This window comes from Lathamus discolor, chromosome 5 (assembly GCF_037157495.1).
Source record: "Lathamus discolor isolate bLatDis1 chromosome 5, bLatDis1.hap1, whole genome shotgun sequence".
Classification (NCBI taxonomy): domain Eukaryota; kingdom Metazoa; phylum Chordata; class Aves; order Psittaciformes; family Psittacidae; genus Lathamus; species Lathamus discolor.
The window spans coordinates 90,786,726-90,930,904 of record NC_088888.1 but is presented as its reverse complement, the minus strand read 5'-3'; the positions used below and the strand labels follow the sequence as shown (position 1 = coordinate 90,930,904).

General features: G+C 40.0%; 1 protein-coding gene across 1 annotated transcript; it reads right to left on the bottom strand.

The window, feature by feature from the left end:
• Positions 1 to 37,718: 37,718 nt before the first annotated feature.
• ERICH1 (glutamate rich 1) lies at positions 37,719 to 112,427 on the bottom strand. Its single transcript, XM_065681542.1, is given in 7 exon segments — positions 37,719 to 38,182; positions 43,427 to 43,621; positions 45,999 to 46,376; positions 78,309 to 78,443; positions 94,084 to 94,275; positions 112,299 to 112,343; positions 112,346 to 112,427. Coding segments are annotated over 7 exon segments (1,101 nt in total). The 3' UTR covers positions 37,719 to 38,108.
• Between the last annotated feature and the right edge of the window lie 31,752 nt (positions 112,428 to 144,179).

Sequence of the window (144,179 nt, the reverse complement as noted above, 5' to 3'; positions counted from 1 at the left end):
GAAGCTAAACCATTACCCTCTAACACCTCAGCACAAAAGGCAGAAATAATAGCCCTGACTAGAGCCTTGGAGCTGGCAAAGGACAAGCGGATAAACATATGGACTTATTCCAAATATGCCTTTGGTGTAGTTCATGCACATGGAGCAATTTGGAAAGAACGAGGACTTTTTAAATACGCAGGGAAGACAAACATGCAGCGGAAATTCTACGATTGTTAGAAGCTGTACAATTGCCCAATGAAGTGGCTATCATACATTGTAAAGGACATCAAAGAGGTAACTCTGATCAAGAGACTGGAAATTGGCTGATCGTGAGGCTAAAAGGACAGCAGAAACAGAAAGAGTTGAGGTGATGTCCTGAATTCCTGACGGTAAACTGGTTATTGAGCAAAATAAACCTAGGTATTCTAAAGAAGATATGAAACTAACTGAAGGCTTGGAAGGACAGGAAAATGAAAAGGGTTGGATAAAAATACCTGATGGGCAAGTAGTGATCCCCTATAATCAATTATGGATGTTGATACAAGAACATAACAAAACACATTGGGGAAGTAATGCCTTTTATAAACATTAAAACTAACAGATCATAGGAAAAAATTTATATACCGTAGTGCAATTAGCGACAAAACATTGTCAACTACGTCTAAAAAGTAACCCTAAGACTGAAAACAGGAATCAGGTAGGGACAATTGGAAAAGTGAATTATGTGGGACAACAGTGGCAAATAGATTTTTCTGAATTACCTAGAAAAGGAGGTTATTGATATTTGTTGGTATTGACAGACACTTTTTCAGGGTGGCCAGAAGCATTCCCTTGTGGAATAAATAACGCAAGACAAGTAAGTAAAACATTAAACGATATAATGCCTTGTTTTGGAGTACCAGTGGCAATTTCTTCCTACCAAGGCTCACACTTCAGTGCAAAATTGTTACAAGAAATTAGAAAAAATTAGAAATTGATTGGCAACTCCATGTTCCATACAGGCCTCAGGCCAGTGGGCAAGTAGAAAAGATGAACCATCTGATCAAACAATAGATTAATGAAATATGTCAGGTTATATTGCTACCAAGCCTTACTGCTGGCTCTATTAAGAATTCTAACTAAACCTCAGTCGAAAGAAGATGCTGGCCCATGCAAAATTTTAGATAGAAGACAATATCAGTCCAAGTTTAAAGGAGAAAGTCTTCAGGAAGTGGGGGAAGGCTATCACTGACAGTTTCTGACTAATCTGGGAAAACAATTAGAAGAAATAAATAAAAGAATATTAGGGACAAGAGCAAGAGGTTTAGATTATCCTACTCACCCTTTTACAGAATCACAGAATCCCAAGGGTTGGAAGGGACCTAAAAAGATCATCTAGTCCAACCCCCCTGCAAGAGCAGGGTAACCTACAGTACATCACACAGGAACTTGTCCAGGCGGGCCTTGAATATCTCCAGTGTAGGAGACTCCACAACCCCCCTGGGCAACCTGTTCCAGTGCTCTGTCACTCTTACAGTAAAGAAGTTCTTCCTGATGTTAACGTGGAACTTCCTATGTTCCAGTTTACACCCATTGCCCCTTGTCCTATCACTGGATATCACTGAAAAAAGCCTAGCTCCATCATCCTGACACCTACCCTTCACATATTTGTAAACATTGATGAGGTCACCCCTCAGTCTCCTCTTTTGCAAGCTAAAGAGACCCAGCTCCCTCAGCCTCTCCTCATAAGGGAGATGTTCCACTCCCTTAAGTGTTCCACTCTCCTTTTAAGCTGGGAGATTGGGTTTTTATTAAGAATTTTGCAGGTGATCCCCTAGAAGAGAAGTGGACCATGCCAGGTATTACTGACTACCTTTACAGCAGTGAAGATAAAGGAGCAGCCTGCTTGGATACATCACTCAAGAATCAAGAAGGCGCCAGAACCGAGAAAAAGTATGGCGCATTGAGTCTTCAGGACCCACACATGAGACTACTTCGATCATAGTTTGGACTTGTATAATAATAGGTGTAGAAGCATGGAATCAAAATCTATGTCTGAGATTGATCATAATTTGGATTTGCATAATAATAGGTGTAGAAGCGTGGAATCAAAATCTATGTCTGAGATTGATACAAAATGTTAGTAATGTCTTAAACAAGAGTGATTGCTGGATCTGTACGCAGCTACCTAAATCAGGAGAGAGACTGGGTATTCCTTTAATTGGCCTCCATATCCCCTTTAAGACAAATTTGAATAGATTCTGGAGAGATCCTGTTTATACCGACAAGAGCCATACAAATTTACAGGTTTTAAGGATACAAGCCTCAAATATGTCAGAAGTTAAATGTGTAACCACTAACAAAACTCTGAATCAAGGCAACACGTCAGTAGGAAATTACCCTTACTGCAGCTGGGCAACGCGTCTTCACCTTCAAAAACCTTTAACTGGTTATTGGAATGTTCCTGAAGGGAAAGGGTGGTATTAGTTATGTGTAGAAAATGCCTATAAGGCTTTGCCTCCTAACTGGAAAGGGACATGCACGCTAGGAATAGTGGTTCCCAACTTTACAGTAGTTGACATTCATCCCTCTGGAACCTGGGTTTGGAGTTTTATTAAAAGAATCAGAAGAGGCTGTAATCCCATAGCAGAATGAAACATTGCTTTCCATAGCTTTGTTAGATGGCTTATTCCATCTCTAGGTGTTAGCAAATTAGAAAAAAGCAATTGTAAATATCTCAGCTGCAACTGAGGAAATGGAAAGTCGAACTGCTGATGCTATTCTAGCATTACAAGAAGAAATAACCTGCCTCTCTAAAGTAGTGTCCCAAAATTGAACGGCATTAGATACACTGTTAACATCCCAAGGAGGAGTTCGTTCTGTAATCAAGGATAGGTGTTGTTCCTATATAGATCAAAGTGGAAGAATTACTACTGATCAAAAGGAAATGTGGAAACAAGTTAAAATATTTCATGAGGTGGCACAGGACAGCACCTCATGGGAATTTGAGGAAATCTGGGGAAAAATAACATTATGGGTACCCAATCTCTCCTGGTTGAGACAGTTGTTTTTTGCTGTATTTGTGATAATAGGAATGGTTGTAATTACACGTATAACTGTCCAATGCTCCTTTTGGCGTTGCAAACAAACCATGATGAACTATGACAAATGGAAGAGAAACAAAATTAAGCATCAAGTAGAAACAGGGAAATACTTCAGGAAACTTTAAATAAAAATGAAATAACTCAGTTGCAAAAGAATTTGCAATAGGACAAGAAAAGAGGGGATTGAAGAGTGGGGTGGATTGAAGAATAGAGTTGATTGAAGAATAGGGTTGTAAATAAGTAACCTCAAGAACGTTAGGCTTTGTTAGCAACTACAGAGAAAACGAAATTACAAAGATGAGCTTTGCCAGAACCACCTGGTGGTTACTGATATAACAGCGATCCTAAAACAAAGTGATGAAGAAATAACCACCGGGGGTCCGAAAGCCCACTACCACATTTTTGTATGCATACAGGAGGCATTCTCTAAGAAGTATGATGTAATGTATGTAGTCTAATGAATATGTATGCTTAAGGACAATGTAGTCACAGCCTGGTTGATGCCTGGCAGAGACATGCTTGGAGGAGCTATGCCCCATGTCTCCCTGTGCCACAATAAAGAATACCTGCTTGTCAGCTTGAAACTCTGTTGGCGAGTTTGTTCCTGGAGATTTCTCCAAATCAAGATCTGTGGTTAAAGTTTTTGGCCTCATTTCCCACTCCAGCTGTTTGCTTACAGTCATGCTCCCGCTCCTGTCCTCTTGGCATCCCCCTGCCCAGCTCTCCCACAGCAGTGACCTGCCCTATCCCGAGTCCTGCTGCTGGGGCAACTCATGGGGCTGTGAGGTGGCCAGAGCTGGGGACACAGCACTCCTGGAGATAAGCTTGGTGCCACCTCTAGGCTTTGTCATCCTGAGGCAGGTGCTTTGACTGCTGGGCTTTGGGGATGAGCAAGTGTTGGCCCGTGTGTTGGCTGATGACAGGATAACCAGGCACCCCCGAACCCCTGTCCAAACCAGCTTTGTCCACCATTAACTCTGCAACACCATAGCGTGTGTTACACACCCACTAAAGCATCACCAAGCAGGGCAGCAGTAGCTTTGCAAGAGTGCTGTGGCACAGAACATGTGGTATGTTAGTGAAACAAATCCCCCTTGCTTTCTGTAAGGCAGCAGAGGTACATGCCGCAGGCATGGGGCCCACGGTCAGGGTTGGTGAGGAGATAGTTGGGTCCACAGCGTTTATCAGCCTTTCTCTCTCTAGTTTGCTCAGTCGTTCTGTGCAGGTCATGTTTCCTGCACTTCCTATGTGTATCGCTTTCCTCTGAGCTCTCTTTAACTGGCCCACGTCTTCCTTGAAGGGTGGTGCTCAAAATGAGACACAGTGGTCCTGCTGGGCCCTCTCCAGCACAAGGCGAAGCAGAAGGACTCTTACACACGCCCTGCAGCCTCCACCCCACCCCTGACGTCCCCATGGGATTGCTGCCTGCCCCCGCAAGGATCTGACACTGCTGCCTGGTGCTGTGTTTCACTCCATCAACCCTGTGCTGCTCCTCACCCTGTGTTCGCACAGCTGATGCTTTTGCCACAGCATCACGGGTTTTGTGCTTGACCTTCTTGAGTCCCACCGCTGATCTGAGAGCACTTTGCAGATTTCAGATCATTGTGAATTCTGCTCCTGTCTTTCGCTCCTGCAGACCTTCCAAGGTTGATGTTTTATGCATACCCATTCTCATAACATGAGTCATTAGTAAAAATATCAGGCAGCCCCCATTCACAGCAATGTGTTGCAGCTCATTCTGGACTTTTTTTTCCCCCAGACACTCTTTCTTTGTAGGCTGTTGGACAAGATCTGTAATCTCATTACTGTGGTTCATTTGAGTGCTTTCCTCCAGCTTGCGTATGAGAATGTCATTTGCAACCATCTTACTGAAGTCATTATGATGCTTGCTCACTCACTTGTAATGTTGTTGAAGAAGGAAACTGGGTTGGTTGCACACGGTTTATTCCTGGTAAACAAGTTAGCTGCTGTTTATCCTCTTATTTTTCTCTGGGTTTGCAGATAGCTCTGATTATTTGTCAAGTATTGTTGAGTGTTTGCTGAGCACCGCTGAGTGGCAAGCTGATCCTAGGCTTTTCCATATGAAAGGTATTTACCCTTTTTTCAGTCTTCTGACATCTCCCATCCTTCATGAACCTCAGCTACAATCACTCATGGCTCTGAAACTCTTTCAGCCAAATTCCAAACCACTCCAAAGTGAATTTCTTCAGGCCCACATGATAATAGCATAGTTATTAGGTGAATGCTTGTTCACCAGCTGCAGCACCTCTCAGGTAAATGGAAGCAAGTGGATTCTGATACTAAAATATTGTTTATGTATACATAAATAACCATATGACAGTTCCATTAATTAGACATCACAACTATTAGATATTACTGTTTCAGACTTAGTATGTACAAAGCATCTAAGACACTGGCATAATTCCCTTCCAATATTATCTAATACAGCATGGACATTTTCAGCGAGGTTTCTGGTCTGAGTGATTCAGTTGTTTCTTTGCTCTCATTGTGCAAGCACAGCGATAATTTTCCTGCTCTTTTTATTAGGAGCCACTGGCAAAAAAGGCAGGGAAAAAAATCCATTGCTCATCTTTGGCTTTCCAGAAACCGTCACAGGTCGCTGGAGTGGCCTGTCAAATTTACATCTTGCTCATTTGCATGGAAAGTGAATTGGGGCAGGAAATGGTGTTTAGTCCACGTGTACCACAGCAGGGACATCCTGGGGGCCTCTGCAACAAGAGTAGTAGATGTTCATTCATCAGGGACTGATATCATCTGTGGCTTTAGAACACTTAACATACTACTAACGCAGCTGGAGGAAGGGAAGACTTCTGAGTCACTTGCAGATGGATGTGGAGTCAGATGACTTAAGATCTTGGCAGGTTTTGATCTTTTCTCAGGAGGAGAGGATCTTCAGCACCCAGGAGGCCATCATTTCTATTCAAGAGAACTTCATTTTAAGCCACAGGCCATTTTTTTTTTTACTGTTGTATTCTTGCCTATGGCAGCAGCTCATATTCTTCCATGCAAAGGCCAAGGCTCTCCAGCGCAACTCCCTGATGGTATCAGGCAGCTGAGGGGCTGTGGTCAGCCAGGGTAACCCATTCAGCCCAAATCAGGGCAGGTGTCTGCCTGGGGGAACCAGCACCTGGAGCACACACAGCCTGCACTGGGAGCCACTGCCTCCGCTCCCATTGCCATCAGCAGAGCAGAAGCATGAGAAAAAGGAAATACTGTTACCTGCCTGTTGCAGGTGAGGAATGAAACAAGTACTGGAGGTCCTCATCAGACCAAAATATAGAACTTGAGCTGTGTGCTCCATATCGCTTTCTTCTTCTCACCCTCTCTTGGTACAGTGAAGTGGATGATTTCAGGTTCTTGGCACCACCTCAGCTCACATAACACAAAGCGCACACAGGATTTTATTTACAGTGCAGCATGGACCTGCAGATAATTCACCCTCGGTGATAGCACGCAATTACTTAGAGATGCCTGTGTTGAAAATAAATGACAATTTTTATTTATGGAGAACTTCTCAGCAGTCGCTGGGATTAAAGAATGTAATAACCAGTGACATTTTACTCCAAACATTGTGTTAACAGGAAGAATACTATAGTATAGGTATTGACAAAAGAATATTTCATTTAAAGGACTGTTTGTTAGATTATGAGTTCATGAAATCCAGTTTTAAAGGAACCATGAAGATCCAGGTAAAGCACAGCTCGCTTGTTAATCAAATCTCAGGGATGATAGTGAAGCTCGAGAGTAACATGAGGTGGTCTGGGGCTGGAGAGAGTTCAGGGCTGACGCATGCAAGATTGTTTGCTGTGCTGCTTCATACCCCTTTCAACATGCATTACATGGTGCTGGTGTGTGGGGTATCTCTAACACTACTTCTGTCTGTAAAGAACTGCAGATGACACCAAGCAGAGTGGTACAGTTGACATGCTGGATGGAAGGGATGCCACCCAGAGGGACCTTGACAAGCTTAAGAGGTGGACTCAAGTGAACCTCATGAAGTTCAACAAGGCCAAATGCAAGGTCCTGTCCCTGGGTTGGGGCAATCCCCAATATCAGCACAGACTGGGGGAATGAATGGATTAGCGCAACCCTGTGGAGAAAGACTTGGGGGTACTGGTGGAAAAGAAACTTAACTATGAGCCAGCAGTGTGTGAAAGCCAACCATATCCTGGGCTGCACCAAAAGAAGTATGGCCAGCAGGTTAAGAGAGGTAATTCTTCCCCTCTGCTCTCACGAGATCCTACCTGGAGTACTGCATCTAACTCTGGGGCCCCCAGCAAAAAAAAGACATGAACCTTTTCAGGCAGGACCAGAGGAGGCCACAAAGATGATCAGGGGCTGGAGCACCTCTTCTATGAAGACAGGCTGAAAGAGTTGGGCTTTTTCAGCCTGGAGAGGAGAAGGCTCAGGAGAGACCTTTCTCAGGAGAGAGGCCTTTCAATATATAAAAGGGGCTTATAAGAAAAATGGAGAAAAACTTTTTACTAAGGCCTGTAGTGACAGGGTAAGGGGACACAATTTTAAACTAGAAGAGGGTAGATTTAGACTTGACATTAGGAAGAAATTCTTTACTATGAGGGTGGTGAGACACTGGAACGAGTTGCCTTATCATTGGCAGTGTTCAAGGACAGGTTGGATGGGGTTTTTAGTAACCTGGTCTAAGAGAAGATGTCCCTGCCATTGGCAAAGGGATTGGACTGGGTGATCATTGAAGGTCACTTTCCACCCAAGCTGTTCTGTGGTTCTGCGGTGCTGTTCATGACTGTGACTTTGTTGCTTGGGAAAACCAAATGTCAAGAGCCATGTTATTTTTTTTGCTGTAACAAGAAGTTCAGCTTGGCCTCTGGTGGTGAGAAATTTGATACTTAAGCTGGTTGATTTTGGCTTGGATTCACCTTAGCTAGCTATGGGAAATTAGATGCCTGTCAGAAGCACAGACACAGTAGGGCCCTTCCATAATCAGTGGAAAGAAATAGGTCAGGACAGAGATGTGGAGCCTCACTAAAGCTCAGCCGTACTCTGGTCGCATTGGCTGGAAGCAACGACTGGGGGGCTCTTGTGGCATCAAAGAGTCATGGTGAGCAAAGGTTTTGGTGCCCTTTCTCCATCCTTCCTCTCCTCACCTAGAGTGAGGGTCTCCCATGGTGCAGCTGCAGAGCACCAGGGGGAGCAGAGCACAGTCCCATGGGTTTTCTTTTCCCTTAGGGCAAAGCTTGCTTATTAGAAAGAAATATGGCTCAGTTACGCCAGGGAAGGTACGTGGTGGTTGAGTTATTCACGGGCAGTGATGATTCTGTTCAAGCTTTCATGCATTTTGTCTTTATGTGCCACCATCCCTGTTGGGCTGAGAGTTCCAAGTTCCTGTAATTCATTTCTGAGGAACACACAGTGAAGGACAAACCAATTTGTTATTTGCCTTTAATTTTTTTTTTTTTATGAGGATTAAAATCCTTTCTCAGCAGCAGGGTCACTCTGCCTTCCTATTTCTTCCCTACTCTGCTTTAAATAACTGCAACAAGACACAGCCAGGAAAATTACAGGAAAGAAATGAGAGAAACCCCAGGCATTAAAATGCTTTCATGTAAGGAAATGATCCACACTCCTTCAGCTCATCCCAAAGCACCTTCAGGCTGCTGTCAGGGTGGAGGTGGCCTCCCCAGGACCTCTTTCTGTGTTTGTGGAGTGAGCTGAGAGCACTGGCAGACTCGGACAACCTCTCCATCTCCTATGTAAGCTGAGGTGAATCTCACCCATCGTTTCTGAATGGAAGCATGTGGAAGTACCCACTAAGACTTAACTCAAGCTCTCATTCTGCTTGACATCAGACACCTCCTCTGACCACCCGCCTCCAATATCTCCCTTGCATGATGGACTTTTTCAGTGGGTGCTGTGGATTTAGGAACATGAAGTTCCTAAAAGCTTTGAAAATGTGTGGATTAGCAGTTTTAGAGCACTTTGCGCTCTTAAAAAAGACCACTTGCAAAAATGCTGCTAAGGAGGTGAAGTAGCATCTCTTCCTGGTCCCTTTACGGCTGTTTTTATGCTTATACTCATTACAGAGACAGGGACGTTCTGATTCAAAGCCAGTGACACACAGCAGCTCAGGATTAGGCACCTAGTTAAAACTGAGGTGAACATAGCCCTAGGAACCCCATTAATCTACTGTTTGATTGAACCGCCTTTCAGCTACCTTATTAAACTGATAGTTGTAGAAGAGTAATGAGAAAGTAATATGAAAGACAAGACTCATTTAGGGCATTATTTTTTGTTGTCATTGAGTACTCATAACTATAAGGGGAAAAGTCATGTTAACCAAGGTAGGAAAAGATGTGACAAGCATTAGTATCTTTTTTTTAAGTCACTAATACATTCATAGGGAAGTGCCATTGCACTCCACAGCTAAAACCATTTATCAGATAAATCCCTGTGGCTGCATTTGACTGGAGCCAGGAACGTGAATTATCACTGACACACGGCTCTGCCACTGATAAACTCATTGTCCAGCTTGTGATTGGAAAGACAATGCAGACACGGAACATTTTAAGAAGGAAGCTCCCACGCAGCTTCAGTGCCCCAGTTTTCTTGGTGGTATTAATTACCACTACAGCAGCACCTGAAACCTCAGCTAGGGCCAGATGTCCTTGCATCTGGCACTGTAATAAAGCATGGTCTAAAACGAAGGGCTCCTCAGCACGGCACCAGTGGCATGGGGGTTATGCTGCCAGAACAACCCCCAGGCCATGCGGTACCTCCATCAAGGGCCGTAGTGGATACTTTATGAACTAGATAGCAACTTTCCACAACATGGAACCTCAGGGTAGCTGAAGGACAGAAGAGAGCCCACCCAAGTGATCTGGTTCTTCAGATTGAAGCCTATCTGCTGAATAAAAAGACGTGCACATTATTTAGGGGTAGAAGAGTTAATTTTCTTGTTAGTGTTCTGTTCTTAGTTTGATATTCAGACTAGAGGCTCAATGTCATGGTGACATTTCCACAGCCTAGTAAGTGACAGAGCATCTTGATAACCACTGGTACTACTTGGTAACTACTTGGTAACTACTCCAGCTTTCCTTCTCGGTCTATGGCATATTTGGAAATGCACAATCTACAATGCTATAATCTCCAGCTTTAGAGATATATCATGTTCTAGAGCGATAATTTCACTGCAGAAACATAATTTCCATAAATTATTGTGAAAAAATGTCAGAGATGTTGCCTTCATTTTATGCTTTCCTTATTAGTAAATGAATGTCACCTTGAGTAGTTGTCCTCAATAGCTACTGTTTTCTGTCCTCTGTCTTCTGTCCTGATGGAAGAAGACAGATATTCTGCTTTAGATGACTGTGTACATATATGCAAAAGAGTTTTTCCTAAAATATTCAAGTGAATGTAATAGACTTCACATAGCACAAGAGATCGCGCTTGAATGCTCTCTGATATTCACTAGCAAAGCCATTTATCTCAAACAAGTCTCCAGTCCATGCTACTTTTGTTTGAAGAAAATGCAACCATGTTTGATTTTGTGATTATTTAATGCACTGTTTTCACTTGCCTTTAGGACGTGGACTCAGGCATACAAACCAAACAGCTACAGAATCTCTTAGGATACCTTCTCAGAGAATAAGATAATTAACTTGATGTACCAAGACATCATTCAGACTAGAGAAGTTACTGCTGTTAGAAGTGGATCAGTTCAGTTAAAATTGCTTGGCGTCAAGAGATATTAACCTCTATTTGCCTGATATTAGAGGTAAAACCAATCTGATAAATTTTACGAAATAGCTTTTGAAGTGTATTTGTAAAGGTTTAATATTTACTAGCTTAAATGGTACTTCTAGTTAAATATTTCTACAAGCTAGGGAAGGTAAAGGGTAGCTCCTGGAGCGCAGTTCCTCAAACATAACAATTTATATGCCAAATGAAATCTGTTTCTGCTGATTCTTAAAAGCTTTGCAAAACTAAGTAAAGCAGCATTAACCTCCCCAAGCTCACCAGGCTCCGGACTTGCATCAGCATTCTATTGTTGATGAATTGCCAACATTTCTGAAGCAAAAGCCATATACAAAAGTACAAATACTTTTTAAATGTAAATGCTTTTTGGGGAGATCAAGGAAGAGATTAAATACCTCAGTCTGGCAAAGGATATAAGGATGTTCCGTAACCCCCACTTTGACTTCAATAGAACATAAACATATGCTTGAAGTTTGGCATGATCAGACCTTTGAAGAGTAAATTTGCAGTTGGGATTGGGAATTGCAGCACGGAGCAGTGTCCTGCATAGATTTTTGGAGCCTAGCCTTGTACTGAGCCTGCAGGCTGGAGCTAGATGTCTATAAACACGGCAAATGTAGGTAAGGTTCAGGCACATGGCACACTGAGCACAGGGATGGGGACAAAATTAGCTAGTTGGCAACTAGGAGGAAAACATCTTTAGCTTGTCCTCATTGTGCATTGGGCCGCTTGCTGTAGTGGATGCAGAAGGGGGACAACTTCACATGGCCAGCTTCCTTCAGGAGTGAGGAGCCCACGGGACCATGCTGGTTCTTCAGAACATGCTGAGCAAAGGCAGAGCACCACAGGCTCCTGTGTGAGTTGCCTTTCCTTCCTCTGCCACGGAGTGTTTGCTCTAACAAACAGCAATCACTGTATGTTCCTGAGGCTCCTGAGGCCCATACCTTTACTGAGCCTCCCCACACTCCATTTGCCTATTGCCTGTGTTGTCCTCCTGTCATTTTCAGTGGTGCTAGATAAAACTTTCAAAACTATTCAAAGAAACTCTCATAGAAAAAATACATAGTCCTCAAGAGCATCGTTTCCATGATACAGTAAAATAGGAACGTCTCAGTGGTCAAGTTATCATTTGTTCTATTCTAGTATATCTTCTTAACATTATACTATTATTACTCTTAGCTTTTATCTAACAGAAGAGTTCATATTAGCATAGTAATGGCACTGAAAACAGCTAATGATCTTACATTCTTGTTGCATGGGGGCAGATCAGTTCACAGCAATGCAGCTGCACAAATTCATATGCATTGATTAAAAAGCCATTACTATGGCATATTGAGGGTGGTGGTGAGGTCACACTGTGTATCTTCAATCAGTGCGATTAAATGCTTTCCAGAGATATCATTCCTACTTGTGTCAAAGGCATCAAGTATTTTGTTTCATTTCTTGTAAGTGAAGGCAGAATATTTCATAGTATGATTTTTTTTGTTTCAATATAAGCAGAAGGCCACATAAGATGGAGGCAATTTGTGACCTGCTACTTTGCAAAAAATGACCTTGTAAACACTGATTTTCTCATCTTCTTCAGTGTAACAGCAGTTGTGGGGGGCGGAGGGACATTTCTTGGAGGGTGTGAGAACCGGACAGAGGCAAGAACAATTTAAACATTAAAAAAGGGAAAAATTTCCACCTGATTCCATTTGTGGTTTGTAGCGTTGCAATGAGTAATCGAAAGGCTTCAAAATATTCAGCTGTGTAGGATGCCCCTTAGTGGCTGAATATAAACAGTGTTGACAGAAGAAATAATTTTAAACACAGGAAAACACCCAAAATAATATTTGTATTTAGTAACTGAGAACAAAGGTTTTAAATGCTAACATATGCATGAAGAAGATACAGAGCATCAAAAGCAGTTGGAAAAATGCAAAACAGTAGGAAGAGAACATTACTGAATAAGCTGCTGCATCGAGTGAATAGAATAAGAAAGCAAGGGAAAAGGAGGGAAAGAAAAGGTCAATCTCTATCTTTATTTTAATCAGAACGTATATTATGAGCTGAGTGGGCTTTGCAGAGGAATATGAGTAGATACTGAGCACTGCAGCGAAACCCAACCTATTATTTTTACTGATACTTTCTAGAGTAGAGAGTTTCTGTACAGAACTAGAGAGTTACCCAGTCTGCTGTTGCAGAAGGCTACCAGCCTGTTCTACAATACCCAAACATTTAAACACAAAAGGCATCAAGAAATGTTTAAGATTCAATAGGAAACATTAGGGTGCACAAATTCTGTAATACACATAAACGTATGTATCAAGTTAGTACAGAGAGTCTATGAGACATTATTTTTATTTGGTCTAACTCTTGTAATAAGGAATATGTTGCTTCTAACTTTGCCTTTTCAAAGTCAGTCTTTGCAGGTCAATTAGCAAAAGCTGCAACAAGGTGACACTAATGAAGCATGGCACCCCATCAATCTGTTTACACCTACCCTGATTTTAACAGTATTTTATACCTTTAGATCTCTATGTATACACTGGATAACAAAGTAAGTCCATTGTATTTACAGACAGTTCATCTTATCCGGAAATCTGATGCCTCTGGTAGTCATTTTTCTTTTTGTCTTTCTCGAAGAAGTCTGTAATTCTCCCATCTTTTTAACTTTGCATGTAGAAATCACAGCTGCGAAGTGTCTCATTACTGCCACACCAGCAACTGAGGCAGAAAAGCCACTCATCACCACTGTGACATAAGCCGTTACTTCTGGGGTCGCATCCCAGTGCAGCTTAAAGGGTCAGGGGGAGTCTCTTCTGTTGAGTTAGCTGGTGTGTACTGTAGCTGGATATACTGATCCCAAACATTCCCAGTAGCAGTGCCGCCCGTTGCAGAACTGTGTCTGATGAATTGGTAGCAAGTTTTCCTGCAGCTTGAGTCTACGGGAGAAACAGGACAAGTTACACTCTGATTCAGCTGAGTGCAACACAAACGTGGGTCTTTGAACCTACAAAAAGGTAGTGATTTAATACAGTATGACTGTGCTTTCTGCTGAAGAGTATTCGGCACACTTTGGAAGGCCCCCCGCTTCCTCCCTTTTTATCACTTTGAAAAAGAAAGGACACATTTTTGAGATTATTTTTCTTTCATTTGTAACTCACTGATTTCAGTAACTTTAATGGGGTTCCCTCTGGTTACATGGCTGAGAGGGAGAGCTGAATCAAGCACGGAGGCTTAGGCCAACCACAGACTTTCTTGTTCTGTGGAGTACAAAGATCTCTTCCTTCCTGCAGATTACCTACTGACACACTGATGCTCCCTTGACTGTTAGTTACTAATTCAAGGAAGTAAGGCTAAAAGGGATCAGTAGCATCTTTTATTAGCTCTGCAGGTAGGACTAGACCAAGCAGACAAGTTTTAACACAGTCTCTTTGTCAAGTCCAACAAAGAAGCAGGAAATGCCAATCAAAGTAAAGATAAAAAATTAACTATTTACTGTTTACCTGAATAACCATCGGAAAAGAAATTAAGTTACTGTTGCTTGCCAAGTATATGTGATACACTGCACTACCCAGAGAGCAAATTATAAATTCCTATACATATTAGCACCGTGAGTTAAAACATATCATGTGTCTTTCTAGTTGCAGCATTTCCTATCTGAAGCGATGACTAGGCTTCAAATAGTTATTTTGTTTATGCTTTCCCTTGCAGTCCATGGGCAGGAGACTTGGCACCACTGCGACAGATTCCAAGAAGCCTGATTGTCACTTCCAGATTCGAGGTTTTTTATGTGAGCTTAAATAATCAGAGCTCTGACCTCTATAAATGTGGCTGACAGCGTGGCTACTTCAACAGCAGAATAAAGAAATTCCAAATGAAATTACTGTGTAAGGTGATATCAGAAGATATGCAGGGAGGTGTGAAACATTCACTGCTAGGACTGAAACACAGCATCCTTAGCTCAGCCTCTCAACTATCACCTCCCAGCTACTACATTCTATGATTTTGGATGCAGAGCGGTGAGATTTTCCAACAAAAGGATATACACTCTGTAAATATCAAAATCTGGAGTACAGCAAGGAAGATGCTCTACTTTGGTGTATATATTTTTTGGCATGTTTATTCTCAATTATTTAGCACAGAATCATGGAACGGATAGGGCTGGAAAGAACCTTAAGTTCATCTACTTCTACCCCGCCCCACCATGGGCAGGAGTAACTTCCACTGGACAGGGTCGCTCAGGGCTCCATCCAACCTGGCCTTGAACACCGTCAGGGATGGAGCATTCACAACCTCCCTGGGCAACCCATTCCAGTGCCTCACCACCCTTACAGTAAAGAACTTCTTCCTTATATCCAGTCTAAACTTCCTCTGTTAAAGTTTCAACCGGCTACCCCTTGTCCTGTTGCTGCAGTCCCTGACAAAGAGTCCCTCTCTGGCATCCTCTGTCCATCTGAAGGCCGCCTTCAGATACTAGAAGGCTGCTATGAGGTCATAGAGAACCTGAGCCTTCTCCAAATCCAGGATAGCTGATTTAAAACATTTTCTATGCATGCTTTTATTTTTTCTTCATATAATGATTGATAGTCTGGTCCCCCAGTGTTCCAGAGGTCAATACTGATTGAGGTTTATCATAACCATAGAAGCTGGTTGAAGTGTTTCATTGACAGCTCATTTGAGTCACGTGGGAACCCAGCACCCTTCCCATTAACATTTTCTTACTGCCCTGAGCACACAAAGCCATTGCAAGAGAAAATGATGGAGAAGTAGTTTCTGTTCAGGCACTGCAGATACATAAACTCTTTTCAAGTGTTCTGCATTCGGTATTCCAGCACGATACCAATTATCAAGAATTATCATAATTCATTTACTTTTCAGCAGAGGCTTAATTAAGACTTCTTTGAGTTGTTATGCAAGTTAACCCACCAGAAGCCCATGTTCCCTTGGGTTGGTCATGCAATAATTTGAAATGAAATCAATCTGAGCAAGAGAAATACTGCTATTTCAAAGGTCTAATTAAAAGCAGAGAAAAAGACAGAATTTTCATACCTGCAACAACCTCATATACCCAGGTGTCATTCTCCGGAGAGGAAAAAGCATGGTTTCTGAGTCTTTGTAGAATTTCAGTCCCTTCAATAGAAAACATACAAACTATTACTACATATCAGGTATTCTTTTCAAGTTGACCTCCTAATGAAACAGAAGATTAAGTCTGATTCACTACAATGCCAAAGCACTCCAAGAAGCACAGTATGCAGGCATTTTTTATCTCACCTGATGCTCCTTTCCCTCGAGCCCTTTAGATGCTCCAGGTCCTAGGGATATATAAAGCTCAGCTCCTGTTGCATAACCTGTCACATGGGATCTGCCTGCACCGCCTAGGTGTTGGCAGAGCTGTAGCTGTCCTGCCGGGGGCCAGGTATGTCTCGCAATATTGGAAAACTCTCCAGGAATGCCTGAAGCTCATTAAGAGAGCAAGGTGACAGCTGACCTCCTTAAGAACAAAAGGGCCTAAGCCTGCTTTATAGATAGCACAGGACATAAAAAAGGAGGTCATTATAGCATTTTGTCTCATGGAGCCACAACGCAAATAGGATTGGATGGCTTTTATATAACTTAGCGAATATATTTATACCCATAGGATGACCCAACCGGGTAGGAAGCTTAATGTGGTCATGACCCGAGTTGAAAAGACGTGCTAATATAACAGAGTTATTTGGAGGCACATTTGAAAATGAATTTTTTTTTTGTCTGATAGTGTTCACTTTTACTCAGCATATTGTCCCTTTTTCTACTGCTAAAGCTTTTACCACTAAAAATACCTAATCTAATACTTACCGTTATTACTCCTTTCTGTTAACTGTGATTTCTTTTCAGTGGTATAAGATGGATTCAGTTCTGCTCCTGCAATTGTATAATACACAATGCGAGAAAAATTAATACTTCCTTCTTTTAGGAGTGTCCATGAATAGACTGTGCTGAAAAAGCTCCTTTTCCCCATTATCAATATATGCACCTTTGAATACAGATAGCAAGGCAGAATTTGGCTCCTGTTGCAGTCATAATTCTAAACATGCAGGGTACAAATCTTTAGGTGGTAGTTCACCAACATGAGCCCACATCAGTTTTTATCACAAGTGCTCCACAGAACAGTGTTGATTTATACCCCTTTAGTCTCTGCCACAAGAGCCTAAAGCTCTCTGAGAAAAATTCATGCAATAAAAAGAGCAGAAACATGAAATGTTTCTACCTGGAGAAATACTCTACATTAGGTATTTCACAACAATACCGCTTATCAAGTATTCCCAGAACTTTGTAACATATGCTTCATTAATGTTAGATAAAGGAATGCTGCTGCTTTCTTCTGAGGCTCTGGCTTGCACAGCACACACTGGGCAGATCTCTTTTACTTCTCCCTGCACTACGTTTATACCATATGAACCCCATCAACACCAGTGAACCTGTATCTCATTCACGAAAAGGGTCACTTGAGTTGAACTCGTCCTATAGCACCACTGTAAATGCTAAAAGCAAGAGACTGGGGACCTGCCAATCTCTTGGTTATTTGTTTAAATATGAACTTGCACAGTGATCCCAAGCCAAACCTTAAGCGCTGTGTAACTCAGCTATAGGAACTACTGCATTAACAGGAAACAACATAAAACTGGGAGCTGACTGATGTTAATGGAAAGCGTATCAGTAATTACGAGTCACTGTACCTATTACGAGTCACTGTACCTTCCCAAATGAATCTGGGATGAAAATCTATGCTATGAAAAGGCAAAGGCTTTTTAATTCTTCATGTTTCTCACCGTATGACCCACCCTAATTTCCTGCACAACCAGCAGAATGCCTGGTCTTGCTGCCCAGAACAGAACAAGGCCAATGCTCTGGAGTCCTGTTCTTCTGGAAATACACAGCATGCTGAGTTTCCAGCCTTGCCTGCATTCATAGGATAACATACGTACTGCAGCATCAGAGTTTCAGGAGCGGCACAAAATGTGTTACTAACAATTTCTGTCATTTTCTGTGCAAGTTTTTCCATTCGAAGAACAGCAGTGAGATTCCTGTGGCATGGCATTCAGGAAGGGAGAGCCTTCCAACCAAGTTTCTTTGTGTGGAGAATAAAAGGGAAGGGAAAGAGTATGCCTTGAATGCTACAACTGTCTTTAAAAATGATTTCTTGGCCATGCTCAACACAGCTGAATTGTAGAACGTTTTCTGTAATTGCAGGTGTTACCAAAATGTGTATTAATGTCCTGAGGACTCTGCAAGAATAACCCTCCCAGGCTGTTCGAGGAGAACCTGGAACAAACAAGGGGCTGCCTCTGCTCCTTTTGAAGTTCAGGCCCCTTGAGTCCTGACTGCCACAACGCACAGATGACCATGCCCCTCCTGGCCAGGGGAGCAGCTAACGGAGGAGGAAAAGCACCAGCAGCCAAGGGCTCTCTTGGCAAATACATGGGGATTCCATGTGCAACACAGGTGTCTTGCCTCGTTCACCTACTAATGCCTTCATTGCTTGATGGAGGCACTGTTTTCTAACAGGCATCAAGCAGATGAGAATTCAAAAGAAAATGCTGACATCCTCCTCATCCCTGAATTAAAGATGAAGGACACTTTGAACCCAGCTGTCAATAGCCACCACTTTGTGTTCTTCTTCATTAAGAGGAGAAATCAATAATGACATGAAAAGTTTCTCTGCAGTAATCTTGTGCCTTTAGGACCAGCAAGGGCTGCTTCACCAAATGCAGCAGGAATCAACCAACAGGAACAACTCCTCTTCACACTGTTAGAAGCCCTCCTGGACTGGCAGTCCCTGAGAAGCTTTTTGGGCTGTGTTGCCTGCAAGTGTCTCCCTGCCTCTCTGGAGCATGGTAAAGGGACACAAGTGTGTCACCCACCACAGCTCAGTGGCAAGCAGCAGGGCAAGCATGGCAGCATGGGGCTCAGGCCTTTGACAGGTTTTGCAGCCCACCCTGAGACCGTGTTGCTGACCACCTCGAGACAGATGCCTCGGATATTTAGGCTCAAACTACACTGTAATCATCCCAGGACTTGTTTTCTGTATGTGCCCCAGACTTTGTTAGCTTCTCTGAAAGAGACAGCTACTTTTCCCATCATCCCGAGTTCATTTTCAGAACCTTAAATAAGTTATCTTCTAAAATCGGGGTCAGCTCCTGGTTGTCCTTGCTGCCTGTGCTCCATACAATGATTCTTATTTTTCAGTCCATTTTCCCAGCTCCTTTCCAGCATATTTACTTTTATCCTGACAAAAGGGCAACTACATCATTTCCCTCTACAACAATATTTCAGTGGTCAGTGGGAAGAGGGGTGATGTGGGTTCCCAGGTGAACAGCCTCCCCAGGGCTGCCCTCCAGTGCAGCAGGGTGTCATGGTTTAAACCGAGCCACACAGCTCGTTCACTCAGTTCCCCCACCTTTCTCCCTCTTTCTTTCCTTCCCACCCCCTGCTCCCCGCTCCCGGAGGGATCGGGAGGAGAATTGAGAGAATGTAACTCCCACGGGTTGAGATAAGAACAGCCCAATAACTAAGGTATAACACAAACCACTGCTGCTGCCACCAATAAAACGATAAGGGAAATAACAAGAGAATACAATACCACCGCTGAACCAGTTCGACTCCCCCCGAAGAGAGACCGTGACCTTCCAGGTAACTCCCAGTTACCTCCCTGGGCATAACGTGCTGTGGTATGGAATACTTCTTTGGCCAGCTTGGGTCAGGTGTCCTGTCTCTGCTTCCTCCCCTCGTCCCTGACAGAGCATGAGACTCACAAAGTCCTTGGCCAGACTAAAACATTTGTGTTATCAGCTCTGTTCCCAGGTCAAAAGTCAAAACACAGTGCTGCACCAGCTACTAAGAAGGAGAAAAATGACTGCTACTGCTGAACCCAGGACACAGGGTCAGCCCAGAAAGTCACTTGCAGAAAGTACACAAGTTGTACTGGGACCTGCTCAAGCTGCTGCTGGTGGTTCCTGCTTGTGAGGCTGTTTTTGCTGGCCAGGGCTGGTGTTTCTTTACCAAATGCTACACTCCAAGCATGTGTATTATTTGGGCTCCAAGCAATAGAGGTAGAAGCAGGAGAAAGGCAGGTAATTTTCCCACTGCTGCAGTCGCTTCCTGTGAGAACCCACCATAGCCACATTACTGGCTTTGCTGGGGCAAGGCCATGAGAACAGCAGTGCAAGAGCAAGAACATGAGACCAAGGAGGGGAAAATCCTGCCCCACGAGCAGCAGGACTGGGCACCCGCAAGTGCCATGGGAAGGCAGGCTGCACACCTGCAACAGGAGGCTCATGGCAGCATGCAGGCTAAGGCATCAAAAGACACGTGGTGGCAAATGTGCATGCTTATGGGCATCAGCTACTTGTGACCCACTATATGCTCAAGTGGTTGGAGCTCATGTCTCCAAACAGCTGCTGCTCCTACCTAATGGATAAAGATTGCAGGCAGGACACTGCAGGGCACTGCCTACATGCGGCTGCATTTCTGAACAATAAAGTAGTTTAAATCAAGACTCTCCACTGGCTTCAAGGGTCATTAAGCTTGATTTACTCTAGGCCTTCCACGCTGATACAGGGGCAGCATATTAAAAGAGTATTTCCCATAAAGCATACATAATTTTCGTTCTATACGTGGACAACAGCAAAATATATTCTTCTGAAGTCATAATTTTGAAAATGATTCAGATATATAACTAAAGTACTTTCCAAAATTCACCATCCTTAAAGAGGTCAGGGTGGAGGAATACGGGCAGGATTCTGAACCTACCAATGGCTTCCACTGTGGCTTTTTGTGCAGGACAGGAATAAACACAAAATGCTGTCCCTATAGGGAAATAAACAAACCAAACCATATAAAGAAAACAAGCCAGCAAATCTTCCTCTGCACACAACTGTATAACTAATCCTGTGCTTTTGACTTCAACAGTTATTAGATCTGAGAATACGTCCTTGCAAATCATTCCATGCATTACTTAAAAATTAAAGGTAACCTAAAAGGAATTTTGCCTAAAAAAGGGCAACTAAACCACCAGCTCCGCAGGTGTAATGGGATGGGCACAGCTCACAGAAGAAAGAAATGGGTCCTGCCCCAAGGAGCCTACGGTCCATGGGGAGGCAGATGGATGCCACGAGATGGAGGAGCCCAGGAAACAGAGTATATCGGTTGGCATGGGAGGTAATGTTCTCAGCACACTCAGTCAGATTGTTTCCAAATTGTTGTAGGCGGTGCACCAAAGCACAGTGTTAAGGAGGGATGTGAAGGTGGTTAATGAATTTTAAGACGTTAAGGCAGGCAAGGAACAGGAACAATGTTAGTCATCTTGTTGCATTACACAGTAATGTCTTTGCGGTGCACAAAAATAGGGGGATGTATTGGAACGTGGTGATGATGGAAGTAGGAAGTACTGGCAATAAAAGAAGACTGCAATACTGTGCAGATGAGCTGATGCACAGACAATTGCAGATAGTTCAGTCCTCAAAGTCACCCAAGGTTACAGACAGGCAGCAGCAAGAGACTGTGTTGCTGAGGTTTATGGAGTTACCACTGAAGTAGCTTAAACTACTCATTTATTTCCTGGTGAGAATTGACTCGTTCTCTTCCCACAGCTCCATGGCCAAGCAGTTACTCCTGTATTTGCAGCCTGCCTACCCATAGTGCCTTGATGACATCGAGGGCTGAAATAATAGAAACTGACACAAATTTAACAGCAAAAGAATAGCAGAAAATCAGCTGCCATTCTTGAGCAACGGCTTTATGCCTTGCTGCTTCTGGGGCAGGTTCAGAAATCAAGCAGCACAACATGCTACCAGAGAAGCTGGAGCACGATGGGCCGTGCTTGTTGGCCCGAGAATTTTCTGGGTGCATATTGTTGGGAAGACCTCTCTGTAACAGTTGTTCTGGGAAGGACCACACCTGGCAGCAGCAGACAGACTTTCAGTATAAGTGCAGAGTCACAGTTAACCCTGGAAAGAGCTGGTAGCAGAGTTCCCTTTTTCTCACAAGTTTATGCGCTGTCTTGCAATGATCCCAGTGTTCAGAGCACGTACCAACCACTTCAGTAAGGTAGCGCACTGGAAGGACACACACTGCAATCCTGACACTTTGTGAAGAAGGTGGGTATCATCATTTAATATAAAGGCACTTTTCAGCAACCAAGACACTGCTGATCCAACTAGGGAAGCCTGTGGCACATCTATGGCTATAGCTAGATACATAAGACTCACAAGACACATAATTACTCAACAGCACATCCACTCCCGTGTTTTTGTGTGCCAATTGGCTGCTATTAATCCAAGACAGTGTATTATTGGCTGCTGTACAGGAGTGACATACAATGGCTGCTGTTTTGCAAAGAAACAAGACATTAGGCTCTTTCCTGTGAACAGCCTGTAATTTTGTTTCCATTTAGAAGAGGTGGAGCAAAGAGGGGTGAGCTTGTGAAAGGGAAAGGCATATCCTCTCACTCTGCTCCCAAAAGGCCGCTGGAATCGGTATCTTCACCAAGACACCCACCAGATATTAGCTCCCATGCCAGGCTGAACATGTCTTCATGGCTAGCCAGTCCTCAGCGGGTGCTTTCCACTGTCAGAGCTGATATGAACAATATGTGACGAAAACTCTTCACGTTGTGTCCTTTGCTGCTTCTGTGGCTGATGAGACAAAAAGCTGTCAGACTCCATGTCCATGGGCATCCCTCACTCCCTCTGCAGAATGTCCCAGATCATGAGCAGCTCCATCACAGCAACCCATATATCTTCTGCAGCCTGATACACCGTGTACAGCCATACTGACCTGCATAGGGTTGTAACCTGTCCATTGTGTATGTACACACACAGCCGAAAGGCTACCGAATTTGAACCACTTGTTGGTAAAGAGCTGGACAGTTCTATATTGCTACTGGGGAATTTTATCAACAGTAAAACTGTGCACAAGGGCAGGTGCAGATGCAACTAACTATTGAGCAGGGTTCTTCTGCCTCCAACTCTATGTATGTCCCACGTTGCAACCCTGTTACCCACATGCCAAATCTTCACTGTGAACCACACAAAGGAGAGAGCTTAAGAAGCAGCCATCTGACATGTAATTCCAGAACTGCAGGTATTTTGGTATGGCAGCTGAAGATAGGTAAGGCAACGCCTGCGAATGACTGTGAGGCTTGGCCTTATTTTATGAGTGAGAAAGACCCTAACATAGAGTATCCTGTGCTTTTCTGTAGCTAGGGACACTTTTGATTTGTTTCAAAGCACAGATGCAGTGTGAAACAATAGCTGCAGTAGGGATCTTTGGGGTACCAGGACTCTGGAATGGAAAAGGATTCATTCTGAGAAGATAATATAGACACATTCAAAGCATGACCATAATTTTGGTTTTAATTCTAAAGCACCATTTTACAACAGAAGTACACAACTTCAGTCAATTGTTTTTCTGGCACATCTCTGTTCTTTTCAAATAAAACTTTCAGATAGTCAAAATGTGTGGGTTACTATATTCCATATGGCTTTATAAATTATGAGTCATGAATCCTACAAAGGCACCTGATCCACCTTCCAAACAAACCTGTAGAATCTTCTTTTTGGAAAGGCTGGAACTTGTTCTATGTGTGATCACAGTTAAAATTAATCTGGAGCTATTATAAAAATGTAGAATTTTATTGACATTTACCATTCTTGCATAAGCAAATGCATAAGCAAAACCATCAAGAGATTCTGAAGTCTCCCTTAGAAGTCTGCTAGGTAGAAAAGTTACTTACATTTAGTGGTAATTGATATTTAGATCTGCAGCATCAAAAAATGGTTTCTAATTTAGACACTGTAAATGCTTTGGTCCCTCCTTGCAGATGTAAAGGCCTGAATATACATTACTGTATGCTATGTGTTGTCAATGCCACAGGCCAACTAAATAGTTCACCCAAAATTCTGATTCCATAGAAGTTCTATTAATTCTCTTGTAAGACTTGAAACTGCAATATAATAAATTACTGGAGGCTTCCAAGTATGATAGGAAAGGCTTCAAAGCTTTAAATTAAATTACGTAGCTTTAGTGGGAACCTGGCTAGTTGAGTTTCTGTTCTCACACACTTTCTGACATGCCCCCTTGTTTTGTTTCCTTGTAATTGCCTTCACATTGCTGATTACACGTGGTTTCCATCCCTTACTATCCGTATTCCTGATTAAATGTCCTAATGCCTTAAAGAGACATCTATTATTTGTGGCATGGCATTGTGCCGGCACAGTCGTGGCTATTTAACATGATCAGTAATCTATTTTTAGGCGTAATCCTGCGTAAAGGTACATGATTTATGTTGTGAACTCTCTAGGTGAACACTGCAAGATTCTTTCATCAGCGTAAGAAGAAGGTAAAACAAACTACGTGGGCAAGAAAGTGTGAAAAATATTTTAATCAAAAGAGCAGAATTTCTATAATGTTTATTTTTTCATTAGGCAGGCTTCATTCTGATTAAGTGCTGTGGCTGCCTGACTGTGAGGCCAAGCAGAAATGATTAAAACAGAATTCAAATTACCTAGGAGTGGAAAACAAAACAACAGGGACAAAGCAGTAACCACTTGTACTTAAGCATGACGAACTGCACTTAGCAGAGTTCTCTCTGAAGAGACTGTATTTCCCAGGGCACAACACTGACAGCCCACTAGGACCAGATGGTATTCACTTAAGAGCTCTAAACCAACTGAAGGATAAAATAACACAACTGTGAGCCCTGGCGTGTAACATCTCACCGGGAATAGCCTCAGTGTCAGGCAATGGGAAGGTGGTGAAATGGCTAAGTTTTACAAAGGATTCCAGGGGTGATCCGAGGAACTATAGACCAGTGAACTTGATGTCCTTGTTCAGCACATTGGTAGAACCACTGTGAGGAAAAGAATGAGCAGACATATGGAAAAATGTATAGGGAAGCACCCCATTAAGCTTCTGTAAAGGGATGACATACTTGACATCCTTGGCTTTTTTTTTTTTTGTGAGGAACTGGCAAACAAGCAGACAAGGTGTACCAAAGTACATTTTTAAAAGTCATTGGGATAAAAATCCCACACTTAAAAAGAAGTTTCATGGGCTAAGAAGATCCTCATTTGAATGAATAAGCAATTAAAAGATATGAAAGAAAAAGTAGTAATGCAAAGTTTTCCCACTGGAAGGAAATCATCAAGACAATCCTATGGAACTTTGCGCTACTCAGCAAAGTCCTAAATGACCTGGAAAAGGTGATGAATAATGGGGTAACAGAGGCTGCTGATTCCACTACTTTTATCACAGGGACTAAAATTGAAAGCTGACGGTGCAGAGCTGCTGAAGAGCACTATGATCACCAACAACTTGTGCACGCAATTACTTGAAGTGATAAGGACCGTTCAGGAATGAAGTAACAGGTCTATGAAGATGTCAGCTCAGTACCCACTAAGGGGTCAAAAAAGCAACCAAATTACTTGGAAAGGACTAGAGAAAAAAATCACAGCAAACTTCAAAAAAGGCATGGTGAACCTGCATTTTTAATAACGTGGTCAGTTTTGGTCCTCCCATCTCCGAAAGGATGAAGAAGACTTGGAAAAGATACAGAAAGGGCAGAAAGGATATAAAGAAAAGTAGGCAAAGTTTCTTCTTTATGAATGAGCAAACAGGACTCTGCAAGTTGGATGTGTCATTTATTCTTCTTCCCTCCTTCCTTATCTCCTCTCTACATCTTCCTGTCGATCTATATTACTGTGTTTTTACTCAGACCTGGAGATAAAATGGAGGGTTTCAAATATAAGCTTCTGGGATTTTCTTTCCTCACTCAAAGAGTTAGAGAGAGGGCTTCCTCCAGTCTTCCTATGCTCCTTCTCCAAGGCAGGAAATGCAGTTCACTGCCCCGGTATGTAAAGGAAAAAAAACCTCCATTGAGTTTTTTATCTCCTTCCTGCATCACAGCCTTGCCAACAGACTTTCACTGACTATCAGACATTGATTTCTCCAGTTTGCATGCAGAGAGAGCTTTCAGTACATGGCTTCTCTGTGAATTAGGAATCACTGGGACAGACTGTCCCACCTGGAAGTTACTTTCAGAGCTGACTGCAAACTCCTCCCATTTCACAGCATACAGAAATCTCAGCCAGCTGCTTTGCCCAGATGGCAAGGTGGCACTACTAGATAAGCATGGTTTAGTGTTACCTCTTGCTTATGGGGAGTTTGTGTCATCTTTATTTGGAAACCGGAGCACAGATACTACCATACTGAGGGGGTGCAAATGCCCTGTCTGCTTCATCTCGAAATTTAGCTCTAACCAGCTTTTGACTGATAGAAAATTTACTCCAGCTTGAGGGCAGTGTTCATGGATTGCCACTCATTTGAGGCAAAGACTGATACGCAGTTACTGAGAAATGCACTGCTTCAATCCCTGGCTCATACCACTTCAAAGACGAGTGCACAGTTCACTTCAGGAGGGTGAGGAACAGGGCTGAAAGGTGCCCTTTGTACAGGCTCTACAAAGACTTTCCATGAGGTGGGTACCAATGCATTCCTATGAACAACTACACAAAAGCCTTTCCCTGCTAGAGACAACTCGGTTTTTACACTGGTCTATAGGAAGTGTCCAATTATACAGATTATGCAGAATCCTCCTTTGCTTGGTTCCCTACAGTCAGAAGCACTCATCTTGGTTAACTTAGTGTCACATATTTTTGTGAGCATTAGAAACTCCGTAGAAGGCTGAGCGTAGCACTGTGGAAAAAAAGACTGACAGCCACTATAAAAATGCAAAGCACAACCAAGGGAGGGTGCTTTAATTTCAGATAGTCAGCTGTAAAATTGCTTAGCAAAGACAGCTGGAAATTTGTTTGTGTTTCTTCCCAATTGCAATGCAGAGGTGAATGGCTGTGTACTGATAAAGCCATCTGTCTTGTGGTTGCCTGGAGGAAGCCTCTGCACCAAAGCAATATTGCCAATTTTACAGTTAATATCCTGGTGCACAATACTCTTGAGCTGAGAGTTGGACCACAGTCATTTCCGCCGCCTTAGGGCATACCACAGAACAGCATGCTCAGTTGTAATGAGTCTTGCTCACAAGCATAGGCTGCCAGATTGGGAAGGGGAATGAATATCCCTGCAGGGCATAATGGCAACGCAAGCACACCATTCTATGCACTGAGATAATATCCAGATCCATGGACTCAGATCTGAACCCAGAGAAGAGAAGGAACAGCAGCTGTAGGTAGAATGTTTTGTTTAGGTAGGTTTTTCAGATGACTTACTTATCCTGGTGTGTTGCTTTTGGCTGGGGTAGAGTTAGTTTTCCTTATTGTAGATGTTATGGGGATGTGGTTTGGATTTGTGCTGGAAACAGTGTTAATAACACAGGGATGTTTTCATTATTGCTGAGGAGAGTTTACACACAGTCAAGGCCTTTTCTGCTCTCACCCCACCAGTGAGCAGGCTGGGGGTGCACAAGGAGTTTGGAGGGTACACAGCCGGGACAGCTGACCCCAACTGACCCAAGGGATATTCCATACCATGTGGCATCATGTTCAGCAATAAAAGCTGGGGGAAGAAGAAAGAAGGGGAATCGTTTGGAGTTAACGGCATTCGTCTTCCCAAGTAACTGTTACGCATGATGGAGCCCTGCTTTCCTGGAGATGGCTGAACAGCCGCCTGCTAACAGGAAGCAGTGAATGAATTCCTTATTTTTCTTTGCTTGTGTGGGCAGCTTTTGCTTTACCCATTAAGCTGTCTTTAGCTCAACCCAAAAGTCAACTTAGAGGCTCAAGTGGCAAAGTCTGGCCCAGTGTGGGTTTCTAACCAACAGTTTACAGTTTTTGTAGTATTACAGGATTCTTTTCAGACTTCTCTGGTTGATTTCAAACAAAATACCATGCAAGAGACTACTGTACTAAGCATCTATGATTTCTGGGTACTGGTAGTTCCTATGATTTTGATCAGCCTTGGAAAACTGGAGCTGCATCAAGGTTGATAGAGAGGACCCTCAGTTATTATTTGAAAGACTAATTATTCTCTTAAAGATACTTGCTCGATGCCATCTCACCTCTGTGACTTTCACCTCCCAAATTTCCCACCACTCTCATTTGAAAGTGCAGCCCTCAAGTTATCCACGAGAATGTTGTTAAGCACAGAGCAGAATGGGTCTGTGCATCGCCACTGCAACCAACAACGGTTCCCTTCTTCCCTCCTGTTCACAACACCTTCGTAAGTCACTGTTGCCAGTTGCTTCCCAGGATCTGCAGATGCTCAGGTTCTTATCCTAAGGTACCTGCAAGGTAGTTTGAGACTGCTTTTCACTCTGTGAAATAAGGTGGGGCCTTGCAAATGATGGAGAAAGGAGACAGGCATGGGACTTCAAAAACCACAACATTCAGCTATGTCTTTGTGTCTCAGGTACCCTGACTAGGACATGTGAAATGTTTCTGGCTTGATACTGAACTTTGATGGTTTTTGCTTATGCATAAGGGAATCAGACTGGAAGAAAGGATGTGCCAGGGCATTTTCATAGAAATACTGCTTTTTTCCTTAAGGCTTCCAGTGTAGTGGAGTTAAGGGACCTTTCCGAATCCTGCAAAGTGCATTATGTGGTAGCACAGAGCCAGAACCTGGGAGCTGGAGGCTTTATGCTCTTTGTATGTGAAAGCTTTATACAGCCACAGGTCAGATTCTGGCTAGAGCAATTAGACTTTCCTCAAAGCAAGCAGCAGAACAGCATTCTCCAACTTTATTCACACTGAGAAAACAAATTAATGCATTGTCCTGAATATCTCTTATCCTTGTCTCTTTTTCTTTTGCAATTACTAGTACAAACCAGTTTTCTCTTCCGCCTTTGAACTGTGGACTCCTGCAGCTGGTGCAGGAGTGGTACTTCCAGCTGTAAGTTGTTTTAAAATCCTTTTTCTTTCATGTTTAGTTCCTGTACTAACTGGCCCTGCTGTGACTTTGCTGGTTACTGTGCTTCTATGTTGTTATTACTCCATTGTTTTCCACTGTGTAGCTTTGGGGCCAGTCTGTGACACAGCCTTGACTAAAGGGAACAGTGAGTGTGACGAACCATTGCAATGAACTGGGAATCCCACTGGTGGTTCTGTCTCATATAAGAATCCTCCTGAGAACCTGTTCCTGCCTCCCTCTGGACTCTTGACAGCTCTGGGCAGAAAGTAACTGGGACTTGTTGCCATTTCTAGCTCCAACAGAAAATGCTATCACTGCCTGCATTTTGATCCATGATACTGACAGCAAGCCGGCACTCCATTAGCAGCAGAAATTGGGAGATTAAACTGAAATTTGCTTAATATCGCTGATGAATCCTTTCACTGGTCTCCAGCAATAGCTCAAGGTTTAGACAGTTACAGTTGATACTGAGAGTGAACATGCCTGTGCTTTGGCCTAGAAATCTGCTGAGAGAACTGCTTCTGTAAAATCCTGGAAATTTATATATCCCACTGTAAAACTGTGAATGCAACTTCCGAAGCAAACTTCTAAGTCTCTAACCTGTTCTTTTTCTTTCATCAGTAGTCAATGAACTTCTTGCAATGATCTTCCATTAGTGGCTGGAATACAACACAACAGAAAAGGACACACTAAGCACCCTAGTTGTTAAGGTTATGGATCACAGCTTGCGGGAAAAGAAAGAAGTAAGAACTTCCTTTGATGCTTAAAATAAGGAATCTTTCACAACAATTATTTTTAACTAATGCAAATCATTCCCTGCATGCAACAAATTGAAAACACGCAAGACAAACCTGAGAGGCTGCTTACTTTGAATACTTTTCAATTATTCTGTTTCCCCTTACACATACTCCAAAATACAATTCTACAGTTTTTTGTACAGTGTTTTTAGTTTGGACTCTTATCCATACCTAAAAAATTTAAAGCTTGTTCTTGTAGAAAACTGAAGAAATACTTGTTGACAGCAGCATACAACCATCACACCTTGTGCTATTTAGACTCCTGTGAAGTCACCTAGTGCTACAACCTTCTGATCAAAACAAAACCAGCATGTAAGACAATGAAGTACCTGTTAAAAACATTAGTAATCCACTAGATTATCTCAATTTTCTGTTTCCAAAAAGGAAGTATAAATAGGGAATCATGACTGAGTGATGCTATTTCTCTTAGGATCCCATAAAGATTAGTACTAGTACTTGACATCATTCAGCATTTTTACTAATGATCTGTAAGTAAACATAGAATCATTGCTGGTAAAATTTGCAGATGACACCAAGATTAGCAGTTGATCAATACTAATGAAAGCACTACAGGCACACAAAACAATCCATCATCTACTAATCTAGACACAGGCAAAGAAAATTAACATTAATATGGTCGAACACAAAGTGACATTTAAGAACAAGAAGCATGGAACCAGGGAATAAATCCTAGAAAGCAAAAAATTTCAAGAGTACTTGTCTACTGTGACAAATATTTCAAGATGAACTCCCTATAAAAACCTATGGCATAAAGTGGACCCACAAAAATGGACTAGCGAGTATGAAAGCTGACACTGCTGAGATTTTAAATGAAGTTCTATGGGCAGTTCCAGCACACTTACCTCTAAGTGGTGTGTCAAAAAATAACAGAATGTACAAGAGAGCCACAAAACCAATTTGGAGGCTGTAGAAAATGCCTTAAATAAAAAAAAATTAAAGGTTTAGGGTAGCAAAAAGGAGGTTACATTATAGCTGGTGAAGGGCCTACAGCACAAGTTTTATGAGGAACAGCTGCAGGAACTGGTGGTGTTCGGTCTGGAGAAGAGAAGACTCATGGGGGATCTTATTGCTCTCTTCAACTACCTGAAAGGAGGATGGAAAGAGGAGGTGGCTGGTCTCTTTTCCCAATTAACAAGTGATAGGACAAGAGGTAACGGTCTCAAGCTGTGCCAGGGAAGGTTTAGATTGGGTATTAGGAAAAATTTCTTCCCTGAAAGGGTAGTCAGGCATTGGAACAGACTGACCAGGGAAGTGGTAGAATCACCATCCCTGGAAGTGTTTGAAAATCATGTAGGTCAGGCCCTTAGTGACATGGTTTAGTGGTGGACCTGGCAGTTCTGGGGTAATGGTTGGACTTGATGACCTTAAAGGTCTTCTCCAACCTAGTTGATTCTGTTCTATGATTGACTGCAGCGTTCACAAAACTTTCACGGACAGAAAATAGTGGATGAAGAAAAACACACCAAGAACTAATGACTGAAAGTTAAATCTAGACAAATTCAAATATAAAATAAGACATGTATTTCTAACCAAGACAGTGATTGAGTACTGGAATAGATGACCGGAGAAGGGGGCTAAGTCTTCATTTCTTGATGTCTTTAAATGAAGCTTGCTTGTCTCTGCAGAAGACTTGCTTTAGCAAAACCTGCAAATTGTGCTTTTGTCAGACTGAAGTTACTGGTCTTCACCCTGAAGTAAAAGGAAAATTTATGACCAGGGACCTACATGGGGTCACAGAAGATAATCTCATGTCCTTTTTAGTCTTATCCTCTATGAATCTATCAATTTACTGAGGGAGTACAGAGGAAAAAAAATCTTCTGAGTGATTTTTGCCATTTGAATAACAATGTGATCCATAGCAGATGGTAAATCATCCAGTAATAAATATATGTCAGAAACTGTCAAGATGAATATATTCTTGCAATGCCTTCTAATTTAGAAATTTAGAGTTATTTAATATTTTACACATTAATTTTATACTGGGTAATCGAATTAATGTGAAAGGGTTAAGCAGACAGGCTAATGAAACACTGTGCCACGTACTTAGCTTAATGTGGTTGGAAAAATCAATGCACTTTGGTCTGTCAGTTAGCAATCACAGGTTTAATTGAATAACATGTCAAGTATTTTAAACTGTTTACCAATGTAAATAGAATCCAGCACTACAGTAATGGTAATAAGCTAAGACGCCTTCTCTGAATTCCAATCAGATTTGAACAGGACCTTCATTTTAAGCTCCAACATGCCAGACAGAGATCGAACAGTTAGCATTATGGCTAGAGAGTTTGGTGATTACCCCTGTGATTCTGTAAAAAATTTATTTGCTATTGATTTACTCTCTAGAACACAGGTAATGGGTAATCAGTTTGATACTCCTAGCAATGGTTACTCCTCTGTGCATTCACATTCACTTCCACTTCATTATTGTGACTTGAAGGAGGAATAAATCACACAGCAATCTTTTACTGAGTCTTTCTGTGAAATGCTGGAGGCCACTTTGTGCATGATTGCATGAAGGGAACAGGAGGAAGAGTGGGAGAAGCACCTCCTCAGACTGTTGTGTGAGTTCCAAGAATATCTGTACAACAGCTCCTTACTCTTCTCCTTCTCCCTTTTACCAGTCCCAGGCAATGGCTTCCCAACAGCAAATATGAAAGCAGTTAGGAGAGTGGGGTCATATCCCTGTCCAAGTTGCTTGCCACTGCCAGACCTGCACCAGGAGCAGGTGATGTTTTGGTCATGCAACACATACATTCCTGTCCCTTTCTCAGATGCAGTAAATGATTTTTCTTTTTTTTTTACAAGATCCAGATGCCTGCAATGCAGATGTTTCTCACTTACCTGTTTATGCCCCCATAACAGTCAAAGATGCAAGTTCTTATACTATTGTTCTTACCCTAAAACAGATGTCTATAAGCAATCAGTTATATCGGGCTGTACAAGTATCCATTTCATCCCAGTGATTATAAAGTTCTTTAGGCAGCTCAGATGGAAAAATCTACACTGTAGACATCTGAAGTCAGGAGATAATCCCATCCTGCATGTTTCCAAGCTCTCCTCAGGAAGGTGCAGATGAACACTGCCTCCACCAAAGCATCTACTATGGAGAACCAGGTCCATGTTTTACCGGACTGATCAAGTATGCAATGTAAAATTATTATGCCATTTTAAACTAATCAGCAGCTTTGCTTACATGTTCTATCATATTTTGATTATAGTTAAATCTATTACACTCCCATAGTGCATTGGCACCTCAGATGTAATAGAAATTCATTGTGTTGGGTGCTATGCAGCAGGCCAAACCCTGCATCAGATTGCTACTAGATTAAAAAAGAGAGAAAACAGATGAGAAAGTAGGCAGATTGATGTGGGAGTACCCAGATACAATAAGGCACCATTAGTCAGCAGAGTAGGCAGTTGTCTTAGCACACTACTGACCTAGCTGTTGCCAAGCTTTTGGGCAGCATCATGGCAAAGGAGAATTTTAAAAAGGAAAGGAAAACAATAGCAAGACTGCTCTGCAGATTGCTGTGGGAAAAAGCAGAAATGTGTTAATCTGCAAATGTGGCAAATGGGTGATGGAAGCTAGTACCAGAGGCTGAGAGGATGGAGGAATCACCTGTGCACTGACTGAGGGGCTGAGAAGACTGGCCAAGATCTTGAAAGTAAAGCAAAGCAGTCCATAGTTGATGCAACCTATAGCAACCTAGATTTGATGCAAAAGAAAAGAAGGTATTGAACCACAGATCCATTCCTTCTCTATTTTTGTATAGTCCCCTTCAATCTAAAATAACAGTTCTTTTTATTTATTCTGTATTCTAAAACAGGATGTAGCACTGCAGTAGTAATGTAGAAAAGAGCTACAGCTTGCTTATATGTTTTGCAAATGTATACAGCTCATTAAAATGACTACAAACTAGTAATTCTACAAAGTTAAGCACTCACTTGAAGAATGACCTTGACTGACTCTGGTGCATATACACTCTTTTCAAATGACCACAGAATATATAGTTTTTTCTTAGATCGTTAAGAGATAGGAAAGATATACAGCATTTGTAATTTTCTGCTTTTTCTTTATATTTTATACTTTATGTATGTAGTGTTTTCCCCCCATGGTTTAGTTCAGCACATATCTAGCAGTTTAAAAATACAAATTTTTTCATCTAAGAAAAATGTGTATTGCAATTGTGAAATACTGAGACTTTATAATTAGCCTATTCAACAAAATTTACTTAGATGCAATGCAGAGGATAAAGTAGTTACCGGTGAAGCTAAATTAACTGCACAAACATGTGCAATACAGCTCTCCATAGTTGCAATCTAGGGATGAACCAATTCATCACAAAATCTACCTAGGTATAACCTGAGGTTGGCCTAAATATTCAATAGAATGTATTTTTCCAGTGGTACATCTTGCTGGGTTTTTTTCATTACCACTCTTTGTTATTACACTTAGCCTGTAGCATACTGTACCAGCATAATACACATCACTTTCCACTCTGTGTCTGCGGACTGCTTTTATGATATAGCAGATGGTACTGGGTGAAATATGTTTTCTTTGGTCAACCACAGCTTAACCATTTCCTGCCTTCATGCCGCCACTCACCAGTGTTTTACCTCCTTGTCTTTTAAGTCTTTCATTTTCTTTTTCTTTTTTTTTTTTTTTCAGATGCCATTTTAGAGTTTCAGCCTACTGAATAGCAGCCCCCTGCACTGGCACAGGGGAGAAAAACCAGCTGTCATAGAAAGCACATTAAGGAATTTATAGCTCTACATGATTGTAAAATACTATATGAAATATTCCACCACTTACAAAGAAGTAAAAATCTTTAACATTAGGGACTGATTCCCACATACATATCCGCAAAAGAGAAGAATTAAGGTCTTTCTTACAATGTACCTATTTATAGAGACGGCTTTGAACTCACACCCTTGCATACAAGCATTTCATGACTACAGATGCCCCAAACAACTTCAGTATCTGCTGTCATCTTTGTGTATGCAGCCCAGGTAAAGGAACCATCACCTCCTCAGAGCCTGATTTCTTTCCCACTGTGCTGCTATTCCTTCCTTACTGTGTAATGCTTAATTATTCAACCAGAAAGTGAACTCTTGAAGCCACATGCAGGCTTCTTTCTAGCTGGTGCTTACATTCTTCCTACTGTTAGAGCCCATGTATGGTTTAAAGCCAAGATTTTAAAATTCTGTCTTCACAGAAGTTTGAAATATGCTGGTAATAGCATGTACATGATACAGCTCAGTCTGAAGTTCTCTGATGCAAAGTCCACTAAAACCCCCTCTTCCATGCCTCAGAAATTCCACATGACACTGCACATTCATTAGACTGGATAAATGCGGAAGGAGCAAAACTGTAAGGCCATCTCCTTTGCCATTTAGAAGTTTAGCATGAAAATCCAAAGTGATAAATGTTTAATTGCTGTGCTGAGGAAGCCATGTATAGTGAAATGGAAAACACACTGTGTTCACTGGTGGATATTAATTTAAATTTTTCAGTTTTCATATCCCAGCTATGATGGTTATACCACTGGTCAAATAAACCATAAAATGTGTAGGGAGATTCAGCACCATTTCTTTGAGAGAATAAGCACAGAAAAAGTGGCCTGGTATTAAAACTCTGGTGTTTGAAATCTTTTTGACTGCAAACAGGATGTTAAACACTAAACCAAACAATCCTTCCCCCTTGCCATTTTTAGTACACTGCCTAATGGATATTATTATAGGATGAGTAATGTCCATTTCTTTTGCTTTTAAACTACATCTTTCTGCTGTGTTCTTTTGTGTCTTGCCTAAGTGTCCTTATGCACGTTGCAGTTCAGCACACCACTGTTTGGTACATTTGTTTCAGAAACAAATGCACTCTTATGCAACTGCATTTATCTACAGTGACAATCTACAATTTATGTGCTTGAATTTGGTCCAATTTTATAAACTCCCCAACATCTCAGATTTTACTTTATCTTCTGCTCTTTATAATCCTCCTTAGTGTAATAGTGGCAGGTTTGATAAGTGTAAGATTCAGCTTCTATCGCAGGTCATTTACAAAGACATCAGATATCACTGACTCTAGTTACGCTCTGAAACTGTTCCCAGGCTTCCTTTGCTGATTTCTACACACAGAATATAAGGCTCTTACAGTGGTTTAAGTGAATGGAAAGAAGAGAGTCTGAAAGCAATCTTTTCCCCATTATTAGCCTATTCAAGCAAGTATATTGATGTGAGGAATTTTACTTACAGTCTGAGATTAGACTACTGATAGTACAAAATATTTCCATTTGTCAAGGATACCCAAATCTGTTCTTCTGTATACAGCTATGTAAAATTCAGAATAATTTTAAAATTCACTTCAATATTATAAGAAATGTTCAAGCACTGAAACAGAATCATAAAGATGAGAAATTAAGGCAGTAAACAAAGCTGTGAGACAAGTGCATGGGTACTTGTGAGACGAGTGTGTGAACGTGTGATAGCATGTGTCAGGCTGGATTAGCTGGTGAGCAGGAGATCTGTAGGGCAGGTAAGAGGGCTCAGGATCCAGGCAGGGATATGAGAAAGGCTGGTGGCCTGTGCTGGTATTTAAGGCACCTGTGAATGGTGGTATGTTTGTGATTCCAGGAAGTGAACGGCATAAGTGTTTTCACTCATGAACTTCAATTCCAGTCAACCAGAGAAGATGACTACTTGTGTTTTATACGAGTCCTATCAGGGTTACTCATGGGTGGTGTTAAAGGTGGTGCCCTGCCTGTGGCAGCCTGTCTAGTCAGCCATGTTAGTGTCATGTATGTATGTCCCTGCTCATGTGGTAAGTATCACTACAGGCTGAACTTGGAAACATGAAAGCTGTAGTTTCTTTCACTGGTGTGGGACGGAGAGACATCCTGGTGCCCAGGTGCACCAGCCTGGGATTCAGAGGACATGGAGGAAGAATCCCTAGGTCCTGTGGTCCACATTATAGCATTCCTCAGCAGTCATTCGAGCATCAGGAAATACAGGTACTATAGTTGTTTGTACGGTTCTAATTTGACCTGATTTGTATTTGTGTTTCAAAATACTGTGTTTAATTACATGTTCTCATTTATATTTTCATATCCACTGTATATGACAGATGCTGCTTACCTAACAAGTATATCCTGTTTGTGCAGTTCCTAGGCCTCATCTACTGCAGGACATTCAAAGCTTAATCTGAGGATGAAATGATTAATTTCCTGTGGGGTCTGTCAACAGAATATCTAAGTGCTTAACATTCAAGTGGTATTTTCTTCTTTCTCCAGATGTGGGACTGACGTACACAGCATCTCAGTGAAACATCACAGCTACAGTTCAGTGCAAGTCAGAAGCATTAAAACTGGGAACACACTATTAGTTTCCCCTCTGCAAAGTCTGTTTTAAATATCTTTCCTAGCAGATACAAACCTAACTCAAGTTTTCCAGAGCTGCACACAGCTGCCTTAGCCATGCCTAAGACCACTTTTTCTGTACCTGCAATCCTTTAGCATGTCACTGAACCCCTTTTAACTTCTTGAATTAATGAGAAAGATGTATGATTGTGTTTTTCTCACACGTTTTTGGGCATCACTAAAAACAATGACTTGCAATAGAATATATCACGGAAAATAATAATGAAAACAAAAACCAAGCCCAAAGCAAAAAAGCCATATATATATAAATATATATTTCCATAGTCTTGTTGAAGCACATGCTGAAGGAGATAAATACGTTGCTCCTATCCTATTCATGAGAAAGCTAAGACAAGAGATATGAGAAATGGATTGCTTTGTACCACCTATCAGGTGAATGACTCAGCGGAGAGAAGAGCCTCTCATGAAGCATTTTTTAATTCAGGATTCCAAACCATTTTACAACCATGGATATTATTTACTGTATCGTCTACACATGGATAAATTCAGTTGCAGAAAGACTGAAAAATGATCAGTGAGAGAACCCAGACCCATAATTCTGCAGTCAGTGAAGCACATTTCATTGTAACAGACTGGGACATGGAGTATTTCTGAAAATACCATTCAAATTTCTGCATAATTCCAAACAGTTCCTACATGACTGCCATGTAAAAATGGTTTTATTTCCATAATTTAATTGTTTGTGCAGCAAAAATGCATTTCACAGATGTATTGTTGCTTAGATTTTAATATAAAAATATATTTGTTTTTCAGATAGATAAACAGATATATCAGATAAACAAGAAAAGTGAATAAAATTCCCAGAAAGAAACAATTTATGAACAACAACAAAAAATACTACACTTTTAAACAAAGTACTTGATACAGACGTTATCATTCCAGCTAAGTCCCTTATCTTCAAGTGAAATGTACATAGTAATCCAGCTCAAGACTCAAGACAGACAATGTGCATCCTCTTGACCAACCATCAAAAATCACATTTAGTTATACCCTGTTTATTGTCTTCTGGAGTTTGTAACACAGAATAATTTATTTACCTGAAGGTGTAGAATGTGCATTGACACTGCTCTTCCTGAACAATTGCTACTTGGTTAAAAGTTTGTATATTAAATTTTAACCCAGGGCATATGGACACAGGCAAGGGTTTATTTCCTGTTCTTCACAGGAAGGATATCTGTAATCCAGTAGTGAAATAGAGACGTGATTATCTTGGTATGATCTGAAACAAAGAAAACACATTCCTCCTGAAATACCTTCACAACCTTTCTGAACATTAAAGACCTGTATAAACATCTGTTTCCATTCCATATTAGCATTTTAGTAAAACCAATGCAGATATTGGAGCTTAAAGGCTAATACATATGAATTTCTAGTTAAAAGGTACATTCTCTTTTAGGAGGTCAGTTACTTGTATAGGAAATTATTTTGGTTCTATTTTGCAATGCCCTATTTGTATGATTCAATAATTCATTAAAAAAAGGAGATCCAAATGGCATGATCATATCGGTAAGGCTAAAAGAGTGCAATCTTCTCCACTCCTTTCTGTCTGCAGAGTAATTTCACACATTACTATTTCAGTTATAATAGCACTTAGAAGGCCCAGTTGAGAATGAGTTGTCTTGTACAGACAGCTGCATGAAAACCTCAAAATGCCATGGTTTCTTAATTCAGAGATTATCTGTGTGACTTTATTTATTTTTAACGACAGGACTTTCTACAGCACTTATCACATAATATCACATTTAAGAAGATTCTGTAATGTTATGCTAATATAGCTTTCACAGTTAATTTCCTTTTCTTTGAATGTTCAAAATTAAAAAAAAAAAAGGAAAAATATAAATTTAATAATTTTAGAGCCTGTGCTTTGTTGGCACACAGTGACTGTATTACATCTGGTCTGCAAAATGCACCCCCTCACTCCCCACAATGGAGATATATATATATAAAGGACAAGTCTCCTAAGAGAGAGAGTTAAAAGAAGCTTCTAGCTCTTCTGTGAGTGATAATTTCCTAGGCAACAAGGGAAGAGTATATTTGAGACTTGATACTAACCAACAAAGGGAAAATGTTAATAGATAATGGAATGAAGTCAATGAGTAGAAGCTGAATGAGTTCATAAAGTAGGAGGTAATGACTTTTTTTTTTTTAATTAGGTGATCACCTATGCTTTAATAATTGATGTGAAACGGGAATTAAGTAGCCCTCATTTCAAAAGATACAGTTTCCCACCAGCAAATGGAGCACTACTTCCAATGACAGCTCTTCTCTGCCCACTGCACTGTGCAGGATCATGAAGGTCTCTGGCTCCCTTTTGCAAATGGCCACTGACTTTCTGACAGAGATCAGCCAAGCCCCCATCACAAGAAATGTGGGTCTATTTGACTTCTAAACATTCTCTTCCCTGCACTTCCAGAAGACTTTAGGTAGAGGTAAGTGTACCTTTTGTTAAAGACCACCAAATACATGGAAATAGTAATAAGACATTTTGTTCCTTTTTACAGTCTGTTTCAATCTCCTTGGGGATTTTCTCTTCCTACAAATTTTTTCAGACCCTACCACCAACCTTGCTCGACCTTTATTTGATCTGACTGCATATATTGGGATGTAGGATCTTAAGACAAAACAGAAACTTTTTCTTCATTGTTTCTTTTGGTTGAACCGTGATTCCCAATATGAAGAACATAATAAAAGGTGTGAAGGAAACACCAAAGCATGATCTTGAATCAGTGCTCTTCAATTTCTGGTCTGCAGACCTTGGGCAGTCCATAGCTTTACTCTAAAGGGTCTGTAAAAAGTTACTAAGAAAAGCAAATTCATCATCAGCAGGCATCAATTTGCCAAACCGCCTACCGCCCAAGTAAGACTTGGTTGCTCATATATATTTATATATATATGTATATATATATATATATATATGAGGAAATAAAAGATATATAATGGCATGTTTACTTTGTAAAGTTTACTAATGGAAAATGTACACTTACATGAAAGGGACAGATCACATCTCATTTTTCTCCTACTCTTTCCTTCCTTGAATTAAAAATAAAACTGAGCAAAACATAACACCCATTATGCCTTTGATGCTGGTATCTTAAGTAGAATCATAATCATGGGAAAAAGGGTTAACATAATGGTCATTGAACCAGGAAGAAAATAGGTTTCCTTTGTAAAAGTACACCTTGCTAAAATTAAGAAAAATTGTTTTCTTTTCATCATGCTAATAAGAAATGACCTTTTCTTCTAGTACAGCATGCCCCAGTAAAAATAAACACAGCAGGAAAAAGCAAGATAGTCAGAAAAACTTTTAAAATACAAAAGAGATTACTATAGTGGACTGTACATCTTTATAAACAGCCCTAACCTGTATTTCTATAATAAGAATTTGAATTTGCTGAGACAACAAGTTTTTGTAATAACTCTTTTATCACCTGATCATTGGTAATGAAACTTAAAATTAAGAAACAAAGGGCAAGATGACCTATTTTTGAGCCAAAATTAGGGGAAGAAAAGGATAATTAAAAGCCTTATTCAAAGTAAAATTTGAGATCACTATGTTCTCATTCACTGGAATTCCTGAATTACAAATAGCATTCACTGTTAAACTGCTGAGGCAAATTATTATCTACCAGGTGTTTAAATATCCTTTAATAATTTATATCAATGTATTTTCCTCTTTCTTATGTTGTTGTATCTCATGAATATCAAATCAACTACTACTGTTACACCACCATGAACTTGGAATGAATTAGAATTGAGCCTGCAGTGACAACAGTTCCTAGGGAAAAGATGTCAAATGGAAGAGTAACTATTTTAGGCTGTATTAGAAAAAACATAGAGAAATTTTAAAAATCACTGTTCTGGTTTTGTCTGGGATAGCTATTTTTCTTCCCAGTAGCTGGTGCAGTGCTGTGTTTTCAGCTTTGGTCTGAGAATAATGCTGGTAACACACTGATGTTTTAGTTGTTGCTAAGTAACGTTTACCCTGATCAAGGACTTTTCAGTTTCATGCTCTCCCAGTGAGGAGGGGAACAAGAAGCTGTGAGGAAGCAGAGACAGGACACCTGGCCCAGACTAGCCAAAAGGGTATTTGATATCTTTCAATTCTCCTCCCCATTCGTCCGGGAGTGGGTGGAGAAAGGTGGGGGAGTAAGCGAGTGCCTGCGTGGTTCTGAGTTGCCAGCTGGGCTTAAACCACGACGCATGCTTAGTGTGTAAACTGGGGGGAGTCACCCAGAAGGGACCAACTGCTGCCTGGGTTGGGCTGGGTATTGGTCAGCAGGTAGTGAGGAACTGTGTACTGTGCATCACTTGGAGCAACTGGGTTTTATTCCTCTCTCTTTTTTCCTATTATTATTATATTTTATTTGGTTTCCATTATTAAACTGTTCTCATCTCAACCATGGGGTTTACCTTTTTCTAGGGGGAGTGAGCAAGCAGCTGTGTGGTACTTAGTTGTCAGAACTTGTCAGCACGACAGTCACTCAGAAAATTCTTTTACTTTCCAAGAGACAAATACATACATAAAAAAATTAGAGTAGTTGCATGGATTTGTTTCTAATTTGCTTGTTTCCTTTCTCTTCAGTTTGACATGTTTTGCTATATTAAAGTAAACAGAGCAGCTTGCCTCAAGGCTGCAAAGCCAAACAATATTCCCACTGTACTGAGCAGAATTTGGATAGCACCTGTACAGAATATCCTGAATGTGGTCACTTCAACAGTTTCATTTTGATTTAATCAACAGAAGCTGAATTAGGTCATTTAATAAAGGACCTGATGAGTCCTACTTAGTTTGCAAATGTGTATTAGATCCAATGAGACTATCTGATTATAATTAAGATCATAGAATCTAGGCTTGAAATTAATTATTGAATGCTCAGAAGGATTTTGGTCCATGTATCTGTGGATATTTCAGATCTATCAGAACCTTAAGGGTTGTCATACTCCATATCAACATTTTAAAGAATACATATGCACTTCTGTAAAAGTGTCCTTTTCAAAACGTGAAATGTTATCAGCTTTAGGGATGTTGGGGAGGGACTCTTCGTCAGGAATTGTAGTGACAGGACAAGGGGTAACGGGTTAAAACTTAAACGAGGTAAGTTTAGATTGGATATAAGGAGGAAATTCTTTCCTGTTAGGGTGGTGAGACACTGGAATCGGTTGCCCAGGGAGGTTGTGAGTGCTCCATCCCTAGCGGTGTTCAAGGCCAGGTTGGATGAAGCCTTGGGTGAGATAGTTTAGTGTGAGGTGTCCCTGCCCATGGTTCTAACTGGAACTAGATGATCTTGAGGTCCTTTCCAACCCTAACTATTCTATGATTCTATGATGAACGCTACAGGCAGGAATTCTCTCTTTACTGTCTTCACAATGCACGGCTTGCAGTAGGCTCCAGTTCTGACTGGGATCTTTAGCCAATATCGGTAAATTATTTAATGATATTACAAGCAGCAGTCTCTTCTTTGAATGTTACTGCTAAGCGCCTGATGGCTATGATTATATTTACTCTGTTGCCACACTACTACCAGCTCAGTCATTACTTGTCAAAAGACTCAGAGCACAATCTAAAATGGTTGTGATTCCCTCATGCCATAGCAAGTGCTTTGGGAGGTAAGATAATTCAGGACATCTGTAGATTTGTCTCATGCTGCAACAAAAGTGCTAATGACAAGCAACAGTGACTTTTTAAACACAGACTACTTGTAAAATGAATTATTATACCTTCAATGCACCATGCGCTGATCCCACATTCACTTGAGGAACTATTAACTATCCAAGAAGAAATTCTACTAAAATTATAGGGGTTGTAATAGAGAACAAAAGAAGCATGAGTGAAATCAGACTTGTGCCTCAGGGATGAAAAGATTTAGTAACTGAATAATTTTTCTTTTTATGAATGACTTTCTAATGCATTTTTTTATAAAGAGTGACTTTATGTTTTTACATAATCAAACTTTTTAGAAACTTTAACCAGAAGTTTGTATTTAAACAAAACTAAATCTGTAAATCAAACTTTGGCATGCAAAATTGATGTGTTAAAGAAGCCACGTAGGTGACCAAGATGAAATGACGAGCTTTATTGATTCTTACGCATGGCAAATTAATCTTTAACTGGAAGAGTGAAATCTCCAAGATAAACAAATTAATTCCTGTGATTTAAAAGTCCAAAGAGAATGTAAAACAGTTACAACTTTAAAAATATTGTTTTAAGAACCTGAATAATTTTGTACTCTATAGTTGCTGCAAGATATGAAAAGTTTCTATATTGATCATAACCAAACAAGAAACAGTGAATCTCATTGTATTTTTACTGGGAAGTATGCTTTCAGATCTTGTATAAGCATAAATTTACCACTATGTAACTATTTATAGCTTCCTAATAAAAAAAACCTAACTTGACAAATCTGAATTTTAATCCACACAACAGAGAACATCAGTGAATGAATGTAAGTGAATGGGTACCTACCAGGAGGCATCATGGATTGTTCTTGGAACTGTTTCAAAGCATCCTTCAACCTCTCAATATCCTGTAGCAATACAAGGGATTTTAACCGATGTAGAAGTGTCACATCCGCGGAAGAGATGTTGCGAGATTCAAAATACTGCAAAAGCTCTTGGGCAGCTGCTGCATTTACAGCAGAATCTGTGCATCTTAATTTACCTGGAAAAACAATGGGAAAGCCAGATTAAAGATATTCAGTAAGTACAGAGAATATTTGAAATTATACTTTCTTTTCAAAGACAGCATCTTCCTTTTTAGTATAATGTACAAATATCTGACACTAAGGAGCAGCTTGCTCCTCCCATTTTTTCTTAAGTATTAAAACAATGGTAAGAGGGCAAAGTATCAAATTCTAAAAGTAAAAAGGACTCTAGTATTCATACTGATTGGAATGCAAGAGGAATCTAAATTTTCAAGACTAGCACAGGAAGAATGTGTGATGAAGAAACTCTGCTGTGGCCAAAGCTCCTGGCACACTGTGTATTTTAAAAGTATACACACACATGAAGACAGGGAGCAACTCTGCTGCAAAGCACTTCTGGAGGCATCCAATTATCTTGTAATAGTACTTTTGCATTTCTATTTAAAGAGCAGATATTACAGCATGTATTACAGCAGAGGACACACATTATTTCTACAGTACTAAAGCATAAATTCACTCTTCCATTCCAGTAACAAAGTCTAGTCTGTCCCTTTAATCAGGCTTGCTTTAATTCTGTTTTTTATCTGCAAGCCAACTGAGAAGAACAGATTTTTCCTAATTCACCTTTCTGATGTAAGTAAAAGGAGTATAGTCTACAAGACCATTTGAAAATGCTGCTAAAAACAATGGCTTCCAATTTTGTCTAAAAAAAATGGGGGAGTGTGCAAGTCACTCAACTAGAAAAGGGAAACAACATGTCAGTTCCATATATAAACTGGGATTTGCCTAACAAGGAAGTTAGTCACACTCTGATTTATGGATGTGACATCTTATCTGCAGATGAACTTACTTTTACCTAAGAATTTCTCTCTCTGGATTCCAAGGTCCTCACTGGCTCAACCTTCTGATCTGAAGTTTGACACTGGGGCCAGTCAGTCTTCCAAAACCTGAATTTGACTTCCAGGAAAGCTGGAACCTCAACACTTTTTCTTAGAATTATGGACAACTGATCGGGTTTCTGTTCTGGGTCATGTATTAACAGCAGAACTGTTAACTTAGTGGCAATCTTGCTCAGTTACTCTGGAGTTCCACTACAGCAAATGCATGTAGCTTAGCTTACATTTAATTAGCCATACAATAGACATAGTAAAATTCTTATTTTTGGTGATGGAGGTACACTAGCCAGAGAGTAGGATGGATTTCCAATGCTAGGTTTAGTATGAAGACCTGACGCAGCAGAAAATTTTTAACAGTAAGCAAAAAAATTCTATGTATAAATCTTGAGAAGAGAAAATAATTAACATGAAATCCCTGATGTCATCTTAACAGGGTTTTTAAATTCATTCTGTAGTCTAAAGATGAATTTTATGGGAATGGGAGCTGATAGCTCTGACTTAAGATGGACTCGTACAGATAGGTAAGCTGTTTAATATTCTTCATTCAGCTTCACAAAGACAGTCAAGGCCATACCCTTTGAAAACTTTTTCACTGCTTTTTTCCAGTTTTACAAGACAGTTACCATTTTAAAGCTATGTTCTGAGCTAAGCATCTAAAGCCAGGTTGCCCTTAAAAAAACATATTTAATTGTGGATGATACCAACAGAATCCGGTGTATGTACGTGTAAGTACTATAGTACTCACTGTTAAAAATCCATTATCTCTGAAAAGCATTTGACATAACCACCATACAAGCAGCTTTTAGGAAGGCAACAAAAGAAACACAAAGGAGGAATTTATCTGATTTTAGTGGCCAGATGAAAATTCAATATGCCATCAGGGATAATATCCACACAATCCTTTCTAACGTGCTATGGAATGCGCATTGAGCATCAATTTCATCTCATTCACAAGTGCTTTATGCCAACACGCTTTCCCACTGCTAACAGTTTCTTGCCCTTTCCTCTCGGATGCTGTCTGCCTAGATTTCCTTATATTTTTCAAATAAATTTCCTCCTGGGAAGCAGGACGTTCTGAAAAGTAGGTTGGTTCAGAGATAGTAAGGCTGAAAGTAGTGTAGGATAGCACTTATTGCCCTCATTTGAAGCTCTCTGAAAGCAACCAACCCTTCTGGATGATTGCCTAAAGAGGAACGAAGAATTTGTTCCATTTTAACCATTACACTTACCCCAGGTGTGCTGGACGTTTTAAAAAAGAGCAAAGAATATTATGTATATTTTCAAAGACAGAGAAACAAAGAGATTAAGACCACTGTTTTTCATATTGATGTGGATTCTTACATATTCATGTACACACCAGAAAATGGGATGAATACTAAGTACTTGCATGTCTTACCAAACTCAAAAGAGACATTTCTCTATTAGATCTGCCCCATTCTACAGCAACAATAACTGCACATCTATTTTCCCCTATGTGGTAATAAAGAGTGGTACATACTGTCAGCAAAATAAATTTGTTGTGTTGCCTGCAGGAAGTCCAGAATGCTATCTGTCTTTTCAACTATGTCTTTTAAGCCTGCTGCTTCTTCTCTATTGTTTTTGTCTGGCTGATACGTAAAATCCACACCGGTAGTTTTTGTTACCAAGCCAGCTGCTCTCATTTTTTCTTTCTGTCGTTTCTTTTTCATTTTCCTCTTTTTGTTTTTGCTTATTTTGGGACTGTCTGTCTGCTGCAGCTGTAAATTATCTCGAACAAGAGTCTCTTGCATTCCAGAATCTGTTTGTTCTCCACGTAAATTATTAGAGTTTTGTAAGCTGCTCTTTTGTCTCTTCCTTCGAATGCGCTTTCTCTTGGTTTGTCCTTGATATTCCTCCTCTGCAGATTCAAAAGAGACATGATAGTTGTAAATAAGAAGAACTGTAATAAGCATTTTAGAACTGCACACAATGAAATATTACTCCCTTCAAATTCTGTGACGTTAGAGTGGCTCTAACCTTATTTTTATGCTTGGAATGCCTTTTAGTACTACAATGTCAAAGCCAACTTTTATGAACGCACTGAGTAAAAAGACAAGTTCTTCTCCCTTCTGCTTTCAATAAAGACTGTACTGTCCTTCATGCTACATACTTTACATCACATTTACTTTCTCAAGGCAGAAAATAAAGCTCTGTACGGAGAGTGAGGTCAAAAGAATTGCCAGAACAAAAAACAGTATGGGCAAACTGAGGTATATGGAATGAGGGAGCTGCCCCAAGAGCCCCACAACACTAATTGGTAGACTTGACCAAGAATGCAAGAAGAATGCATCTGATTCACAATAAAAGATGACAGCGTTTATACCTACTATATCCCTCTATGATAGTGCTGCGCCTTAAAAATGCGAGACATGTGTTTTTTATTCTTCTACTTTTTCCTCCTTAAACATCTTCCTCCTTTGGGATATCTTAATGGTAGCTTAGCTTTGGACATCAACTTTATAGGGAAAGCATGCAAGGCATCAGTGACCTTGGCAAGTAATCTCTGATCTCTTTAACAGCCTGTCTTGGTCCTGTCATTCCCTTGCTACATTATAATTTCCTTACTAGCTAATTCTTCAAAAGGCTCAAATGTCATGGGAAAGAAGTCCCTCCTGCTCTTGAAGACAGCTTTCATGCTTCTTTACTCAGATCTTATCCCTGTACACAGAGCCAGAGTTCTGAAGTCTTCTCTGACCCTGAAATGACTGCCCCTCCCACATGCTCACTTCTAAGCGTAAGCCCTCCTGGCACTAGCAAGGGAAGACTGCCAGAATCCATCTTCCCTTTGACTGCAGTGCTGCTGAAGTCCATATTCATGCCTATAATAATTCCTCCCTAATTAACTGAAATACCCTCTTTCACGGTCTATCAAACTCCTTAGACATTTAAACAATCATGGAGTGCAGAATGCCAGTGTTGTTCTAAAGTCTTGCTCTAGAAAGTTAAGCCGTTTATCCTTCTCTTAGCCTCTACCTGCATGTTTCTAAATTCCTCAAAGTGCTCTGAGCCCTGTGCTCTTATTTATCTGGCTTTATGCCATTCCCTTACGGTCAAAGAATCTTTGTTTGTCATAGTGCAGGAGAGCCACCTGAAGCCCAATGTTTGTTTCCAAATGATATGCAAAATCTCCTGAACCGCCTCTGACATTATCAGCTTGTTTGGCTTTCTCGTCACTCCTCCCCCTACCAGTCTTTGCCTCTATTTTCTCCATGGTTGGAGGCCCTCTGTTTCGTTTCTGTTTCTTTTTCTGTCTTGAACTTTGTCAGCTCTGAGCCACTTTTTCTCTTTAAATATCACTACAAGACTTTTAGTTCTTTAGCTGACAGATGACTCACTGCAAAGCAATCTTCCATACTTTTTATGAAGAAGGCTGCACAAAAATAAATTTGCTGTATTGTAACTGAACACCACAGCATGTTAAAGACACACCAAACGCCACCTCATACCCACAGAGTGGAATGTTTTGTATGCATGGTATTTGAGCTAAATATCTTTTTACATGATTTGGACATATGGGATGTGGGAAAAATAACGTCTGTGTCGTCCTGTAGGAATAAAATATCAGAACTGAAGGCAGATATGAACGGTGAAAGATGCCATAAACAAAATATCAGTGTTTCATCTTAAGATCTAATTTGGATTTTCATGTTATAATAGGTGAATTTCACTGTAAACATAGATACATTGTTCTGTGAAATTTCTCAGCCCTCTGTTAACCTGAACCACACTGTTTGCTAATAAAGCTGCTCTAATCTGTGCTCTCAGCAAAGTGGCCAACGTGCTCTTTAAACATCCATGTATCACTAAATCTCAGCAAAACTACAGTATGTTGTGCAGCCAAACGCCCTCAGCTGGTTTGAAGACACTTGAAAAAACTGGTGCAAAAGGCAGAAAAGGGCTTAAGGTGTTTTGAGTCAAATCCAGAAGTTGGCTTATCCTTGGTAGCTCAGGACAGCAGAAGGCCTGAAGCTGTCAAAAGGCAGAATGAATGTAGTCTTCCGATGTGTATGTTATTAAGATAAATACCCAACGAAAGAGAATAAGAACTGTGCTAAGTTTTCTCCAACACAGAAAACAAATCAAACACAAGACTTCACTAAGTTCTCTTGAGGACTTGAACTCGCATTCCTCTAGCAGTTTTTGTTGTTCTTTGTCTCACATTTTAATATCTCTTTAGTATCTACTGCTTCATGCATGAGAGGTCCTAGTGATTCTACATCAGGAACAGATTAAATTAGAAGTTGACAAATGGCAAAGCAATGCACACAAAAGGGATTCATTTGAACAACTCACTGCTAGGATTAGAGTGAACTGTTACCAGCTTGGGAAAAACAAAACAAAAGCCAGACCTGTGCATCCGTATGGAAAGCTCAAGGAAAACATTTGCTCAGTGGGTATCAGCAATCAAAACAGCAAACACCTTGTTTGCATACATAAGACAGGATGGAAAGTAACAGGAAAAATATTCCAAACCTTATACAAATCTGTTGTACTCTTCAAGCTTGTAACACTTGTTTCTTAGCATAATCCCAGCATACTTACACTCTGCCAGACAAGAGAAGGACTCTTAAAGAAATTACTAGAGAAAGAAACTTCAAAAAGGTTTGTATCATTTGACTTGAAAGAAAGAATAATAACATGGGCTCTGTCTCTGTCTCCTCATGCAAGAACAAGGGGACATCTAATTAATCTGAGCAGTTTCACAAGCAAATAGAAGAGGTACTTGTTTTACAAACAGTTCAGTTAGCTTATTGAATTCATGTGTGGTATGCACAGGAGCCCAGGGCTCAGTGGGATTCAAGAGCTGGTTGTTTATATAGCCACAAAGACTACCTGATTATAACAGCTATGCTAAAATATAACTAAGAGTTGTACAAAAAATATAAACCATAATGTTTAGGTCACAGCCCACATAGTGATCTTAACAAATTAAATGTTCTGTGGGATTCACCTCCCACAACTTTAGCTATCTGAAAATGCTTAGTGCATACTTAGACCTATGCTCCCTCTGATAAACCAAGAGACACTAGCATCTTCAGAAAAGCAATTTACCTCATCCTAAACCAGCTGGGATGGAAAAGCACCCTGAAGGTCTTAATCTTTTTCTCTCTATCCTTTAACTTCAGAGGAAATGTAGACAGTGAATTTGGACTAGATGCTTTCAACAACTGACAAGAATCAATCTCTTTTACAAAATTTAACAATATGGAGTATGGCGCTTCTTAACACAAGTCTGCTCATCACACTGATTTTTACTAATTAACAAAATCCACTGTTTTATGAAAAAAAACCTAAACCATTTTTTACTGATTCTCTACATTTTGAACTAGTAGGGAAGCGAAGTGAAAGAATTTCACTAGGTATAAATTTTGTTCCAATAATTTTTCCCTCTGTATGAAGAGGTTTGCTATGTCAAAGCAGCGTAATTGTAACGAATGCAGGGAATATATGCTACACAAGCAATCTTAAGGTGCTGAATACACACTTAAGCAACGTCGATAGATGTATCAGCTTTTGGACTACACTAACTTATAGCCACAACTGCAGCGACAGCTTGTCCTGATTCTACAAGAACTGATGATTTTTCTCCTTCTTTTCCATAATAGCCTGTCCCCTCTGTCCCTCCTAAGACCTGCCTCTGCTCCACAAGTGCCCTAATTTATCACATAATCCAATTATGCAGGAGCAATTGGCTTTAACCTGTTTAGTCTGGACTTGGTGCCCTCTCAGACTGAGCAAAGTGCCTTCCAGACAGAATGCCCATATATATTTTCCAGCCATAGTCATAAGTTCATAAGCATTTATTTCAGCTTCCTTAAGTTTCCTCCACAAGAACTGTTCAGAGTTTAAATTAACAGATTTCTTTGGGTTTTGTTGTTTTTGCTTTTCCCCTTTCTGGATTGTTTTTAGGCCAGATTACTTTCCTGATGCAATTGACCATGCAGCTGCACAGTCATGCTAGCCTGCCTGACAGAATCCTGTGGAAGTGGGAATGAGCAGCCTGAAAAGGAAAGTCAGCACCAAAAGAAAAAAGTCATCCTCTAACTGTCTATCTCATCTGGTTTGAAACATTAAAAAGATTTCTCCATGCAAACTGCGTGTCTCCTTGATGCACCAAAGGCAGAAATATGCCAAAAAAGACTTGAAATGAAACAGAGGATTCAGTTTCTAGATACTGCTTATTGACTTTTGATAATGAAAAGTCAGCACATCCAGTTTACATCTTCAAGGAAAAACAGACAATAATAAAAATAGTGATTTACATCAAGACTCTGAAGAAGCTGTTTTTTATTTATTAACTTCTATTTTATTAGCAAGCTAGTTTGTACTTATCATCAGGGCAGCTGGAGACGTGAATAGATTAAATCCAAAGCTAACAGAAAGAGCTGACTGTGGACTGACTCCCATTCAGACTAACCATCAGCACAAACACATTGTTGTCAATTCCGTGACTGAAAAGATGAGCTTCCTCAAGTTTATCTGTATTATTTCAGTTCTTCAGACAATGTCAGATGGAAACACTCAGGGATAGCATCATAGAAGACAATGAACAGTGGGAGGCTGTTTATTTAGGTGTCTGCAAGTAAAAGGCAGATAAAGTTCCACAGTGTGTCAAACTGATATATGGCTTTGGGTATCTGAGAATAAGCTGGTTAATACTAGGGATTTTTAAAAATAAGGTCCCTAAATATTAGTAGAACAAGCCTTTAGAACAGTCCATTAAAAAAAAAAAAATACAGCAGACCGAGGAAAAGATAGTCAAAGAATATCCTATGAGCTTTAGAAATCTCCTCTATTGACTCCAGTCAATACTGCAGCTGGCTCTCCTGCTCAAGGACCAAGTAAGTCCCACAGCAGGCTTTCCAGATGTTGCTCATGGTAATTTTGTTCTTTTGATCAGATGAAACAGGACATATGACTGTCCTATTTTTTCACCCAGATTAAACTCTTTTCTTCTCCCTGATATACTGGGTGGTTTTCCTATGGTGTACCAAGCAGTCAATGCAGAGGAATTTAATTTTGGTTTGGGATCTTGCAAGGGAAAAAAATAATGGTATCTTAATTGGCACTAAAAATAACAGCAGCTATAATTTGGCCAAGAGTGAAAAGCTGTGGCTAACAAACGCAATAAAATGTAACGGCTCATTAGAATAAAAGCCAAACTGGAAAGATCTCAGGAGCACAAGATGACACTAATATTTTTACACTTTTTTAGGAAATTGTTTCAAATCATCATTTGAAATCAGAAGAAAACACACTCCAAAGGTCTTGGTAATCTTCTGACATTGGAGAAAATTGCAAAAGACTGGACATGGATAGGGACTATCTCTTCTTTGTTCATTCAGGCTATGTCTGTACACTCACAAGTGAAAAATTCATGTGAAACTAGCAAATGCTACATAGCACAACAGAGTACTACCTCTCGGATTTACCACAAATCCAATTAACAGTAATGGCAATAATAATCAAAGGCAGATATCATGGTCTGCAACAGTTTTTAATCCTAAATGTTTAGCACCTCCCGTATGAAGACAGGCTGAGGAAGTTGGGGCTTTTCAGCCTGGAGAAGAGAAGGCTGCGTGGAGACCTCATAGCAGCCTTCCAGTACCTGAAGGGGGCCTATAGGGATGCTGGGGAGGGACTCTTCGTCAGGGACTGTAGTGACAGGACAAGGGGTAATGGGTTAAAACTTAAACAGGGGAAGTTTAAATTGGATATAAGGAGGAAATTCTTTCCTGTTAGGGTGGTGAGACACTGGAATGGGTTGCCCAGGGAGGTTGTGAATGCTCCATCCCTGGCAGTGTTCAAGGCCAGGTTGGATGAAGCCTTGTGTTGGATGGTTTAGTGAGAGGTGTCCCTGTCCATGGCAGGGGGGTTGGAACTAGATGATCTTGAGGTCCTTTCCAACCCTAACTATTCTATGATTCTATGATCTGACTGTATATATATATATGAATTTGCCTTACTTATAAGCTACGTTGAACTTCTGCTGTAAGAGGAACTGTACTTGGTCACAACCAACATCTACCTAGTACTATAACCTTTATCAAGCTGCAGTCATATGCTGCATTCAAGCTAAGGATTTATTCATTGGTATAATGATGTTTCTTTTTTTGTACTTATTACTCTAACAATTGCCATTGCTTTATTTGCTTTTTGACTGCTGTCGAGTGCTGAAATGTTTTCAAAGCTATTTATCATACTGCAAAATCTTACTCCTGCTTGGTAACAGTCAGTTCTGACCCAGTCACTTTGCAGGTGGATTTTGGCTGGTTATTTTTTACTAAGAAAATCACTCGACAACTATCTAAAATGTGTTTCATGTCCCATTTTTGAAAGACCAGTCAATGTGAGATCATGTTGCACCCAACTCTTGTCTTTAGCGCAGTCAATGTCTTTGTAGCTATCAAGACACCTTCTGACTCCACTCTTTACTTGACCATCTATAAAACTCAAGCCTCCAGCTGTGATCTCCCTGTTTTGAGAACCACTGCATTCTCTTCCTCTATTTACCTATTCTGGGACTTTGTCTCTCATGCTATGTTTATGTGCCCCCGGGAGGGGCTTTATCAAAAACTTTGTGGAAATTCAAGGAAACCACTTCCGCTGTAGCACCCTTATCTACATATTCCCTGGCTCTTCAAAGATTCCAAGATACGTAGACATTTCTTCTTTGCAAATCTCACACTGATCTCTCCCATGCAGATCACAAGTTTTCCAGCATCCACTAATCTTATTTAGCATTATAATTTGTGCTAAACTGCCTAAAGCAAACACCAGGATTACAGGCTTGCAGGTCCCTGATGATTTAAGAACTGTTTAAAAACCCTGGCATCACACTGTCCAGCCACAAAGTCCCTGATAACAAGGCAATTTGAAAAACAAGTGGTTATGCAGTGTTATAAGCAATGTAGGCAATTTAATTTTCCTTGAATTCTTTCAGAAATTTTAGGTGAATAAAATCTGGTAGCAGTGATTTTATTGTTCATCTTATTGCACGACCATTAAATCACTTCAGTTTCACATATCCTCTGAGAAAGCCCAAGAAAAAGTGTTCCAGCATGGGATTCCTCACGGTTTTTCCCCACAGATAACATCAAAGAAATTTCTTTAACTTCTCTGAAACAGGCCTCTTTAAGTACTTCTTCTACAGCACAATCATTGGCGCAGAAGACTTTGTGCCATTTGCTCAAATATGCCTTAGCCTGTCTTACCCTGTTTTTACACTTAAAATATCATTTGGGTGTGAATTGAGCTTTTTAAAGGACACTGACTTCTTTGTAACAACTTCCTTTACTCTGTTGTCTAGCTCTGCTGTTTTCCTTTCACTTTTCCTTGGGGCTTTCATGACAGGTGGTGGATGCTGTCCTCGAATATCACATACGGTGTCCTTAAGTAGCTTCCACACCACCTGGTACAGCTCCCTTCCCTTTTTTAGGTTCTTTTTAGCAAGTATCTTTATTTTCGTGTAGTGTCCCTTCTCAAAATGGATCACAACTGCTGTGGGTTTTTTTTGTTGTTTTTTTCTGTTTTTGTTTGAGTAGGATGTTGAACCTAATGCTTGCTGTAGCCATGTGCCTCTTGTGAGTCAAACTCCCTCCAGAACAAAGTCAAGAGCCACACTTCCTCTCAGAGCCCGACCACCCAATGCCTTGGTTATCAACTTTTCACAACATCCTGATGTGAACAGGGATACATGGAAGGGATAAATGCACAGGGATAAATGGAAGATCCCACTACCTACCCTCTGCTGCTTCTCTGACCTTTCAGCACACAGCAGTGAGTGTTCACAACCCCAGCTGGATATACAGTGAAAGAGACTCTGAGCTTGCTTTGCGTTTTGATAAGTAGACTCAGCCACTCACACACTGATCTAATGCATCCAGGAGATATTTGAAACCATTCCAACTAATAAATTAATTTTGACAATAATGCTCCAGCCTCCTGTTACTTCATGCAAAAGGCCATGCTTGATGAAGCCCCCAAGGTTTCTTAAATAACTTTTCTGATACAGATTCTGTATCCTTCAGTGACTTAGTTTTTAAACAAAAGCAAATATTTTGACCTCTTATTGATCTTTCTCATTATTTTTTAAATGTCAAGCTCACCATCTTCATTCATTTTGGGTTTTTTTGAGATGGTGCGCAAACAATCTGAATCAGTCACCACTGTACAGAGGCATCACACAGCACTTCCTAAATGGGCTCAGGGGTGCTCCTCTAAACCACTGTTGACTCAGCTACAGTATCTCTGTGAGGAAAATAAAATCACAGAGCTGAGTACATTCATGGACATGAAAGAAGAACAGATACAATGGCAAATGGTAAGTCTTTTGAAGGCTACTAAATCAGAAACGCTTAAGGATCCTAAAGCTGTCTATGGAGTTTCTACAGTTCAGCAGCCACAAAGACTAATTGCTACTAAATACAGAAATCTTCTTAGTCTTTAGCTAATAAGATTACACCTTTGTATTTGAACAGAAAGCATCACCATGAATTGGAAGAGGAGATTTGTAATGTTTATATCAAAAAACCCTGGAAACATTTTGAACATTTCATGTCATATTTACACTGAAACCCTCTGATTTTCCTTTAACTTTGCAGGACATAAACACACATTCAGAGTTTTCTTTAAAGTACTTTTTTCTCCCCCAGAGATGGTTTTCAACGAATGCTTAAAGAATCCAAAGCTCTCCCTTTGCTCAGAATAAGAGAAATGATAAGAAAAGCTGCAATCTTAAAATCCTGTTCAGCATTTAAAATGTTCTTTCCAAATCTACCAGCTAAAATAGTGTAAAGCATAAGAAGTTATTTAGACTGCAAGATCACAGACTATTAAATGATAATGGAAAACTGATATCTAGTTTTCCCCTGTGATAAAGCAGTATCAAAGAGCAGAAACTAAAAGTAAAATCTTTTGTACAAGAGCTATCCAAAAGTACACAGATACTGACATAGTAAAATGAAGATACTCAGCAACAAAACCCAGCCCAAATGTATCAATTTCAGTTATCAAATATTTAAATATGATACCTCAATTCAATTTCTGCAGCATTTCATAGCATTTTAAACTTTTTACAGAGCATCTGATAACCAATCACATTTAACCTTACATATGAAAGAGCTTCCACAACCCCAATTTATTACATAGTCCTTTCAGTAAATTCTAGTTCAAAATGCTTTGGGAAATGAAAGTCTGAAAGAATGCAAACCTATTTTAAAATATTTCCTTTATCTATTTATCTTTGGATCTTAACTCTGATTTGAATTAAATTTAATCACATAGTTTCTAACCAGCTTTGTAAAACCATGGATGTTTTAGGAAAAGAGTTCAGCTTATTTTTATTAATCACAATCTAAATTAATTACATTTTAAAGAACAGTTGAAAATATTAACGTAAGTAAATTCTTAATGACTAAGAGCTCTATGTTAAGCTAATTGTAAATATGCAGAAAAGTATGCTACACAAATGAGAAAAACCACAGGGAAGATCTAACCAGTTGTATAGGCTGGTAATGTGTCAAGCTGTAATAAGTGGGAATCTGGTGCCACAGCCATCCCAGTGATGCAGGTTTGCTTTGACTGTGTGCTGCACTGCAGTGGGGCTCTGCTGTGGCAAGAGCTGTGAGGTTAAACTGCTCAAACCTTTTTCCCCTCCCGCAGTGAACACTCCAAAACAGCTTTTAAACAGGAAAGCTAGGTTTTATTAGAATAGACACTACAACAGGTGATTCTGGGGGAAGAAAACTCAATATGAGGAAAACTAAAACAAAACAATACATTCTAGTATCTACATCTTGCCTACTACATTCTCATAAATCAATTCTCTTTGCTTAGGCTTGCTTTCAGTACAGCACATCAGCGAGTTCCAGAGTTGCAGAAGACTCTGCAGTCTCCTTTGGGTCTCTAGGGAAAGTCCTTCTGAAGCCTCGGTTCCTGCTGTTCTCAGCAGACACCTGGTCTCTGCTATACATAGAGCTTATTCCTTGGCCACCATCATGCCTCCCCAACCTGTTTGTCCTTTATGATCCAGAAAGTTATTCTCTCTCAGCAAATGCCTCCTCATCTCCCAAGAGCTCCATCCTGGCTCTTCTATTGGGCAACTACAGTTTTTCAAAAAATGAAACATTATATATGACATAAACATGTGATTATCCATAATAAATGGAAAAAAAGGCAACAAACCGATACCATCTGCTACCCAAATAAATGTTTGGGAAGTGACTGAAATAATTGTCACGTGTTCTCAACAAGAGATCGTATATACTCTATCTTCCTAGGGATTTATCCCACTATACATCATCAGCTTTATAATATTAGATCACCTATTTCTTGGCACAGCAAAATGCAACTGGAGTAACACCAATCATTCAGTCTTTGTAATTTCCAGGATTTCTTGTGCTGCTTCCCAAAAGCAAAACAGTTAAAATGGCAAAGCAAGCACAATGACTCGTCTATTCAGCTTTGTAAAGTGTCAAGTTCTTTTTAGTTTCCATTTAATTAATTGAAAAATAGGAGATGCTCTGCATCTCTGTCCTGGGTTTAGCAGTAGCAGTCAATTTTTCTCCTTCTTAGTAGCTGGTGAAGCTCTGTGTTTTGACTTCCAGCCTGGGCAGAGAGCTGACAACACCAATTGTTTTTAATTGTTGCTAAGCAATGTTTACCCTGACTAAGGACTTTGTGAGTCTCATGCTCTGCCAGGGACGAGGGGAGGCCGGGGGGAAGCAGAGACAGGACACCTGACCCAAGCTAGCCAAAGAGGTATTCCATACCACAGCACGTCATGCCCAAGGGAGGTAACTGGGAGTTACCCAGAAGGGCACGAGCTCTCTTCGGGGGGAGGGTCGAACTCGTTCGGTGGTGGTATTGTATTCTCTTCTCTTGTTATTTTCTCTTACCATTATTATCATTGGTGGTAGCAGTAGTGATTTGTGTTATACCTTAGTTACTGGGCTGTTCTTATCCCAACCCGTGGGAGTTACATTCTCCTCCCCATCCCTCCGGAAGTGCGGGTAGCGGCTGGGAGAAAAGGTGGGGGGGGGGGGGGGGGGGGAGTGAGTGAACGAGCTGTGTGGCTCGGTTTAAACCACGACAGTCTCACTGAAGCATAGCATCTTCTCTTGAAAATAAGACTGACTTTCTTACTGTTCTTCAGTTATACACCATGGCCTGTGGAGTAACTCTGCTATGATAAAGGCAAATGTGTTCATCTGTCTACACTTGACATTATATTTCATACAAAGTTTAAAATCTGTCATCTGCTTGCAGAACAGTTTTCATCACATGCTGCACCCCAAATCCCAATTAGTGGTGATGCAATCTCTTTTTTCTTTGCTTAGTGCACTGCCTGACATGTCTAGAAACTGAAAGTTTAATTTTAATTTCCCACTCCATAGAACTTTAGTATCAATAGCTGTAATTCACAGGCTACACATAATATGCCATGGATATGCATACCCTTCTTTGATATATCTATATGTGTACTTAGAGGTTCATTACTAATGAATCTCTCACTTGCTTTCATGAATTGGCTGATGTATACTACTATTAATCCCACTGGAAGGTAAATCCCCTTGTTGACATAAAATGCCAGGGAAGGAATAAAAAGGCTCTCAAAGAGAGCTGATCCTGCCACAAGCATCTAACTTGAACCCACAAACTTTCTTCTAGGCAGAATGTTCTCCAACAGTGAAATACCCAGCAGCAGCTAAGAAATCTGTGAGAGAAGGAATAAATCCAGGCCTAATAAGCACCTCTCTAGGGCTTAATGATGATTCCTTTGTGCATCTTTCACAGTCTAGACAATAGATTTGGACAAAGGAATTGTGATACAAGTCATTTGGCAGCTCTGCCAAAGCTCTGACATAGGAGGCTATTGTACTACTGTGTCACTGAATATAGCCTGGGACAGACTATGTCTTGCAAGCACATCAAGCTGTACTGGATACTGTCAGTACATATGGCATTGACCAAGCAGTTAGTTTTGAAGAATTCTTGGACTTAGTGAGGACAAAGTTTCAAACACCTCCCTCTCTCCCCCCACCCCTTTTCTCTGTCTTAACTCTAAACTGACCACTTCCAATCTGAAAGAAGGAAACAAGTGTAATCAAGCAATGGTTTAACCCTGATGGAGCTGGATAGCACAGCAGTGTACTTTGCTGTCCCATCAATCCTTTCAGACTTTGTTTTGCTCTATGTGACCTTTTAGTAGTAATTAATAACACATAACAGTTTTACACATGATTAGGACAGCAAAGATGAAAAATAAATAGAGCAGAACTGACTAGTCATCACCTCACCTCCTGTCATCACAGTTCTGAGAGTGCCTTCTCAGGGAGTCAATAACATTTCTTTTTATTATGCTGCCAGTATTTGTCCAACACCCCTAACACTGCTGAAGCTCATCACTAAAACTTACCTGATATTCTTTTTCTGAAGAGATGCATTTATATTATCAAATTATACATCAGAAACTTTAACAAGTGCACACAGTAAAAGACCCCCTCAAAACTCTCTTTCCGTCCTCTTAGTTTACTTCCACATAAAAGCAATTTTACACTGTTATTTCGCTTTATGTTTGCATTTATATTATTCTTTCCAGGTTAGAGTGAAAAACATACCACTTTCCATTTCTGGAATTAGAGTACTTCAGCATCATTCCAACAGTGAGATACTGAGGCCTTTGTTAAATCTTTAGTGCTGCTTGACTAAGATGCTCAGCCTGCAGTCAATCACACGGCTCTTTTCGAGTAGTGACAAGGTTAAAAAAACACATTACTTGATACAGTATATCTTCTGCACTGGATTTCTGCTATGCTTTAATCTGAACCTTTTCAAAAGGTGGAAACTAATTAAGTGATACATCTTTTTTTTCCCTCACAAAGACTTTGTTTCTGGTCTCTCTCATCTGACTTATGCTTGTCAAAGAGGTATTCAGGCTTCCCATGTTTAAGCTGCAGAAATTGCTTAACAAAACTTAGGGCAGTCAAGTCATACCTGATTTTTCCCAAGATAGCTACTACAGCACAGAAAATTTTCTGACACTATAGAAATAGTGCATTTTAAATTCACAGCCCAATGACACGTCCCATGTAGAATTCTGTTTCAACAAGAAAATATAAAAACATTTATTTTACTCATAGAATCATAGAATAGTTGGGTTTGGAAAGGACCTTAAGATAATCAAGTTCCAACCCCCTACCATGGGCAGGGACACCACACACCCAAGACTCCATCCAACCTGGCCTTGAACACTCCCAGGGATGGAACATTCACAACTTCCTTAGGCAACCCATTCCAGTGCCTCACCACCCCTACAGTAAAGAACTTCTTCCTAACCTGAACTTCCCCTGTTTAAGTTTTAACCCGTTACCCCTTGTCCTATCACTACAGTCCCTAATGAAGAGTCCCTCCACAGTATCCTTACAGGCCCCATTCAGATACTGAAAGGCTGCTATGAGGTTTCCGCGCAGCCTTATCTTCTCCAGAAGAGAACAAAAGGAAGCCTGCTTGTAGGCGCCAGATACAAGATCATCCTCTACACCTCTCCTATGAAGACAGGATGAGAGAGTTGGGATTGTTCAGCCTGGAGCAGAGGAGGCTCAGGGCAGACCTTACATGTAAGTCTTCCAATACCTAAAGAGGGCCAATGAGAAATCTGAAGAGGGATTTTTACAAGGGCATGTAGTGACAGAACAACGGGGAATGGCTTTTTACTGAAAGAGCCATTAGATTAGACATTAGAAAGAAATTCTTTACGATGAGACTGGTGAGGCTTGCCCTGAGGTTGCCCTGAGAAGCTGTGGCTGCCCTCTCCCTGGCAGTGTTAAGGTCTGTTTGGACAGGGCTTTTAGCAACCTGGTCTACTGGAAGCTGTCCCTGCCCATGGCAGGGGGGTTGGAACTACATTATTTTTAAGGTCCTCTCCACCCCAAACCATTCTGTAATTCTATGATTATTAAGCCAGTTGCACAAAGTGAACATGCTGGATGTTAGATGCAAGGAACATCCTTGCATAAAATAGATACCCGTGAACAGTTTTTCAATTGGTTTAAGCAGTAACAGTCTCTTTAACAAATGTGTCTTGTGGAAAAGAAAAAGACTCTCATTGCAAATGCAAAAGTTTTGCTGGAGTCAGAAGCTGAAGCTTCATTTGGCCTTTTTCACCTTGAGAACACACAAATTTTTAGAGCTGATGCAGACTGGCTCAGTGGGTCTCATAAATTTAAAGAGATCCATGTACTTCCATAATAGCTTTACATTTGACGTGATTGCTGCTGTTCCTACCTATACAAACTATCCAAGTGCTTTTGCACTACACTACCATTGCTTTTATAGCTATTCATAGCTATATCACATGCTATATCACACGCTATTCAGGAAGCGTGTGAAAAAATAACCATCATGGCTTGACTTCGCGAACAAAGATTTGGGAAGGGCTTTACCCACGCTTACTACAAGTGTGCAGATGACTAAAAAGGCCAATGTGGGATAGGCAAAACCCGTTGCAAAATGCACAGTGGAAGGTCTCCTTGGGTGGTACAGGCGGGGCGCGATTCTTTCTACGTTGTCTTTTCTCCTCGAGACTAATTCTGTGTGAGTTCTCAAAGGAGACAACGGCGCTATGGAGTGACCAGTGTCCCAAACCGCCTGCATGCAGGGCTGGGTCTGTGACTTCCAGTGCACCTTATCACCGGCCGTTTCATCCCTTGCCTGTGGCTACAGGGCTTTGCAAGTGTGGGTAAACCCTTCGGGCCTGCGCAGTGGATTTTTTAGGTGAGGCACAGCATGCGTGGAACTGGCCCCACGCTTTACACCCGAGGTTTATCTGCCAGGGCCTAGCGAGCTTGGATGGTGACAGCAAAGTCCTCAGGTCATAGGTTTGATTAGAGTGTCCTTCTCTTAGATGGATGGCCTTACAGAGCTAAACGAGCTCCATCTGCCCGGGTTTGAAGTTAGAGTTGTCCTTCTCCTAGGGTGGTTGCCTGAAGGCTAGTGAGCCCATCATGCCCACGGACACACTTTGTCTGACCCTTCAGTTGAGACTTGTCTGGCACGGGAGACCCTACCGGAGGCATATGCCACCACCAGCATAGCTCCCAACCTCACAAGGGCACGCAAGCTCTTTCCCCACAACAAGGGGGTGTCCGTGAAAGAGGTGTGAAGAAAATAAATAAATAAATAAAAATATTGCATATGTATCAACCTGAGTATTTTCTGTGGGACACAGGAGACCAAAATTGCTTTCTTGGAAAACAAGGTTTTATTTTTTTTATATAAAGACTCTTGTATGGCTGCTTACTTTATGAAAAAGTGCTTTTAAATAAAAACCCCAAACCATAACCAACTGGAAAAAAAAAAAACGCAGAACAACCTAACCCAATGTACTATGCTTTATACAGTTCCTAAAGGTTTTATGCACAGCTCAGCTCAGTTTCAATTCTTTTCAAAGGACAACAAAAGAGATGCAAAATGGACCACGAGAAAGCAAGTCATTTGCTTATGCACTGATAAGCAATAAAGAGAAAGCAGGGCAGAAACTCAACAAAATTAACTTATTTAAATAAAAAAATAAAGTCTAAGAAAGCTGCAGGAAAGTTCAAGCTCCCAACACATCTCATTAGCAAAACTAAGTTTCTTAAGGTTTCACTGGAATACTACCAACAGTTGTTAGGTTCCCCTTCCTGACCCCTTCATAAAGCTATCTTTAATCAAGCTGGACAAGAGGCCACACAATGCAGGTTTCTATCTTCTCAAAGAACCGGTGGTTTGACTTTGGTAGTCAGTTCCTGTGTTCACAGGACTTTTTTCATTCTGCAATACTAAGAGTTCACGAAAATCTTGCAGTAACATGACCGATAAGCAGCAGCAACAGCTTGAGGTCCTCTAGAGATAAAGACCCAGAGCCCTCATCTCTGTAAAAGCAGGATTGGGAATAGGGGTCACCTGAATGGAGCATGTGCCCTGCTCTGTGGTATTGGCTATTTCTCCAGATAAGCAACATCATGGGATACTGCAGCCTGAATTTTACTCCTCATTCATTCTCTGTATGAGATACATGCTAACCAGGATTTCATACAACATTCACTTCTGTTGCCTTATACTGTAGCAGGTAGAGAGAACTTCCACTGTACTAACAAGTACAGCGACACAAAAAGCTGGGAGAAGTTGTCCTGGGTTTACCAGGAGCCGTTTTGCTCCTTCTTAGTAGCTGGTGCAGCGCTGTGTTTTGACTTCCAGCCTGGGCAGAGAGCTGATAACATCGATTGTTTTTAATTGTTGTTAAGTGATGTTTATTCTGGACAAGGACTCTGTGAGTCTCATGCTCTGCTGGGGACGAGGGGAGGCTGGGAGGAAGCAGAGACAGGACACCTGGCCCAAACTAGCCAGAGAGGTATTCCATACCACAGCACGTCATGCCCGGAGAGGTAACTGGGAGTTACCCGGAAGGGCACACTCTCTTCGGGGGAGTCGAACTCATTCGGCGGTGGTATCGTATTCTCGTTATTTTCTCTTATCAATATTATCATTGGTGGTAGCAGTAGTGGTTTGTGTTATACCTTAGTTACTGGGCTGCTCTTATCTCAACCCATGGGAGTTACATTCTCTTGATTGTCCTCCCCATCCCTCTGGGAGCGGGGAGGGTTGGGGGTGAGTGGATGAGCTGTGTGGATCAGTTTAAACCACGACAGAAGTTCACCAGAAAATAGACCACAAACTGCTCAGAATAATTCATGGCTTTCCATTCACTTGGCTTTTAAAAAAAGTATTTCACTACAAGCAAGTTTAAGTGTATGGAATTACTGCCATTAAAAAAGAAGGTATAAAAAAAGGATGTATAAACCCCTTGTAAATCCATGTGAACTAACAGATAGTCAATAGACTAAAAAAATAGTCAATGAAAATTTATACAGCTTGCAATAAAACTGCTAGAGGCATTTCACTTTAATACACAGTTAATCATGAATGTATTTAATCAAACAAAAATGCTAGACTTAGAGTGGAAAGTACAAGCACTGAAGTTGATCACTACAGAACACTTCCAAGTAATTTAACCATTGCATTTTTATTTAGATATTTTTCTGCATATGTGCAAAAGTTATAACACCATCTCTAAAGCTTTTGCTGAAACTCCCTATGCAAATCTATGCAGTTTTGCACTAAAAGTGTGATGTTTATTTTCAAAAGCAAATATTTCTGATTATTAGTGGATGCTGAATACGATTACAATTTCTAGAGATATGTAAAAAAAATCCAAATTAGCAGTTTTTTCATTGACTATAATATCTTACAATCTTCTTGAAATTAGAAACACAGATAAATATATATGTAACACATGTGAAGTAAGGAACCACTGCATATAATCTAGGATAATCTTTCATCCTTCCTTGATATTATTTTTCCTTTTCAGAGAAAAAAAACCCAATTTGCATCCAAAGCTGTATAATACTTGGCATTAAAGGGTCCACACATCAATGATATATTCAAGATTATACTACCTAAGTTCAGCTAAGCAGTATTTCAGAATGGACTATAAGTACTTACTTCACCAGGCACCTGTATGCCTTAAAACAATCATAGGTAAATGTAGTTAAAGAATCACTGAAGACCAGAAAAACTAAAAAGGGTATCAGGAAAACAGGGGTTAGAAGGAAGCCCAAACTAAACACAAAAAGGCCAAGAAAGAGCAAGTTAGTAACAGAAGTAAATGTGAGATTTCCACTGGCAAGTGCTACAAAGGAGATGCCAAGAAAATCTGGCATCTCCTTTATTTTAAGGAAGAGAAAAGCTGGAAAAAAAGATTAAACCTGGATCCTGAGCTGAAAGAGGAAGAGCTGTATCATTGTCCTATTAAGTCTTCCTGTCTATCCTAAGGCTCTGTATTTCTATTTCTTAAGGAGCTCTACCAAATACAAATTAACATTTCTCTCCGCTACAGTGTTCACCTATATACCGAATACAGAAGTGCTGAACAAAGAATCAATCAATCCTTTTCTCTGGCAGAAGAACATGAAGCATAGACAGTATGTTCTTTTCAGTAAAAATACTACAGTTCAGCTAAGGTATTTAACCGAGATGTACAAGCTACCATAACATCCACTTCCCTTTCTGCGGTCACGTTAAAAGAGACAGGCTCCTCCAAATGGTAAGTGTGATCGTATCAAGGCTTTATTAGAATCACTTGTTATAATATCACTAGATGCTTCTCTTCACTCTAAATGAGCAGTTTAGAGGAGTATTCTCGTAAGTTTCAGTGAAGAGGTGGAATGAAATTAGGTTCTTGCACAGATCTGTTCTAATGCAGCAGTTCAGGGTATGAAGTGTTACAGACCTGCAGACCAGCCCTGCAGTTTGCCATAGTTGCTGCCTCTTTGTGTTGATCTATCAAGACCATCTTAATTTCAATCACATTCTTATATGCATATTATTGTTCATGTCTTTTTATACATTTGGGCTTCCACAGCAGAATCTTTACTATTTTACATTGCTTGTGATATGAAAAGTGTGTTGATTCGAGCATTCAGTAAAGTCAAGCTCCCTGGGGAATGTCTTAAAAAAGGTGCTCACTAAATTCAGCTACCTTGTCTCTAACCCCAACAGAACTGTATATCAAAATAGCACACAAAGATGCTTGAACTTACTGTGTTAGCATCAGTACAGATAATGGTCAGAGATAAAGACACAAAGGAATAACTAAAATTGAAACCAGATAAATAATGAACTTAAAAAAATAATGGAAAACTAACTTCAATTTTTTAGTTAGGTAGAGAAGAACTAAGGCTTTTTAGTATATTGAATAAAGGCAGGAAAAGAATAGCTGCTACACTCGGGCACTAAGAACTATTTGAGGTATTTTCACTTTATTTGCTACTTCCCCTACAGACAGAACTCCTGTATTTAATGATAGTCAATTTCCAGAAAGTTTCACAGCAAATAATTCTTACATCAACTAAACAGCTGCATACCTTTGCCATTCTTGGAAATCGTATCTTACACATCATTTTATAAGCAGAATAACAAAGCACTTCATTAAAAATATATGTAACAAAGATTATTTGCTTCTAACTCATCTTTAGAGAGTTTAAGAAAAGATGTTTCCATTTGTAAATACTCAAGAAATGCTGATACACTAATGGAGTGCATACTAAAAATGTAACCAGAATTTAACAGCCTGTGATCATATTGCAAACCTAAGATAAATAGATAAGGAACTACCTTAAATGATTTAAAACAAAGCATGAATAGAATTAAGCTCACCACAATGAAGATGTATTCTTTTATTAAATGTTTGTTGGGTTCTCTTTAAGGTGTTGCAACCACTGCGGTTCCATTATACTTAAAGATATTCAATCTAGTTACTCTATTATTCATGCTACGATAACAAGGTTTTAATCTAATAACTGACATTGTGACAGCGCAATTTCTATTTGCCATTGAAAAGCAAAGCAACAAAACACATTTGTTTTTTGCAGCTATCTTTGCCAGGATGGTGATATTCAGTTCAGTGTTACATTCACACCTTGATCCTCGTTCCACCCACTGAGACTAATGTACTAAATGAATTTGAATTGGTAGAATCTCTTTCTAGCAGTCAGGACTTCAGGTCACATGGCATTTTTCATCCTGTTCTACACACCTTAAAGTTGGACTTACCAGTGAATTAGGTTTATGTTGCATTCTCTCAATGCTCCTAGCATTTGTGAAGTCACCTTTTAAATAATCCCTTGTAAAAAAGCAACTTCAACCTTTCATTCATGCTTATTAGATTAGATTGGTGAAAATTTGGTATCATCAGCCTAATGAAGCAAAAATAGTTGTGTAAAACTGGTTCTGAGTTCTCTCCTACTCCCTCAGTATCAAGATGCAGAGAGCTTGCAGGGTGAGATGTACGGAAGTCCTTGCCAAGTATCATCAACCCACCCTGAAATAAACAGCTCAGAGAAAGTAAGGTAACTCAATTCTTATGGAATAGTGGAGAATCAGCAGAACAGGTACAATTTCACACCTGCCATTAGACCAGCTAGGCCAAGACTGGAGATGCCAGACTACTGTTTAAAATATCTGCATAAAGAAAAGGAGGGAAGTATCAGATGTTGGCATTGGCCAGCTACTGTAAGCTAGCAGATTCATTCACATCAGTACAGCTGTGCTGGTTGAACCAGCTGCGAGTCTGAGAACACTCAGATTTCACGCAGAGGAGTTTGTGAGGAGGAACATCATGGGCTGGATACAAATCATCTAGTACTGTGAACCACAGATGCAGCTGTTGAAGTGATTTGCTCTTTATCAGGAGAGGCTGTAACTTTGCCCTAATGCCTACTTGCATAGTTGTATACTGCCAAAGCAGCTGGGGGATGAAACTGATGGTACATAGATGCAGCAAAATAATACACAACTTTGGCAGCAATAAGAAAAACTGCAGTAGCTTTGGTCAGCCAGAACATGTAGTTCATAGCAACTGAGGATCCTTGGAATGCACTGACATTGCCTCTAGTGCATTTTGTCTAGATTACAGCAATAAATTTGTGTATGCTGGTATTTCTGTCTTTTGCTATAGCAACGTAACTTCCATTTTTTTCAGGCCTCTGGGGGGGGTGGGACAGATTGCTGGGAAAAGAAAGGGTGAATGAGGCTGATGCGCTGCATGTGCAACGCAAATCATGTAATTCTGGGCAATCACGATTCTACAATGAAATAAGGGACTTCTCTGTGTTGGTCTAGTATACAGAAGGCTCCAAATACAGTTCAAATTACTAACAAGGCACACTCCGGTCATGAACTAATTTCCACTTGCAGCAATAAAATAGAAGGCAGACAGCATGAAACTAGCAAATAATATTATTTAGCAAAAGTGTTGGGAAAGGGAGATGGATAGAAGATGATATTCAAAGCACCCTTGCCATGGGTTGCAGTTGCCTAGAGAGGTTCAGTACTTCAGAAGACTGCTACCGTGAATTTTGCAGTGAATTTTGCAGAGTGCAATAACAAAGGATCCAAGAAATTTCCCAAGAGGAGACTGAATGGAGACACACTACTGTATCAATGTGTGGCTGTAAGCCTGCAAACAACCAGAAATTACAATAGCTGCTATAACAGAACAACAAAATATGAAGTCACCAGGAAGGTCCAATTCTGACTTTCAACGTGAGACAGCAGCATTTTCTGTATCTTATACAAACACTTACATAAAGCTGTTTTTGAAAAAAAAAAAAACAAACCCACAAAACCATAGTTACTACTACTCCCCACACATTCTTTTTCCTGCTATATTAACTGTCCTGGTTCATATTTCTAATCAGCCACAATGATTGTAAACCCCTTCATGTTAGAATCAAGCTTTCTACTCTGTTTTTAGAGTCCAGAGTATTTAATCAGTATGGCAATATATAACGGTAGAAATGCTGCATTCGAAGAGCTTTCATCTTCCCCTGCTCCCTTCTTTCTTTTTGAATGTGAGACTTGAAAACATTGCATTGGAACAAATCTTGTCAGAGAGAAAGAGCAACACAATCCCTAACTGCAAGAGGATCAGCCAGGGTCACATTCTCGTGCTTATTATTCACAAATGTGTCATCTCTCAGTGGGTATTTGGGTCTCAATATGCAGGACAGCAACATGTTGCTTTGGTTCCATACCAGCATGTTCACAGGCAATAGCAGAGCAGTGGAGGTTATGAATTTACATGCAATCAACCATACAACTGATAGCCAAAATGAAAATATCATGTATTATTAACAGCGACCAGAAACCTCCCCAAGACCTACAAATCTTCTTTTATAGGTGGCAAACTGAGATACAGGATGATGAAGGCTTTGAGCAGCCAGAGACCAAACTGTAAGGTTACTGACATGCCTTTCCCCTTAATCCAGCACCCTCTTGGCCTTACCTTGCTGCTCTGTGATGATACAAATACAAAAGCTTAGGTCTTGATTATGTTTTTGTTATGAAATAAGGAGGTGAAAGTACTTAGTGTCAGATATTCAAAGTGTTGGGTGTCTGATCAAGTGAGGCAGTAATTATAACAGTGCTGGCTTTTTGCAGGGATCTAAGGTGGTTCTTGGCACCGCTCTCTATTTCTTATCCTTTCTGATCCTTTGCCTACTGTCACTATGACGACAGGAAGCCTGTAACGCAGCTGCAAGGAGGAAGAAAGGGGGAGCACACTCCAGCTGAGAGGGGAGAAGGCACTCAGTGGGTGGGGGTCAAGAACAGAAAAATGATACTGGAAGCTAAAGCGATGCAGTCAAGAAAGAAGAGAACAGGAGGCCACAAGTGTCTGTTCATTCTGTGAGATGCATCTATTAGATTAAGGGATGCTCAACCAAAATGTTTGTCATCATTGTAATGTAAAATGAAACAAAAAGCAAGGAAAAAAAATAATGCAACAGAGATATAAGGCCTTAATTCCCTCTCCTCCTGCTTCATGTGCTGCCACCTGACCAATGGAACCTACTTCAATCAAATTACTTTTAGATTTATAGACATGCAAACAAGACCAGATTCAGTCTGAAACCCTGACTGTATCATGGTGGAAAAGGAAGCAGAGAGAAAAGGACAAGAACCAACACAGAAAGTGAAGGTAACAGCCAGAGTAAACATGTCTTATTAAAAATGCACTTGTTTGTGAGTTCTGACTCTGCTTAAACACACACCCGCCGTCTTTTTTGCATTCTTTTTACTATGTTAAAATGTTAAGACATAAACCAGGATTAGGAGTACATTTTTTTCTGCACTACAGAAAAGCATAGAAATGAAATCTCATTTCAGCAGTACATTTTTGTTACTCAAGTATTCAAGGCTTTCTCAGAAGCATGCAGAAAGTTAATTAATACTTATAGCATCTAGAAGTGTATTTGTTTACAGTTATAGAAATACAAATCAAAGATCTTTAATAAAGCATTACTATACAGCTATGGATGGCTGAAGTAAAGCAATACCAATGTGTCATATTACTAAACACTTTATTTTTTCCTTAATACATTTTCAGCATTTACAGCCTTTTTTAACATCACACATAAATTTGGACTAAAAATCTGGGGCAGAATTCTTTGCCATTCCATTTCCAAAGACATTTTCCACAGGTGTTTTGGGTTTTGTGGTGGTTTCTTTTATTTTTCATTGGGGTTTTTTTAGCGGAGTGTCTACCAATGTCATAATGTTAGAAACTATCACATGAGAACTACTGAAGCCTTCAGCAACGTTAAACAACTCCCAAGCCATACCATGAAGCATGAGTTCTGTAATAGTCCCATATGCTTGTGGATATATTGGCATTTAGGAGATGTAAATAGTTACAGAACGTGGTAGTTGGAAATGACTGGTTTCTACAATGTATGTAAACCTAAACTAGTGATTCATGCTTACAGTTTAAATTGATAGCCCAATCCTGTGTTTAAAAACCCTCAGAGGGCAGCAGTGAATTTCACAGTCACCTTCAGGAGGTTCAGACTTGTTTGTTGTGAAATCAAGAGAGGTGATTACTCGATTCTAGCTGGCTGCTTGACAGATCACTAAAATTGCTTTTAATGCTGCTGCAGGATACGGTAGTCTGCAGATATTTTCTGTAAGTGACTGCTCAAGCTACACCTACCTCAAATGTTTATAATTTGTATCACATGCAGTACACTAAAGAAAGGTTTCCAAAAAAGAAGTCAGCTAGCTTTTGCAGCATGGTGCATCAGCAAGCATTTCTTTTTAAGCTTACAGAATCCCAAGGGTTGGAAGGGACCTCAAAAGATCATCTAGTCCAACCCCCCCACAAGAGCAGGGTACCCTACAGTACATCACACAGGAACTTGTCCAGGCGGGCCTTGAATATCTCCAGTGTAGGAGACTCCACAACCCCCCTGGGCAACCTGTTCCAGTGCTCTGTCACTCTTACAGTAAAGAAGTTCTTCCTGATGTTAACGTGTCATTTTCAAAAGGAAACCTTCTTCTGCTCAGGCAGAACAAGATTTTAAAATTTTCCAGAGCAATATTTAATTAGATAAGTTGATTTGATTCAGGTCTTTCTCACCCTTGCAGTTTAATTCCAATGATGTAAGTCAAGTGATAACAGTCACTGTAAATGGGGGCACTAGTGGGTCTAGATTTTTTTAAATCAAGCCTGAGATAACAAATGATTAAATATTTTATCTGAACTCTGAAAATAAAAATGCTTATTTAATCTTATTCAATTTCAGAAAGAAACCCATGGTGATTTTATCTGTTAGGAATGTCATTGCAACTATCAACAAGTACAAGGTCTGCAGAAAGGATGTTCAAGGAGAGAACATCTCAAGTACAGAATTCTTCATCAGCATCTCTACTTGTAGTGGCATCTTTCGCTGTAACTGGCTCCCAAATGTCAAGTACACTTAAGCAGAAAAAGAAACTGGCTGTAGAGCAGAAAGTTGCTTAGCCTCACAGACATCTCCCCTTCCAAGTTATTGATTACTCTAGAAACACCAGCAACATTATGGAAAGGCTTATATTAACAGCCTTAACAGAGGTGTCATTGTTGCTACAGCTTGCTTTCTGAGGATGACATACACAAGAGAATGCCTGAAGTTTTGAGAGCACAGGAAAATCTGCCATTCACAAACTGGCAGTGAATTTGTGAATTTCTACAAGGACAAACCTGAATTACAGAAAGCTATCACACGTATTTTTATCATGCACAAAGCTACTGCTTTTATAACAGTGACATCCAAACTGGCAAAGAATTAAAACCAGAATGTCCCAAATTAACTAGATGAATTCATTAATAGAAATAAAAAAAGACTTAGCCTAACCATTAGATATACAAAAGAGCCAAAACCCCATATAATCACTGCTTCTTCCTTGCTGAATTATTGAAAACCGCTTGTAAAAGTAGTAACGCTTTTAAAGATAAGTTTTCAACCTGCAAGGCCAATCATCCTTACTAGAAAAGGAAAGACCCATGATAACAAGTCTGAGGAAAGGAGGAGAGCAAAACAAACATTACAGCAATAGTTTCAAAAGAAGTTGCATGTTGGACAGGAAAAGTATTTTTATTTTTTTTTTTAGCAAGTTGTAAGAAAAATCTGGACATCTGCAGCTCACATTAACTTCTTGATGCTATCAATTGAAACATGATTTGCTGCATCTGTGTTGCAAAGCACTATTATACTAAGTTAAGAGCTGTACTTCAGCATCTCATTACTTGGAGATGAGTATTTAACACCTTTCATTATTCAGGCCTACTTAATGAAGTCTTAAATTATATGTGATATTTATCTTTTCTTTTTTTCAGTGGAATAAAACGGGACCAAAAGAACTTTATTGCCTTTACTGCCTTGACGCAGTTCCCTCAATTTGTCTGTTGTTTTCGACACATGGCCTTCTTGAAACCACAAATGCTACATGCAGTACTGGAGTTTATATCATTAAAAGACTGCTGTGAAAAGGGATATACATAAAAGAGCTACAAAAGTGACTTGAGGATTGAAGTAAATATCTTGAGCAATACACAAGTGAATCTGTTTATCTAATCAGGAAAGATTGATGGTGACTTGATTACTGTGCTGCTTTGTGGGAAGAAAACACTGCTTAACAAAGGCTCTTAAATGGAGGAAGGCAGAAAAAAGGAATTTTCAAACTATTACCCTCCACCCCCCAAAAAACCCACCCCTACACCCCCCCCCTCAAAACCAAACCAAACCAACAAACAACCCCCAAACCAAACCAAAAACACCATGGCAAGGCAAATTAACTACTAGAACAAATTACCAGAAAGTACCAGAGCCTCTGCCACACCTTTGAAATGTGCATGGTAGTGGGAGGTGCCCCAGCTCATAGCAGGGAGGTTGGAACTAGATGATCTTAAAGGTTGCAAACCATTCTATGTTTCTATTTTTCTCCATTTCAAACACAAACTGCTGAGCTTCATACGGGGATACGGGGTAAGACCTCTCTAGAAGTACAGAAGATTAAATTATATGATCTGATGATCCCTCTGGTTTGAAGGCTACAAAAAGATAAATAATGCTTGAGCCTCATAACTGGCGCACCTTACCAGCCAAAAAGGTTTGCTGCCAGCCTTAGCTGCTTAAAACATATTGGTCCCCTAGTGTGGTGAGTATATCAGTTCTGTAATGTAGCACATTCTCAACCACTTGCCAAGAACGTAAGGAGTCAACACATGATTCATACTAGCATCTCCTTAACAACAAACACAGGCTTAAGCATTGCCTTCCTAAAATGGCTGCCTTAAAACTTAGCTGAATCAAGGCACTGCAGGCCAAGGTAAGAGACTACCTGATTATGCCTTTACCAAATTTATCTTTTGCTGATCAGTAAGTCCAAACATTTTTGCCAGCAGAACCAAACCCCAGAAATGCAGTAGTTTTTACGAGGTCTGCTGAGGACCAATCCTCAGTGTCACAATTTTTCACTAACACTGCTAACCATTTCCTGGGATGCATCTCATTTGAATAACTTTATTTACTTGTATGTAAATAAGAGAAATCTCTAAATTCATTCCCTCACCTTGAACCTCCTGCTGCAGTAATAGTGATTCTTTCCAGTATTATCTTGACAGAAACAAATAAAAGTAACAGCCCACAGGCCAGCTACAGTGACAACTGACTCGTATGCATCTATCATGTACAACTGCACTGCCTCAAGCCAACAAGCAAATTTAACTAGGTGAGGAACTGTCCCACAGAAGCACCACCTCCCACAGTATTTCAGGCTTGCCAGCTGCCATAAGGTAGGAAATAAATGGCTTGCTTGCTTTTATTTCTCTAACTTGACATCTTCCCAGCATGGGAATGGAGCATCCAGGCTGGGCTCTTACTTGTAGCTAAAACTCTGTCTCATAACATGTCCATTAGCAGGTAGGAGAGAAAGCACAGTTAGGTCTTGCTTCTTGTCTATATAAAGGGTTTAACCCAAACTGGCTGGGTTATCATCAAGATAGTAACAACAGGATATTATCAGATGAATAGTGTACTGAGGTTCAAACCTATGAAGGAAGAAATGAGACTTGACAAGTACAAAAAGACTGGGTTATGAAATTAAAAATTAAAAAAATAGACTAAGAACACCTTTTTTTAAAATTCTATTTATTTATTCTTCCAGGTGCCCTCAACTATTGCATATTCCTAAACTACTGTGTGCACAAGGAGTCTTTTTAGTTTACATAGTCTTTGGGTCAGGAATTTGCTCTGCCATGTATCTAAACCCACCAAATACTACTTTGTGACTACATAAAAATATGAATATTTAAGCACTTGAGAGAGAAATTATAATTCAGCACACTGTTCTGTGCATAAATAAAACAATTTTATATGTTATATTCTATGATCATAGTTTAAAGTATCCAAGAAGAAACATTGCCGGAGGAAAAAAAAAAAAACAACAAAACAGTTTATCTTTCAGAAGGAATACAGTTACAATTTTAGCTTTCATATTTTAATGCAAGATACAGCATTTCCTATTGTTTGTTTATATTAAAATAAGAAACAAGAACTCCACAATCTGAGTTCATTTTCTTAAACTGAAACTCCAAACCAAAACTAAGCTACAGCTTCCTAGTAAGTTAAGGAACACGTAATGTTTCTTGGATTCTCCTTTCATATAGAGTGCCTTTTTAAACATGATAGTGTGTCTCTAAGTGACCTCTGAAGAAATATTTCTCAATAAATAGATAATAAAAATAAATTCATTTTGATCTCTGATTTAAGAGCTTTAGGCTATGGGGATATTGACTTTATGACCAGAATTTGACAGATAATAACTTCCCTGTAGCTTGAACATTATACATTTTTAATGCCCTTGTCAAAAGTATAAAGTCTATTGCTAAAAGGAAATTATCAATGCATTAACAGGTACCAAAGCCAATATGAAAATCATGTGAAAACCAGAAGAAATTAACTGCATCATTTCCTCCCTTGACTGTTTAACTCCTGTTACCCAATTCGGTCAACAGAAGGCTGACATGATCACACCATCTTAATCACTCGATTCCTCCAAAACAGGCAAGGGAGCTTTAAATAACTAGACACCTAAGTCTGATTTATTATTTTAAGAATGTTGGATAAATTTAATTTTTATTATTTTCTTGAAAGACAAGGCAGTCTTAGATTCTTCTTCTCATTACCACAGGATCATCAATCACCTGCTTATGTGAAGAAAACAAACCTCAAAAAGCACCTTTATTCCCACCACCTTTGGGAAATTTATAAGAGAATTACACAAGGAAGCCAAGACCCTTCACAAGACTTGAAGCCCCAGTGCCATTAGTCATTTACCCATGCGTCGCAAAGGGGCTGCATAATGTTAACAGCATAATCAGTCACAATTTATTTGATGCAACAGGAAAAAAGTATTTAAAAGTACTTGAAAAATTATTTGAAGTGCTAAAAACAACATGCAGAGACAGATGGAGAAAGACACACTGAACTGAAATGTTCAGAGACTGGCTTTGCCTTTTTTTTTTCTCTCTTGTTCAGAAGATGGTCTGGGCAAAATTAATTGCATCTTGACAGTATCAACCATAGTATATCAATTAGTTTAAAGAAAAATAATAATGGAGAAGCCCAGACATATTTTAGAGCTGACAAGAAATTATTTTAAGTTATAATTGTAATCAACTTCTAAATAACTCAAAACCAGCTGATGTTTAAATTCATAGTCTAGTGACAGAATATTTAATTCTTCCCCAGATTAATTTAACAAAATGAACCATCAGCAATGGCGTATCTATTCTTCTTGATAATCTTGTCATACTAATTCAGACAGACATGGATTTTCTTTTCCTGATTTATTGAAACGGCTTAACAAATCCCACTGATACCTAAAAACGTTACACCTGAAAAACGTTAATCCCAAAATGTGATCAGATTATTTTTATTAGACAGGCCTGATAACGATGAAATTATTTTCTGAGTCAGGTTTTCATTTGTCTGAATTTCCGCAGAATTTATCTGCCCTATTTCTAGGTTCAAAGACTAGAAAAGGCTAACAAGGCAGCCTTTGTTACCCATATATACAATATGCTCCATTTTTACGTAACACAGCAGAAGACAGCCTCTTAACCTTCAAAATATGTCATGTAGACAGTAGCAGGAGTAAAACAATGCAGCACTAGATCTGCATTTCCGCCTTATGGAGCTGCTTCTTTGGGAACAGCTGTGGCACTTCTAAATGAAACAGAATACATAGAATGTTCATACATGCAGATATGCAGACTCCATCTCTTTTCTTCACTGTCAAAAGCTCCCATTGGGGCTTACTTTTTTCCTTTCAAAAGAAGATTTAACGGATATACAACTAAATCTAGGTGATGTGCAAACTAAGCAATCCACAGTGAGGTTGCCTGAAATCACAGCCTTTGTCCTACAATAGATTTTATGTATTTGAGACATAAACACAAGTAAAGTTAACCATGTCCCTCAGCCTTGCAGGATTAGCACAGATCTTTAATTCTTTAATCCATATTTAGGCAGAATAAATAATAAAGGCCTTAAGCTGCAGCAAGAAAGATGTAGCATTAAAGGGTAGTGAAACACTAGAGCAAATGGAAAAGGGCACATAAGAAAAATCTCCGTATGTGGCGGTTTTTAAGATCAAATTAGGCAAAATACCTGGCAAAAATGACATTTATAGTCAAACCTACCTTGTAAACAAAACAAATTAAAAACCTCCAGAGATCACTTAGAACTTCCTTTTTCTCGATTCAGTGATAAATTGTAGTCAAGTAACAAACCAATCCAAACACAAGTCTCCCAAAATTCTAGATGCATTTGCTAACTGTTAAAGTGGCTGAAGTCCAAAACCTATTCTTCCTGAACACTGAGACTGGGATCAGCTAAAAGAGATCACCATCCAACAGTCAATACTGTCACCAAGCAACACCAGAACAGTACTTACTGCTATCATAGTTGAGTAAGTTCATTTTGAAATACTAGAGGAAAATATTAAATCTACAAAATGAGCAAGTCACGTCACTGATCAATAATCTATCCATTGTAAACCCAAATATTTATATGACCTTAAAAAGGGACAATATAACACAATCCTGAATTCTATTCTACTTTTCTGCTATGCAATATATAAACATCTAATATGCATATGGATTTATTCATAGATTTTCAACAGCAGCTGTGTAAATTTCTCACAGAACTTCTGGACTGATACCTTAATAAGGATATACCTCCTTTGCAGCAGTGTTCAGAGGCTTGTGTTCTAATGCTTTATTTAGAAGTCACTTAAGTCCCCCCTGTACAAAAGTGAATGTTACAGGTCTATTTAACCACAAAGCATTATGAGACTTCATTTAGTTTTATTAGCATAATACAGAAGAAGAAGAGTATCCCTCTAATATCTGAAAGGAGAGCACATCAAAGAATAAACATAGATTATATGGCATGGAGAGAAAGGGTGCTTCATTATCAGAATAAGCAGCTGGAACTGATTTCTGTGCTGGGAAACAGAAACCCAACGAACTGTCCAAACAGAACTATGTAATTCAAAAAATTTAAGGACAGCATTGAAACAGGCTCTGGATTCTGAATATGAATCCTATCTAATGTAAAGAGAAAAGTACAACCTGGAAGCTCTGATTTAGAACAGCTTCCTACCCATAATCCCAACAGTATCAAGACCCACTATCATGTTGTTCTGATAAAGTTACTTCTCACCCAATCCAAAAACTATCTTTAAACCATTTCACACCAAGAAAGAATATTCTTGATGTGCCACAAGTCACGCTGTGCTTTGTTTCAGTCTCTTAAGCTACTTTGATAGTTCTGCTTGTACTCAGGTTCAGAATAGAGCTCAGAATACAGACCCAACTTTCAAGCCAGTAATTCACCCTTGTGGGTACTACTTTCAAATGCAAGGAGCATTTGCCTTTCCGTATCTGCAGGTTGTATCTCTGATTTTCCTTATAGTTAGACAGTCTCCAGGCTGAAGTAGATATAGTAGTTCAATATACATTACGCATCAAGCGTTTTACTTCAGCAAGCTCACCTGGATATTTTGTTGGCTGTAGACTGCCCCTAGCAGCAAATGACATTGATTTTGGACAAACATACATCTACAGCAGCATCACAACTGAAAAAACAAAATTAACTTGTCTTATCTAAGCTTAGGACTTCCTTCTAAGACAGACAGAATCCATTTAATTCTGGCAACATCATTCAGAAAGCCATGTTTCTAACTGATGCCAACTTAGAGCCTCCTTCTTTACAGATCCTGCACTGCTTCTCTTTTATCCTTTGACAACACTAAACACTGGTTCTGAAGTTACCTGGTCACAGTTTCTCATCAGAAAACTTGTCAGTGCTAAAGGACTGGAACCTCCCCTCATCAACTCCAATCAGGCAAATGCCTCTTCTAATTGGAGAGGTAAATTTGTAAGGTTGTTAAGAATTTGCCCAATTCCTCAGAACATCAGAAGTAAGACTAATTAGAACAACTTTATCTAGCATTCACTCTTAAAAGTAATATGACTGTAGGCAGGCATAATATGGATATACATGGGGCACTTCAGTGGGAGGAGTCGAAGACTTTGCCCTCAGTTAAACTTTATGTAGTTTCAGTAAGCTGAGTGACACTGTACAGCTATAACCAAGTGAGGAATCTGGTCTTCAAACTCTAACAATGGAAACCAACCCATAGGGATGTACATTCTCATTGTGCTTATGTTGCAAAAGAGTGACACCCACTGGCAGCAACAGTTTAAATACGTAACTGTTGCAATTTGGGTCTACTTGATAAGAGTTGTTAAAAAAGTTTCACTTGAGAAAAATTCATCATAGTAACAACCATACACACTTACCTGTTGAGTCAGCACTACTCTCTGAGGTTTCAGAAGCTGAAATTCTAACGGCATCTGGAGTATCTGCAACGTAACCCTCCGGAGGAAGACTCACTGTGTACATTCTCTTTGGATGCACAATTGTACTGTCACTACCTACAAAACAGAAAACACAAAGTGTCTGCCTATTGATTTCAGTATAGATTTTTTCAAACGTTTTCCCAACTACAGCAATGATAATATGTGGTCTCAAAAATCCTTACAGATAAAAAGAAAGTGAGAGAAAGTCAGGTTTAGAACACTGAAATTACCCTATCACAAACAAAACTGCACCAAAATCCATACCAGCTACAGTTAAATACTACACAGTTTGGTTCTTCCCATCAGAAACATTTTTTCTCCTTGTGTCAGACAACTTCTCTACTCCAACTTCAGAAGAAACTTCCATTTACAGTGATATTTTAAGAGACATTCTACACATTTTTCCCCATCCAGCATGAGCAAACACTGCTTCTTTACAAATGGTTTTATAAAAGATGGATGGGGAGATTCAAGCTGATTATAAAGCCATAGAAGAAATAGAAAAAGAATCACAGAACTGTGGCTGGTCCATTTACAGACCTTTTAAACATAGCCTATGCTTGTTTCCCCTTGGCTGCCCAAGCATCTCTTCATCCTTTCTCTGTTTCTTTCTGTGTCTGTATGTGCTTGAGGAAGGTAGAAATGTGTCAAGCACCAGCTTTCCAACTACTCCACTGTATAGGAAATCATTTGTGATGATGGCAGTAGACCGTTTTTGTGGGACTTCTTTCCCCTCTAAAAGGTATTTAAAAATGCATTCAAGTGTGGCAGCATAAACTTTTCATTTGCACATCAGATAAGAACTAACTCTGCTGGAATAACAGATGCACCTCTCCTCCAGTTACATGAAACCAGTCCAGACAGCATACTGTATTTTTTTTTTTTTCTCAGCAGTGTATCTCAACCACAGGGAAACAAAAAGCTTTCCGGAAGGCCAGGATGTAAGGATGCCTCCAGATGCTGCAACGTAATTTCAGACAGTTCAGTGTGGTGGGTTTCTTTGTTGTTGGTTGGTTTTGCTCCATAAGCCAACACAGACACAGAACTAGCCTTCCCCTCATAGGGGCCCATCTGCTCCTTTAAAACACATAGCCAGAACTTTTAAGATAGTAACTTTAGCAGGTGGACACAAATTAACTTCCTTACACCACAAGCTTGCTTGAAGATCCCAGACGATCTGAATCTAGTACCAAGCTACTATGATCAAACTAATAACTAAACATTTAAAATGAAGTTGTGTCTGATAGAGATTTCTGGTTAGGCATCTGTTTCTGAGGTGTAATTTAACTATACACATTGCATGCAAATACATAATTTAACTATACACTGACATTTCTCAGAGAGCACACTTCAAAGAGTTCAGTAGGACTGATCATTTTAGATATCTATGATGAAGTACATTTCAGAACATTCAAAGTACTTTTGAAAAGCTACATCACAGCTGTTTTCATCATCAGGATGTAATTATTTTGTTTTGAGAATACATTAGGAAGTTACTGCTTTTTCTTGAACAAGCCAGAAAATTTCAAACTGATATTGATGATGCTTATTTTAAAGGATAATAAAGGAAAAGAAATAAATAATACAGAAAGATGAAATTACATGCAATTACATGATTTGGAAAAAGATCCACTAAAAATTAATGTGGCATAATTCTTCAACAGATCCTTTCTATGAAGATGATGCCAAGTCACTGAACTGGCAGTACTTGCGCATTGATTTCCGCCCCCCATCCCGGTTCATTAATGATGAAGTGCTAATTGGCAACAGTTTTAAATTACAAGGATGTAAAAATACTTCTTGAATGACTTCCTTCTGAACAATTTTAAATTTTCCATTTTTTCCCCAATTTGAATTTAGGTTTTTGTGAAACAAACATTGCCATGAGAACTTTAAACTCAATTTGCAGCAGTCCCACCTAACTCAAACCCTTTAATCTTAAAAGAAGTAGATATATTGGGATAATAGCTTCCCAGGACAAAACAGTTACACATGACAGAATTTGGGGAAATATCTGTAACACCTAATCTTACAAAGAACAGTAACAACTTTTGCTATGTAAATGAACGATGAAACAAAGCAATTTCAAGTTTAAACAGGAGTTCCCAAAAGCCATATTTATTCACCCCATATACATCCTCAAGTAGTCTGCAAACCATAAATCAAGCTTTAGTCTTCGCTAATCCTGTGCAAGTATGTAAAACCAAACTGCTATCATATCATAAAAAATACACATCTGTATAATCTCAGTGTAACAAATTTCTCAATCTCGAACTATTAAATCTAGACTTTTCTGGCCTGGAGCATGTCTCCTTGGGCTGAGAATGCTTGGGTATAAAATCATAAACATTGCTGCAAAGCAAATGGTTAAGCTTATAAAAATGTGACATTAAAATTTTTTTCTTTGACTAATGAAACTAATCAGATACTGGAGATATTCAAGAATACTCTCATTTCCAATAGTTAAAAAGTCATGAATCCCATTTTGTAAGTTTTCTTTTTGGAAGAAAAAAGCACTAAAGGTTATTTACAAAACTATAAAGACAACAAGCATTACTCTTAAAGGCTAACTAAGAATATAGAATAAATATTTTTAATTGCCTCCTATACATGTTCTTCTCCACAATATTCCCCACACTAAGAGCTCCTTTTCATGTAAATCAACCTTGTGCACAGAGTAGAGAAATGCATCTAAACTATACTGTTACCAAGGTTGCACCTGTGAGTATGTCAGTAAATGGCCTAGCTATATTATCCCTTGCTATCCTACTGCAATCAAGTATTGGGACTTTTAAGAAGGAGCTGAGGGTAAAGCTTCCAGCCACGTAAGACTGCCAACCGCCCAGTCTGTCATTATCTCAGGCACATGCAGGATATTTTAAGGCTAACTTTAAGCATCCTTAAACTTTCCCCTACCTGCAGCTCAATAGTGGTTGTTGTGGTTTAAGCTCAGCCGGTAAACCAGAACTATGCAGCTGCTCGCTCACTTCCCGCCTTTCCTCACCCCGCTCCCGGAGGAATGGGGAGAGAAATTGAAAGCATGTAACTCCCACAGGTTGAGATAAGAGCAGCCCAGTAACTAAGGTATAACAGAAATCACTGCTGCTGCCACCAATAATAATAATTGTAAGGGAAATAACAAAGGAAGAGAATTTAACCACTCACCACCCACCGACCAATACCCAGCCCAACTCCAGCAGTGATCTAGACCTTCCGGGTAACCGTACCCAGTTTATATACCGGGCATGACGTGCTGTGGTATGGAATACCCCTTTGGGTAGTTTGGGTCAGGTGTCCTGTCTCTGCTTCCTCCTGGCTTCCCCTCCTCCCTGGCAGAGCATGAGACTCAGAAAGTCCTTGGTCAGCATAAACATTACTGAGCAGCAACTGAAAACATCGGTGTTATCAGTGCTGTTCCCAGGCTGAAAGTCAAAACCACAGCGCTGCACCAGCTACTAAGGAGAAAAATGACTGCCACTGCTGAACCCAGGAAGTGGTAGATTACACTAGCATGGTTTTCAGATCTCCAGAACACAGAGTGTGCTTAGGCACACCTCAAATGCAGAGCTGGTCAGACATGTTCGTATAATCTTGGTCCTTTGCTTGCTGGTAAGCCTGATTAAACCCTGGGCAGAGACTGAATTGCTTCCAAGTTTCTAAGGTGGGTTGAACCTGGCTAGCAGCTAAACTCCCCCTACACAGGATGAAGGTGAGGTACAGAAAACATGGGAAGCACAGGAATGAGAGAGCTCATATGTCAAAGACAGGGAGATCTCTTCCCAGCTACTGCTGTAGGCAAAACAGACTCAACTTGGGAAAATTGATTTAATTTACTGCCAATTATTCAAAATATTTATTTACTGACTTGGCCATTGGGAAACAGAAGCAAAAATTAAAAATGTAAACATTAAAACACTTCAGAAAAACACCTTTCCTCTCCAGCTCATGTTCACTCCCAACTTCTCTCCTCCCAGCTAACTATCACCTCAGGTTACACTCAGTCTCTGCAGTGAGGCAGCGCAAGGTGGCCTTGGAAGCTGTTTACAGTATGTATGTAACAGCTTCTCTTTGCTGACTCTTCCTTTCTACTCTTCCTCGGTGCCAGTGGGGGCTCTCTGTGGGCTGCAGTCCTTCAGGAACATTCGATCAACCACAGAGCACCTCCTTTGACTCTGTTCCTGCCGTTACTTGTCAGTCCTTCCTGTTCCATCCTCCCATGGAGTGTTCTCTCCTTTCTCACACATGTTCTCCAGAGGCACCATCACCTCTGCTGCAGGGTTGGGCTCAGATGTGCCCTGCAGTGGGTGGGTTGGATCCAGCTGGAACTGGCTGTGTCTAGCACAGTGAAGCCCCAGTGTACACACTCAGTAGAGCTTCTCAATGGTATACATATATCTTGCCTTTCCCACGAAGCACTTCTCTGCAACTCAAATCCTTGGTAACCCACTGCTGTGCTCCCACAGGGCAGGACTCCTGGGGCAAATATATCATTCAAGTCCAGAACTCCACTAGAACATCTTGCCATCTCCCCCAGATGACCATCAAGTCAGCCCAGCCTGACCACAACTGCGATCTTTCCCACACAATTATTCCCTGGGAACACCCAGCTATCACTTCTCCACATGGAAGAGTTCACTCTGCAAAAGAGATCTTTACAGAAAAGCAAAAGAAGAGAGGGTTTAATACTAGATCCAAGGTCTGACAAGTTCAATGTCACACCTTCTACAAAAGTCATTATTCTTAGGAGGCACTTACTGTGTGGTGTTACAAAAGATATAGCATGGACAAAAGTAAGGCTCTAAAAAGACCTGCTATCTCCCTTAAAAAGTTTGTATTAAAGTATAGTTTTACTTATTACGTAAGCTAGAACATGACCATCTTCTAGCTATTCCTCATTTTTATTACATTTTATTACTGAGACTACAACCTGAAAACCATGACTATTCCCAGTGCACACATACAACCCTTCTTTATTCTCTACACAATATAGATCCAGTATCACTTTCTCCCTCATTGGCTTGCAAGACAAGTGTCTTTAAAGACAATGCACATGCAAATCACAGGCAAGAGATTTTTGTCTCCTCCTTCAAAAATTTAAGTAGAGCAAAGGTGGTATCAGTGACTAATAGCAGAACATAACACATTGAGGGTCCTCTAACCTGTGGTACTGAAAAATAGGTACTTTTCCAGTTATCAATGTGAAGGCATTAATAGTCCTTCATCACCATGAATGCTGTAACAAATCTGTTTATCCCAAACGCATTCCGTTGCCCAGTGTATGTACATTTTTGTTCTGATGATATCCAAGTTCTTGAACATCAAGCTATAGTTAGTCTGTCATGGTAGGTATGTCAGAGTAACTTAAGAAACACAAGCTGTTATATGGTGTGCAATCATCTTCTGCTCACAGGTTGACTTTTACAGGATTGTTTTCCAGTCTCAAATCAACACACACAACAGAGTGCTTTCCACAAAGGCAGAACCTTTTAGCTCAAGTAGTCTTCTGTGAAATCAGAAAGTACAATCCTTTTCCTTAGTGTGCTGCATAATTCCTGCTGCTTGACCTTAGCCTTCAGCAGGATTCTCTCCCTCAATACTAGGTATGTCACACTTGGTAGAGAGAGAAAATTACGGTAATAATAAACAACCTAGCAAAGAATGGACGGTCATTTACTGATGGTCATTTGTTTTACTCACATGATAATCATCACACAGTAATGGAAATGTTGTGCTGCTTAGCTGGGTGATTGGGAGAGCTGATGAATTATTTCCATACAAATTCACTACCTCAGGTAGGAACTTCCCTCTCACAAAATTATGGAACTCCCTTTATGGAGAGCTAATGAATATAGCTTATTCTTACAGTCTAATTCCTTTAGCTTGTTTTAATACCTCTAGTGCACAATATCAGTAATTTAACTAATAGAAAAATTTCTCTCATCTGCAAATATCCATTCCCTCATTACCTGAACTTTACTAGAATAAATAAGGAGAGTCACTCAAACCACTTTTTGGCTTAAGAAAACATGCTCCTTCCAAGGATTCTTCATCTCTTTCTAAATAAAGTTAATTAGGTGCTCATAAGACATTCAGTAATCTCATGTTACATTAGTTGCTACTGTCACATATTTTATTGGCACCAATACCTGTACATGAATACTGAAAAGGTATTTTCATCTGCAGAGTTTCTTCAGCTCTAGAATTTTGAAGATGTCTGCTATTCTACTTTAAACAGTAAATTTACCTGTACGGCAGGTAAAACTTCAAGGCATATAGTTCCATTCTAAAGGGCACAATTACATAGATTCAAACAACAAATTAATGAAAAAAAGAAAATCGGGTAATTAAATAGATCCATGTCTTTCTCTGGCTCTGAAAGTCCTCAAGCAACTCCAACAGCAAACTGTTGGAGCACACCATGGGGAAGTAGTACAATATGCTCGCTTACTTTATTGCTATACTCTCTTTGACACATTGTGGTCACTATATACTAATGGAGGCAACAGTACTCTTGGTTTGGTTTTTTTTTTGGGGGGGACTGACCTTAATTTCTGCTGCTTTATTCAATTATTTTTAAAGAGGAAAAATCCACTATCCTTTGATGTTCAAGAAATAGCATGTTTCCACTGCATTCCCAGACTTATTATAATTTTTTAATATTAATTATTAATAATAGAAGCCTAGCCATATTACAGTAGACTGTTCCAAATTCTTAGGATATACATGTGCCATTTATGTCTGGTAACAACTTGTCACTCAAGTCAGTTCACTCCAGCCTCCGTTCTGACACTTCATATTACTAGAACTGCTTCACTTCATTAAAAAGAGAAAGTCTAGATAAAAAGAGAAACCTCCAGATAAGAGGTTGCTCCCTCTTCTCAAATAATGGAAATGACTATGAAGTAAATGCAGTCAGGAGTTATGGAAGTCTTTCCTAGGCATTCCTTTTTATGAACTGGTGACTCAGTACACTTGATCAGATAAACAAAGCTAGGTCTGCAAGACTTTTGACTGAAAATTTATTTTTCTACCCATAGCCTTTGGCTCCTTGGCCTGTGATGACTTCCACCAGTTACCACATGGATGAGCAAAATGATTTCTCTTTCATCCCACCAGCATATGATCATCTGCAGCCAGCCCTCATGACCACCAGGCTTCTCAGGAGCTCAGATGAGTACAAAGTTTCAGTAGGCACATCCCTAGGGAGCTAACGTTTGCCTACTGCTTTGGGTCTGGAACCAACTCCTACGGCAGCAACCCCCAGCTCTCTCCCCTGTAGAGCATGCAAACTGAAGAGAATGCAAGAGGAAAGGAGTAGCTGACTGCCTGCCTTACCGTTTGTCCTTTCCAATGTACTAAGACAATTATATTTTCAGTGAAACTAGATACAGTCATTCAGTGCTGCCCATGGGTTTGGTGGGATGGAATCCCAACCCTTTTCAACTAAGCACATTGCAATATTTCTTGAAAGAAGGGTTTACTTAATATTTGACAAGCTACATTTCAGCCTTCCTGTTCAAACATAAGTATGATTGGAAAGGAGGGAGAATGGAAAGAGGAGTAATGACAACATCCAAATGATTGATGATCCATACACTCCTCTTGTATTAAATGTCCCAAATACTTCTACAAATATTGCCAACTTAGTTACCTTTTTGTTAAGCCCTCTGTACTTTTCAAAAGCTGCCTACATTGGATTTTATTAATTCTGTTTTTAAATTCTTTTTTTGCAATTCAAATCAACTTTCCATTTTATTAAAATCTACTGTACTTAGGTTCAAACACCTGTAACACGTTACCTTGACAATTCCTTATTCCTCAAAGCTGTCTCATTCACCTCCTCTACAGGCCCAGGTAAGTCCTTCCCATACAACAGCATTTTACCACACTCTTAAGCTTTCTTTCACTGTAAAGGTTAGTAGTTTATTCCCATAAACACATTTGCACTTCTTACACTTTCTATGGCTATGTATTTATTTCAGTGTAGATTGCATCTTCAGTATAAAACTAACATTCTCTTCCACTCAATACCAGGCCTTATCAGTGCCTCACTTGTATGAGCAGCAGGAATCCAATTTTTTTCTTAAGACCTGAAACAGGTGTAAGATGACCTAGAAACTAATACAAAGTTGTTTCTTTTCCTGTTTTAAACTATGCCATACATCATTAAATATACCTATATAAAGGAAAACAACAAAAGCCAAACCACAAAGCAAAAAAACCCAAACAGGTAACTGTTTTCTTTTGCTTTTCATACCTTACAAGCATTTTGGTTTTTTTGCTTGTTTATTTAAAACACAGTTTTAAACCATTCTGGTTTCTGTTAATATTTCCATTGGAATAACTGCAAGTTATCCATTAAATTAACATGGTCAAACTTTTTCTGAGGGGGCTTGATGCTCAGAGAACTAGAGCATAAGAAGTAAACAACTTGAGAAAATCCTCAGTACTTCCTCATCATTGTCTTCTTCAGCTTGATGAAAAACAAAATCATCAGAAGGAAATTAAGGTCAATGAAGATATGCCCAATTTACAAAGCCTAAAGCTGAGATGGGAAATCCTTAAAAAAAACCCAAACAAAAACCCCCCAATCCAAAAAAACCCAACCAAAACCAAAAACTCACCCCAAACCAAAAAACAAACAAACCAACACACCACACAAAAAAGTCAAACAAGAGAGCCCAGATTTACTTCCCTCGGCACCTCCCACATGTACACTAACTCTAAGGGATTTTATTGGACACCTAGAAAGGCTATATTATGATCTATTTTATTGGACACAGGAGTTAGCATCATAATAACCCAGCCTCAGTTTCATTACCTTAGAAGTAGCGGACATTCTTTATCAGTCAGGAAAAAAGACATTAAAAAAAGAAGTGAAAATCCTTATTCCTCTTGTTCTCACTCATCATCTGAGGAAGAATTTTTACCTATGAACCACTAAAATATCTACATTCCCTTGGAAAAAGTAATGAAAACAAAGCAAAATACAAAGTGAGACTGAAGGAGGGAAAAAGCCCTGGTTAAGGAAACCAAGAAACAGAACACTTGCAGAGCAGAATTTGACAATAGGCAGGTGGCAATTTAAAGATTACAAGACAGCCAGTTCAAAGAGTGGTAACAAGCTGTTTTATGTGAAAGTTGAATATACGAGGTAATGATGAAATCAACATCCATCTAAGTATTACTGAAAAGTTCCAGTGTCTCATATGTCCTGGTGTATGATTATAGGCAACGTTTTGATTAAGTGTCTAAGAATTCTAGCTGTATAAGCAGGAGAATAAAGCTATCTTAAAATTAAGTTAGTAATCAGCTCAATTATTTCTTCTAGTGCTACAGATCTTATTTGTTCAACACACTTTTCAAAAGCCAAATACATCCCTGTCTATCTATCTATCTATCTATCTATCTATCTATATTGAATAAAAGCAACAACACTGAATCTAAAAGACCATGTGTAAGTTGTAATTAGTTAATTACCCTCACTGATTAAGTGATTATGTCATTACTGGGACTTACCTGGAACTAGACCAAAAAATAAACAGATGTGCTCATCAGAATAGAAATAAACAAAGTTTAAGGTTTTGAACTCACACACACACTTTTTTACTTCTATAATTGGAATTCATCAGCAAGAGCCCATTCCTGTTTGCATACAAAAATAATGCAAACCCCCAGAGCACAAAAAATATGAAAAATCATTTTCCCAGAACATAGTTTAGTACTAAGTCCAGATAAGCATTTCCACTTTTCAGATAGTGGTTACAGGGTACAGTTGGTAGGAAAGACAAGTATGAAATTAGCATGTTAAGAGCAGAAAACATGAAATTTGACTCAGAACAACTATGATTTTGACAATGGCAGCATAAGTAATAAACTCCCTAGTGTAAATGGGAACATGAGAGACATCTCACACAGCCTGTTTTGTCATCAGTACATCAAAATAATTTCAAACAGGGAGACAAGGTGGACAATGAGAACATTATCACGCACAATTACTATGCTACAGTTTCAGCCACCTTAGGACTGTCTATCAGCCCTTCTCTAGTTGAAACACCACCATTTTATTAAGTCCATACACAAGACATCTTTTGTTTCCTTTCTCCAGATAATTAGTTTTCCTGCAGCTGGCTACATTTAGGCTTAGAGCTTGTTTACACTTGCAGCTAAAGCTGGCATTTTCTACTCCAATTAGGCAACCGCTACATACTAGATGAACTACTTGTTAAATTGCCTTCAGTTATCGCAGAGGCCAGCAGATTTCTCCATGACAGCTAAACTGTTTGAAATGAAGATGCAGAAGAGCAGAATGAGCCAATGTATATACATGAGAACACTGGAAAAGGAAAGAATCTGCCAACCAGCAGCAAAAAAGTAAAAATAAAATAAAAAAAAAAATCCAAAAAAACACAAAAAAAGCATTGCTAGGGGAGCTGGAGACTGAACTACAAGGCTGCTTCTGTCACAACAGAAGTTACAGATATCATACATGCAGCCCACTCAGTCTGAGCAGAGACTGTGTGGTTTGTGTGTCTGCCCCCTCAAACCCCAGATCTCTACGTTCCCTGCAAGCATACAGTGACCAGCTTGTAAATCTGCTTGGGAACCATTTCTACCACAGACACCAGAGGTTGGTGTCTTCAGTCAAATACTCGCTTTCTGGATATATCTGTGCTATTTCCACAGTAGAATGCCACTGTAATACAGTATGTAATGAGAGAAATTTTAAACCATTGAGAGAATAATACAGGAGCTTGTGACAACACTTTGTTGTATAATAATTATAACCTCCATTGCTCTTTAGCTTATTCACAATAGACAGCTTTTCAGAGCAATTAACTAAAAAGAAGCAGAATTGCTTAATAATTCTGAAGCTGTTTATTGCATTAGGTACTGCTAGAGTTTAATTTTTCAAGTACGCGCACTTCATCAATTTGACCAACTAAAAGCCAGGGCTGTCCAGGCAAATTTTTTAGACAAGTTCTGTCTTCTAGGCACCTCTGTTACAAGTGTAAGTTTTCTATAATATGGCTGCAGAAAGACAGGATTAAGATGAGTAAGGATGCAGTCCAAGTGTCCCAGTGATGATGTCTTAAACACAATGTACTGTCAGCATTAATAACTTTAATAGAAAAATTAAGAGGGACAACAAAAAAACACCTATGAAAATTACACAGCTGCACTTTTTTTTTTTTTCAGGAATTCCTCAAATAGGGTAACAATGCTGGGATATTTCACAGTTGATAGATATATATTTAATGAATATGGAATAAATTGCATTTTATCTATTTACATGACATAATATGTTTTCCTTTATAAAAACAACCAAACCCAGTAAAACTTACGAATAGTAACAGCTTAGTATTTTTCTGCATTACCTTTCACTTAAATAAATGAAGGAAACAAACAAAAAAAAAAATCAAATAGGTTGTCTCCAAATGATCCAAGACATTAGGCTTTCTGCATTCCAATTTCCTTTTTCAGAATTAGGGAAAAGACAAAACCCAAAAGTGGAACAGCATGCTTTACACTATACATTTACATATATATATATACACACACTTTATTCTATATAATTTATATAAAATTTGAATACTATACATTTAAATTGCATACAATTATCCTTCTTCAACAACTCTTACATTTTAGTTTTTATAGGGAAGATGCTAAATATCAGTAAATCCCAAGTCCTTTAAAAAGTGGTTATAATTCTGGCCAAGAAAAAGGCCTGAGACTAAGGAGGCCATTAAAAGAGCCAACTCTACAGTTTGCAAGTATCTGGTCAGAAGCATGCATGTTTATTTGAATATATAAAGGTATTAAAACTGATTGGTGAGATTTTAAAGTATCAACAGAAATCATGTAACTGCAGACCTCAAGAGAAATACCCTCCATGAAATTAATCCTTGTTGCAAGTAGATCCTGACCTATCAAGGGCCAGAAACAAACAAAACCGATCCTCAGAACAAAACTTAGTCAAAGCCCATGCCCAAATGAGTAATTATCATACTTAGAAATGCTTTCTCAGTCTTTTGCCAGACACTATTTTTTTATGGTACAGCAAGTTTTAAAGCATTTATAATACTGGACTTGGAAGCATCTTTGCAAGCTTAGGGGAAAATAAATTAAGTCCTCTTATTTGTAGGACATTTCAGTTTTCTATTTCCTCTTTTAATACTTCGTCTGCCAAGGCGGCTCAGGTTTATTACATGTATGCTTATCTTCAAATCATTTAAGGTAATAAAGCTGGTTATCTAGTCCCACTTAAATTTTACATTGAAGCAAGAAAAACTGTTTTCTTCCATCTTCTGAAATTAAGAACTATAGTTTTTGCAATGGAAGAGTGAAGTTCTTAAAAGGGAAAATGTTTAGCAGGGCTTATCTAATTGCTTTGGGGTAGGGAGGAACTCCTATTTTAGTCATATTCATTTTTTTCCACTGATGGTAGAATAGCACAAAACCAAAATGCGATTTAGGACAATCCAAAGGGAAAGTACATCTTAATATGCGCTTGAACGGAAATTTTGGCCACAGGCAGGTGGTTGGGTTTTTTTTGGTTTAATTAATTTAAAATAAAAAATAATTCTATTTTCAAGAGATAATACATATGTTTTTTGGGGTTCCGAAGTGTGGCACCTCCAATCCCTACTAGAACTACAACCTTGCTAAAAAAAAAAAAAAAAGAAGCTAATAGCACTCAAAAGATCACTCTGTAGTCACAAAGGACAGTGTCCCTCAGATTTCTCCTTCAATCTCCAGTTATTCTGGGTCTTATCATAAGCTTTAGTTCCAGAACTATATGAGGAGCTTTATGGAACAACCTTTTCTGATACTAAATTATTGATCTTCCAAAATTAAATGAGAACCAGTCATTAGCATGGGCCCTGATCTTCTGAGCATCCCAACTTCAACTTGATCTCAAAAAAGGAACATAAATGCAAGTATTCACAGGATATCAGAGTATGGTCTTTAAATTTTATGGGCATAAGTCCCTATTATGCTTCAACAGCAATGCTGCAAACTGCATTTCAATAAATATCAGACTCCGGGGGGTGTTAGCTCATGCAAATCAGTAATGGTATTTTCACAGTTTGAAAATAACTGTTAAAGGCAAGTAGAACATTGTGATGAGTTATACTAAAAAATGTTACTTAATCCTAGAAAATACTTGGACTTAAGTCAACTTCTTTCAAAGAAATCCTAGTTTTTTATTGACACTAAATTAAATTATTCAGTACATTTTGTAGGACTGAAGTAATCACTTACAAACTAGAAAGGAACTTGTATCCACACACAAAAATTACCTAATTTTCCATTGTCCATCTTAGACTACTGCTACTGAAATGATCGGCTGTTTCCTAATTATGCCTATAACCTTTGGCGTACAAGAAAAGTTACTTAAAATACTACATGATCAAAAAAATTCAGTCAATGCCCTCATGTTTTTCCTCATGCACGACCACACAGCTTATTGCTCCGAATTTTATGAACTTTTCACTAAAGACATATTTTCAGCGCCCAATGCTATAAAATCACAATGTGTAAATGACTATTCATGCAGGACCTCCTTAAATTTAAATGAAGCTACAGCCAGAGAAGAACAGTTAAATTATCTGTTGGTTTCACAGACAGTAACTGATTTCTCTTTTTCCTACAAGTTTATAACTGCAACCCTCTTCAAGGCATTTTTTTTGTTTGTTTTTTAAGTATACAGTTGTAGAACATCACTCAAGGCAGAACCCCTTCTGTACTACCATAGGATTTGCTTGCCTCCATCAGAAAACAAGCTCAGTCAGTTTGCTGTTAATTTAAGAACATTCTTGTTGCTTCACTGTGAAAATCCTAAACACAGAACAGTTCTTTTTGTTCCATGTTTGTTCCCTTTCCCATGAGCTACATTTTTACCTGTATTAGGATTCTGAATCAAATGCTTTTGTTTAATTAACTTGAATATTGTACTGGGAACCAGGTATAAAAACCAAACTAATAAAATAATCAGAAAAGTTATTCCCCTCCACCACCCCCTCCCCCTTCTTGTTTCTTCCTACACCCCCTCATGAGTTTCAACTCCAGCTGAGCTCTGGCCTTCATAACTCCATTTCAGCATACTCAGGCAACATCTCTGTATTTTTCTTTGGTAGCTAATAAATACCCACTTTCACCTTCTCTGTACTTCTTTTGTGTTGTAAGGGCCCAGAACTCCCTCTTAACTGCCGCTACTTACGGCATGTCTCTGATATCACAGAGTTGTTCATCCAGACTGTTGTGAAGAAAGAGCTGCATATGAGAGACCTCTATGAAGCCACCTCCAAAAGGGCTCACCTCATATCAGTCAGGAGCTTCTTTTAAGCTGAGGCTTTTAAGCAGCTCCCAGCCTGAGCTAGACTGCAGCTACGCCTGTGCCCGGGCACATACCCTAATTGATGCACACTCTGACACAGACAATCCACAGTGGCTTGACCTTGGACCTGCCTTGTCACTATAGACTTGCCTGCTGTCATGGGACAGCTGCTGGGCCTGGTTACTGCTACCATACACGCTCTGCTGTCCTTTTTCAGGTACTGTAGGACCGCTTCCACGGTGCTGGCACAGCTCCTGTGCCTGTCTTGCCCCAGCTAGTGTTCTCTCACTTTCTCCTTGCTGTTCCCTGACACATCTGAGCTCAGTCAGGCATCCTGCCACAATTGCTTGGTTTTCTGCATATCAAAATGAGCCATTCTTGCTCTTTGAGAAGGTTATTCTTGAAGATCAGCCAGTTCTCCAGAGTTCCTTTGTAATTCAGACCAGTCCTCCATCCAAGCAGATCCCTGAACAAGACAAGTATCTGTTCTTATGTAGTACAGGGTTCTAATCCTACCACTCATTTTGCTCACTTCTTTCAGGACTTTAGCCTCCTGTCCTGGGCCACATTTGCAATCCTTGTTTGTTTGTGAAGTTTAGCTGAGCACCTCCTGTAAAGAAAGCTTTTTATACTCTCAGGAAACATGCCTTATTTCAAGCCAGTTTAATGACCTCTTTCACTATTGGCAAAATTTGGGTTTAGATGAACTGCAAGACAAAGCAACTCACACTTCTATACTTGGTGCACAGAGCCTTTCACCCACAAGTAATAACACAGCTACCTCATTTTGCAACTCCTCCATCTTTTGCCATAGCATCCACATTTTACAACCCATTTGAAAAAGGACTTCTACTTACCTGTCAAAATATTCATGTACCACTTCGACTGCATAAACAGACGTAAAATAATGCTCTTCAGCAGGGTACATACCCTAACAGAACATAGTGCCTGAACTGATATTTGACTTCTGTTGGGTTTATGCTGCCCATGGGCCTTCTGTTGCCACATGAGGGCAAGACAAAGCACTGGATCACGTATGCCCACCAATGTTTAGGAGTATCTCTAATAGCAGAGTCCTACCAGTATAAGTAATTTTCTCACTATTCCACAGACATTTCACCAGAGACAGTTATACGTTATACTGAAGTTTCAATTGGCTGCTGCTGAATGCTGCATTCATGCGTATACACTGTTTCTTGTCTTTAACAGGACTTATGCACTGACCTCAAGTATTTTATGTATTAAGTACCACTAGAGCTTGTATTCAAGTTTCTGTTGGTATCAATAGATTAAAAAAGTAGATACTACACTGTTCTCATGACAAGTAATTATATTTAAAAGTGTATTATCAGAAAAAAGACTATGTAGTCTCACCTTGAGCTGATTTGCAGGATGTATCAGTTGATGTGCTAGCATCTGCTGAAGTCTGAACATTATCCAAACTCTTTTCTTTGGATTCTGAGCCCAGATTTCCAAGAACTACCTCCTCTTTTCCACTCGAAGTATGCACAAGAGAAGATGATGAAGTTTCACCATAGAGTCTTTTCAGTACTTTACCTATGAACACTGTGGAGTAAGAAAAAAATATTTTAAACAGAAAGAAATGCAATGTTTCAAAAATAATTGGAGACTTTAAAAACCCCAACTAATTGATACAAGATAGTTTCCTCTCCTGTTTCATGCAAATCTGTCTTCAGTAGTCCATACCTCTTACAGGTGAAACTGAAAATAGTACATTAAGAGTCCTAAACTTCAGCCAGAAAAGCAGCTTCAAAACCCCAGAGTTCACTAGCAAGGTTACATTTTAAGTCTTCTATTTGAATACGTTTTGGCAATAAATTTATGCAGTACATTTACAGACTAAACACACATATTAATTTCTTAAATTTCTTTTAAAGCCTTCCTACACAAGTGTTATAAGGCTGCTCAAAATGCAGGTCTCTTCTGGCACAGAGGCACTGCAATTGAATCACTCATTAAAATCAGTAAGCTACAACTATTCAACCACATAAAAAAACTAGAAGTCGACAGCAGCAGAAACACATGGTAACCCAATTATTTCTACAGAATTAGCAGTATTCTTATACGCCTCTTCCTCTTATGGGCCCCTTTCTGACGACACTGGCAATCTGCTACTAGTTACTCAATGCAAGGATCACTTGATTAAAGAAAACTAATATATGCAAGTAATATAAAGATCATAGTTTTGTTGATGAGTATATGTATGTATGCATATCTCAAACACTTGAAATTACATATTATATGAAAATATCAAGTAATACTAAGAAAGTTTTTATCTATTGCAAACATCCCCAGTTTCATGAATTCTAATCAGTCAAGCAGATATTGTGGGATGGGAGGAGGAGGGTTAAAAAAAAAAAAAAAGAAAAAGAAGAGAATTAAGAGAATTGAAGAAAAACATGTTCTCTAGACTCCAATTTTAAGTTTAATAACATAAAGTGTATGGAGACTATACAAGCAAGTCAGTGCAGATTCTTAACAAAGTAATTTTGCCACGAGAAAAGGACTTACAGTGTTATAAAAATGCTCCTACTGCAGCCTAACAGAAGAACATACTATCATCACGTAACTGTCTTCAATAAATTGCTTTCCTTTACTACTGAAAAAAATCACTTTCATCCTTGAGCCACCAGTCCCTGATGGACAAACTTTGTCTCTATGCGTATCTTGGTGATATGCTTCAATAGTCATATAAATGACTAATTATGGGGGAGAATGTCTTGTTGGACATTTTTTTAACTCTTACTAGCATACATGAACACTTTTTGCTTGTGTCCAGTCTCTTGAATAATCATATCATAAAAATCAGTGACCTTATGAAAGGCCTATGCTAAGGTGTAAGCCTGAAGAGATACTTGTGCAGAAAGCTTATGAAGCCTAAATGTTAGTTTTTCTGCACTTATCCATCATTCAGTGACATGAAAATACCTGTGACAAGCTGCAGTGATGCCCTCCATCAAGCAAGCACAATCAATTTTGAAAGCTATGGGTTAAGACTGCTGTTCAAAGACAGACAGACACTGACATGTTACTATTTTCTTTTCAAAAGATTCCCTTGCCAGGATATTCTACAGCTAGAAAAACAAAATCCACAATTACTCTCCTCAGAGGGCAACTAGAGAAAGTAGGTAGAAACAAGCAATATAATAAGATGAAGTTAACTGCCCTTTGCAGATCTCGGACTCTAAAGCAACTTATCCTAGAGGTTTATCCTGGATCCTTTCCCTGAGTACTGCTACTAATATTGCAGCATTTTAATGAACTCCAGTAGAGCCATTACTAAATGTCATGGTTTAATGCTGGTAGGCAGCTAAGCCCCACGCAGACACTTGCTCACTCTCCCCCAGTGGGATGGGGGAGAGAATAGGAAAGGTAGAATTGAGACAACTCGTGGGTTGAGATAAAAACAGTTTAAAGGGTCAAGGAAAAGCCATGCACACAAGCAACACAAAAATTCATTTACCACTTCCCATCATCAGGCAGGTGTTCAGCCATCTCCAGGAAAGCAGGGCTCCATCACACGTAAGGGTTACTTTGGAAGACAAATGGCATCATTCTGAATGTGCCACACTTCCTCCTTCTTCTCCCCTTATTATATGCTGAGCATGATGCCATATGGCATTGGATATACCTTGGGTCAGCTGGGGTCAGCTGTCCTGGCTCTTTCCCTTCCCAACTCCTTGAGCAGCCCCAGCCTACTCACCGGTGGGGTGGGGTGAGGTGCAGAAAAGGCCCTGACTGTGCAAGCTCTGCTCAGCAATAAACAAGACATGGTGCATTATCAACACTGTTTTCATGACAAATTCAAAAAACATAGCACCATCGTAGCTGTTATGAAGAAAATTAACTCTAGCACAGCCAAAAGCAGTACATAAATTAACATTCAAGCACTGCTATTGAGGAAGCTGTTCTTCCAAGCAAATGATTGAGATACTGAATAATCTATATATGGAAACACATTTTCTCCAAATCTGCTGAGAGAGCTAACCATCCCATAGCTACAGTGGAGTTTATGCTCCCCATCTGGAAATCCAATTTCTCTAGTCATCTGTTCAGCTATGCCCGCAAAAAAAGGAAAAAAAAATTATAAAATCTCACTCTTTTTCTTTCCTTTTTAAAATATAGGGATTATACTCACATTATACACACATTAGCGTTGCTTCAGAAAGCAATACAAAACCAGTTTTGAAACATTCATTCTTTCTCATTCACATGGGACTCTCCCATCTCTAATACTTATTGCTTCAGAAAGCAAGCTGAAATAAAGCCTGCCTGTGGAGGCTGTGAATACTGAGGAAATTACTCTTTCACAAAAACCTCTCTTGCTTAGAAAGAAGTATCTAGATCAGCAGCAGGGATCTTCAGCAAAGACGTGGTTTAGCTGCCAGTACCAAAGCAGCATCCAGTCATACAGGCTGGAGCTCTCAGCAGACACAGGAAGAAGCAGCTGGGTGCAGAGTGGGGGAGTTCTTTACTGCTGCAAAGCTTTCACACCTGTGTCAGTGCATATCAGCACTGCAAGGTTGGCTCTTAAGACAACTAGCAATTCCCAGCCACCACAGCAGAATGGAAATGAGCAGCAGTGACACCTAGGCATGACAAGGTCCCTGTTTAGAACCTGATGTATTTCAAGCCTTCTGAAGACAGCAGGAAGCCACACATCCCAGTACACCTTTCTTGGGAGAATGAAGGAGGTGCTACCACTAGAAAGCAGCTGACAAAGCCTGACTGATTCAGTCTGAAGTATTTGGAACCCCAAGTATATATATTCTAGCCTTAAGAAGAAGAAAAAAAAAAAAAAAGTATCTGCCTGCAGCCCAAAACTTTTTGAACAAGTTTGTCCTGCGTATCACTGAACAAGAAAATTAGGCTCTGAGGAATATCTCTCCTGCCATACTCAGCAACTTTACATGCTCCAAAGAAGCACTCTGCAGTTAAGAGACTCGGAGCTGAGCTACCAAAACATTTTGCAGATGACAGAGGATGCTCTTTCCTCAGGGCCTTATTGCTGCAGTTACTTAAAAAAAACCCAAAAAACCTGTGATATCCATGAGCATTGGCTTAACCACAGGAGGTTGGTCTTGCCTGATGCTACAGAGCAGTTGTTCTCCCCTAATGAAAATGATGCTTAACCTGATGTCTTTGGCACTATGTGGCATCAGAAATTAATCCATCTGGTAAAAACCTGCTCAAAGCCTTAAAAATAACTACCTCTTGACAGGAGATTAGCAGCGAAGCAAATTCAAGGAAAAAGATCCACCAGAGGCATATCTAAGCTATAAGATTTCCGAAGTGGAACAAGACTTGCTCTCACCATACCTGCGGCACAGCCAAGTACATATGGTTATTTGCTGCTGTTATTTTCCAGTCAACATAACCAATGGAGGATCTGTGCAGATTCATGTGGGCTTTCAAGAGACCAGTCTGGGAACACTTTTCCAAGCAGACTGATGTTTCAAAACAATCATACACAATTGAAACATGTTTTTAAAAAGACCTCAAGAAAAGATGAGGGAGACCGCAAAAGAATGAGGGATACACTACCTGGAGTCAGAAGCAATGAAAATTGCCATGTGTAGATAAAGCATTAATGCAACAAGGCACGAGGCAGCAAATTTAATATATTCTACTGGATATGTGTTAGAGGACATTCTTGAAAATTGTATTCACATATTACAAGATCTGGTGTTCCAGTCCGGAAGAGAAAGAATACTTTGAGGGGAATTATCTCTGGAACATTGCCCTGAACCAAACAGGAAAGAAATGTCAACAGCAGTAAGAAGCAAATTACAAGGGAAAAGAAGTAAGCCTTGTTGCACAGACTACTGCAGATACATCTCTCCTCTTAGAACAAAGCAGCCTCTGGAACTAACAGATGGGAACCTGGAAGTGAGAGAAGAAAGCAGATAAACTAAGCTGTTTAGGAGCCAGGGATAGCAGCGATGTGGATGCAGCTGAAAGCAACACAGAATGTTTATTAGCATTAGTTCTGCATTGCTTTCAACTGTTCTTACTTCCCTATAAAATCTGAGACAGCAGATGGTAATCCAGTAAGTTTTATAGGGCAAGAATTAATGAAAGGAGGACTTCAGTTCACCCAAACTACTGTAAGTCTTTAAAAACTACCACAGCAGCTTATTGTGTCTATTTCTCTGAGGTTTAATTGATAGCTCATTACTCCCAACCTACTGAAGACTAAAAGTGTTTTCTAAGTTCTTCTGCAATGTGAAGAAAAGTTTCCTCATAGCTATACATTACTGAAGGAAGACATGGCTCTGAACACCCGGTAACAGGCGACAGCTGGAGGAAGCTCTAAGCCTCTAGGTTAGACGAGATGGCCCATGGACCACCATGTTTTGGAGTTCTGTGTTATCATAGCAGATTTAGTTGCTATTTTAGTTCCAAGTAGTGTGGATTCTTCATTCCTGATGTCTCCAGAGTCCAACCACAAGTACAAATAAAGCTGTAAAGAACTTCTTGCCACATTCAGTGCGCTTTTTCATGTCCAGGAATTTGACAGGCCTTCAATACAATGGTAGATTATTAGCGTTGAAAACAAGACACTGAAGGTGAGCGAAGGCAAGAGAAGCATTAGACTTTCTATAATCATCATCTAAAAAAGACTTTGTGTCCTGAATCTACCTGGATTTGATAGATATCAGACTGTGTATACCTATGTATGTGGTGGGGGGGGCAAGAGTTGTGCATGCTACACCAGTTTTGTGGAATAGATAGAAAACAGTTCAAGATTATACAAAGGAAACTTCCCAGTGTTAGAGCTAGGCATATGGTCAAAAGGAGGTACCGCACAGTAATAATATTAATAGAAATACCTGGCCCAAATCCTGAAGGTTTAAAGACAATTTTTGCTCTTTTGCTGCAGGGGAAAATCAGGCTCCAGTGGCACTGTCTCCATTAATAAGGTTATGAAGATTAAAGAGAGAAATATAACCTTATGGACTGATTGTTTTTTTTTTTTGTTTGTTTTTTTTTTAGCCTTGTGGGTTTGGAGGGGCTCCATACTTAGGGGGACAAGCAAACATTCCTAAATGGAAATTACTAAAATGGAGGTGATTACAGATGAAGTCCTGTGTTTAAGCAGTCATGAGAGAGACTGAGCCACTAGTGTGATGGAGGTCACATACTACGACAATGTGATCCAAGACCCTATTTGGCCAAGTACTTTTTTAGCTGAGACAGAAAAATGAACAACATTCATACATGAACCTAAAGGGATCTAACAAACCCCCCTGTACAGCCTTAAGCTGGCTCTGGTCAAACCAACTGAACTCAAACTTAAAGCAGACACAGAGAAGAGCTTTCACAATAGCAAACAAGGCATAGAACAGCAAGGAGAGCTTGGGCTGTTCAGTGCAAGCAAACAAATGCCAAAAGAATTTTAAGCGAGTAGTAAAAAGAGTTATGTAGCTCAAGGGTAACATTAGACCATGACACAAAAATATTAGAAACTAATGGCAAATGAGAATTTCCAATCTGAACACATTGATGAGCACCTAGAAGTATTGTAACATTCTTCTACTAAACTAACAGAAAAAAGCAAAACACTGTAGAGAAGTCTCTTATACTGAGCTCTAACTCCTATGAACACTGCAGGGCTGACTGCAAACTGAAAGAACTAAAACCAACTACACTGAAGACTTCTTTTAATACTATATTCTTCGTAGACACGTACTACGTGTTACTGACACGTATACAAACTAAGCTAGAGACCAGATGTATGTGATCATAACTGGATCCTTTTATTTGTTAAAAAAAAAAAAAGTAGACAAAAAGTTATCTTAGTTACAACAAAGGTCACCAGGGAAAGTTTTCCTAACATAATGGTGGCTCTGTTACAAAAAACAGATTTTGTACGTACATTGTGCATAATATACATTATATGAATGATAGATTTAGGCCATTGCATAACAAATATAGACCAACAAGAAGTTAAAGCTAGCAAAAAGAAGTAATTACATGGTCAAACAATAACAGGTGAATTGACTTTCATTAGGTACACTATGGGGGACAAGACAAACATTCATAAAGGAAAAAGTTGTAAGTTATACCCACTGCATGGTTGTCGCTTTTTTAAAAGCTATAAAAACCACACGACATCTTAGTGCACTAACCAAGGCCTCAAACTTCACTTTCTGCTTCAGCAGTTTCTAAGGCACAATCACACGTAAGAACAATTCGTAAAAATGCATAACATGACTCATTTAGAGCATTAGGAAAAGATTTTCATAGTATCATCGCTGAATGGTTTGGGTTGGAAGGGACCTTAAAGATCATCTTGTTCCAACCCCCATGCCACAGGAGGCGTTGTTATGGGACACCTTCCAAGAGACCAGGTTGCTCAAAGTCCAACCTGGCCTTGAACACTGCCAGGGATGGGGCAGCCACAGCTTCTCTGGGCAACTTATGCCAGTGCCTCACCAGCCTCACAGGAAAGAGCTTCATCCTAATATCTAATCTAAATGTCCCCTCTGTCAGTTTAAAGCCATTCCCCCTTGTCCTATCCCTACATGCCCTTGTAAAAAGTCCATCTCCAGCTTTCTTGTAGTCCCCCTTTAGATACTGGAAGGCCGCTCTAAAGTCTTCCTGGAGCCTTCTCTTCTCCAGGCTTATCAACCCCAACTCTCTCAGCCTGTTTTCATAGGAGAGATGCTCCAGCCCTCAGCTGTAGCTCAGCTTTCTCACAGTAATCCCACTGACATCAAATTTCCCACTTAATAAAAGGAAGTGTAATTTGGCTTATAATAGTGGCAAATAACACGGTTTTAAGAGCCAACAGCGGATGATTTTAATTTGTAGAGCCCTTGTGCATTCATTCAAATATAATTATATTTAAACACATGAACTTTCCTCACAGCATTATCAAGAGCCTACGCCATTTTACAGTGAAGTAAGTGGGTACTTCCGTAGCGTCAAAAAAAATCCACTGAGGTCTTGTATCCGAGATGTAGAGGGCTGTAAACACAAGATGAAGAGAGTAGCTGGTATATTTCTATAGCTGGAACAGAATATTTCAGTTGGAAGGAACCTACAATGGTAATTTAGTCCAACTGCCTGAAGTAGAAAAAACTGAATTCTAACAGACCTACAAATATGAAATGCCTGCATATTCTAGTCTTGTCTTCTAAGTTTTTTAACTTCAGAAGTGAAACAATTTCACTTTCCAGCTGAAAGCACGTAACACTATGAAAATACCCAGCCTGTATGTCATTGAAAGCACTAAATGTTCCTACTGTGCAATGAGCTGAAGCAACACCAGAAGATGTATCTTTCCAGGAATTCCTCAGCGACAAAAATGAACCAGTATTTTCAGAAATGAGGACAAGTTACAATAGGTAACAAAGTAGTTCCCTAGGTAATTATTGACAACTCACATGTGGAAACAGTGAAGTGCAAATACATCAGAAAAACTGAAAAAGCACCAGGTCTCTACTGTCTGACATAATACAAACAAAGCAAAGTACAACTCCAAGAAATAGACTGCAGAACACATGCTGGCTTCTGATACAAATTGTGAATATCCAGAATATTTCTACTACAATTTTCTGAGAAGATTAAAAAGCCTCTTTCAAACAAATGCACTGTTTGGCATCTCTGTATTAAATTGACACTACAGACTTTCTTATGTACATAAGCAGACTACCCACCAACATACACACATCAACATTGGAATAGCAAGGCAGATTTATAAAGGGTCTCCTGGGGTTGACAGCATGACTTAAAACTCAGTTAATACCACAGACTATAGGAAAAGCATGTTGAATAACTAAACAAAGTTCTGAACAACATCAGAAGTGTTCCTGTCCAGCTGAGTGTAGGAGGCAACAGTTTCCTCAAAAGCACTTCTGTGGAGAACACTTGCCACGTACTTCTGGCTACTTGCCATGCATACTGTAAGCACCCCCACCACATTTCTCAATTGGTTGCCTTCTGCCTACTCAGATCCAACTTGGGCAGCAGCAAGAATAAAAATCAGTGGCATCAAGAGCACTGAACACATTAGAACTCTGTGAAGCTTGCACATTGCCCTACTTGGTCTCTCTCTCCTACAAACAGAAGTTTTCTAAAAAGGGAAGAGTCAGGAATTTCTTCTGAAACCATTCCATGTATAAGATGTGTTAATACACTATTTCTGCTAAAGCAGAAGAAAAGAGCGCAGCAGAACAGAAGAGGATGGAAAGAGCAGACAGAATGATAATCCACATGCAGAACATATGGACAAGGCTTCATTAAAATGTTCAGTTCATCTCTGCTAGTGCAGAATTACTCTCTGATATTCAAAAGAATTTAAATCCTTGAAGTCTCTTTTGTTATGAAAGTATTACATCTCCTACAGAGGCCATGAAAGTTGGTCATAAAAATCACAGAATGGTTAAGCTTGGAAGGGACTTCTGGACATCATTTAGTCCATTAGCGCAGAGTAAGCTCAGCTAGAGCAGACTGCCTAGGACCTTCCCTAGTTGGGTATTACAATTTCATTGCCTGGATAATCTCCTCTTCCCTAATCACAGATGGGCAGTCAACTCTTGACCAGAGATGCTCAAAGGGACCACTTGAAAAACAGTGGCTCTTGAAAGAGAGAGACCTGGATTTCATTAGGACCCAAAGCAACAGGGTGTAAAAGCATTTTAAGAGACTGCTACATACAGAGAATGTTAGCCAGACTGCCATTTTTGCCAGCTAGCAGGTGGAAGACTGATAATAACTTCTGGCTAGGAGCTACTATCCATTCCCTTAAGCTGTTCCCCACAAACATACTTGCCCTTTAACCATACAGGAAAGAGTTTCTTGGTTTATGTCTTCTGGAATCTTTGTGAAGGAGTTGCTCAGCTGGCCAAACTGATGAACAAAGGTCTTTGCTCTGTATTTTTTTGGTCTAATATACAGTGATTCTGTGTATAGCTCCACAAGTCCCCAAAAGACAAAGGCACCTAGTCATTGCAGAAACTAGGGGCACAATTCAAGTAGCAGTTATGATGCCTAATTGCAAGCACATGCAAAGCATTATACTCTGTTTTTACACATCAAACAGTCCTTCAGAGACCTAACGTATTCACCATTCACCTAGCGTATTGGCACCAATTCTGCCAAGCAGTCACCTCATGTCTGAGATGTATTCAATAAAGATGATACTGCAATGCATATAAGCCCCCATTACAGTCAAAGGAAATCAATACATGGTACCTCTGAGGATAATTAGATTTATAAATCTTGACTCAAATTTCATAATGCAAGAAAACCTACACATGCATTGCTCCCCAACAAAAACAAAACCTCCAATTATCAACCCCACGCCAAAACCCCACTAGGAAAACAAAAAAGATGCATCTGAAAGCTCAAAGACCCCAGAATCACTGCTAAAAGTGGCAGAGACCAGAGGCTCAGATTAAGTCAAGAGTATGTGTATGTGCACATCACACACATGTTCTAGCACTGAGGGCAGTGACTAGCTTTTTAAACATTAACTTCAAGAATCTTTGAGTAGAGATCACTTACCTGCAGAGAAGATTCCCAGATTTGGAATATCAGTTCAACAGCTACCAACAGATTAAAAATCAAAGGGAAAATAGAGGAATTAACTAGAACAAAGCACTCCACAGCAGCTGAACAGGGTATCATTTTCCCATTCCTCCTTTCCAAAAATGTTCAAGCTGCACAAAGATATGAGAAAAAGAAGCAGCATGCAGTGACATGCAATTAGATCCTGTATAGCCTGACAGTTCACACCCTAAGTGTGCACCTTATATTTAAGAAGGGATGCTTCAAGTCAGAAGAAAGAAGATGGAAACAGAATTTTCCTGCTACCAGTGAGGTCAGCTTTGCCAAGAGTGACATACTTCCATTCTGCCATGGATAGAGTATGTACAAACCAAAGCAAAGCACTGTCATGGGAATAACAAAATTTGAGCTATCCAAAAGTGGGGAGAAATGTGAAATATGCAGAATTCTAGCTGTGGTGAAAGTACAGTTTCATATAAATAGGAATGGGAACCCTCCAATTTTACAGTATTTTGCTTTGTGTTCACAGTCTTCAAGCAATCCTTATCTTGCATTGAAGTGATGGTAACAGGCTCTTAGGAGAGTAGCTAAAAGACAAAACAGGATATAAGTAAGGCATAAAATTCAGGCTGAAGCTGACTATCTATTGAGAGAGGCACTTGTAAGATGTTAGCTTCTGTGTTGGGTTACAAGATCTTGTGTTTGGTCAAAGAAGATGACATTCTGCAAATTATCTACATCTGCAGTTTTCATACTTCAGACTTAACTGCATATATCTGTGTATTTATAGTCCTTGCTTCCAAAGAGCAGTTATTCTCTTAAATTCTTTCTTGAGAAAGATACCAAGTAATTTTTCAGCTTCAGATTTCAGAGTGGAATTCACTTGCACCGTAAGGTCAGAAAAAGCACTAGGTTATCTTGTTTGAATGACTGGAAGAAGCAATTTTACACACCTACCCAAACTGAGACCTAACAACTTGTGTCTTAAGAGTTTAAACTTATTTCAAAAGACTGAAAATCCTTTAGGAAGTAGAGGAACTCAACAGCTCACATTATTCCCCCCCCCCCCCAGTGCTTAATTACCTTTAGCATAACACACACACACGCTATGTTTATTACTCACATTTGCAAAGCTTGAGGCTTTTTTGGCCTTGCTTGTTTTTCTGCCTCTCTCTACTATATTAAGGAATCTTGTATTACATAGTCATTTGTTTCCTGTGAATATCTCTCTACAGGTTAGAAACTCTGATTCTGAAGAGTGTCTTGGTCCGGAAGGCACAGTCTCTCAGCCTCATATACCTTACTTTTAACTACTTGCCTTTGCAAAGAAAGCACTTTTTGAACAAAGCCTGTTTGCCCCATTTCCCCTGTAAGCTATTATCATCTGGGTCAGCAGATGTCAAGGAGGGTGGGTTGTCTGGTTTTCTTATTTCTGGAACTACAAAACTATGGAATTAAGACTGAGTACGAATGCCATGGTGAAATACTGATATCTCAAATTATTATTTTTAACTTGACTAGCTCCCTACACAATCTTTCAGTTCTACTAGCCTCATAAGACTTGAATGACAGCTTAAGGGGAAAAATTTGTACAGTTTTTGACATAATTTCAACATACAATGTGGGACTGGTCCTCTTCTCCAGTTTTACAACCAATCTCATTGACATTCATAGAATCATAGAATAGTTAGGGTTGGAAAGGACCTCAAGATCATCTAGTTCCAATCCCCCTGCCATGGGCAGGGACACCTCACACTAAACCATCCCACCCAAGGCTTCATCCAACCTGGCCTTGAACGCAGCCAGGGATGGAGCACTTACAACCTCCCTGGGCAACCCATTCTAGTGCCTCATCACCCTAACGGGAAAGAATTTCCTCCACATAACATACATTGTTTTACGCTTAACCACTAAAGCTATTATTACATATTTAGTAGGATAAAGGAGAACCCACATGCACTGTTTGGGAATCAAATAACAGAAGGATTTACCTGTATTCAAGGTCACATGAATTCTGTGCTTGAAATATTAGGTATCAGCTGCCTGCATCTCAGTACGGTTGTTAACCAGAACATCACAGGGAGCTGCACAAGAAGTTCAGATGCTGCTGTTTCACATCTAATGTGTAATACTAGCTTCACAATATCAAGGTTTGTCTCAAGACCTCTGACATTCTCACTGATACAGCATCTATTAGTGTTCCATGTACCATTAGACAATAAAAATCAGATGCTAATTACCTACATTTTACCCCTGTCATTCTTCATTACAGCTGGAGAATGACATAGCATAAAAACATGCCAGTTTTCTGCTCTAATATAGTAGCCCATAAAACATTGCTCCATTTATCTTTCCAACTAGCACTGATTTTTAAAACATATGGAAAACCACTTTGTTATCCAATACTCAGTAATATACCATCCTCCAACCTTTGAGGCAACTTTTGAACAAAAGCAACTTAAGTATATAGCACAGGCCAGTAGGGCAGAAAGGAAGGAAAGGAAAATAATACAGTGATTACATACCCCACATTTATGTAGTCACCTAAATTAAGGAGTGAGTGGCAATGGGAGAGTGATTTGCCACTCAAAGATTGACCTTTGTGCATCCAGGCCACCACAGTTCAGAGCAACTGCAGATAAAATCCAGTATGTTATGCACTACAAAGAGCAAACATTTGTTTTCTCTTCTCAGCTCAGAGGAAACTGATTCAGCTTCACCAAGCATGATCTCTGTGTCACACTGCAGTTTCAAATCAGTAAGACTGGTGTTAAATCTGTCAGGAAATTTTGCATGACATTGTAGTTCAATGAGAACCTGACTAATAGATCCTGCCATCCTTTCTCAACAAAGGCTTTAGAGATCTTTCAGTAGGCCAACCTAATTGCAGCCACAAGCTCCCAGACATCTAATAAACTTGACATGACAGAGATGATTAAAAAGCTACATAAACATCACAATGAGAACATCAGGATTTTGTTCTAGCTGTTCGTAAGAACCCTGTCTGCCTTGTAGAGAAACCTGGGAAAGTGCTGGGAAAATACAGCATCTTCACCATTATTTCAATTTGTACATGCTATCCTTTGTTCTAAGCATCTTTCACAATACTTCACAATACATTTCTCATACTGCACCATCAGCCTGATCTTACTCGGCGTAATTAAACACACTTCTCTCAAAATATGTAAAGATATCTCACCCACCCTTAATAAAGAAGGTCAACTTTGCTGAATATTACTATTAATAATTATTATTCATAATTCTGGCTGCACGACGTTGGGCCAGCTCTAAACCACAACTGTAAGAGACTGCTTTTTCCTCTCTCTTCTGAGACAGATTTTGGGGGGGAACGAAAAAGCAGGGGGGGGAGCAGCTGTGCGCTTACAACATCACTGGTCACCAAGGCTAGTTGCCTGCCAGCACTGTTGGAAACTTTCTATATTTCAGAAAGTTTAAACCTTACTTCAACCTAAAGAACTTTTATCCAGATTCAAACAGCATACAGCTCGAAGTGAACATCAAACTACACCCCACACATGGGTAGTAAAGTTAAATGTTATGGCAGATGCTGGGGTTAATATGGAAAAGAGACAAATAGTACTATAATGGCCTAAAGCACTGCCATAAGAATAGCTGAAAACAGTTTTAAAAAAGTAATTTGGAGTTCAGATTATTGAAGAGAAAAAAAATCTGGAAACTTTAAAGAGACAGCTTGCTCCCTCTGCTCATATGAAACTAAAATATACTAAAATATAAACTCAATATACCAGAATTTACAAAACAAACCATGAAGCTGGCAGGGGTAATATCACTGAACACAGGCAAAAGTTCAAAAACACTGTGCATCATTTAAGTTTTATTTAAAAGGAATCATTGTAAGTTCATATTATATAAAATATAAATACAATTGAATGTCTACATAGCCTTCTTCAGGGAGTAAATGTATCGTCCTTTGAATGTTTGATTGTAACATAATATCTAGCAATCAGTATTATACCAAATTTCCCATCATTAAACAGGACTGTATATTTCAACGACAGAGAATTTTTCTTCTCGTTCTAGTCATAAAGGAAATCTTAACTTAAGCCATCAGGCAACCCTCAATAGCAATGCAAACTTCCTAGAGAATAGTTTTCAACCTTTTGAACTAAAGGCAAATGAAAACATAAGATGCCACACATGCCTAACGGAAATCACCAGCTGTGCTGGCCTTGGCTGGAGTTGAATTAATTTTCTTTGTTGTAGCTAGTATGGGAGTTGTGCTGAAAATATGGGATTTTGGATTTGTGCTGGAAACAGTACTGACAGTACAGGGATATTTTAATACAGCCAAGACAGCTGACCCAAACTGACTCAAGGGACATTCCATACCATATGACATCATGCTCAGCATATAAAGACAGGAGGATAAGAAGGAAGAGAGGGATATCCAGAGTGATAGTGTTTGTCTTCCCAAGTAACTTATGTGCGATGGAGCCCTGCTTTTCTGGAGACGGCTGAACACGTGCCTGACAATGGGAAGCAGTGAATGAATTCCTTGTTCTGCTTTGCTTGCGTGTGTGTTTTTTGCTTTACCCACTAAACCGTTTTCATCTCAATCCACAAGTTATCTCAATTCTGCCTTTTCTATTCTCTCCCCCAGCCCACCGGTGAGAGCAGCTGTATGGGATTTAGTTGCCAGCTAGAGTAAAACAAGGAGAAAATCTTAACTTTAGATTGATTGCTCTGAGGTAGACCATAAATTCCAGCAATCTACTGATAAGTTCAAAACTAGTGTTGAGTGAAAGACATTGCACACTGATTGTTTAAAAAATTAAAATAATCCCAAACCAGCACACCAAAATGGTACCTCCTTCCCCACCTACAACTTTCAATAAATAACAAGTACATACATCCATTCCTATAAACATCCTAGTATGTTTAAGCAGAGTCCTATGGATCTCTTTTGGACCATCCTGCCCCACTGCAAAGTAGGTAAGAATTTCTCCAAAGTGTAATTTCTAAAAAGAAAACAACTAAAAAACCCAACTCTCCCCCCCCAAAAAAAACCACAACAACAACAAACCCACAACCAAACCAACAAATAAAACAAAAAAAAAAAAAACCCCACCCACCCAAAACACAGAACCCCAAAGGCCACATGATATCAGGCTCCACATACTCAGCTATGTGTAAACATGAGTTGCCCTCAGACTTTATAAATACATTGTATCTATAATTTCTTCCTCTTCTTTCATTACCATTGGCCTTTCTTCTCGGTTAGATTTCTTATCCGGGCACAATGTTGAACTGAGCAACAAAAAAAGGCCTAATGCTCCCCCACACTTTCCCAAAGGTTTTAATAGCAGCGTCAATTACACTTGGTCTAGTGCAACCTCTACATTTAATCACAAACAAGACATCTGTGATTTATTCAACTACAATCCAAGTACAATTTACATCTTTTCAAGCTGAAATAAATCTTTCACTACTGAGCACAACATATACTGTTAATTGCTTGACTGGTGAGGGGTGAGATACCTCTCCCAGAGCAAAAGAAAATAGCGTTAGGCATCAAATTCCATTTCTAATCAGTATTTCCCTTACTGGCAAACATATATGGATGAACAAAAAGACATCCACTCTAAAAACCCTGGGGTTTATACTTTTTTTAATTTTCTTTCCAGAAAAAGCCTCGAAGTGTTTTCCAAAAATTGAGTATAAAACCCCCCAAAATAAATAAAAAAATTCAAGGTTCTTGTGTTTTTATGCAAGAATGAAGCTGTTTAGTATTAGATATGGCCATTGAAAAAGCCAAACCAACAAAGCAACAAAACCCTAAAACTAAGGGATTGCCATCTCATTTCAATCCCTATTACAGGTATAAGCTTCCTGCCCCAAAGAGATGAAAACAGCACTCCTCTATGCAATATTCTCAGTTTAAACCCCTGCTACTGTTGTACCGATGACCATGAATTGACTGTATTTAATTTCCAGTTTAACCTCTCAAATAGGAAGTCCCTGTAGTACGACTAGATCACCCTTCGTACAGCATGCTGACTTTTGTATCACTTCTTACTAGCGGTTATGGTCAATAATGCGTCCTACACCCATACCAGTATCTGAACTCTACCTTACAGCAGCTGGAGCGCCACTCTGTAACCCTTTACAACAGCATTACCTTAGGGCTGCACAAACTTTCAAGAATGAGTACTACAGCCTTAAAAATGCAACTGATGATGTTTTAGCAGCTATGAATTCTGAATTCAGCAGTCCTGGAGAGGACAAACATCCTGTCAGTAATATACATAATGACAACTGCTAGTAACCTTAGCCCTGTTATCAATCAGTGGTACATGAGCAACTAAAAAGCCCCACAAAACTTAAAAACCTCTGCACTCTCAGAATGCACCTGCCAAACTCTTTCTTGACGAAGTGCATTTCACTTACCTGCGCTGCTGACTGTCTTTCTGCTATTGCGTTTCTCTCCAATAACCACTAAACCCAAGACCTACAAGCTGTTGATCATCCATTTATTCTGTACTATAGCCCAGTTGAATACAAAATAAAAAAGTGTCAGTGATTACTTATAATGCAGATAAAAGTTTATCTTCAGCATCTTCAACCTACTCCTGTAGACAGCAGCAAAAACAATCTTCAAGAGAAACATCTAAACCTTCTTTTTCAGCTTTTTTTTGTAGACACCTGTCTTTTTGAAAACTTATATAGTGTCACACAACAGAAAGTCAGCAATTTCCACCTACACTATTCGCTACAGGGGCTGACCAGATGAGGTTGTAAACTCTTTCAGTTTTCTTATTGCATCCCTGGTGACCACATGGCATCCTGTCATTCTTGTATTCCTTGCTGTTTTCTTCCCAATCTTAAGTCATCACTTCTTAGAGTGGCTGAAGAAAACGTGTTTTCTAACTCTAGAAAGTAAACACAGTCACTCAACATGATAATTTTAACTTTCTCTTCCACCCTACTGAAACAAGTAGTTCTTTATTTGCTGATTGGTTTTGAACAGTTAAAGTGCTCTGGAACTTGCTTCCCCCCTTCTCAGTTCTAGAGCCACCATTTATTTCCAAATGAATGAACTCACTCAACTCCCCCTTCTCCTACAAGACATCAACCTGAAATCCTCTGGTTTTCCTCAAAGGAAGTAAAAGTAAAAGGAAAGCAGCTACTCCACCTTATCAACCTCTTACAGTGAAGCTGCATCTAAAACACAGATAACACTAGTCTGTTTTTATATTTCCTTCAAAACTATCACTAACTGCAGTCAGCCAGAGCAAAAAGCTTCAACTTTAACCCTTGCTGTTAAGTCTCACTCTCATGTTCTCACATGAAGGAACCGAGTTTCAGGACACTGGAATCGTTTGGAAACTGAGAAGCCAGCCACAGAGTCACTACAGTAGGCAAACATTCAACTCTCACTGCTCAGCCCAACTCAATACCCCTTAAGGTCAAGGCATCACTTAAAGAACACCTGTATTTCTATTATTGCCTTCTTACAAAGCCATGTCTTACAAAGGCAAACCAAACAGACTGACGTTATGCGCGGCTACAGGAAGGCTTTGCGTTTCTTTGCAAGCACGGTACCATAGTTATTTCGGAAACGTGCTAACTCGCTTTCTACACCCCAAGCTCCGTGGTCACTAACAACGAGTACACGTGCACGCACGCACTGAGAAGAGGCGCTCATCTTAAGGCACTCTGTAATTAGAGAAGCAATTACCTACCCTCCCTTCCCACGCCCAGGCAGCAACAGGCAGCACCGCAAGAGCCCGGCGGCACCGGACAGCTGCTGCCGGCAGGGCTCGGGCACTGAGGCCGCGCCCCTGCTGCCTCCCCCGCCCCTGACCCAGCCTCACCTCAGGGTCCCTCCCGCGGGGAGGCGGCCCCAGACGCCCGCCGCCGCGCTGCCCACCCTCGGAGAAGCACACACGGTACCACTGTGCGGGCGCTGCCGCCAACCGCCGCCCCGCAGGCTCCCACCGCGCCCGGCACCGGGCACCGGGCACCGGGCACCGAGCACCGAGTACCGGCCCTGCCCCGCCCGGTCTCACCTTCGCTCCTGCTCAGGGACATGGCCCCCGGCCGCGGCCCGATCCGCCCCCTGCAGCCCGCAGCCCCGGGCTCGCGCTCCTTCCTGCTCGCAGCCCAGCCTGTCCGTCACGGCGCCGGCGGCGCGCCATTGGCGGAAAGGGTGGCAGGGGCGTGCCCGCGGAGCCGGCTGGGACCCGCGCGGCCCCGCCCCTCGCTCCCTCCCTCCCTCCCTCCCTCCCGCCCGCGGTGGCCGGCGCGGTGCCCGCGGGCTCCGACAGGGGGAGCGCGGCTGCGCAGAGGCCGGCGGGCGGCGGCGGCGCCCCGGCGGGGTGAGTGGCGCCGGGGTGATGCTGGGCGTGCGGCGCTGCGCCCGCCGCCGGTCCCGGTCCAGCTGCCGCTGCCGGCCGGGCGTCTCCTTCACCTGACCCGGCAGCCCCCCGCGCAGCCCGCGCCCGCCGCGTTAATAATGCACTAGAATGTCAGCGCTGAAAAAGGTACCGAGCGGCCGAGGGACAGGAGGGCAGAAGGGAGGGGGCCGCCGTCGGGGCTCGCCGCTCGCGGGATGCCCTCCTCCACCTCCCCAACTCAGGAACGGGGCTGCCGGTGCCGCTGGGACCGCCGCCGTCGGGGACCGGTGCCTCGGCAGCGCGGGGACGGCGCGCCGACCGCCCCGTCGGTTGTGGTGTCCTCCCCCAGCACCGGGGCGTCCCGGCGCCGCGCCGGCCGCGGCGGGGTCTCGCCGTGGAGGGGTCTTGCCTCAGCACAGCCTGGGCGGGACGGTCTCTCGGCGGGGTGAGCTGCGCCGGCCGCGCCGTGCGGAGAGGGGAACGGGGGTGGACGGACGGAGGGACCGATCTTCGGTGCGGCCGGCTTGGCCAGAGGGAGCGGCGGGGCAAGGGGTGCTGCGCGCGGAGCCGGAATACCGGTGGCAGTTTAAATTTGGACGGCAAAATAATTCTCGGGGCTGCCCCGCGAGGAGGGGCCGCGGAACCTGCGGCCGCGCCGCCGCCTGCACTTATAGCCGCTTTTCCCCTTTCCCTTCCTGGCAGCCGCGCCGTGCCGCGCAGGACACGGGCACGTCGAAGCGGCCGCGCTGCGCCCCTCGAAAGGAGGGAGGCGGGCGGACCCCGCGCCGGCTCCACGCATCTTCCATGCCGCGGACGTGCAGGGCGCGGCGCGGCTGGGGAAGTCCGCGGGCGCGGAGACTGGCTCAGGGCCCTCTCTGCTCGCGGTCGCCTTGGCTGTCGCTGGTGGGTTTCCCCTTGGGGAGAACTGTGTCAACAGCCAGCTTGGCAGAGTCCCCCCGGCCCCTTGAACCACCGTCTGCCGGAGAAATAAATCAATTAACCGGCATCACCGTAAGAGCGCAGCGCGGTCCAGCTCTCCTCCCGGCGCGGAGCCGCGCACCGCCCGGCGGCCGTCACCTCGGGGTGGTGCGAGGGGGACGGCCCCCCCCTACCCCGGCCCTGTGCAGTGCAGGTCGGGGTGCGGTGGGAGTTCTCCAGGCAGCGGGGAATGCGGAACGGGGTTTCTCCTACGGCCCGTCTTTCTGCCGCCTTCGTAACCTAATTCTGACACTGCCGGTGCCCCAGTTCCGACAGCGGTGCCGGTGCGATGGAGCGAGGCGTTAACGGTAACGCATCTGCAACTGCTTCGGCCCCAACTTCCCTGAAACTTCCAAGGGTTTTTAATCTGCAGCAGTTTGCTTCCGAATGTGTTTCAGTACGGCACAGGCTCACACTAGCTTAATGTGCCTTGGGAGCAGGTGGTATTTGAATCCCTTCCAAATTAAAACACTTCAGAACGAGATCAAGTGCTCCAATCACTCCAGGTGGTGTGAGCCCAAGAGCAAGGCTGAGAAACAAAAGTGCCCTTCTCGATACTGGAGGGTTTTGTGTGCGTTACTGTGTGCTTCGAAGTAGCATCACGAGCAAAGCACTAGCAGAATTTGAAACACTGGGTATCTGTAGTCATTTAGGTAGTAGGTGGCTGCAAGCAGGCATCCTGCTAGGAGGAAGGGTCACCTCAGTGGGACCAAGCACAGGTCTGAGTGCATGTGACTGAGGAATCTCGTGTGGGGTCTTTGTAGCTGAATACTTTGGCCCGTAGCTTGTGGTATGTCAGGGGAGCATACTGGTTGTACCGGGCTTGTGTTTGAAAAGTAACTCTGGGGTAGAGCACGGGATGATATTATTTTATAATGCAAATGCAGTTGAGGCATCAGTCTCTCACATCTGTGATTAGCTTCATTTCCGTCTTCGCATTTTATCTGGGAAACAGGTAAAATAGGAAGAGTAGCAGTTTTATATTTCTGTACTTTCAGCAATAAAGCAATTCTACTTCGAAGTAATTTCCAGATGGTTTGCACAAAGCACTTTCTTTCAGAATTACAAGTTTTAGTTTTACTGCGTGTAGCTATTTTTACAGTGCTAACCAGATTTTATCATTTATATTTGAAAGGCTATGTCCCCTCCCTATCATTTTGCGTGCCTTTCAAGATGTCTGGTATGTGGTTAAAATGGACTCAGATGATGATTAATATTTTTATGAATTACAATGTTATGCATTGGAGATTTAATTCGCAGTGCTGTAGTCAGACCCTGTGTGATCTGACATCATACTCCCAAGTTAAATGCATTTATTATGCCATTGTGCAGTTATACACAAAGTAAAAACTAAGACTGTCAAATAAATTTGTAGATTCTATTTTAGATTGTTTTTAGCTTTTCATTTTAATACTATAAAATGCCATTTGCATTTAGTTGCACATATACCTGGTTTGCTCTGGAATGGTGTAGGGCTTACCTTATTGTTGACTTTTTAGAATTTCTAGTCCCTCTGAAATTAGTTTAAATTTCTGGTGCAAGTTGAAGTTACTTTTGGAGTGAAGTCATAAATACTTCAAATAAGCATTTAACAACCAGCAAACAGTGACTGCTTTTGAAAGAGGTATTGAGGAGAGTGTTTTGTCAATGTAACACATAAAGCCACACAGTTGAATCACAACTGCACAGATTTGCAGGATCGCTTGTAATATTCCTAATGACTTAATGGGACTGGGATTTCACATTTGTGTAGGGCGAAGTCCCACCAGTAGTAATGGTGAAATTGCTGGCTATGCCAAGCTGTTACAAGGAAAAGTTACCAAATCAAGACAAAAATGTCAAGAAGGTACATTATGGCTAACTAAATGTTATGTTCTGATAAATTCCAGTATATGGAACAAGTTACTTTAATATGAATTGGTAGATGTGATAGAAGAAATGTATTACTGAATAGGACATTCATACCTGATCCTGAGGAAAGCTTAAATATTCAGGTTCCACTGTGTCTGAAGACCGGGATAGCATCCCGCCCAGAGGGAAGCCTCTGCAGGCTTTCTTGAAAATCACCTCTCTTGGCCAAGGTACCATGTCGCATATTTTTTCTGACAGCAGGTGTTCTAATAGGAAGTATTCATAGTGCGGTACGAATGACTAAATTTCAGCTTGATTGAGAGCTTTGGCTAAATTATGGACATTGGAGTATTTATTGGGATAGTTTTGCGTGCATTATCAAAGGCAGTAAAATGTTATTTTACACCTGCCTTTGGCAGGAACTTTTTTTCCCATTTGCAGTTACATGTAGTCAAAGCAATTTCCTTGTATAGTTATGTTAATCCTATGAGTAGTTTTGGTAACAAAAAGAACATTAAAGTAAACCCCTGCTTTTTTTTTCCTAAGGTGTACTGTTGGGATGCATCAGACTTTTCAAACTGCGTCAGTCAAACAAAATCAGCTGCTTCAGTTCTACTCCATGAACAAGACAAGTCTTATTTGCTGCTTTGGTTCATCACTACAGTGAATTTATTTATTTAACCATACATAAAGAACAAAATGCGCACTAATGCAGAAAGTTAGTGTTAGCTCATCCGTTATGACTGTATTGAAGAGAGTTTCAGTTCATACACAGAAATGTATTATATGGTCCAGAATATCCCAAGTGAATTGAAAATATTCTGTTTGCTAAATGGGTAGTTATGTTTGAATAATTACAGGGGAAAAAAAAAAGTAGTTCAGTTTGCCTTGCAAAAATTCATAGTCATCCACGAACCATATGGCTTTCCTAACTCTAGTAGAGAAATATCTCTCTGCATAGCAGATACAGTGTGTCAACAGCTATGATCAAATATAAGTAGAAGTGGGCATGGATGAATCAGAACCTCTTTTAAAGTAGGGACCTGTTGAAGGCCACAACTTCTCATATTTCAGTCCATATATATCTCTGTTATAGAATTATATTTCTCGAAACAGATTATCATTCATCACAGCTACTTCCTGTGGTAGGGGCCAAAATGATTCATTAAAGTAAAGTAAGTACTCTCCCATGGTATTTATTTAGGAAATGTCAAGTAGCAGTTTATTCATTTAGTACATGCTCAGTTGTGTTGAGAGGATGGAAATCACTGCACTTAGATTTCTCAGTGTTTCTATGCATGCATAGATATTTGGTCTCACTTGGCTTTTATCTGTTTCTCACTGCACTTTTTAAATACTTCTTTTGTGCATAAAATTTACTTATCTTCCAAGCATTTTTATTCTATGTTTGTCATGTTTCTCTGTCCTTGCCAGTTTGGAAAATGAACAACAAATTGCTTCCAATATGGCATCAGCCTTTAGCCCTCTAAATTTTTTTGTCATTTTATAACCATATAGTCTTACGATCTAAAAATACTTTCTTTCCACTTTTGGTAGTCAATGTACTATACACCTGCAATGAGCAGAGATGTGTAAGGTATACCACAGATAAAGGCTTTTGTCTCAAAGGAGAATTGGCATCTGTTTTATTTGGTAGATGCTGCTACCACTGTGTGTAGATAAATTGACAATAATGAAACATGTCAAAATATGGCCAAATACATACATAAATCAAGGCGAAGATCAGACATTTAGAGATTGACGCTGTCCATATGCACAAGTAATGGAATTCTAGAATCCTAGAGTGGTTTGAGTTGGAAGGGACCTTAAAGACCATCTAGTTCCAGCCTCTGTGTTGGACAGGGACACCTTCCACTAGACCAGATTTCTCAGAGCCCCGTCCAGCCTGGACTTGAGCACTTCCAGGATGGGGCATAAAAGAGAAAGAGAAATATACACCAGAGCTTTCTATCTATAGTTCCCTATCTTAGGTCTTTCATAGCTGTTCTTTCTGCACCCAAATCCTTCTACCACTCTCAGTTTTGTAGCTCCCATCTTAAATACTGTCTTAAAAAAGTAAATTAGTTATGTCAAAGTAAAGAGAATCTTAGGGTTGTCAGATTGACCTGAGCTCAGTTTGAACACAAAAAGTTGTCGCAAGCTTAAGTTTGTTCTAGCAGATGTAAAGGTTAAGTCATGATAATGAAGTTGAAAACAGTTAGGAAAGCGTAAAAGAAGGAATCACAAATTCAGGGAGAGATTGGACATCAGTCTCTTGTGGAGTAGTCATTTGAGGTGTCTCTGATACATATTTCATCTTGCAAGCTGAAAGGCTGCTTACGTGGTGTTCAGTCTCTGGAGTGCTGCCTTTCAGATGGATCAATTCTCCTGCATTGTCCTGGGGAGTATCAGGTCCATACTGAGAATAACAATTAAAACCATTTATTTGTACCGTGTCTTTATTATCTATCTTCTTTAATTTAGGTGATACTGTATTTTCAATAATCCCTAAGGCGTGGGGAATAATGCAATTAATTGTTTAAGCTTGTCTGGAATCTCATTGCCCTTATCATGCAGGGTGTTTTAATGTGTTGATTTCCTACACGAGATTTATTTTTGTGCATTGGAGGTCACCTGAATTGGTTTCCTGTGATTGTTTACTTCTTGACAGTATGACCTGCATTGTAAAACTTCTTAATGCCTTAATAACATTATGCAAATGACATATAATAAAATATCAGCAAAGTCTCCAGCAATTCTCAAAGTTTCGCAACTGTATAGGCTGGTGACTCTTCACAGAAATCCTATATGGTATTATTAATGATGTGCATAATCAACTTGGCCTTTCAGGAAACTTTGTCCAAATAATTTCACTCCTGCAAGGTCATTTTTAGAGCTTCTGCAGCTGCAGGGGTACAGAAGGATCTTACTGTATGATTGTGTGTTTTACTGGCAGTGAGGAGTAGAAAGAGCTTCCCATCTTTCACGCCTGCGTTCTAGTTTCACAAGTAGCCTGTAAAAATAACGCTGAACAAATAGCTTCAATCGCCACAAGTGGGAGGCTATTTTTGACTGTCTTTTCCCCTTCTGAATGGCAGACAGCAGAGAGAGAATCTCAAGTAGTTACTACTCCTTTTATTTCTTACAGGGCAATATAAGACTAGGGGGTGGGGGGAGAAAGACAAAAATCCCAGAGGATCTTCCATTTTCACATTGTTATTGATTTATGGCTTAGTAAGTCATTTGGATGTAAAGCTACAGAACATGAACACTCTTCCTCTATTGAATTTGTGTAAACAGAGGCCAAGTAAGATAAAAGACAACACTTTTGCTTCATTCATGAAGAGTGAAAGACTTTCCAAAGAGCATCAGTATAAGGCCACCATTATTCTCTGCGTAACAGCAGATTTCACTTTAAATGAACAAAATATATTCTTTAGTTTTAGGGATTGATAACAATTAGCTTCCCTGATGAGCAGAAAGGAGGACAAAGCTTCCTTTTCTTCTTTTGATTTACTTTCCTTGATCTTGCAGACTTTCAAATCCTGCATAGTTGAAGCTACAGGAAGAATCTGGGCCTTCTCTTTTTTTTTTTTTTTTTATGCTAGAAGAGGAAACAAAAAAAGCACAATCAAGTTTCTTGAAAAGAGTATGCATCTGTCTGAATTCTTTATCACACCCTTAACCAGGCTTCCTCATGATAACACAGTATAGAGGAAATAATATGTAGACTTCAGAATGCTTATTTTTTTTTTTTCTTTTTTTTTAATTGGGACATGAAGACATCACATAGGAAGATATTGCGTACGAGTAAGAAGTATTAATATCCTCTAGCTGGGAAGCCTTTGGGCTCCCATTGGTAAGAGTGGCACAAGCTTCACCTTCCCTCTGAAGTATTCAAGCTCCTCTGATGTTTTTAGCCCTTGCTAGCTGCAGGACGTGAAACTGATCTTCTCTTTGATGGTGACTTGTGGCTTTGTTATCCAGCATCTGGCCTGTTTTTTTGGCTATTTTGGGGTTATCTTTGCCATAATGTTGTACTTAAAGGTAAGACATTTTAAAAATATGATTGTTAAGTGTTCTTGCTATGCATTGTATTCACTGTAATTTGATTTTTATTTTAGTCTGATATTTTGATATCACTTATTTGATGGTCTGTTTACAAATCGTGTTATTTAGGAATAGCTACTATAGTTTGTATTCATGCCACAAATATACAGAATTAGTTTTCAGAGCTAGATAAGTTACTGGATTTAAAAGAGCCACTCTGATATTTAAGAGATTCTTTTAAAAATAATTAATGTAAGCATTTTCTTAGTAGCTTAACAGAATTCTAAATTTACTCTTCCTTTCTGGAATTCAAACATATAAACAGGACTCCTGTTTTTTCCCTGAAAGTTTTAGTATGTTGAGAAATCAAAGTGTTACATATAGACCAGGCATGACTCCTTTACAACACACAGTTTATTTAAACGGCAATGTACTAAGATTTGTAGATCAGAGTGTTTTTGTCACAAGTATCTGCGTTATATGCAGAAAAAGCAGCAGTGCATCTGAAAATACAGTGTTACGTTTGCTGCCAGCCCCTGGATTGCTTTGGATTTTATAGCATCTCCCATCTCCATGCACATCAGCTTTTATTCATTATGCAAGAGGTGAGTAAAAGTGAATTATTTTGATGAAGCTGAAGAGGGATGCAATTAGTTATGACATCCTGTAGTTTTATAATAATATGGATAGTAAGTAATTTGATAGCAGTTTTCTTAAATGGTAATTTAGAATTTACTACTCCAAAATCTTGATGTATGTTACACTTCCAGAAGAGAAAACTTGTCTCTGTTATTTTTCACTCTTATTCCTCCTTTCGTAAAGTGATGTATTCTTATATTGCATTGACCTTTCTTAGGAAAACTTGAACTATCTACACTTCAAGATTTCAGCTGCAATGAGATGTAGAAGGTTCTGTATTACTTCAGGAATTCAAAGGTACATACACTGACCTTCGAAAATAATGAAATAGATGACTGAAGTATTACAATAGATCTAAATAGTTAAATTCAATAGTTTGAAGGTCTGATATCTTTCTTTTCAAATTAAGAAGTGATAGATTAATTTTGGGTGCTTCCCAAAGTTTTTCTCTTTTTCTTCCTTAACAACATTTCTCTACAGCTAAAATAAATTGTTAAAGGTTAGATAAATCAGGGGAAATGTTCTTATATCCACCAATAAAAGATCTCCTGTAGTATCGTATGATTATTCTTGAGGTCATTTATAGTGCAGTAAATGTTCTTTTATATTGTTTGGGTTTGAGTTTTCTTTCTGAAATAGATTTCATTCTTTTTCTTAATATTGTATTTCAAAATAGCATTTTTATTTTTTAGTGCTTTTGGAGATTGTACATTCCTTATTAAATGTCTCATCTGATACATTAATATTTTTAACACGTACTGTGCTTGTGTTTTAGAGCAGGGTAAAAGTCACTCTTAAATATTCTTTGTTGCAGATAAATTATGAAACACACTGCCTTTGCTAACCAGTGTCAGGCCTCTGATCAATTGCTCATGAATTCAAATTTCTTTTTACTTTCCAAAACTGTCTTGAATTGCTATCTTAAAAATGATGCAGAAAAAGCAAAATACAAAGCAGAGAAGTGCAGTGTATGCCAGGCTTTAGAATGCTGCTTTGATCAATAAAATAGAAAAGTTTCTTCTATGTAACTATATCACATTCAGACTGCAGCCTGTTTCAGGAGCATCTGGTTGTAGGTAACCTCATATTTTGTTGCATATCCGAATAAGTAATGCATAGTTTAATTTTCATTTTTTAAAAGGAGAACAAATGCCTTTTATAAACTTCCTTGGATAGAAAATTTTTTATGTGTTTATTAATTTGTATAAATTGCACTCCATTATTTTAAAGACTTTGTGGTATGCTTCCTAATTTGATGGAATTTCATTTAAAATGTTCTGACAGATGTCCATCTGTTACTCCACAGCATATACATGGACACTGAAACTTAGCAAACTAGTGTGATTCCCAAGAACCAAGAGAATGTGTGAAGTCCTACATTCTGATTGCAGTGTTGAAATGAAATATAACATTTTGCTTCACTGCTTGGAAGATTAATTGTTCAAAGTGGAGCTTGTTGTGTTAATATTTGCATACTCCTGCACTTCTTAATTTGCTAGATATCAGCCAAAGGAAGAGCAGACACAAAAGCAAGCCCAGGTTATGGAGGGGTTTAGGGAAGCATCGTGATACAACTTGGCACCAGAAGAAAGGGAGACAAATAATCAGGGATATAGATGAAAGGGTGTATAACAGTAGGGCAGTACAGGGGATGACTATTTTGGTTGTCTTGTCCTGGTTACATGTAAGGGGCAGGAACAAGCTGCAGAACATCTCTTTCCTGAAGTATCATACATGTTTCACAAACTGCATCATGAAAGACTGACAGTCTAAAATATTTTCATGTGCACAAGATGAAACTGCACAGACTATGGAAACAGTCATCAGCATCATATAGTGCATCTTGATATGTAAAAATATATAAAAGGGGCTCAGCTGATAGGAGGTAGCTGCCAGGCTGTGATTGTAGTTCTTTACTTGGAAAACAGATTACCCATAAAATAGGATAACTTGTCAAAAAAACCCCAAACAAACCAGGACATAATTTATTGCAAGAAAATGTTCTACTGCTCTAAATTTCAATTGCATAATTGCACATAATGATGAGTAAAATCTGACTCTCTTTTCAGTATCTTTCATGGAGTTGTTCCAAATTACCCTGAAGAAATATCTCACTCGTTATTATCACAACTTGCCATGTAAGCTATGTTCCTCTTGACCAATGGAACAATTTTTTCCTATGTTTCTGAGTTTGGAGCACAAAGAGCAAAAGCCAGGCTGTTCCCATGTGAATTTTCTTTGGAAAGACATCAGTGCAATCATTAGTCTTAATATTTTTTTCAGAGCAAAACATAAAACTGCCTTCTCCAGCCTTGTCCTCCCTTTGTAAATATGTCCAGCTCTTGCAATCACTACCACCCGATAAAGATTTGCAAGAAGTTCCAAAGTCAACAGCAATGTATGTGCGTGCAAGATGTCCCTGTTATGAAAGAATCATGGATACAGAGGATTTTGTGGCATTCTTTCTAATTGATTAATTGTTCATGTATTTTTTTAACACAAACCTGTGCCAGCCTATATACCATAAACCTGTTAGCAAAATTGACTGTATACATAAGCAACAAATTGTGGTAACACCTAAGCATTTATATACCTTCCACAAAGGACAGTGGAGAAAGGGTTAATATTGCAGACCTAACAGTAACTTTTGTACACTTTTAGGATCCTTAAATTTCACAGAAATTTTAAAAGTACTTTAGACATTCCCGTAGGAAAAAAAAAAAAAGATAAAAGAAGTGACTAAAGTATAATAAAAGAAAACAACACAAAGTGGAAAGTCAGAAGATAATGTAGAATGAACAGTACTGAGCAACAGCAAATTAGTATTCATAGAGTCATTATGAACATGAACCTAGTAATAATTTCACTTTTTTCCATATGGAGGCAGGTAATTGTTCCTAAGTATAGGGAAAACTCATGAAGTGAAAGACTAAAACAGAATAGAGCTGATTCCTGTAAAAACTGAAATATAACTTACTGGTTATCTAAGGATTTTTTTTTTCCTCATGTGTGACTTAACATTTTTATTCAGAAATCAATGAAAAAGAATTTCCTGGAATGTTGCCTGTTGTCACCAGGAAACAATATCTTCCTGCATTTCCTTGATAATAACATTTTCATTGGTTTTCTTTGTTTTTGTTTTTTTTTTTTTTTTTTCCCCCAAGGCAGGCTACTTGGGAATTTCAGCTGGTGCCGAAGTGATAAATTTGTGAATTCACATAAAAACACCTTCCACGTGTGTTTGTGCCTGAACCTGGGCCTTTGCTTAGTTTCTTGATGCAGTAAAAGGAGCTAACTGAAATCTCTGTTTCCATTTGTGGTATGGTCCCTACAAAAATTGTAGGCTTTCTCTTGCACACTGGCAGTTTATTCGCTTTATCTGTGTTTGACTCTGTGCCATTTGAGTGAGTTGGGGGATGAAGGAGAAAGCAGCATCCCCATTTTTGACAGGAGAAAAAGTTTTGATAGCATTGGCATGCGCTAGTGCCTAAATGCAATTTGGCTCCCATTGGGACCCAGCATCATTTGAGCTGCCACAGCATCTCCAAGAGCCCTGGGCACACAGATGTGGCTGGTACAACACAGGCTGGTTGATGTCCAGATCAGGGGCACCCAGCACATCTCAGGGAGCACCAGCTCTCCAGGGTGGCCTTCCCTTGCAACTGCTGAAGAGCTCAGGGCTATGTTAGGGGCTTTCTATCCTTCAGCCCTTGCTGCAGAAGGATCCTATGTAACCTGTGGGTCATGTCTGACGACTTGGTACATATTTGCCAACCTTAGGTATCTCGAGGTTTCCCAAGTAACACAAGGCATCCATTTGTAAGCAGCCAAATCCTGCTCTGGATGTGTGGTACCATCTCGCCAAAAGGAGATGTTTAAGAGTCTGTAGCTAACTGTAAGCATTGACTTTGGTGGAAACAACTTAACTGGGAAACAAATTTAGAACTAACGGATCCTAGAGATTTAAATGCATTTGTGTTTGTTATTTCATGTAATAAATAAGCACATGTAAAGTGCTCTCCAGATACCCTTGTAGAACATTGCGCCGCCTGTGTGCAAATTTGAGCTGAAGTTGCTGAGACTTCATCTTATTTGTACTTAGTTTTGCAGATTAGCCTCCTTGCCGGTGAAATCTAGCCATCTCAAATATCTGAAATGTTTGAATTTAGTCATTTGAGTTATGGGTGAACAAGGAAGGTTTGTCCACTGCACTCAGACTGGGATTTAGGTGCTAGCTGGTGAGGGCGTCCCTAAGCACACACCTTGTTGTGAGCAGGGCTTTTGGTTTTAACGTCATATTTGGGCTGTGCTATATTTCAGTTCTGTAAGTAAGCTGTAGCCTTACCTAGAAAGAGTGACTTGTGTGTGTTAACTTTTTGAGAAAAATGTGCTTTTTAAAAAAAAAAAAAAAAGTAAAACAAGTAATTTGGACAAAGCAAGTCATAAATTTTCAAGTCATAAAGAGTGAAGACTGCCTACAACAGAAGCTGTATTTTTTGGCTTCAGTATGTTGCGTATGAGCAAATAATCTATCTCACTATTTTTATTGTAATGGAAAACTGGGAAACAGCATTCTTTCTCTCTTCTTGCTCTTGTTGGAAAAGTAGGCAAATACCCCAGAACGCGGGGCTGGGATATATGCTTACTGGTGCCTGAAGAGAGAGTATAGCCAAGTATTTTCCACAAGCTTTGCAGTGCCCTTTGTTAGCCTTCCCTTCCACTGAAGGTGTGCCGAGTGCCTGAGACCAAAACTTCCTTGCACAGGGTGTCACAGTTGCACTTGCCTGGCCATTGCGGTGTTGAAGAACATACCGCCTTTGGGGCTTGTGGCTGACTGTATATTGTCTGCAAGTGGGCAAGCCCATTTTTTGGTGGTGTCAGTGAGTTGCCCATCTTGTTGACCTTGCTGGGAGCTGCCCTGACCAGTCACTGGCACAATGGGAGTTACGTGAGTATTTTGGGCCATTCCTCTGCTGGCACCACACAAGCCTTAAGGAGGTGCCTGAGGGCACCTTAAGATCTCTGCCTTCTCCATCCAAGATTATAAATGTCTTCAGGCCATATTAATGCTGAGCAGCATGTTCTGTTTCACTGCCAAACCACAATTACAAGCTCTAAAACTTGCCCCACCACTTGGACACCAACTTCCCTTCAGGTAGCAGTGGAAGACTGCAGTCAGCATTCCTCTCTGCTGATCTCCAGTAGAGATCGAGAAGGGGGACAGATTTAGTATTTACCCTGAACAGGACTGCTTGTGCTACTCCATCATTTTTAGAAATTTCCTTTGAAAGAGCTGACAAGGCGTGACCTATTTTAAATACTGCTTCAGAAGATGAAATTATTTTTGGTTGAAATGAAATCAATAAGCAGTATTTAATATAATGCAAGGTTTAAGTGAGCTAAAAAAAGTCCAGTGACCCTCAGTATTTATTGTATGTGTCAGGCCTGCTATGACAGCCTTTATTAGCTAATTAATATCCCCTTTCTGTAAAGCAGACAACTTACTAAATCCAGCAAAACCTTCTCACTCTGAAGTCTTTCAAAGGCATGAGTGCAGGTGTGGTATCTCCTCCTCTATTCCAGGCTTCCCTTTCTCCTTCGAAGTACCTATTGCTCTGATCAGCAAACTTTGTTCTTCCTGGATTTCTTATGTTCATCAGGAAATCTTCACAATCCTGGTCCGTGCAGCCCACCAAGAGGTCTAGTAAAATCCTGATTTGTGCCTCCCTCATCTGTTCTGCTGTGAACTTCTCCATACCGCTACTGCACAGTTGAGCTTTGTGGGCATTGGGTTGTGTAAAGCAATACACTTGCCTTGCCTTGCAGAGATCACCTTTCCTCTGCCCTTGCTCTGATAGTCAAAGGTCTCAGAGGAGGTTGTATTTTCCCAGCAGAGCAGTGTTTTTAAGTTCTTTATGAAAAATAATGCAGCTCTCCCCTGCTAGCTTTTTTCCCCACAGTGCTCTCTCTTTGCTGTCTCCTTACCTCACTGTTATAATTCTAATGCTGTTGGTTCTTTCATTTGCTGTATTGAATATTTTCTGAAATAAATAAGAACGTTGCTTACATCTGTGGATAGTGCTGGTCCTGTATGTGTGGTACTAGGAAGTGTTGCTTAGCAAATTCTGTGTCTCTTTGTGAAATATGTTAGTTCCTTTTCATAATTTACATCTGTTATTTCTCACAGTATTTGATACATTTTGCATACTTTCATGAAACTGATTTTGAAGGAAAGAGAAATTGTGATCAGGTGGACTCATGGACCCAGTTCTTTCCTTGAGACTTCTGTTGCTGGGTATGAGATCCAGCTGATTAAATGTGCATACTGTAGATACCTCCATCTGGGCAGTAACAAGTAGTTACCAGTACTTCTTAGTTCCCTGTGTGGTGAGTGGAGTGGGATGAGCAGCCCTAAGGGGTGATTGCAAGCTCACCCTAAAGCAGTTTTGCTGTATTACATCTGGGAAGTTCTGGCTATATCAACACCCAAGCTGGGAATGACTGACTCAGAGGTAAATTCCATTGGGGAAATCTACAGGTGGTCTTTTTTTTTTTCATACATTCCAGTAGAATTTCAGTTCTAGTGTTAAACAAGTCTTGAAGGAATGAATCTTGTAGTTTCTCACTGTTGCTAAAGATGCTTTGAAAATCAGCATTATAAAGACAAATAACTGATTTTTCATTAATATAAGGCTGCAAATGAGCCCACTGTTCTCACACTTTGAATTCTGCAGGAAGCTGAAGATTGTGCCATAGCATTGCATTAACTTCAAGTTGTATGTCCTACCTCATGCACACCCTTTTGTCATAGCAGAAAAAGTCTGATTTAGAGTAGATCCACACAAGAGCAGGGTTGGGATTTGTGTCGTCTTTTTTTTTTTTTTTTTTTTTTAACATTAGATGTGTTTTTGCCTGATTTCCTGCTTAGTGATTCTATTCCTTGCTGAGCAACAGGAGGTTAAGATGTAGAAAAAGGCTGTTTTGGAGCCTACTTGGAACATGCCAATAATAGCAGTTGTTGGTAACGATTCTATTCCTTATGAGTACATGACATGCTCCTTCTCTCTTGTGTTAGAAGCTTTAAATGTTAGTAGCCAGGAAGTGCCAGCTTTCTAATTGCTGCCTGTAGTTAAATACATAAAAATATCAGCAGCATAAAAAAAAAAAAGTAGATGGGTAGAGAAATAGTGTGCAGTTAAGAATTAAGGAATATAAGGCAGAGGCAAAAGTGTCTACTTGGAATGCCTTATATGAAATGCTTTTGGTTCAAGTATTAGTAAGGGAAGTTTGGCAGTTACATGAGAAGCGTGCTTGTGTTCCCTCACCAGCTACATTTGAACTGGGGAGCTTTGATCTTTAAGCTGATCCTTTTGACAAGAAGATTTTTCATTTCTGGGTAGTTGTGGTGCTGATTTTGAAACACTAAGAATTGGAAAGCCATATAGTGACCTGTAAATGCTAGCTGTCCATAGTGCTCTTGGAAACTATGCCTCCTGCATTACTTGACTGATCTGCTGTTGGTTTCAAAAGCGGCAACACAGCACTGTCTACCTTTAACTTATCCCAGAGTTAAAATAACGAAACAAAGTGTAAGAGAAGTTTCTTTTAAAAGAACAATTCTTGCACATTTTAATTCCAGCTTAATTTATTTTGGCATTTTTATAAGCTAAATCTGCTGCTGACCATTAGAATGTTAAAGAGAAAATGATTATGCACATCATTATGCACATACCCTTTTTCTTTGTCAGTAGCAGATATATCTGACAATTTTCAAGGTTTTTAAAAATCATTTTAGTTGAATGAAGCCCTTATTGTTGGGATTTAAAAGCACACCAAGTTGTGTTTTGCCAGACTGCGCACACTGCTAGTTTTAGAGGTGATACAAAGTTTCTTTCAAACTGAGTAAATGTTAGAATGTTTCAGCTGAAGATTCTTGGAATAATTCAGAGTAAGACTTAATAATTTTTAATATATCAAAGTAAAAAAACATACGCAAAACCTTCTGTAGTTGGATATTTTTAATACCTAACAAGGCCCTAATAGATATAGGCATTGCTCCATATGAAACTTCTGTAAGACATCCTAGTCCTACCGAGTTCAGCATCCTCAACTGGAACATGTTCATGCATAAATACGAGTCTTCTCTGTTGTCCTGTAAACATGAAATCATAGAATCATAGAATCATAGAATGGTTAGGGTTGGAAAGGACCTTAAGATCATCTAGTTCCAACCCCCCTGCCATGGACAGGGACACCTCTCACTAAACCATCCAACACAAGGCTTCATCCAACCTGGCCTTGAACACTGCCAGGGATGGAGCACTCACAACCTCCCTGGGCAACCCATTCCAGTGTCTCACCACCCTAACAGGAAAGAATTTCCTCCTTATATCCAATCTAAACTTCCCCTGTTTAAGTTTTAACCCATTACCCCTTGTCCTGTCACTACAGTCCCTGACAAAGAGTCCCTCTCCAGCATCCCTATAGGCCCCCTTCAGATACTGGAAGGCTGCTATGAGGTCTCCACGCAGCCTTCTCTTCTCCAGGCTGAAAAGCCCCAACTTCCTCAGCCTGTCTTCATATGGGAGGTGCTCCAGTCCCCTGATCATCCTTGTGGCCCTCCTCTGGACTTGTTCCAGCAGTTCCATGTCCTTTTTATGTTGAGGACACCAGAACTGCACACAATACTCCAAGTGAGGTCTCACGAGAGCAGAGTAGAGGGGCAGGATCACCTCCTTCGACCTGCTGGTCACGCTCCTTTTGATGCAGCCCAGGATACGGTTGGCTTTCTGGGCTGTGAGCGCACACTGAAGCTGGCTCATGTTAATTTTCTCATCGACCAGCACCCCCAGGTCCTTCTCTGCAGGGCCTCTCTGAATCTCTTCTTTGCCCAGTCTGTAGCCGTGCCTGGGATTGCTCCGACCCAGGTGTAGGACCTTGTACTTGTCGTGGTTGAACTTCATAAGGTTGGCATCAGCCCACCTCACAAGTGTGTCAAGGTCCCTCTGGATGGCATCCCTTCCCTCCAGCGTATCAACCGGACCACACAGCTTGGTGTCATTGGCAAACTTGCTGAGGGCACACTCAATCCCACTGTCCATGTCAGCGACGAAGATGTTAAACAAGACCGGTTGTGGTTCTTGTATTCCAAAGACTTTACAAATCCAGGACTTTTGTTCCTCCATGGAGCCTGTATGCTTTGTGTTTAAGCTGCATGGGCAGGTTACATTTTTTGTGTCCAACTGACTTCTAAACTTGTTTTTGTTGCTTTTGATTATGGAACATTTAGTTCTGCAGGGTACTGAGGGAAAAGAAGATAACTGTAATTCACATGACTATTCTTCCAATCTTCATAAACATTGTTATTATCAGTTGTATTCTAATACTGTAGAGACACTTAAAATATTTTTTATTCATGAAGAGAAAGAAGTATTAGGTGTATAGATTGTATAGATTACCTGTATTGCATATATAAAAACTATATTGTATAGATTAACTATACATAGAATGGGCATATCTATAGATCAGATTTAAGCAGATAAATAATACTTCTTAGGGAAGATGACTGTAAACATTTTTCTTCTGCACAACTGTAGCTTATGTGTTGTCACCATTCAGGCAGTAAATTCTTCAGTTAAAAGTGTTTCACTGCACTTTTGTATAAAGTTCACTTGCAAGGCATCTTGGTGTTTTCTACCAGGCTATTAAATGGCACTGTTGTGTGTACCACTGTCCTTGCTTCTGTCAGGCTGCTTTTCAGTTCTGAGAGCATAAATGTTCACTTTTGAAAATTACATTCTTTATGGCCTATCGCTATGATCAGCTCTACAATCTTGCTACAAATTCTTGAGGTACCATTTATGTCAGAATCTCTAGATGATCTTCAGTTCATGATTAAGATACCTGAATATAGTTGTCTACCTATAGATGAGGAGATTCAGCTGCATCAACTCAGATATTTTCAGGAGCCCTATGTTATTCCTGATGCCTCTTAGCTGCTGTGCTAAAGGACTCCAGTCCTTCTTAGGTCCTGTGTAATGTCTCCCAGCCTCAGGAGAGCTCTTGAATAAATATGCAGCCTCAGAAGTCATTAGACATATGTCTTTATGCACTGACTCAATCCCTACATGCCTAAAATCCTGCTATAGTGCATGGAGGTCTGGTCAGTATAGCAAAGGCAACTGCAAAATTCAGCTGGTCAGTCATTATGTGGGCAGTGAACTTAAGCTTCCAATGATTTTCAGATGCATCAAGTTACCCAAGACATGTGCATGAGCTATAACTTATGTTGCAGGACCTAAGGAGGGTGTATGTTCTTTAGAAAAGGCACTTGGAGGTTAGGCATGATATCTGAGACCAACTGCCATGACACTAGACACTGGTACATGAGCAACTGAACTGAGCTCTTAGTGTATGATCTTAGGCACCGTTGACTGTACTGGAGGTGTAGGCACTTCGATAACTGCAGTAAGCTGAATTTGAGCATTGTAGGTCTGTGAGTTGAGGATCTGACTATTAATTTAACATAATTTTCTTGTTCGGCTATTTGTCTGTGATAACTCAAAACTTCATTGTCAAGCATATAGGAGAAACTAGTAGTCTATCAACTGAAGAACCTCTTCCCAGAAACTAGTATTTTCTGCTGTTTGGCCTTAAAATCTTATTCATGATTTTTCACTTGAAATCCAAACAATACCATTTCTGTGCCTGCTTAAATTTTTGAACAAGCATCACTAATTTTAATGAACCAACATACAAGTTGGTTCATACCTAGGACCATGATTGGCAAGTCATGTCTATGAGCTCTTTATTGAGTCCTTTATTGACCTTCCACTACCAATACGTTGCTTCATTTTCATGAAGTTCAAAACTTGGAAGTGCGGGAATCTGATATTTATGGTAGCCTTCCCATCAGAGTACAGCTAGGCAGCACAAACAGAAACCAGGTCCAAAGTCAAACTATATAATAACCACAATAAAAATACCTCACAATTCTGGATCATTGAAGGTTTTAAATGTGTTTTGCAAATATTAATGTCACAACAGAGTGAAGTGTGTATTGTTAGCTCATGTCCGCGTCCTTGGGAGTGAGTAGTGAATAAGAAAGAAGCTATAAACTCTTCCTGAGACATTGGGAAAATCATTCATACAGTTACCTTCTACTTAGCTGGATAGTAGTGCTTCTTCTGTATTCAGTGGGGAGCTAGGAAGCTATGCTAGCAAGGAGGGTATTGCTATTTAAGATGGCAAGTGTAGGGGTGGTTTTGCAGCCGAAAATAATGTCTATAGGGACTCAGTGCACACTTATTAGCATTTATCACAATGTGTGGAATTCATACTGTGCAGATGTCTCCATCTGAGCTTGTTGCCCTTGCATTTCTTTACCGTCAATGGAGGTCTAGTCACTGTAAAGTACAATTAATCTCATTCTAAAGTAGGTGTCTGAATAGATCAGACTGACTGCAAAGGACGCATGGGGGTGAGAAGTTCAGATGTAGGAGAACTGAATCTCATCCTACCTGTTCCGTGGGCAAAACTGCTATGATTTAGTCTTTAAAAATATACTTCTAACTTTACTGAAACACAGTTAGCACACCAGATGTAGAAATGTCTCAGAATAAGTCTGTTCTAAGAATTTACCACAGATTGTCATATCAGAATTTTCATTTAATTAAAAATATCAAATAATTGTTCCATTATTTTATACAAACATAAGGTCAATATCTATTATGTCATGTGGGTGCAGCAAGCACCATATAAGCAAGGTGATAAACAAGGTTTCATAGTGGAGGACTGAGGGAAATTTCTAGGGCTTATTAATTTCTAGGATTTCTACATTCTTCCTTAATATGATCTCTTGGAACTTTGTTCACATTCCCCACATATCTAATGCAATGCCAGATGCTCTTATGCAATGATGCTTATCTCCAGCTGGCACTTAAGGAAGGTGTGGTCCTCTATAGGTTCTGTGTCTTAACTGCCATTGTTCAAGTGACTCGCTAGGGTACTGGTACCTGAGTGTCTCAGAATGGCATTGAACATAATAAATGGACAGTTAATAAGATTTGCATGAAGACAAAGGTCTGTAAATTTACTTGTTTACGTATAAGAAGGTGCCAGTACACTAGGTGTTTATGTTTTCCTGGTGAATTGATTTATTCAGCTCATCATTTAATGTAATAAAACGTGCATACTCAGGAGATGGAGGAGAGGGTCAACTACCTTGCCACCTTCCTTACTGCAAAGGCATCTAAACTTGGCAACCTCAGAGTAGAAAGTCAAACTTATTTCCAAAAATACCTCAAACAGCATTGGACAGCTGCATTTAAGCAGCTGTATTGGTTCCTGGATCTCACCTGAGTAGGAGAAAGGCTTTATACTAAGCATATCTGTAGGTGCGTATGTGTAAAAAATGATGACTGAATCTTTTAAACTCAAAAGTTATCCTCGTCTAGAAGAAAATCATATTCTAGACAGTAAGTTGCCACATTGAGATTTTCAGAGCAAGCACAGATCATCCACACTGGAACAGTACATATTTCCTAACCTGAGCTCTCGTTCTCATCCTAATTATCTGTAGTTTCCTTCTGCCCTCTTTCTTTCACAATCACGTCCAATTTTCGTACTGGGAAAATACATTAATTTTTAAAGTGAGTAGGATTTATGGTATATATATTTTTTTTTATTCTCCAGAATCAAATGTTTCTTCTACGGCAATAGCTAGATATTGACATTGTACTTCACCAATTAATCCATTTAGTGGATTTTGACAGCTTTCAAAAGACTTGGAGATTCCAAGCAAATCTCTATGGAATTTGATTAGTGATAGTAGTTTTCTCACAGCTTTTATTGGTAGGGAAAGTCTAAAGAATCAGCAATACAGCAAAAATTCTTTGAAATTACATTCTGTATTCAAACAGTAGATGATTTAAATATGAAGAAGGAACATCATGTTGCTAATTCGCATTTAAGTGGATGAATATTTAAGCCCTATGTTTGCTTCGAAACCGCAAGTGGTGCATTGTGGGATATCCACTGCAACCGCAACTGAGTATTAAGTGATTCGTGTGGTGTTTTTCGTAAGGAATAAATGCTCCATGTCAGTGTGGCCAGTCAAGCCTCAGAACTCACATATTCTGAAACCCACTCAAGTGCTGCAACTACAAGGCATGTATTTAATATCTTATGTTTTAAAATCAGTCATAAAATGTTAGTGCTTAAGCTTAGAAAAGTTCAGTTGTAAGCTATGTTAATTGGGAAGGTCAAATCCGTTAGTACTAATCTGGATTTAGTACTGATTCCAGAGCCCTTACTCTTGCTAGTGAAAATGCCAGGCAAGAAAAAAGGCCAGAAGCAGTCTGCCAGTCAGGGACTCCACAGGAAAGGCAAATAATAAATGGTGGAAGTTACAGAAACAATAATGTGAGTCATGTTAAGAAGCTGTGTGTATCTAAGTGGAACAGTGGACAAGTGTTTGCTTTACCTGTAAGGCTGCACAGCAGCCTTATATTCACCGTCACCATCAGAAGCACTGTAAATGGCATAACTACATGAAGGGGTGGGAAAGCAAACTGTAAGGAAGTATCTCTTCTCAGCCAAAAGGTGTGAAGCTGCATGAGGACAATGCTCTTCACAGTCTAATAAGCCCTGCTGTGTCTGTGAACAAATATGCTAAACTGCAGTTTTTAGTGTTTTTTCTTGCCACTTCTGCTGATGAGCATAAGGGCTTGGCCAGGGTGTATCTTGGGAAAATGGCAACTCATTGTGCATATTCAGAAATTACACGACCGGCATTTAAGAGGTAACTATAAGGAATTAACTAATATTTCAAATTGAATGTGTAGAAAAGAAGCTTCCTGTTACATTTAGCACCACTGTGAAATTTGTTCTAACATTTTAGTGTCTGTAAACTCATCAAGGCTTAGAAAAATGTCAAATGCAAATATCTTTTTGGATTAACCTATCTCCTTAATTCAGGCACTTTGATTTCTGTAGGGGAGGATCACTTCTTTGTCTTGTATTTGTGAAGGAATTTTTGCTTGGTGAGAGGGTAAACAGGTTGGAATGATGGTATGTTACAGTCACCTTGCCCTCACTTAGAAAAGATGTACGTAAATAACTAAACAGAGGATAAACTGAGTTGTCTCTTGTGTGCAATCTATAGCAGTTTCATAGTTTCTTATGCCATTAGTGTTATAACACAATGCTGTGATGGTATTACTCATAAATACAAAGGGGAGTTTTGTTCAATGCCACAATTCTGGTATTAATTTCACTGGGAGTCTTGCTGGTCCACATATGGATGGGTTTGTGATTTCATCTCTTAAAATCTGTCAAGCATTGTTGTCTCTTTCCAAGAAATATTTGTAGATCAGTCCTATTAAATGTTTTAGTGTTTATTTATGTGATTGCTTTTGAATCTAGGCATTCCTGTCCTAAACAGCAAATGAAAATCAGCCTAGCAATGCAATCTCTTTTCTTGCTATTCAGATTTTCTTTCTGAATTTACATCAGTATAGTGAGAATATAAAATGAAGATTTTGAAATCCATAATGGATATGAGTATGGTAAAAAATTACTCTGGAAGTGTGAATAACTATTGTAAAAATCAAGAGTTGACAAAAGAAACCTACATTATACAAAAGATAGAGAAGTAGTTCAAAATATGATCAGGTTATTAAAAGAGCTTCATGCAACACTAAGCTTCATCAAATGAGAGACTGTACTGTCTACAAAACCTTTCATTGTATGGCTTGTGGCTCTGTTCTTCTTTCTGCCATTTTCCTTTTACTTGCTTTATATTTATCACACGCTTAATCATCCATTTCCCTGCTCTTATCTGCACACCTTTGTCTTTCAGTTCTCATAGTTGAGCCATGACTCTGCTTCTGGGAACTTCTCTGTTAGCAAAGCTTTTAAAGAACCTATGTAACCTCCCAGAGTCTACGCTATTGGAACCACAGCTTTCCCAACTGTTAGGGACTTGTATTTCACTTCTTTATGACCAGCTGTCATCAGCTCTTTACTCAAGATAGCATGTGGGTAGCTGACTTAAGAAGGGAGTGGGGAGCCAGAAGAATGGTGGACATGGCTGCATTCAGAAAGGCCCATTGTACTGGCCTAGACTTTTAAACATGCAAGTAATTTCATTCATATAACTGGTCTATTGATTTCTATGTGTTTGCTGGTAAGGAAAAAAAAAAGACTTTCCTGAACATGGAATAGTTCAGGAGTTTCACAGAATGATCAGGTGCATCTTCCAGTCAGGAGGATCTCAAACTATTGACTGTTGAAAGCTAGGAGTATGTCTCCAGAGAAGGGTTGGTCCATATCTTCACTTTTCTGAAGTCTATTCTACAAACCATGGGTGAAAGCAGGGCACTAGTGTTACATGGGCTGTGGTCTGAGCTGGTGTAGCCATTCTTGGCTTAATCTCTGAAGGATGTGAGCATTTGGCCAGGTCCTGAGTTAGTAAAAATCTTTATATTTGCATTAAAGAAATTAAAGCACTTTACAGAATCACAGAATCACAGAATCCCAAGGGTTGGAAGGGACCTAAAAAGATCATCTAGTCCAACCCCCCTGCAAGAGCAGGGTAACCTACAGTACATCACACAGGAACTTGTCCAGGCGGGCCTTGAATATCTCCAGTGTAGGAGACTCCACAACCCCCCTGGGCAACCTGTTCCAGTGCTCTGTCACTCTTACAGTAAAGAAGTTCTTCCTGATGTTAACGTGGAACTTCCTATGTTCCAGTTTACACCCATTGCCCCTTGTCCTATCACTGGATATCACTGAAAAAAGCCTAGCTCCATCATCCTGACACCTACCCTTTACATATTTGTAAACATTGATGAGGTCACCCCTCAGTCTCCTCTTCTCCAAGCTAAAGAGACCCAGCTCCCTCAGCCTCTCCTCATAAGGGAGATGTTCCACTCCCTTAATCATCTTTGTGGCTCTGCGCTGGACTCCTTCAAGCAATTCCCTGTCCTTCTTGAACAGAGGGGCCCAGAACTGGACGCAATATTCCAGATGCGGCCTCACCAAGGCTGAGTAGAGGGGGAGGAGAACCTCTCTTGACCTACTAACCACTCCCTTTCTAATGCACCCTAAGATGCCATTTGCCTTCTTGGCCACAAGAGCACATTGCTGGCTCATGGTCATCCTCCTATCCACCAGGACCCCCAGGTCCCTTTCCCGTTCACTACTTTCCAGCAGGTCACCCCCCAACCTGTACTGGTACATGGGGTTGTTCTTCCCCAGACGCAAGACTCTACACTTGCCCTTGTTAAATTTCATCAAGTTTCTCCCCGCCCAACTCTCCAGCCTCTCCAGGTCTCGCTGAATGGCAGCACAGTCCTCTGGTGTGTCAGCCACTCCTCCCAGTTTTGTGTCATCAGCAAACTTGCTGAGGGTGCACTCAGTTCCCTCATCCAGGTCATTGATGAAAATATTAAACAGCACCGGTCCCAGCACCGACCCCTGAGGAACTCCACTAGTCAGAGACCTCCAGCTAGATTCTGCGCCATTGACCACAACTCTCTGCCTTCTTCCTTTCAACCAGTTCTCGATCCACCTCACTACTTGATCGTCAAGCCCACACTTCCTTAGCTTATCTATGAGGATGCTGTGGGAGACAGTATCAAATGCCTTACTGAAATCAAGAAAAACTACATCTACCGCTCTACCATCATCCCTCCACCTAGTCACTTCCTCATAGAAGGCTATAAGGTTGGTTACATAAATTGAGTTTCTGTCCTACTGTCTCGGATTTCTTTGAAAGTAACAAGCACGTATAGGGACTTACAGAATTTAATCCTAGTCTTTAGGAATGACTTATATAAAATGGTGTCAGCTTCCCAGTCAATAGCTTTGAAAATTGCTCATCGGCAAGGAAAGTAAATTATCAAAACTACTTTAATTAACGTTTCCCATGTAAGCCTTTGGCTATCAGACTTTCGCTGTCTAAATCTGTAATTACATATTGTTATCCCTTTACAGATTAAAAGGTTATTCCTGCTTTGAGCTTTTCAGGTTGTTTTATTGGAGCATAGATTTGATTTCCCTGTTAAATTTTAGAGACTAAACTACGGCCTTTTTTTCTTCCCTCCTGGGAAACATTGAAATATTTCCTGCTTGCAGTTTCAAACCCCTCTTGCACTTTGCACTGAGGACTTGGTGAATCTCTTCTGAACAATTCTGTATGGGGCCTAGACTCTGGATGTGCTCCTGTTGTTTCATTTATCTTGTTCTCTGAAATAATTCAATGTCTTCTTGCATGTATGCTTAGTGAAACATGGCCGCTGTTACCCTTAACAAGACTGTAGTTTCCTCAGTCATTAACATGACTTTATGTACAAGGTGACAATTATTTTTTGCACTGAATGGATGAAATAGGAGTCCTTTTGGTCATAGTCAGTGTGTAATTTAAGGTTGTACCCGAAAAGTTTATTCGTAAGTGACCAAATAAAGGCATTTCCTGTTTCTCGACTTTCAGGTGCCTGACTTCACAACCTAAAATATTTTATTTTCATTTACTTTCCTAGATCCTTTTGGGCTGAAAGAAAACTTTTTATTTTTCATAGACTTTGCATCAGCAGCATGCTACCACACAACTTCATGCTTAAGAATGCCATTTAATGCCATTGCCATCATGAGCAGCAAATCAACAAGTAAATAGGTAAACAGACGAAGAAATAAAAACCACAGCAAAAGCGTTTGATGATGGTTAGTTATTTTCTTCCTTTCCCCCCAGTGTGGCTGTTCAACTGCTCTAGTGACATGCTGGAACAGGCATGCTCAATAAACAAGAGTTTCACTAAAAATGACTCTTAGGAATACAGCATTGAGGACTGAAAAGAATCACTTGGATCAGTGAGGTAACATCTAACGTCATCATATATCTCATGAAGACTGATTTAAGTCCTGTTTTTATTCATTGTTGATGATTTTAATGTTTGTCCTTGTTTTATATTTTGGAAAGCTCTTCTACATCTTTGCAACTCCAAGTGTTTAAAGTGAACCAAATTTTTTTTTGCTATATCAGACAGCACTCCCCTTCCTCACCCAGCTCATACTGTCAGGATGCTTAAAGTATCTTTTGTGGAAGACCAATATTCAGTTCTTACTATGCGCAGATTTAGTGGCTTAACTTAATTTGTCATTTCTGCATCACTAGTCAGTGCTCAAGATAAAAGACTATTAGCTGTTTTCCCCACTTGTATTAAAATATCACTCTTATCTTGAGAAATGGTTTTAGGAACTCAGTATTGTTCCAAGTAAAATATCTAAGCTATCAAACTGTTCCTAACCAAAATTAATTCTAAAGCAATGTATGCGGAGTAGAAATAAAAAAGGTGCAGAGTGCTATCAGGCTGACAACAATGCCCTGTGCTGCCTGATGCATAGACAAGAAATGCCGGCATTCAGTGATCTTCTCCAAGTAAAAATGGTTTTTTTTCCAGGGCAAGGCAAAAAAAGTACCTCCATTATTTATGTGCCTGCTGAAGTTTGAAGCCTACAGAAAATTATGAAGAGAGCATTTCAAAGGAAATGGCAACCTGTTTATACTGGAAATTAATACATGATAGGATTATAAAGGTTACTGCTTCTTCCCTGTTCAGTGTATCTCAGAGTCTACAGAAAGGTAGCACCGAATATAGCCATTACTTCTATTTGTGGAATTAGCCACTTAAATGAATTTACTGTCAAAGTTAGTTTCTTGTTTGCAGGTTTGGGACCACACGCTCTCAATGCTGCTTCAGCTTCCTCAGCTTCACAGTGCACCTTTTTTCTTAGCTCTCTCTAGGCTTTAATTGCATCAAGATTCCTCTCCTGGACATTGTGATTGATGCCAGAGTCCTCTGTCCCATTTTATTCTTTTCTTCCAGGAGTGTTGATGGCAGCTTGATAGGTCTAATTCACACTCTTTTATCTCTTGAGCAAGATGCATGACTATCAAAGAAATCCCTTTTCCTCACATATTCAATGTGGTATCATGAGAACTTACAGTGTTTCCATTATCATTTGGCTTTCCTTCTCTTCCTTTTGTAAAAATATCCTATCCTATCTATAAATATTCCAAGTCTCATGGTGCTTTTGCTAGATATCACACTGCATCCACCACTGGTAAAAGCATGCAAATGGCCTAGCCACCCACTTGAGGCACTGCAGTTGGGCAGGTATGGTGGCCTCTTGTGCTTATATTACAGGACATGGTCTAGAAAGCAGATGACACTGTGGGTATAGATAGATCTTCACCTATTCATAGAATTTAAGGCTGAAAGTACTACCACGAATACCTAACTTGCCTCCTGAATGTTGCTGGTGAGGAACCAATCAATGATCCTCAACCCATGCTCCTCTCAAGACTGCCAATTCATGAAAAACTCATGAAAGTCTGAAATTAAGAAGTCTACTATTGCATCTGCCAGAGCAAAATAGGGCATTTTCTGGAACTGCTTACCAGTGATTGCCACCCATCAGTCAACAAATAGTGGGAGCTTCCTTCCCTAAAATTTAATCCAAGAATTCCTGCCTCAAGTCATCAAGTTCTTGAAAGAAAAGAGAAGTTATTGTTTTACAGAGAGAAAAGGAACAGAAGTAGACAGGAAATGGGGGGAAACAGAGAAGGGAAATGAAATGGATGATTTACTTTTCAAACAAAAGGAATTAAGACAATAGCAACGAAGTAGTCATACAGAGAAGACGGAATAGTGCGATGAATTTCCATTTCTAAGCTTAACATGTGGCCAGTGCTGATTAGGCAGGTTTAATAACTCTCCAATCTCTTCTTCACCTATTCTACAAGCCTCTCTTCCTTTCGTATGTAATCTATCATTATAGGCAGTACAACAAGTACAGCTGTGTTCTGCTTATCTTTTCTATACATTAACACACATAAAATAGTGCTAGAGGATAGCTCATGAATATAACATTTTCCACTGCTTTTAGCTTGTCCTTGTACTGTAGCCTAGGAAAAGAGAGAAGAGAGGAGTTTTACAGTGCACTTTGAAGGTTAACAGACCTGAGCTTTCAGAAACCTTGGGGGTAACTGAATCCCAAACTGAACCCCTGTCACAAAAAACACCTTTTCATTTATTCCATAAAACCACAGTTGAGCATCACTGCAGATCTTGGCTGCAGTAAGATTTCACAGGGACAGAAGCAATTTCTTAGGTGATATGGTCCCAAATCATACAAGACATTGCATGTTGCAGCCAGCATTTGGCTCCCACCTGGGAACCTATTGTGTTTTCATTACGGCATAGAAGAGATTCAGGTGCTTCCTTGCTTTTTCTTAGAGGTTTTGAATTTGGGGCACAGGACTCTTGCTATAAACTCTGAAATGTGCGTATTCGCTTGTGACAGGAGGTGCTTGTGTAAGAGTTTCTTCTGCTGGGGAAGCAGTAAAGCAGGGTATTGGGATGGCATAAAACACTGCCAGGTATTCATCAGCCTTTTTGTTCTGGGCTGCCATTTCAAGTGATGATTTACAGTCCCACTTCTACCTTCCCTCTTCTGCCTTTCCTATTTTATCCTGCTTCGACTGTGGATCTTGGAGAGGGACAGATGTTGATCCTCTTCTGCTATAGGGCTGTTTGGTCAGACCAGGAAGTCTCAGTTTAAGGCAATACCCTCAGTGTGGTGACCAAGATACTGAATAATGGATTTTCTGCTGAATTTGAAGTCTCAAGTGTAGCATATTTTGCACTCAACCTAAGGTTCTCTGAGGTCAGTGAACAGTCTTCCACTGGGTAGAATGGCCTCTGGATGTGGCCCAGACCCATCAGCTAGAAAGGATGTGGCTATGTTTTAAGAAGCAGACAATTACAGGTTAAGTAGTAAAAAATAAATGAAAACTAAATAGGCCAAATTATTCTCTGGGGTCATTCTGTTGTTTTCAGTGGAGTTATACCAATAACTGATTTGACCCAATATTTTGTTTATAGGAGGGCTTATGAAATGCTAATTATATTGGTCAAATTAGTGAAAACTAAATAGACTTCAGCTTTGTTTGTATGGTTAAGCAATGTAATTATGAATGCTGGAAGCAACAGCTAGGCTTAATGTGGAATACTGAGCTCTAACTAAAAATGTATAAGTGAAACACTTTGTTGGGAGTACATACTGTACGGAAACTGGAACATATTTTTGGACAGCATCCCTGGCTTTGCAAATCAGATGCTAAGATTCAGCAAAGATGAGTCTTGAAGGTAAGAGATGCTTTAGCAGAAGGAAATTGTAATTTGGGTGTTAGTCATGGATTGCATTGCCCTGTGAATGAAGGTTCAGCTGAAGTAATTCAAAATTAATGAATATGTTTAAACCAGTTCTAATTCAGTATATTAAAGCAATCTACTGATTGCTTAATCTACTATATGAATGATACTAACCTGAATAAAATTGCACATATTGAAATGGAGTTGTAACTGTGATTGATTTTCTTGTTATTGCCCAGTTTGGCCAAAGCCAAATCCTGGCATCGTGTCCTAATACCACCCTATAGAAGATCCCACACAGAAGCAGAAATTAACATAATCTTACATAAGCAAGTCACATTATCTGAATTCCTGTCTCTTTTAAAGCTGATTTGTCAAGACTCAGTAGAGAGCATGGTATATAATGCACTATGTATACTAATATAACATGGCAGTTTCACAAAATATTTTAAAAAAGATCACTGTATGTATTTCAAAGGGAATTCTTTCAATAGGGCAAAGCATATTTTTCAAACTGTCAGTGTTTGATTGCAGGTTTGCCTTTAGATGCTTTTGAAGTTATTAGAAAATACCAAGAAGACAGTAAGAGTTAGCTATGTGAAGATCTGGATAGGACCTCTGAAGTGGAATGCTAAAAATGAAAATGTGTACTCTCTGTTGGTTTTTCTGAGCTTATGAAAATGTGACCAATAGCATTTACTAGAAGTAGAGGTGCCGCACTAGCTTTTGTCATCCAGCTGAATAATTGTGGTTTATGCTGATGTATAGCTCTGCTCAAAAAACCCCTACCACATTCACCAGAGTTGCTCGCAAAGATGAATTGTGTGACTGCTCTTCTGGCTAATGTCCGTTAAACAGGGCAACCACACATTTCTCTTTATAGATTCCATTACACCCCTCACAGGTAAGCAGTGATTATATTCACCCACTGAGCCTCCTACTCTCTCATAACATACCTTTAGCTCACTGTCAAAAATATCTCTTGAGTTCAGGTGATTTATTTTTGCTCAGAAGGCATTCAGAAATGATTGGGAATCCTTTGTTTTTATTATACAATTTTTCTTGGTAACCAGTGAGGGGAGGATTAAGATATTAAGCCTTTGTCTCTGTGTGAAAAATTTATAGTTTCGCAGCCTCTTTTTCTGAAGAAGACTCTTGGTATTATTATTATTATTATTATTATTATTATTATTATTATTATTATTGTTGTTGTTGTTGTTGTTATTGTTATTATTATTAAAGAATGACAATAACACAATTTTTTAATTGCTCCAGCTGAACCTTTGTTTACAGGGCAATGCAATCCATGGTGAACACCCATATTACAACTGTTGTTCTTGTATTATTACTATTATTCCTAGAGAGAGTGTTTATAGGACTATATTAGCAGACTAGAAAATGGTTGATGGTTTTTAAAAAATATACGGGCAATCATCTATACTTAATTATATAAATGAGTAGCATTGAGAGGTAGGTTTGTATAGTTCTATGAAGTTTCTGGCCACGAGTCCTTGCTTAAGATTGGTGACACAGTTATGGAATTAATAGCATCTCTGTCCCATTTCTGATCCCCCTGGAATGAGTCCTCCAGGTGTCAGGTCTGATGCCTGGTCCTGTGTCTGGATGTAAGCTCAGCCTTTAACCTACATTACGATCAGAATCTAGGTGCTGTTCCAGCTCTTATTCCAGTTATTCAGTTTTTATTCAAGTTGTCTGTTTGAAGGCTCTGGCTTCTCCATTTTGTTGTTCTCTAGCTACCGTGTGGGTAGTATTTAGCCAGTAAGACAAAACATTAGAGGAAAGTAATTTACAGCCACAGCCAGTTTACATGTTTATCTGGTTATACACTATTTTATGCTGCCCTTTGCAGACAAGCCAGTGACTTATTTTTTCAAGGGATAAAGCCAATTAATTTTAAGAAAGTTAAATATTTTTAGTGAAACAGCTCCAAACTTCTTTTGTCATTTCTCAGTAATTTTGCTTTATCCTTTCCCCTCACTACCCTGTCTGCTTCTTCCTTCCAGCTATGGGTCCCTTTGGACCTAGTTCAGAAACTGGCATTTGGGTTAGGCCTGCTTAACCCCGCTCCTTCCCCGGTACCTTCCCCTTCCCCAGACCTCTGCTACTGCCTCCTCACTCCCTGTTCCTCCTGGGGCCCAGTCTGAGGAATTCCACACACCCCCCCACCCCCCCCTTTTATTCCTGGCCCAGCTGGGCCTGAATTCAGCTCAGACAAAAATTTTTCAGGCAAAAGTCCTTATTCTGTGCCAAACATCTCTGTTCCTCAGCTGACCAGTTAGTCCAAGAGTGCACCACTAAGGTAATGGCCCAATAGGCAAAGAGTTTGCCTGTTATGTTCATAGAATCATAGAATCATAGAATAGTTAGGGTTGGAAAGGACCTTAAGATCATCTGGTTCCAACCCCCCCTGCCATGGGCAGGGACACCTCACACTAAACCGTGCAACCCAAGGCTCTGTCCAGCCTGGCCTTGAACACTGCCAGAGATAGAGCATTTACCACTTCTTTGGACAACCCATTCCAGTGCCTCACCACCCTCACAGCAAAGAATTTCTTCCTTATAACTAACCTAAACTTCCCCTGTTTAAGTTTTAACCCGTTACCCCTTGTCCTGTCACTACAATCCCTGATGAAGAGTCCCTCCCCAGCATCCCTATAGGCCCCCTTCAGATACTGGAAGGCTGCTATGAGGTCTCCACGCAGCCTTCTCTTCTCCAGGCTGAACAGCCCCAACTTCCTCAGCCTGTCTTCATATGGGAGGTGCTCCAGTCCCCTGATCATCCTCGTGGCCCTCC